The sequence below is a fragment of the Camellia sinensis genome, chromosome 5 (genome assembly GCF_055761805.1).
Source record: "Camellia sinensis isolate YWXY chromosome 5, ASM5576180v1, whole genome shotgun sequence".
Taxonomy (NCBI): domain Eukaryota; kingdom Viridiplantae; phylum Streptophyta; class Magnoliopsida; order Ericales; family Theaceae; genus Camellia; species Camellia sinensis.
Genome location: NC_138965.1, coordinates 47,807,518 through 47,951,696, shown reverse-complemented (window position 1 = coordinate 47,951,696; position 144,179 = coordinate 47,807,518). Strand labels below are relative to the sequence as shown.

At 37.3% G+C, this 144,179-nt stretch overlaps 2 protein-coding genes, 3 long non-coding RNA genes and 1 pseudogene across 11 annotated transcripts; 3 read left to right on the top strand and 3 right to left on the bottom strand.

Moving 5' to 3' along the window:
- Positions 1–391: 391 nt before the first annotated feature.
- Positions 392–16,974, top strand: LOC114291246 (uncharacterized). Its single transcript, XM_082871742.1, has 8 exons — positions 392–683; positions 1,648–1,917; positions 2,413–2,455; positions 13,843–13,913; positions 14,244–14,355; positions 15,787–15,835; positions 16,542–16,693; positions 16,792–16,974. The coding sequence occupies exons 1-7, from the start codon at positions 392–394 to the stop codon at positions 16,569–16,571; spliced, it is 867 nt and encodes a 288-aa protein (XP_082727868.1). The 3' UTR covers positions 16,572–16,693; positions 16,792–16,974.
- A 13,701-nt stretch (positions 16,975–30,675) lies between these two features.
- Positions 30,676–42,905, bottom strand: LOC114291258 (E3 ubiquitin-protein ligase RHF1A). Of its 6 annotated transcripts, none has more exons than XM_082868814.1 (9): positions 42,756–42,905; positions 40,685–40,837; positions 33,803–33,849; positions 33,582–33,644; positions 33,348–33,432; positions 32,930–33,264; positions 32,595–32,681; positions 32,153–32,503; positions 30,676–31,099 (listed from the first exon to the last, which is right to left on the bottom strand). In XM_082868814.1, exons 1-8 carry the CDS (start codon positions 42,777–42,779, stop codon positions 32,308–32,310), a joined length of 990 nt encoding a protein of 329 aa, XP_082724940.1. In that variant the 5' UTR covers positions 42,780–42,905; the 3' UTR covers positions 30,676–31,099; positions 32,153–32,307. The 6 variants fall into 6 exon arrangements, with proteins under 6 accessions (XP_082724940.1, XP_082724942.1, XP_082724943.1 ...); XM_082868816.1 differs by having other exon boundaries at positions 40,685–40,831; positions 42,756–42,890; XM_082868815.1 differs by lacking the exon at positions 30,676–31,099 and adding an exon at positions 31,182–31,378.
- On the top strand, positions 42,128–42,664 carry LOC145790618 (uncharacterized). The gene is made up of 2 exons (XR_014329479.1): positions 42,128–42,213; positions 42,579–42,664. It is a non-coding gene; the product is annotated as an uncharacterized LOC145790618 (long non-coding RNA).
- A 7,081-nt stretch (positions 42,906–49,986) lies between the features above and the next one.
- Positions 49,987–50,581, bottom strand: LOC145790617 (uncharacterized). The gene is made up of 2 exons (XR_014329478.1): positions 50,391–50,581; positions 49,987–50,057 (listed from the first exon to the last, which is right to left on the bottom strand). It is a non-coding gene; the product is annotated as an uncharacterized LOC145790617 (long non-coding RNA).
- A 754-nt stretch (positions 50,582–51,335) lies between these two features.
- Positions 51,336–65,568, top strand: LOC114303692 (DEAD-box ATP-dependent RNA helicase 58, chloroplastic-like; annotated as a pseudogene). The gene is made up of 9 exons (XR_014329476.1): positions 51,336–51,371; positions 51,758–51,871; positions 52,007–52,123; positions 52,262–52,366; positions 52,741–52,900; positions 53,001–53,107; positions 53,228–53,298; positions 53,541–53,681; positions 65,271–65,568. The product of XR_014329476.1 is annotated as a DEAD-box ATP-dependent RNA helicase 58, chloroplastic-like (transcript).
- A 9,870-nt stretch (positions 65,569–75,438) lies between these two features.
- LOC145790616 (uncharacterized) lies at positions 75,439–93,951 on the bottom strand. The gene is made up of 7 exons (XR_014329477.1): positions 93,815–93,951; positions 92,116–92,513; positions 87,356–87,456; positions 76,590–76,690; positions 76,235–76,341; positions 76,073–76,133; positions 75,439–75,886 (listed from the first exon to the last, which is right to left on the bottom strand). It is a non-coding gene; the product is annotated as an uncharacterized LOC145790616 (long non-coding RNA).
- Between the last annotated feature and the right edge of the window lie 50,228 nt (positions 93,952–144,179).

The following is a 144,179-nucleotide window of genomic DNA, read 5'->3' as shown; positions in this document are numbered from 1 at the left end:
AACCCACTGGGTCCTTCACTGGATCATAATTCCCAAACCCTTGTCCAACAACAAAGACATTAAACCCATGAAGATGAAGTGGATGACTCTCAACCCCCAAAATACTCGTTCCCTGCAAAATCAACTCCACACTGGTATTAAACCCCAACACCACCGCCTTCGTCTCATTACTCACCATCGTTTTGTTTGGCGGAGAACCCGTACAGTTAAACACAAATGTCGGGTTAGCCGGAAAATCAGAGAAATAAACTCCACTGAATTGCCTAAAAAAATGCGGCTGTAACATCGCAACCGATGGGAGAGAAAACGAGATCATCATCGTAAAACATCATCAAAACAACACGTGGGTTGGTTAAGGAATATCGAGCTTTGGTGCGATTAGAAGTGCGAGATGGCCGCCGTGATTTGGGGAAGGAGAAAACCGTTCGTCACCGGCTCTAGGGTACATCGTCAACATCATCAAGATATTGCTCTAGTTCTCTCTCTGCGATCGGATTCTGGCGGCAGAGCGGCCAGGTCAACAACACCGGATTCAATCGTCCTCCGCCTCTCGTGTTCTTCGAATAGGGCCCCCCGTTCGTCACCAGCTCTAGGGTACATCGCTAACATCTTCAAGATATTGCTCTGGTTCTCTCTCTGCGATCGCCGGTGGGATCCAAAACCCAGATTCGATGATGTTCAATGTTAGAACGAACCACGAAGGCAGAGAGGTCACCAATCTCAAATAAATCCCAATTTTCAGATGATGAACTACAACATTGGTCACCAATTCTCGGTTCGAAAAAGGAGGCATAGAACGAATCACAGAATGATTCTCAAAAAATGGAGCAACATCAACTATCAGATCTGAGAATTGGAGTGTATGAGATCTGATGTTTGATGAGGTTGAAGTTGTAGTTGATGTCGATGATGTTCAATGTTGGTGATGTTGATGATGTACGATGATGTTTGATGTTTGATGATATTTTATAATATTGGTGATGTTGATGATGTGTGATGATGTTGATGATGTTTGATGATGTGGTTGATGATGTTTTGGTGATGTTGATGATGTTAATGTTTTGATGATGTTGTTAATGTTGCTGATGTAGGTAGTGTTGCTAATGTTTAGAAAAGAGAGAAATCTAAAAAATACCTATAGTGAGCTTTTAACATTCAAATAAGACTTAGGCCAAGTTTAAGAAGACTAAAAAAGTGCATTTTTTGTCTTTTTAGACTAAAAAATTGAGGTTGAAAATATGGATGTTTAGGTTAACTTTTTGACTTTTTATTGAAAAATGTGTAATAAAAAATTGTAATAATTGATTTGTAGGGAAAAATTTGAATTGGGAGTTGTGCAGCCGTAATTGTTGACTTTTGGTGAATAGTGTTAACTTTTTAACTTTTTGAATAATTTTTTGACTTTTTAACTTTTTTGGAAGTACCTAAACTTGGCCTTATTAATCTATAAAATAAAAAACAGGATCAAATAATTTAACAAATTAAAATTTGAGATTTATTGATATTTTACCCTAATAATTTATTATTTATTTTTTTATATATATTATTTAAAAAAATAATATAAAATACATAATATAATTCTAAAAGAAATTGTTCACGCATCCCGATCGCTACTATATAATGTGTGTGTGTTGGGGTTTGGTTGAGCACGAGCACACAACCCAAACCCGTCTCTCTCATCTCTGCTCCTGCCCTCTCTCTCTCTCTCTCTCTCTCTATCTATCTATCTAGGGTTTCGCCTTCCTCTCTCTCTTTCACACAACGAGGGCGCCGATCCCCCGTCACCGCCGATCGTCCCTCACCGCCGCTGCTGGTTTGAGTTTCGCCTCTCTCCCTCTCTCACACACGATGGCTGTTGCTCCCTCACCGCCACTCCTCCCTCACCGGCGATCCTCCCTCACCGCCGATTTTCAAAGGGTATCTCTCTCTAGGGATTTCGATCTAGGGTTTACATACATATATATATATATATATATTTGGGTGTATATATAGTATCTCTCAAGGGATTTCGACCTCTGTTTCTTGTTTTGTTTGTTTTTTTTTTTTCTCTAAATTTATTTATTATATATAATATATATATGATCTGTTTTCAACAATCTAATCACTTGAGTTCTTAATCTGTTAAATATATATATGTGATCTGGTTTTTATTGTTAAAATATGTAATCTCAGTTTATGTCATGGATTTCAAAGTTATGGGACTTGATATTTTAGTTCAGTTACTTTTTTTTTTATTATGTTTGAAGCCTGACGATGATGTTGAGAAATTAGCCAAATTGAGTATGGCTATCGTAACCATGGGTTTAAACTGCAGTATTGGCCAGTGTAATATTGCAGTTGTGTTGACTTTTGTCATCTATTATCTTCCATTTTTGCTCAATACTGACATTTGGTTTGCTATTCTGTGTGTAGAAAGAAACACCACTAGGATTGGCTACACAATCTGCTCATTCAGGTATTTTCTCTTTATTGATTGTGACTTCTGAGTGTATTTTACTACTTCTGGTGTGTTCTGAAGTCGAAATTATGTAAGATTTCAGAAAGGAAAACAGTTCTCGACCTTCATCATTCTATTGAGAGAGAGACCTGTTTTGACCTGATTTGGAAAAATTCACAAACATTCATTGGTAGTGTTCTAAACACAGTTTTGAATCTTGCACATATCTGTTTTTTTTTTTTTAATTGTGACCTGAGGCTGAATATAATAGTTGGTCTAAACACAGTTTAGAAAAGAAACAAACAGAGAGAGAAAATTGATGATTCCATTAGTTTTGTTATTAATTGTTTCTTTGATATTTTCAAATGTTTAGTTAATTTGTTTCTCAGTTCCATTAATTCAATCCATTAGCTTAGTTATTATTAATTTGTTTCTCAGTTCCAGTAATCTAATTTTATGTTGCTTCTGTTAACATTAATGCAATCCATATTATTTTTAGAAAGGTTAACATTAATCTAATTGTTCTTTGTGCTTGTGATGTGGTTGCTGAATTTTCCTTTGTGTGGGCTGTGTTTGGGACTATTTTGTTGTTTACAGATGCTATGTGGACAGATGCTATTTTGCTATTTGAATATGCTATTTTTTTTAAATATTGAATAGGATATATTGACAGATGCTATTTTGTTGTTTACATATTTGTTATTTTGAAAATATGTTGACAAATATGTTTGTATAGAATGTTTACAGATTTTTTAATTTGAAAATATGTTACTAATATGTTTGAATAGGATGTTTACAAATTTTTTAATTTGAAAATATGTTGACAAATTGAATAGGATGTTTCAAATAAAAAAGAACAAAAAAAATATATATATGAAATGTTACTATAACTTGGGGATTTTTTGGGGTCGGGATACCCGATCGGGCCGGAGGGGATGGGTCCCCGTCGGAGATCGGGGGCGGGGACAGGGAATTTATCACTTTCGGGGACGGGGAGTGTAGTCCTCGGCCCCGCCCCGCCGCGCCCCACCCCATTGCCATCTCTATTCATTTGTGAGTTTTTAATTTTAATTATTATTATTATTTTTTTTGCAATTCAAGGTAATGACACTTGGATCAACAGATTCGGATCGTACTTAAACAGATCTATTATTGAAAATTTTTTCCACAGAATTTCAAGGACAACAACCATGAACCATGATGTCGTAAACGTAGATCTACGGATCTGGATATCACAATTGAGTTGCGATTAACAAAACTATCTTCGATGTAAATTGTTTGAAGGGAAATTGTTAGTGCCTCGAATTGAGCTGTCTCGAGTGACTCGAATTTCTTTTCCCTGGACGACCTATCGGACGGCCGGATGAAACATTTGTCTACCGCGGTTGTCACCTTGACAACCGCGACTGTCAGCCCTTTTGTTGGACGATCGGTGAACAAAAATTCGAGCTATTCGAGGCAAAGCATTGCTCTTGTTTGAAATATATGATGCTTTTTAATGGGTGTTTATAAATATATATACATATATATATTATTTTTAATTTTGATATTGAATAGTATATTTGTTTCAAACAATATGGCATCCCGTTGTATTTCAACCTTGAGAGTAAGGTTAATTTTAAGGGGTAAATTCGGATTATTTTAGAATATTATTTTGTTATTATTATTTATCATCTAGGCTTCGTTTGGGAAGTATATTGACTTTTTGATTTTTCTAGTTTGGGACTCGAAATCTCATTTGTGGTCAGCTTTTTGAATTTTTTTTTATTATGATTTAAATGTGACACTTTATCTTATTAATTTTTTTGTTTATTTTATACTTTTATGATTATTTTAACCCTAACATCAGTTTAGTCCCATGCCAAATAAAGGCCTAGTAATTAGAACTTCAGGTCCCTTTTCTTAACAAAATTAACACACTAACACAAATAAATAAATAAGAAAAAGAAATTGACAAAAAGAAGAAATTGAAAAAAAATAACTTTTAAAAAAACGAAGAAATTTGAAAGAAGAGACCCACCTCCAGGGAAGACCTCTGTTGAATGTTGATCCAATCAACCTAAAAGATGATGTAAAAAGTAGAGAGAAAATGAAATTTTTGATTTTTTCGTGTAGATTATAGGTTTTTTGGTTTTTTTAATAACATTTTGAGTATTAGGCTAAAAGTGTTGCATGCTAAATGAGGCCAGTTTGGGGCTAAAAAGCCTCGTTTGTGATAGGCTTTTTTGGTTTTTTTTATTTTTGTAAAAAAAAAAATGAAATGATTATGATTTGGAGGTGAGATTTTGTCTTCTTGATTTTTTAATCAATTTTGTCTGTTTGTAACTATTTTAATCCGAACCATTTATGCCAAACATAGCCTTAAAACTCCTAATTACTAGATAATTAATAACTAACAAATATTTATTTTTGGATAAAATTGAGATAAGTTCAAAAGTGATGGTACATATTTTGTGATAATATTATTTAATTTTGTGGTAACATTATATATTTTTTAGCCAAAAAATGTGTGAACATTATCACAAAAATGTTCATTTACAATTATCGAAACTCTACTAAAAAAAAAAAAAAAAAAAAATCATAAAAATACGTAACATATATCACAAAAATACGTCATATAAGATGCGTACACTTTTTGAGGTTTGTGTACCATAGCGTTCCCCTTAATACTACTATAGCATATACACAATACACAATAGCATATACACAATACACAATAGCACAGAGTGTGTATTGCATGCATCTCGTTATATATTTTTGTGATTAATGTTACATATTTTTTTGTAGGAGTTATGACAATTTATATTTGAGAAATAAAGTTATGCATTTTTGTGATAATGTTACGTACTTTATGATGTTGTTACACATTTTGTGATTAGAAAATGTTTGAATAAGAAAATGCATAACACATTCATAAAATGCGTAACACTATCACAAAATGTACGACTTCATTTCTCAACCATTAAGGTATTTTATGAACAATTTTACCCTTACAAATATTTTTTGAACATTTAGCAGCTTAGTGATGGGAATATTCACCTTAAATAAATTTGAAAATGTGAATATTTACGTTGATAGTGTGAATGTTGCATTTGACAGTGTATGTTCACATCATGGAATATTCAGACCGTCAATGTGAACATTAATGCACAGTTCATCGTATTAATATTAGAGATATTTTGGTAATTATGTTATTCATAGGACTTGTTGGAATATAAAAATTAACTTAAAAGTGGACCATAAGCGAGTGAAAAATGATTTATGAGTAAATTATTTCTTAATTTTCAATAATAGTGAGAATTATATCACAAGTGAGTTGCGATTAACAATACTATCTTTGATCTAAATTGTTTGAAACATATGATACTTTTTAATGGATATATGTATATATATACGTGAATAGAATATTTGTTTCAAAAAATATGTCATCCAGTTGTATTTCAACCTTGAGAGCAAGGTTGATTTTAAGGGGCAAATTCGGATTATTTTAGAATATTATAAGTTTTATTTTGTTATTATTATTCATTATCTAGTAATTAGAAGTTCATTCCCCTTTTCTTGACAAAATTAAGACATTAACACAAATAAATAAATATCGAAGAAAAAGAAATTGACAAAAAGAAGAAGAAAGTGAAAAAAAAATTAAAAAAAAAAGAGAGAAGAAATTGGAAAGAAGAGACCCACCCTGAGGGGGAAACCTCCGTTGAATGTTGGTTCAATCAAGTTAAATCTGACCTTCTTAAACGTATAACAATCCACTACCACATCACATGTGACCTAACCTATAACTCACTAATGTTGGAACTCCTAATTACTAGATAATTAATAATAACTAACAAAACAACAATTATAATATTCTAATTAATACAAATGGATCAAATATATTATTTTTAAGTATTTTGATTATGCACGAAACAAATAGTTTGAGACAAAGTGTATATTTATTCATGTATATTTGATTCAATTGGATTTTAGTTTTATTTATTTATTTATATGTAGGTAAATTTGTAAGTAGAAGGAGAACTTCATTTAGGTTTATGGTTACGAGAATTTAAATGGGAAATGCTATGGTTCAATATTCATTCTATTATATGTAATTTATGATAAATATTACATTTTTTTTTTATAGAATTAAGATAATTTGTGGTTCAAGAGCGATGGTACGTGTTTTGTGGTAATATATTTATTTTTGTGGTAATATTATGTATTTTTTATTTAGATATTTTCTAACCAAAAAATGCGTAACATTAACACAAAAATATTCATTTACAATTGTCGTAACTATATCCACAAAAAAAAAAAAAAACAAAAAAACAAAAAATTATCATAAAAATATGTAACATATATCACAAAAATGCGTAATATGGATGCGTACACTTTTTGAGATTTTGTGTACCATAACATTCCCCTTAATACTACTATAGCATATACACAATACCACAAAATGTGTATTGCATGCATTGGATTATATATTTTTTTGATAAGATTTATGACAATTTGTGTTTGAGAAATAAAGTTGCGCATTTTTGTGATAATAAAGTTGCGCATTTTTGTGATAATGTTACATATTTTATGATATTGTTACAAATTTTGTGATTAGAAAATGTTTGAATAAAAAAATGCGTAACATTATCATAAAATACGTAACACTATCACAAAATGTGTAACTTCATTTCTCAACCATTAAGGCATTTGATTAACAATTTTACACTTAGAAATATTTTTTCGAACATTTAACAACTTGGTGATGTGAATATTCATATTAAATAAATTTGACAATGTGAATATTCATGTTGATGGGTCGAATGTTCACATTGACAGTGTGTATATTCACATCATGGAACATTCAGACTATCAATGTGAACATTAATGCGCGGTTCACCCTATTATTATTAGGGGTATTTTGGTAATTATCTTATCCATAAGATTTGTTGGAATATAAAATTATAAAAAAATAATTTAGACTAAGTGGAGCATAAGTGAGTGAAAAATGATTTATGAATAAACACCATCTTGTTTGGTTTCAATTTGCTGGATTCAGTTTTCAAAAAATTGAATTTTTTATTTTTTGTGTTTTTTATTTTCAAGGAAATTTTTTAATATTTTAAGTAATTTTTTAATTTTTAGATACATCTAGCATGTAAATACACTTAAAAAGTATATTTTAAATAAATACCAATAATACAAAAAAAATTGAAAATTCAGTGTATTTTTATATTATTGTGCATTATTGATTTTGTAAAATATTTTTTTTTATAAATATTTTATTTATGTAGATATATCTAAGTAAGGTACATCTAAAAATATAAAAAATATTTATTAAAAATACGAAAAATGAAAAAGCTCAATTTTTTAAAAAATAAATTCGAAAAATTTAAACCAAACTAAGTGATTATTTATTAATTTTCAATAATAGTGAGAATCATTGTTTGGTAGAATTTTGAAACACCTTGGTTCGATTGATGTGCTTGGTTAGAATTTTCAAAATTTGATCCACACCCACTTTTGAAAATACGTCTACCCGGTTATCCTCCCACACATTCGGCTGGTTGACTAGAATAGTGTTTGTTTGTTTGTTTTTTTTTTTTTATATTTTTTTTTAGGCAATTGGCACTTGTTATTTTTTATATTTTAAATAAAAAATATTTTTAATTTTTTTTTTCGAGTTTTGAATAAAATTTTGAATTGTGTGTTTAGTTATGAGTTGTAAGTTTTTAAATCAAACAACTGTTCTAATTTTAAAAATTCAATTTTTTTTGGAAACTCATAACTAAACAAATTCTCTCTTTTTGAATCATAATTCACAAATTCAAAATACTTATACCAAAAACTAACACCCCATGTAAGCAAAACCCTAAATTTAGCAAACTCGGCCGCCTCCCTCTCTCAGCAGCTTGCAGTTCTCTCTCAGCTATGGCGAACTGCTTCAGAAGAGATAATTTCTAGATTCATCAAACATGCAAATTGTGTGGGTGCCTATTCGAATACTTCGAAGGGTTTCTTACCTTCACTTTTCATATCATATCAATACACCCAAAACACTGAAACAAATGATAAATTTGATACTCGTTTCTTTAAGGGTCAAATGTCTCAGCAGCTTGTAGCTCTCTCTCAGCCATGGCGTTCTTTAGAAGAGCTACTTTCTAGATTCATCAAACATGCAAATTTTGTGGGTGCCTATCTAAATACTTCGAAGGTTTTCTACACAATGTTACTTCCACTTTTCATATCATATCAATACACCCCAAAGCACTGAAACAAATGATAAATTTGATACTCTTTTTTTTTAGGGTCAAATGTATGTAGTCTTCATATCAAATGTTTTGTTCCCCTACGCACTTTCCAATTTATTGTTTGTCTGACAAATTTATAATTCTAAAACATCTAGGATTTTTTATTCAAATTATTTTGTTGATCTACTTAAAGTTTAGTGCCATATATGAATGACCATGTGAAATTATTTCTTAGAATTGACCCTAGTTGTTTATCATCGTTTAATTCTACATTTCTCGAGGTTTATTCTTCATAATTTTTTGTTTTGATTGAGTAGGTAGTTGTTTGGTGCACGTTTTTCTGATTCAATCGCAATGGAGTTTTTATGACTTTTGATTTCTTTTTTTTGTTTTTATGCCTTAGTTTGATATGGTCAGAGCTATTTTGTTCCTTTTTTATTTGTTTTGGCTCTAATTTTGTCCAATTGTTAAGGAATTTATTTGTTTTAGCTCTAGTTTTGTCCAATTGTTTGTTGGAAAAAGGTAAGGAAGACAAATGATTCAATGGCTAACATTTTGCTTGAATGTGATATTTCTTTGCGGTTGAAACTGATTTTGTTTTGGCCCAGGATATATGAATTTTTTTATTTTTCCACATTTTAAGTTTGGCTGGAAAGTAGGAATTTATGTACATTACTACATAGATTTTAAGTTTGGCTGGAAAGGAGGAATTTATGTACATTACTACATACCTTTTAGGTTGGATCTTGGATTTATATTAGGATTTGTGGAGAAAAAGTGGGGAAAATAATATCAAGGTCTAGCATTGTTGTTGGCCTAAAATGTTGGCATTTTCTTGTTGGTCTTTCAACCAACTTACTGCTACTTGACCAATTATAGTTGAAGAGTCTGATTAGTTTTTGGGTTGTATTTTATTTATCTATTTATATTTATATTTTTGTTTTCGGAACTTGTAGTTTTTGGCTTGAAATGGTTAAGTTCCTGCTAGCTGTGATTGATCAATAGCTGTAATTAATCTTCTAACTTTTCTTTCTAAGCAAATTTTTAAGGGTTTTTTTTTTCCTTCTTTAGATTATTTTATTCCCTATTATCTCTTTCTCGCAGCATTATTTTGAACCACTTCATGGCTATCGTAAAACAATTAATCAGTGTGCTTGGTTTGAGTTTTTTAGATTAAGTTTTTTGATTTTCGTGTTTTTTTGTTTTTAGTAAATATTTTTAAAATTTTAAACATTTACTTTTTTAGATGCACCCTACTTAGATATATCTAAAAAGTAAAAAATTAGTGAAAAAATATTTTAAAAAATTAATAAATACATAAAAATACAAAAAATGTACTAAATTCTTGTATTTTTTTTGTATTTTTGGTATTTAGTGAATTTTTAAAAGATTTTTTTCACAATTTTTTTACTTTTTAGGTATATTTATGTTAGGTAGGTCTAAAAAGTAAAAAAAAATTGCTTAAAATATTAAAAAAATTCAGTAAAAACAAAAAAATACGGAAAATAAGAAAGTAGAATTTTCTGAAAAGCGTTTTTTGAAAAATCTAACCAAGCAAGCTGTGTTTTTTTTTTTTTTTTTTCCTGGGAAACTTAACTGGAGAATGGGTCGGAGTAAAATAATTTTTGACTTAAACTCAATAGTTTTTGCATTTAATTTTAATTGGCAAATCGTAGTGATTTCTTTTTTTTTTGTTGTCACCAATAGTTTGAATGCCACTTGAAATTGTTCTGATTTTTATTCCAACAAGGTTAGGGTTTGATATATCACCAACTAAATGGAATTTCGAGAGTGCCTTTTAATTAAAGACAAACATTTCCAAAGGTTTGTATCCTAAAAGTCTTTAACAAATTTAATGGTTTAACTTCATGAGGAGTGCATGTCGACAAACTATTAAAAATGAATGCGACATTTAATGTATTGTAGTTAAGCACCTTCAAGAATAATTGGTAACGTTTGGAACTCCATCCATATATTCACCAAAACTTGAAGTTGAATTTCTTCTCCTTAAGCTCCCTGATGTCCTTCTTTATTGCCTCCAAGTTGCTCAGTATAGTTGCCATCTCTGTTTGCAAACTTGTGACGCTAACTTTGATGGTAGTTTCCAAATCCTTCTTTTTCAAATCCTCCTCTAACGGTTTTGCTGGCAGAAACGACCATAAGAATGTTACAAAGCTAATAATCGTTATTGCAGAGGAAATAAAACTGAACCTATCAGTTTGGCTATTCTTGTTATAGCCAAGGACGTATACTGGGTGATCCCATTTTTTCTCCACCGTCACAGACTTATTAGCTGATGCTAATAGATTCGACACCCTGAATCTATTAGTATCAGCTAAAAAGTTCGTGACTGTGGAGAAGAAGTGGGGCCACCCAGTATACGTCGTTGGCTATAACAAGAATAGCCAAGCTGAGAGGCTCAGTTTTATTTCCTCTGCAATAAGCTTTGTAACATTTTTAGGTTCGTTTTTGCTAGCCAAGCCGTTGGAAGAGGATTGGAAAAAGGAGGATTTGGAAACTGCCATCAAAGTTGGCGTCACAAGTTTGCAGACGGAGATGGCAACTACACAGGGCAACTTGGAGGCTATAAAGAAGGACATCAGGGAGCTTAAGGCTATAAAGAAGGACATCAGGGAGCTTAAGGAGAAGAAATTCAGCTTCAAGTTTTGGTGAATATATGGATGGAGTTTCAAATGCTGCCAATTATTCTTGAAGGTGTTTAAATACAATACATTAAATGTTGCATTCCTTTTTACTAGTTTGTCAACATGCACTCCTCATGAAGTTAAACCATTAAATTTGTTGAAGATCATGAAGTTAAACCATTAAATTTGTTGAAGACTTTTAGAATCCCAACACTACTAGAAATGTGACTTTTTGCGACGGATTATTTAACCGTCGCAAAAAATCACTTTTCCCATTAAAAAAATTACAAAATCATTTTAACTCTTTTTTTTTAAAAAAAAATCATCTAAAACTTGACCTATCTCCCCTTTCACTTTTATTTCCCAAATTTGTCTCCAACGGTGGTGTACCTCATTTCCTGTTGTTGCCTAATCTCTCTTTCTCAAAATCTCTCTCGCTCAAATCTCACTGTCCACTTTCCACTCTCTCTCTCGCTCAACTCTCACGTGATGAAGATTTGAAGATTTTGATCGATTGTTGATGAAGATTTCGATCTTTTGTTGATGAAGATTTCGATCAATTCATAATCGGTAAGCTACTTTCTATGTATGAATCCAACTCTCAGTCTCTCTCGGGAATCTAGCGTGTTTGTTTCATGCCTAGTTGCTGAATTTCTATGTTGATTTATTCTGAACTCCGTTGTTGGTTTCGATCGTTCTTTAATCTTTGTTGTTGATTTATTAGGTGATTCATCTTGTTTTTGCTAATTTAAAGTTATACAGATAGATAGAGACATGATTGAGACATGATTTCGACATGATTGATCTTGTTTTTGATAATTTGTTGGCTTATTTCTGGTGTTTTACCAGATTCTATGAATGAATATTAATCATAGAATATTAATCAAAAATTGATGAATGAATATTCTTAAATAACCATGATAGTTAGTGAACTTAAGTTCAAATTTCCTCTCAAAATCTTCCCCAAAACATATCAGCACAGTCTCCATAATTCTTTGTGATAGCTTTGGGGGCTTTATTACTTTAAGAGAGGTCAATGGTCTGCTTTTTAATTAAACTTGTCTATATATGTGGTGTGGGATTGAAAATAGCTTTGGGGGCTTTATTACTTTGAGAGAGGACCAATGGTCTGCTTTCTTATTTAAAGGAGAAATTGAAGTAGAGAAGAGATGAATGATTATGCACTCATCAATATGTCCGTATAGATAGAATTTTTCTCTTTGAAGGAGTAATGGTGTAATTTTCCCAATAACTAGTTACTAGAGAGAAGCTGGACTAGGGGGAAAAAAAAGAAGCATAAAAAATTCTAAATAAAAAAGAAAAAACCTGTCAAAATAATTTTAAAAATTGATAAATAAATAAAAATGAATATGATAAAAGGACTGACATCATTTAAAACTAGAATTTAGTGTATATTGCTCCCACAAGGACCAGTCCTCTATAAATTCTACCAAGAAAGCTTGAGATTCGTTCACATTCTCTCTCTATTAGAAAATGTATATTGCTCCCACAAGGACCAGTCCTCTATAAATTCTACCAAGAAAGCTTGAGATTCGTTCACATTCTCTCTCTATTAGAAATCAGTATTTGGACAAAGCTCAAGTCTCTCAAGTGGCCAAAGGCTTTAAAATTAGGAGTACTTACTACAACTTTCAAAGTTTTCATATGCCAATCTTCATTCTGTTTGATCTCTCTGTTCTTTAGCTTCTTCTTCTTCTACTATCATCATCATCATCAGTGCCAGCAATTGCAAATGAAGAAGGTAACTAATTAAGCCTTGTAGTAGAATGTAGTAATTTATACTAATATTATTTCATATGATTATGTTATGTTTGTTGATCTTCTTCTATCTATTTTACGTGGCCTTTTCTTGCTTTAGGGGAGTTGACATTTAAGCTATCATGATACTCATGTGGCTGTATCTAATTGTTGATCTAATAGATTGGGCCTAATACCAATCTCCAGTATTTTTAGTTCAAGTGTATATGTGCCAGGTTCAATTTTTATTTGAATGGATGATTACTGTGTTTTTACTCTTTCAAGTTTCATGTGACTAATAGCGTTTGGTAACGTTTACGTTTTTGGTTTATGTTTACAAAAATTTTATAAACTGGTTTTTGTTTATTTTGACACCTATAAAGTTGTTCTTAGCTGGATTTTAATTTATTCAGTTTTAGTTCTTACTAAAAAATGCTCCATTTAGATTGATATATAAATCTTGGTATTTCTCTCTATTCAATTTTGTGTATGTAGGGCATTCTCTTTTTATTTATTTTTTTCTGGGTGAAAAAGAGGGACAAAAATGTAATTACAAGCAGGGATTCAAGTTCTTAAATCACTGCATAAAATTCAAAAAAAAAAAAAAAAAAAAGACAAGACACTTCTTTCACCATTGGAGTAAATATATGCTTGGTTGTGTCTTTCCGTGTGTCTGTCTTTGAAGAATAAAACCTTTCAATTTTGAGTAGTTATTATTCCTGCCTTTATTGATTGATCATTCACGGGGTTTGCATTTTTTTTTGAACAGTGAGCATCTTGATTCTGTTCTTGATGTTGTGAGGAAGGAGACTGAGAATTGTGATTGCTTGCAAGGTAAAGGTATTTTCAAATTCTTACATGGTTTTTTTTTTTTTTGGGTGCTAAATTTACCTTTCCATTGTTTCTAAAGATGATTTTGGCTGCTGAAACTGATGCCTTTAATTTATCACCTATTATTACCTTGAAGATTTATTTGTTAGCTTGGTAGTTGGTAGTAATTTTATGATCTCACAATAGTAGGACCTTTATTTCTTGTTCTAAATTCCAAGATCACATGTTGAAATTGGAAGCATTACTTGTAGATGTCAATTTTGTTACCCACATCCCTAATTGATCTTTTACATTATGTTATGTTTGTTGCACTGAATTACATGCCTTACCCACCACCAGGAATAAGACCTGGAACTCCTCCAGACTTGAGGCACTGGCCAGCGATGGTGTCTCCTTTTTGTAAATGGAACTGTGCATGTCATTATGCTCAACCTTCCAGTTTTGGTCGCAGGTTTGTTTTAGTGCATCCATCTATTCCATTGTGTTCTGTTTGTTGCACTGAATTACCTGCCTTAGCAACCACCAGGCAATAAGACCCTCCGGAATTACTCAGACTCGAGGCACCCTGACTGTGAGGGTGTCTCTTTTTCTATGTTGCAAACGGGTATGTCATTGTGCTGTTGGTTCCTTGGGCCTTGTTCTTTGACAAAACTATATTATTGTGCCAGGGTAACACTGTAATGGAGGGTGAGGCACCTCCTAAATCATCTGAGGTTTTTGCTTGACATTATTAGGAAAACCTATAATGTGGTGGTCATGTTCCTAATAATTTCCTGATTTTATTAAGTTGGGGTTACCCTGGCAGAATAATTCAATTTTGAGATAGTAAGGACGCAACTTGGGCAGGCTTTTAAGAGTCAATCTGAGAATTTTTTGTTTTTTCTGTTTTTTTGTTTTTTGTTTTTTTTTCAGGGAGAAATCTGAAAACTTTTAGGGAGACTATGGGTGTGTTTGGTTTGTGTTTGATGAGTAGTTTTTGAGATAAAAAGTACAAAAACTTGTTTGGTTTGCCTTTTTTTAGAAATTGTTTTGGAAAATTGTTTTGGAGAGAGTTTTAAAAAAAGTGATTGATTTGATGTGTATGAGAGAGAGTGATTTTGAAAAGTAGGTAATCAAATAAAATTTTGAGATTTTTTTTGAAAAAATTTGTTTGGTTTGGTTACTCTTAAAAATTTGTTTGTAGAGAATTTTTTTCAAAAATTTTTCTGAAAAGCAAACCAAACAAGCCCTATAATTTTAAATTTGGTTTTTTTTCAATTTTTGTGACCTGAATTTTTTTGTTAATATATATCAACTATATATAATAAACATAAAATATTATAATTTTTTGGTACACAACTCATAATTTTTTGTTATTATGTTTTTTTTTTCCCTAATATATATATATATATATACGAAGACATTAGTTTAGGACAACTTATTGTTTTTAAATTTGGGCACATTGAATTAAAACTCGGGATTGACTTGGCAAAAAAATTCAAGCAAAAAAATGACAAGACTACCCATCAAGTTGCAATCATGGGTTGTGTAAATTGTTGTGTAGATTTCTAAGTATACGTGATATGTGAAAAATAAGTGTTCAGCTGCATATGGTGATAGTGAAATTTATGTTCGTTTCGATTTGTTTGTGGCCTCCACCGGTTGATCAGTTTACACGCAAAGACAAAACAATCATTTGTCATCTCCGTTTTGGTTAAGTAGTTATGGTCCACATTTTTCCAAATTAAGTAGTAATACTAGTAGTCATCGTCATCCCAGTTGCTGTTGAATATTCTGGCAGTCTTGCTTTCAACATGTTGTTTCGCTCCTTTCAACTTCTATATATATATATATGTGTATCAGTCTAAACAAGTGGCTCTCTATTTCCATCTTCTCCTTGAAGAGAGATGCATGGTACAACAAAGCCAAGCCAAGGAGGATGTCAAGATAAGGTGAGAATTTTTGTTACAATATGTTGATGGGATGTGAATCATAGAGGGAATTAGTTGAGGGGTGCAATTTGGACAAGTCCAAATCTGAAGAACCGGAGTTTAGCCTGAAAAATGTAGCTTGGCTTTATAAATTCAAATTAGGAATTTTCACAATTTGAATAATTTGAAATCTATTGTTAGTATATATAATATATAATAACCATCAAAGTATGAATTACTGACTATTTAATTATTGTGAAATTTTGTTTTTTTGTTTTTTTGTTGATAATTAGATTATTACGTAGATTGAAGTTTTTCATATATTTCAACTTGAAGTCTCACACTGGCATCTAAGTGCCCACCCAAGGCCACTTGGGATGTTGATATACATTAGTTTAGGACAACCAAATATAGTTTTTATTTATTTTATTTATTTTTTAAATTTTGGAATTTGGGCAAGGAGAGCTAAGTTTGAATTTTTTGAATTAAATTTAAGCTTGGGCTTGGGAAAATAGTTTAGGCAAAAATTGGGAAACAATTTTGTTACCCACATTCCTAATTGATCTTTCTATTGGGATGGGATCTTTGGAACTTGGGTTGGTAGAGTTTTGAAACTTCTTTGTACATGGAGCTAGATATCAGACTTGCTGCCTTGCAATTGTAATGATTAATTTGAACATTTGATTAGGTGGTGTTAGTTATGCCATTTTTATTTTTTGAATTGTAGGCATACAGGAAAGATTCCAATTCATGGTGATGCTTATGCCAAAGCCACTTTATATAGGGATAGATTTCTCTTGTTGCTCCAGAGGCTTTCTTGTGATCAGCATTTCTAAGCCTGCATTTGATACTGAAAGGTCTCAGTTCGGCAGTTGTGAGGTAACTTGTGTCTCTGTCTTGCACAAAAACATATTGAGATTGGAGACACATACGTTAATTAAACAAAGTGTGCTTATTTATGTGTATATGTTGGGCAGATATCTCCAATTCAGAGTCTCATTGGGCTAACAAGGAGAAGATGGGTCATGGGCGTTATATGTCAGTCAGAGGATGGCCATTTCTACTTGGAAGACCCCTCACTAGAGCAGTTGAAATCAATTTGTCTAATGCAATATTTTCTTCACGTTTATATTTTTCCCTTTCGAGAGACTTATTGTCTATTTTGAATGCTTGGATTTTTTTGTCTAATGCAATATTTTCTTCACGTTTATATTTTTCCCTTTCGAGAGACTTATTGTCTATTTTGAATGCTTGGATTTGGGCTGCCCTATAATCTCCAAAAACGAAAGTTCTCATCGTAAGCCTTTTTAAATAATGAAAAATAATGCATGAATGTTGAGATTTTTGCAAATACGTTTTTACGTTTATTGTATATAATATTTGCATGTATATATGATTGTAGGTTTTTTTTTTTTTTTTTTTTTTTTGCGACGGTAAGAAGTTGGTCGCTAATACATTGTAGGTTTTTTTTTTAACTCTTTTGCGACGGCAAAATATCAGTCGCTATAAGTAGGTTAGACGGTCGCAAATAGTTTGCAACTGTTATTTTGTGATCGCAAAAAGTATTTGCAACTTTTACATTCGCGACCTTCATTTGCCTGCATTGGCCGTCACAAAAAGTTTTTTGCGATGGTTTTTTTATTATTTGTGATAGCTTGTAGCGGTCGCAAAAAGTTTTTGTTTTGGTAGTGCAACTTACCGTTTTCAAATGGCATCTATCTAATGCATTTAATTGGTGTTAAAAATCAGAACAATTTCAAGTGGTATGACTTCAAATGATTATAAAATGTGATCTTTTTTTTTTAGTTTTTTGTGGTTGATTTGATCCGGAACACTTTTGAACTGATTGTGAGAGAATTTGTTTGTGTAAAAGTATGCAAATGAGGAATTTTTACCCTAATGTACCGATCAAGGTGTGGATGGCATTTACGTTTTTTCTTTTTTTCTTTTTAATTTGTTTTTTAAATTTATTTGAAGGGTTATTTTAATTATATTTTTTAAACAGAGTGATTACCAATTATATTTTTTAATTAACAGAACATTATTTGAATTTACTTTTCGCTTGTAGTGTTTACATTCTAGTAAAAAAATTATATTAGTAATAACGTTTTTTATGCTTTTTTTAGTTGTCATTACTATTTCATGTTTTAACGTAGTTTATAAATTATATTTGTTCATACACTAGTTATTTAATTTTGGGTTTAAAAAAAAACTAGGGCAAATTTTACTTTACTTGTGGTATCATCAATGTGCAGATTATCATCAATCATTTTGAAATAGTTGCACAATTTTTTTGTAATTTGTTGATTGAAGTATATTCACCGTGTTTGGTTTCAATTTTCTGAATTCAATTTTTTAAAAATTGAGTTTTTTATTTTTAGTGAATATTTTTTAAATTTTAAACAATTTTTTTTACTTTTTTAGATGTTTCTTATTTATATGTATCTAAAAAGTAAAATATTTGTAAAAAAATATTATATTTTTTAAGTGTATTCATGTTAGGTATATATAAAAAATTGCTTAAAATATTTTTAAAAAATTCAATGAACAAAAAAATACGGAAAATTAAAAATTTTAATTTTTTAAAAAGTGAATTCAAAAAATTTAAATCAAACGAGTTAGGTATTTCATCAAGTTAATAGTAAAAACATTTGTTAAAAATGGTGAGAATGTTCATGATTTGCACAGTGAGAGTAACCTATGTACAAGAGTATTTTAGTGTTTTCACCCGAGCTATTAATAGACTGAACGAGGTGCACTTTAGTATGAAAATTACGTGAGTTATGTGCTTATTTTCAAATGATAGGAGTTATGTGCACATGAGCCATAATTTGGGTAAAGTGAAATTTGTTCAAAAAACTAATCTGGTCAAAGAGGCGATTCTATAGCTTGGAAATAGAAAATAATAAAAATTTTAATTTGAATGATAGCTAGTTGACATTGGATAGATAGATAAACATATATGTGACGTCGATAGATATGTGAAATAGTAGACGAGTAACTTTTGTTGGGATATACCTCCTTATTGGAGTGTGGGACCCAATTGATCTGTGAAAGAATTTTAAGTTGACTTGATTTAGGTATAATATATTTTTATATATTATATTTGAGGAGACCCAATTCAATTTGGATACAATTAGAGTTTTGTTAAAAAGCCCAAAATTCAACAATATAAATATATGTTGTTTAGATCTTCCGGATGAGAGTGGCGCAACAGCATCAATTCTTTTTCGGTGAGAGTATTCGGTGTATCAATCAATTTTGTTGAATTTGTTTTGTGAAACAGTGTGGCTGCCAAGTCATATGTGTTGAGTTAGTGCTTGGTGCACTGTGGGTTCGTTAGTGAATTTCGGTTGGCTACTTCGGTTTTGGCTTCATAGTTGGATGACTTGGTGAAATTATTTTGGGTCTTCTACAACTCTGATTCTGAAGATTTTGGTTCTTCTATTTGGTGAGGTCTTTCCTCTTTATTTATTTGTGATTATTTGGAATTCACCTAAGGGTGGTTTTGTGAGACCATTAGTGTCTCGTTTGTAATCGTTTGGAACTTATTTGGTTGATAGTGGAATCCGATTTCGATCCCGTGGACGTACCTCACATTGAGGGAACCACGTAAAAATTCTTGTGTTGCCTTTGATTTAATTTTTCCGCATTAGTTTTTTTATTCCCATTGATTGATTTACTTGTGGGGAATCACATCGATTTTCCCTAACAACTGGTATCAGAGCTTACGGTTTATTTGGATTTATTTATTTGTGTTAATCAATGGAGGGGAATGTGGGTCGTATGTCTAGCTTCAATGGAAGTAATTGGGTAACTTGGAAAACTAAAATGGTGGACCTATTATTTTGTAAAGATTTATATGGACCCATTGAGGGTGATTCTGGCAAACCCGAGGGTATGAAAGATGATGAATGGAATAGGCTTAATCGAAAAGCCGTTGGTGTTATCCGTCAATGGATTGATGACAGTGTGTTTCATCATGTTGCTACTGAAACTTCAGCACATGATTTATGGAAAAAATTAGAGGGCCTTTATGATAGGAAATCAGCCACAAATAAAGCTTTTCTGTTTCGTAAGTTGGTTAATTTAAAATATAAAGAGGGCAGCCCTATTCTGGAACATCTGAATGAAATAAAGAGTATTGTTAACCAACTTGCTTCTATGAAAATTGTTTTTGATGATGAGTTGCAGGCTTTGATGCTACTTAGTTCTTTGCCCGAAAGTTGGGAGACTTTGGTTGTGACCGTCAGTAATTCAGCACCCGATGGAGTTGTCACAATGGGCCAAGTCACTAGTAGCCTATTGAATGAAGAAACTAGAAGAAAATCAGCGGGTTCCTCTCATTCGGAAGCATTCGTTGTGAGAGGCCGAAGCAAAACAAGGGGGAGAAGTAAGACTCCTCATGGTCGTGATCAAAGCCGTGACAAGTCAAAAGATGGTTCTTTTTCAAAGAAAGATATTGAGTGCTATTATTGCCATGAGAAAGGGCACATGAAGCGAGAATGCCGAAAGCTCAAGAATAAGGAGAAAAGGCGTGATAAAAGTGTGGATAAGAAGCAAGAAGACACAACAGCAGTTACTACCAATGGTGATCTCATGGTCGTTTGTGAAGATGATTGTATCAATTTTGTGGGCCAAGAGAGCAATTGGGTGATTGATTCCGGTGCTTCTTTTCATGTGACTTCTCGAGTTGATTTCTTCACTACCTACACCGAAGGAGATTATGGTTCTGTTCGAATGGGTAATGAAGGTTTGTCCAAGATTATTGGTATGGGTAATGTTTGCTTGGAAACAAATTTGGGCTGCAAGTTGTTGCTTAAAGATGTGAGGCATGTTCCCGACATTCGCCTCAATTTGATCTCTACCGGGAAGCTAGATGATGAAGGCTACAACAACAAATTTGGTGATGGAATATGGAAGCTCACAAAGGGTTCCTTGGTGGTGGCTAAGTGTAAGAAGACTCATACACTTTATTCGATGCAAGGAAAAATTTGTAAAGGTATTGTCAATGCACTTCAAGATGATACTTCTACCGAATTGTGGCACAAGCGGCTTGGCCATATGAGTGAAAAGGGGCTGCAAGTATTGTTCAAGAAAGAGCTTCTACCCGGTTTGAAAGGTACACATCTTAAAACTTGTGTTCATTGTTTGGCGGGTAAACAACATAGAGTTTCTTTTCATAAAAATGTTGCTTCTAGAAAAGAAAATGTTTTGGAGTTGATCCATTCAGATGTTTGTGGTCCTTTAAAAGTTAGAACACATGGTGGTGCACTTTATTTTGTTACTTTCATTGATGATTATTCAAGGAAAGTTTGGGCTTTTTTACTAAAAACTAAAGATCAAGTTCTAGAAGTATTTAAGCATTTTCAGGCTATGGTTGAAAGAGAAACAGGGCAGAAATTGAAGTGCATCCGATCAGACAATGGTGGTGAATACATTGGGCCATTTGATGAGTATTGTCGCAGCCAAGGTATTCGGCACCAAAAGACAGTTAAGAAGACTCCTCAACAAAATGGAGTTGCCGAGAGGATGAACCGCACCATTGTGGAAAGAACAAGGTGTTTGCTTTCACAAGCTAAATTGCCAAGATCCTTTTGGGGTGAGGCATTGAAGACAGCGGTTGATGTGATCAATTTGTCTCCTTCCTATCCTTTGAATGGTGATGTTCCAGAAAGAGTTTGGACTGGTAAAGATGTATCTTATGCGCACTTGAGAGTGTTTGGTTGCCGAGCTTTTGTTCACATTCCAAAAGATGAGAGGTCCAAGCTTGATAGCAAGTCAAGACAATGTATTTTTCTTGGCTATGGGCGTGATGAATTCGGGTATAGATTGTGGGATCCGGTCGACAAGAAAGTCATTCGAAGCCGTGATGTTGTGTTTCTTGAAGACCAAACAATTGAAGACTTTGGCAAAGGTGATCAACCGGAGCCAAAAACTAGTGATCTCATTGACATGGACCTATCTCCTTCATCTTCAGTTGATGATGAAAATGGGGGAGATGTGCAGCCACCTATTGAAGATATGGAGAATGATGCTAATCCTAATGAAGTTGAGCCAGAAATTGAGGAAGAACATCCAACTCAAGTACCGTCACCACAACTTGAGTTAAGGAAATCTACAAGGGACCGACAACCTTCAAGAAAGTATCCTCCCAATGAATTTGTGTTGATTTTTGATCAAGGGGAGCCTGAGAGCTACCAAGAAGCAATTGAGCATGCAAAGAAAGGTGATTGGAAAAAGGCCATGGAAGAGGAGATGAATTCCTTAGTTGAAAATCACACTTATGATTTAGTGAAGTTGCCTAAAGGGAGGAAAATTCTGAAAAATAAGTGGGTCTTCAAATTGAAGAATGATGGCAAGAATCTGAGGTACAAAGCACGTCTTATTGTGAAAGGCTTTGGGCAAAAGAAAGATATTGATTTTGATGAGATTTTCTCGCCAGTTGTGAAGATGTCTTCTATTCGGGTTGTACTTGGCATGGCTGCAAGTATGAACCTTGAAGTTGAGCAACTTGATGTGAAGACCGCATTTCTTCATGGTGACCTTGAAGAAGAAATTTACATGGAGCAACCGGAAGGATTTGTGGAAAAAGGGAAAGAGAAATTTGTTTGCAAATTGAAGAAAAGTTTGTATGGCCTCAAGCAAGCCCCGCGGCAATGGTACAAAAAATTTGACTCTTTCATGATGAATAATGGTTTTTCTAAAACCACTTCGGACCATTGTGTGTTTGTGAAAAATTTCCCGGATGCTAAATTTATTATTCTTTTGCTTTATGTTGATGACATGTTAATTGTGGGTCAAGATTCTACCATGATAAACAGGTTGAAATTGGAGTTGAGCAAGTCTTTTGCTATGAAAGATTTGGGACCGGCAAAGCAAATTCTTGGTATGAAAATTGTTCGTGATCGCAAAGAGGGGCTGATTTGGTTGTCTCAAGAAAGCTACATTGAGAAAGTTCTTGAAAGGTTCAACATGAATAAAGCAAAGCCGGTTGGTTGTCCACTTGCGGGTCATTTCAAGCTTAGTTCGAATCAATGTCCTACAAGTGAGAAAGACAAAGAAGAGATGTTGAAAGTTCCTTATGCTTCAGCAGTTGGTTCTTTGATGTACGCCATGGTTTGTACAAGGCCGGATATTGCTCACGCAGTTGGTGTGGTGAGTCGGTTTCTCTCTAATCCGGGTAAAGAACATTGGGCAGCGGTAAAATGGATTCTAAGATATCTTCGAGGGACTTCGAAGGTGTGTTTGTGTTTTGGGGATGGTAAACCGATGCTTGATGGGTTCACAGATTCTGACATGGCCGGTGATGTTGATTCTAGGAAATCTACTTCGGGGTATTTGATGACTTTTGCAGGGGGAGCTGTGGCATGGCAATCTAAATTACAAAAATGTGTTGCTCTCTCAACTACCGAAGCTGAATTTATTGCCATTACGGAAGCTTGCAAAGAAGAGTTATGGTTGAAGAAATTTTTGCAAGAATTGGGTTTGAAGCAAGAAAGGTATGTGCTTTATTGTGATAGTCAAAGTGCTATTCACTTGAGTAAAAATTCTACTTTTCATTCAAGATCGAAACACATTGATGTGAGATACCACTGGATTCGTGATGTGTTAGATTCGAAATTGTTACAACTCGAAAAGGTTCACACAGATGATAATATTTCAGATATGCTGACAAAGACTTTGTCGAGGGACAAACATTTAAAATGTCGAACTTTAGCGGGTATGGTTGATGTCTCCACCTAAGTCGGTAGGGGGAGAATTGTTGGGATATACCTCCTTATTGGAGTGTGGGACCCAATTGATCTGTGAAAGAATTTTAAGTTGACTTGATTTAGGTATAATATATTTTTATATATTATATTTGAGGAGACCCAATTCAATTTGGATACAATTAGAGTTTTGTTAAAAAGCCCAAAATTCAACAATATAAATATATGTTGTTTAGATCTTCCGGATGAGAGTGGCGCAACAGCATCAATTCTTTTTCGGTGAGAGTATTCGGTGTATCAATCAATTTTGTTGAATTTGTTTTGTGAAACAGTGTGGCTGCCAAGTCATATGTGTTGAGTTAGTGCTTGGTGCACTGTGGGTTCGTTAGTGAATTTCGGTTGGCTACTTCGGTTTTGGCTTCATAGTTGGATGACTTGGTGAAATTATTTTGGGTCTTCTACAACTCTGATTCTGAAGATTTTGGTTCTTCTATTTGGTGAGGTCTTTCCTCTTTATTTATTTGTGATTATTTGGAATTCACCTAAGGGTGGTTTTGTGAGACCATTAGTGTCTCGTTTGTAATCGTTTGCAACTTATTTGGTTGATAGTGGAATCCGATTTCGATCCCGTGGACGTACCTCACATTGAGGGAACCACGTAAAAATTCTTGTGTTGCCTTTGATTTAATTTTTCCGCATTAGTTTTTTTATTCCCATTGATTGATTTACTTGTGGGGAATCACATCGATTTTCCCTAACAACTGGTATCAGAGCTTACGGTTTATTTGGATTTATTTATTTGTGTTAATCAATGGAGGGGAATGTGGGTCGTATGTCTAGCTTCAATGGAAGTAATTGGGTAACTTGGAAAACTAAAATGGAGGACCTATTATTTTGTAAAGATTTATATGGACCCATTGAGGGTGATTCTGGCAAACCCGAGGGTATGAAAGATGATGAATGGAATAGGCTTAATCGAAAAGCCGTTGGTGTTATCCGTCAATGGATTGATGACAGTGTGTTTCATCATGTTGCTACTGAAACTTCAGCACATGATTTATGGAAAAAATTAGAGGGCCTTTATGATAGGAAATCAGCCACAAATAAAGCTTTTCTGTTTCGTAAGTTGGTTAATTTAAAATATAAAGAGGGCAGCCCTATTCTGGAACATCTGAATGAAATAAAGAGTATTGTTAACCAACTTGCTTCTATGAAAATTGTTTTTGATGATGAGTTGCAGGCTTTGATGCTACTTAGTTCTTTGCCCGAAAGTTGGGAGACTTTGGTTGTGACCGTCAGTAATTCAGCACCCGATGGAGTTGTCACAATGGGCCAAGTCACTAGTAGCCTATTGAATGAAGAAACTAGAAGAAAATCAGCGGGTTCCTCTCATTCGGAAGCATTCGTTGTGAGAGGCCGAAGCAAAACAAGGGGGAGAAGTAAGACTCCTCATGGTCGTGATCAAAGCCGTGACAAGTCAAAAGATGGTTCTTTTTCAAAGAAAGATATTGAGTGCTATTATTGCCATGAGAAAGGGCACATGAAGCGAGAATGCCGAAAGCTCAAGAATAAGGAGAAAAGGCGTGATAAAAGTGTGGATAAGAAGCAAGAAGACACAACAGCAGTTACTACCAATGGTGATCTCATGGTCGTTTGTGAAGATGATTGTATCAATTTTGTGGGCCAAGAGAGCAATTGGGTGATTGATTCCGGTGCTTCTTTTCATGTGACTTCTCGAGTTGATTTCTTCACTACCTACACCGAAGGAGATTATGGTTCTGTTCGAATGGGTAATGAAGGTTTGTCCAAGATTATTGGTATGGGTAATGTTTGCTTGGAAACAAATTTGGGCTGCAAGTTGTTGCTTAAAGATGTGAGGCATGTTCCCGACATTCGCCTCAATTTGATCTCTACCGGGAAGCTAGATGATGAAGGCTACAACAACAAATTTGGTGATGGAATATGGAAGCTCACAAAGGGTTCCTTGGTGGTGGCTAAGTGTAAGAAGACTCATACACTTTATTCGATGCAAGGAAAAATTTGTAAAGGTATTGTCAATGCACTTCAAGATGATACTTCTACCGAATTGTGGCACAAGCGGCTTGGCCATATGAGTGAAAAGGGGCTGCAAGTATTGTTCAAGAAAGAGCTTCTACCCGGTTTGAAAGGTACACATCTTAAAACTTGTGTTCATTGTTTGGCGGGTAAACAACATAGAGTTTCTTTTCATAAAAATGTTGCTTCTAGAAAAGAAAATGTTTTGGAGTTGATCCATTCAGATGTTTGTGGTCCTTTAAAAGTTAGAACACATGGTGGTGCACTTTATTTTGTTACTTTCATTGATGATTATTCAAGGAAAGTTTGGGCTTTTTTACTAAAAACTAAAGATCAAGTTCTAGAAGTATTTAAGCATTTTCAGGCTATGGTTGAAAGAGAAACAGGGCAGAAATTGAAGTGCATCCGATCAGACAATGGTGGTGAATACATTGGGCCATTTGATGAGTATTGTCGCAGCCAAGGTATTCGGCACCAAAAGACAGTTAAGAAGACTCCTCAACAAAATGGAGTTGCCGAGAGGATGAACCGCACCATTGTGGAAAGAACAAGGTGTTTGCTTTCACAAGCTAAATTGCCAAGATCCTTTTGGGGTGAGGCATTGAAGACAGCGGTTGATGTGATCAATTTGTCTCCTTCCTATCCTTTGAATGGTGATGTTCCAGAAAGAGTTTGGACTGGTAAAGATGTATCTTATGCGCACTTGAGAGTGTTTGGTTGCCGAGCTTTTGTTCACATTCCAAAAGATGAGAGGTCCAAGCTTGATAGCAAGTCAAGACAATGTATTTTTCTTGGCTATGGGCGTGATGAATTCGGGTATAGATTGTGGGATCCGGTCGACAAGAAAGTCATTCGAAGCCGTGATGTTGTGTTTCTTGAAGACCAAACAATTGAAGACTTTGGCAAAGGTGATCAACCGGAGCCAAAAACTAGTGATCTCATTGACATGGACCTATCTCCTTCATCTTCAGTTGATGATGAAAATGGGGGAGATGTGCAGCCACCTATTGAAGATATGGAGAATGATGCTAATCCTAATGAAGTTGAGCCAGAAATTGAGGAAGAACATCCAACTCAAGTACCGTCACCACAACTTGAGTTAAGGAAATCTACAAGGGACCGACAACCTTCAAGAAAGTATCCTCCCAATGAATTTGTGTTGATTTTTGATCAAGGGGAGCCTGAGAGCTACCAAGAAGCAATTGAGCATGCAAAGAAAGGTGATTGGAAAAAGGCCATGGAAGAGGAGATGAATTCCTTAGTTGAAAATCACACTTATGATTTAGTGAAGTTGCCTAAAGGGAGGAAAATTCTGAAAAATAAGTGGGTCTTCAAATTGAAGAATGATGGCAAGAATCTGAGGTACAAAGCACGTCTTATTGTGAAAGGCTTTGGGCAAAAGAAAGATATTGATTTTGATGAGATTTTCTCGCCAGTTGTGAAGATGTCTTCTATTCGGGTTGTACTTGGCATGGCTGCAAGTATGAACCTTGAAGTTGAGCAACTTGATGTGAAGACCGCATTTCTTCATGGTGACCTTGAAGAAGAAATTTACATGGAGCAACCGGAAGGATTTGTGGAAAAAGGGAAAGAGAAATTTGTTTGCAAATTGAAGAAAAGTTTGTATGGCCTCAAGCAAGCCCCGCGGCAATGGTACAAAAAATTTGACTCTTTCATGATGAATAATGGTTTTTCTAAAACCACTTCGGACCATTGTGTGTTTGTGAAAAATTTCCCGGATGCTAAATTTATTATTCTTTTGCTTTATGTTGATGACATGTTAATTGTGGGTCAAGATTCTACCATGATAAACAGGTTGAAATTGGAGTTGAGCAAGTCTTTTGCTATGAAAGATTTGGGACCGGCAAAGCAAATTCTTGGTATGAAAATTGTTCGTGATCGCAAAGAGGGGCTGATTTGGTTGTCTCAAGAAAGCTACATTGAGAAAGTTCTTGAAAGGTTCAACATGAATAAAGCAAAGCCGGTTGGTTGTCCACTTGCGGGTCATTTCAAGCTTAGTTCGAATCAATGTCCTACAAGTGAGAAAGACAAAGAAGAGATGTTGAAAGTTCCTTATGCTTCAGCAGTTGGTTCTTTGATGTACGCCATGGTTTGTACAAGGCCGGATATTGCTCACGCAGTTGGTGTGGTGAGTCGGTTTCTCTCTAATCCGGGTAAAGAACATTGGGCAGCGGTAAAATGGATTCTAAGATATCTTCGAGGGACTTCGAAGGTGTGTTTGTGTTTTGGGGATGGTAAACCGATGCTTGATGGGTTCACAGATTCTGACATGGCCGGTGATGTTGATTCTAGGAAATCTACTTCGGGGTATTTGATGACTTTTGCAGGGGGAGCTGTGGCATGGCAATCTAAATTACAAAAATGTGTTGCTCTCTCAACTACCGAAGCTGAATTTATTGCCATTACGGAAGCTTGCAAAGAAGAGTTATGGTTGAAGAAATTTTTGCAAGAATTGGGTTTGAAGCAAGAAAGGTATGTGCTTTATTGTGATAGTCAAAGTGCTATTCACTTGAGTAAAAATTCTACTTTTCATTCAAGATCGAAACACATTGATGTGAGATACCACTGGATTCGTGATGTGTTAGATTCGAAATTGTTACAACTCGAAAAGGTTCACACAGATGATAATATTTCAGATATGCTGACAAAGACTTTGTCGAGGGACAAACATTTAAAATGTCGAACTTTAGCGGGTATGGTTGATGTCTCCACCTAAGTCGGTAGGGGGAGAATTGTTGGGATATACCTCCTTATTGGAGTGTGGGACCCAATTGATCTGTGAAAGAATTTTAAGTTGACTTGATTTAGGTATAATATATTTTTATATATTATATTTGAGGAGACCCAATTCAATTTGAATACAATTAGAGTTTTGTTAAAAAGCCCAAAATTCAACAATATAAATATATGTTGTTTAGATCTTCCGGATGAGAGTGGCGCAACCGCATCAATTCTTTTTCGGTGAGAGTATTCGGTGTATCAATCAATTTTGTTGAATTTGTTTTGTGAAACAGTGTGGCTGCCAAGTCATATGTGTTGAGTTAGTGCTTGGTGCACTGTGGGTTCGTTAGTGAATTTCGGTTGGCTACTTCGGTTTTGGCTTCATAGTTGGATGACTTGGTGAAATTATTTTGGGTCTTCTACAACTCTGATTCTGAAGATTTTGGTTCTTCTATTTGGTGAGGTCTTTCCTCTTTATTTATTTGTGATTATTTGGAATTCACCTAAGGGTGGTTTTGTGAGACCATTAGTGTCTCGTTTGTAATCGTTTGGAACTTATTTGGTTGATAGTGGAATCCGATTTCGATCCCGTGGACGTACCTCACATTGAGGGAACCACGTAAAAATTCTTGTGTTGCCTTTGATTTAATTTTTCCGCATTAGTTTTTTTATTCCCATTGATTGATTTACTTGTGGGGAATCACATCGATTTTCCCTAACAACTTTTAAATTGTTATTGTCCTTGTGACTTCAAAATATTAGGATTGAGGAATGTTGTCTAAAAAATTTTAAAATTAGATTTATCTGTTGATTGACTTTTTAGATAAATGAATTTTAGTGAAATTATGAAGTCTCGTTTGTTAACTACATATTTTAGCTAAAAATCGGTATAAGTTATCATATCATTCTCTTTTTTTTTTATGTATATATTTTTTAAAACGTTTTATGTGAAATTATGATGAAATAAAATGCTTCATTATTAACGTATGCCATTTAATGCACGTCTCCTAAAACAAATTAGTTTTCAAACATGACAAAATTATGGAACAAAGAGTTTTAAAACGTTAAAAGCATTCACACTTGCAATAAAACGTTTTTCGCTGTAAATTTAGAGACATAATATTAGAAAGTCATAACAAAAAAAATATTTCAACAAATGTCCCCAACCCATGAAAAAAATTTCACTATACACACCCTTTCTAAATGCGCCTTCTAATTTATATTAGGATAAATTATAAAATCATGAGCAACATTGAGATAATAATAATTTTATGAAATAAATTTAACCATAAAAAAATTACATATTCATTATTAATAAGAACAAATCAAAATTCTATAATAGTGTGGAATAGCTCGACGTGGGATGATGACGTAAGTTTGCAATTCTAGCACAAAAAATTATGGATCAAAATTCCTAATTTTAAAAAATAAAAACACATCATTTATAATACAAATTATTATAAAATCTATTTAATTTTTATTTGACAGAAAAATATTAAAGAGATGACATTACTTATAAATTATGTGTTTTGAAAGAAAATTATTAAACAATCTTGGAATACCATATGGCGTTGCCTACGTGATGCTCAAAGCATAGAAAATCACAAATTACACTGCGTGGTATGTCAACTATTTGAAAATAATGAGTTCATTATATCCAATCTATAATATTTTTCGCTACACTATTGATTTAAACTACTACATAAACAATACTACATAGTATTCCCAAAGTATCAAATAACTACTTATTGTAAACAATACAATAAACTTTTAGCCAAAAAATATTTTAAGGAAAAAAAAAAATACATTTTATACATGACAATAACAAAAAAAAAATCAAAACTGAGAGAAGGCACGTGACCCCCTGGCTGGCCTTGTTGTGCCTCCACCCCTAATCCTACCTAATATTATATCTAATTAGTGTTCTTACCAGTATTGAAAGCAATATGCCATGCAAAATCTAGTCAAATCATGAAAATTGTTTCTGCAAAAAAATAAAAAAAAGGGGGACAATTCCTAATCAGTGAGAATCGGAAAAATTATTTACAAAAACATGATAAACATTATAAATATTAATAATTAGAATTATAAACTTTATACTCTTGTAAATAATTTTTCTAATCCTCACTTATCAGTATTCCCCCAAAAAAATTATGAAAAACAAATTATTTTCTTGGAAACATCAAAAAAGTTATTTTGAATTTTCAAAATTGTTATAGTACAAATAAAAACAAATTGATGTTTTCCATCTTTTCATTATTTTGTTTTGAAAACATGAAAACTGAAAACACAACCAAACGCAAAAATCAAGAACAAGAAAAAAGGGATGGAAATGGCAGAAGCACAAAGGAATTCTCCAGAAAAGTCCTTCATCCCGTTCCACTACGTCTATTAGTAAATAATTTTTACAAAGGAATTATTTATGTGCTTATTAATAAGCACAAAGGATAAACTTTATATCAATAAGCACATTAACGCCAGCAAAGTTAAAAATCCCATGCACTTAACTGGAACAATAATACATATAACCATATTTATGTAAAAACAGTAAATCACTTGAAAGGTTTCAAGTTTCGCAAATAGAATTATTGCAGGACAAGAACCAGTTATCATCCTCTAAATCATGGTGGATTGATTCCTTGTCATACGTCACTTGCGTAAACGCCTGGACTGATTCCTAATCGTACGGCATAGAGTAAATGCCTTCATGGGGAGAATGAAATGTGGAACCCATAGTTGAGCACTGGTTCGCATCTTAACAACATCACCTTCCAGACTGAAATGGAAAACATTGAAAGATTAGCCAAAGTTCAAATATAAAACATCTATCTTTGACAATCAGTTGAGAAATTGGGTACTTGTATGAATCATGGAAACTGAATCCTGCAATTCTGCTTATATTACTTTTGAAATGGCTTCACCCTAGTTCAAGTCTCTCTCATTGTTTTAATGGTGCATTTTCTCATTCTTCCTCCTCTCATGAGAAAGAATACTATGCATGACAAGCATTTCAAATCACCCATTGAGGCGATTCACCATCACTTCAGGAATCTACCTGCTGGCCAAAGTAGAGATTATTGCATAAGTAACCATGAAACGGTGCTTGTTAATAAACAGGCCATTTGGACTGAGGCATGCCAATCAATGATGGTGCCTATTATTTAAACAAACCAAGTAAAAGGATCGCTCATCCTCCAGGCTCCAGTCTAATGATAAACAATGAGCCTCCAATCTATCTATATGCCAATATGTTGGTCTCCAGGATTTGGTTATAAGACACAAATATCTGGTTTGGAAGCATCTCAAAGCTTTTCCTGGCTGTTTCTCAGTCATGCTGTCTCTCTCATCAGATTGTTTTAGTTATTACATTACACCAACTCAAACTCAACAAACCCTACCGACAATCTAGCAGACCAAAAATGCTGGGATGTCTATTAGCTTACCCATAATTATATAACCCAGCCAGCCAATGCACCCCAAATTCGGCACCCAAAAGTTCTCATATGAAATTCAACTAATACTATTGAATGACATAATATATAAAAACTCATGCCACACATGAAATTCCATTTCTGACATATATAGCTCATCCCAATGACATGAGAAAATAGCAAGAAAATAAGCTATGCTTATGGTAAGCATTCAAATCTTATGCAGTTGTCATTTCTACAACATGGAGCATTTCACACTAGTTCTACACAAACAAATTGATGGGCCAAAATGGCAAAAAGAAAATTAGGAAAAGAATGAAGGAAACTAAGACAATGGCTTGTTAACAAAACTTGAGTAAAATAGTTTATTGAGAAGATGATTTAAAGAGTAAACAAACCTGAACGAGAGAAATATCCAATTCACTTGGGAAGGTACTGTGAACACGAGGGGATTCAGGTGAACTCATATCATGCACACTTTCCCCAGCATTTTCATTAGGAGACTGAGTAATTACACTCGAGTGTCTTTTCCTTTATACGAGAAGTTTGAGGTTCAGCAACTGGATAAAGGAACAGAAATTCCGGTCCGTTTTGAGGGAAGATCAAGGCGCTCAATCATTCGTGCAGCACCAGCAATACCTGCATTCCTCTCACGTTGAACTCCTCTTCCCAATTCTTTGACTGAGATATTGTGGGCAAGTAGCTTCTCTTTAAATCCTCGGGTACTTTTTGAGATTGATTCCTTATATCTGTTGCACAAGAACCATACATCCAAGAATCAAAGAAATGAAACAAGCAAGCATCAGCTCCTAAAGAAACCAAACTATCCAAAAAAAATACCTGGCAGAAGCCACAGAAAATTTCGATTTAACAGACTCCGAGAAAGCAAGAAATTCAGTGGAGCTTGGTCTTTGTGGACTTTCAGGGCTGCAAAGGACTCTAAATAATTACCAAACATGTAGAAAGTCATAGAATCATGTATGTGTAAGAACAGTCCGAAGAAATAGGTTGCAACAAACTTCTACATTATCAAACTCCGTCATTCACGTGTAACATTCAAAAACTATTCATCGATTATAAGAAATGAGTTAAGAGTGTCTTGGTTTATTGAAATTAATTCATGAATATATATATATATATATCAAAATACAAGGATCAACAGTTCTGGCAGGTACCAGGGTTTATTGCAACCGTCTCTGTTGCTAACAAAGTTGGGTTCCACATTCACAACCTCTGGAACCACAGACCTTAGAGTGCTAAATGTTGGTGAATCACCCTCCGAAAACTCATAACTGGAAGTTTGGCATTCTTCTGGTGATGTTGTGCGCATATGCTGCACATCAGGTAGAGGTAGATCTCCAGGAGGAACAGAGAGCAGAACCAGCGGAGGACCAATACCAGAAGATCTCGGCCTTCCCCTTCTCTCAACATAACGAGCTCTGCGTGCTGCGGCGGCAAAATGCCTCATAATACACTCACCAAAATCTGAATCATCTCCATAAGAATTATCCTGAGAGACAATTTTTATTAGCAAGCTATTTAACATAACCAATTTCAAGGATAAGTAGATTCAAGTTAAACCATACAACTCACAATATTCATTTCATAGTCCTCATGGCAAGCATTGCGCCTTGACCTCAAATTCCTCTCATTCTCCACGGCAGCTAAAAGCTCTTGACTAAAGGTAGAAGAAAGAAAATTGGCAATAAATAATAACTTCATGAGATTGAATTCATCACTGAGACACCGACACTAAGAAATTCATGAGTTAACAACAACAAATTGTTTGTGCGCCAATATGATTCTTTCCACACAAAAATCATCTACCTGGAAGGGTCCTTCAAGACAAGAAGCTGCCAACGTATAGGGCACTCTTTGCTTCTTTGTGACCTGAAGAGAAACAAGTTGCCATACGAACAAACGAACACAATGTACAAGTAAAAAACATGCATGTGAACACATGGGTGTGAAGTGCCTTCACTGAGATATTGGTTCTAAAGTTTCAGACAGTTCAAGTTTAAACTAAATAAAATAGTAAGTGCATCTACCATGCAAGAAAACACTGGAGATGATACTCATGTCTACAGTTGGTGACCTGTGAAAAGAAACAAGACTTCATAGATTAATACTTGCTTGAACCTACATGTAATTATCTATAAAATGAGCAAGAACAACCAATATATAATATCAGGACAAGAGTATTTATCATAAATTACTAGCAATCATTTGGCAAATTCGATATCGCAACCATAAAATTCAAAACTTTATAACACAAACCCAATCATAAAGAGAAGAAGAGTTGCAAAAATAAAAATTTAAAAGAATAACATAATTGAACCCCAAATATATCCGATGAAGATCACAGAATTCCAGCCAAATCAATCGATTGAACTCTAAAATTAAATGGAAAAACAGGGTTTATTGCCACTACTGATCCAGCACAATAGATCAATATGTAGAAGAAGGCACAAATTGACAATTTGAGATCATAGAATCACAAAATTCGAAGAAACCAACTAACCCAATTACAAACTTGACACTCCATGAAACATATACAAACCAAACGATGATAATCAGTGACAAGATTTCAAAAGTGAGAGCAAAAATTAAGCTATTTTATTTCACAAATAAACTCATTCCAACTAGTTCAAAGACCATGCCTCGAGTTGTTCAAGTTCGAAGCTTCGAATCTCAAGTCAATTCAACCTAAAATCACAAATTTAACATTCTTCGGCTCTACTAAACAGAACAATTAAAAACATACAGTGGGAGGATCTTGTGAGTTGAAAGGCTCGAGACATATACTACATGCGTCTTTGAAATCATCCTCGTGATCAGCAACGGTAGCTCCGGATGACGATGCGGCGGAAATCATCGGAGGATTGTCGAGTGAGGATACAAAATCCGCCATTTTTACAGTGATCAAGAAGAGAGAGAGAGAGAGAGAGAGAGAGAGGGAGGAATGAAGAGGAAGAAGAGAAAGGGGCAGAAAACACAGGAAAATTCCGCAATTCAGACGGTTGGTAGAAGTAGAATCAATCAACTCCAAAAGCAAACGCTATTTCTTTTTTTCTTTTTTTTTTAATTTTACTTTTTTTATTTAAAAAATAAAATAGATAATACAAACAAACAAACAAACAAAAATTGTATCAACAATATTAGACAATTTCATTCTCGAAAAAGTTATTAACCATATTTTTGTTTTTAAAAAACTAGTTGGACAGCCGTGCGCGTTAGTTGAGAATAAGATGCTTTTAGAATATAATTAAGGTGCCTTGAGCTACTATCCAATTCATAAAGAATAAAATGAAAAATTGATGCTACCAGTATCTAGTGAGCAACGTCCTAAAAAATTGCCAATAACTCAGTCAAAATCCATAGTCAGTATATACTAGAATAATTTTAAGATGCAAAAGAGATGAATCATAGCTAGCATAACCAGTTATAGCAATGTATGCTTACATCAGACGAGGTAAAATCCAAGGATTCAACCAAAAGAATTACTAAAAGTTAACGAATTAACAAATATTCATGTTGAGAGGTCTAACATGATGTTAAAACCTACCACTACCACTACCACCTACTACACCTACTCCACCCACTTCACCTACTCCACTTCACCTACTCCACCTACTCCACCCACTTCATCTACATCTCCTATATAAGGAGCCCCTCATATTTGTAATTTACACAATATACAATAAATCAATAATACAATTCTCTATTTTTCTTTATACATTAAATTTCTGCATGGTATCAGAGCCATAAGATTTAGGCTCGTATTTTGTTTTCTCACCGGCGGGCAGCCGGCCGGCAACCTTGCCTTCGCTGCCCGCTGGAATTTTGTACACATACCTTCACTTTCCTGCATCTTCCAACTTTCTTACAACTGTTGTCCCATAGATTGGCTTCATATCTACCAGTCCATCTATGCCTTGTGACATCTCTATACTGTGAAGTCCTCTGTCCAAATGTATCAATGGACTTCCTATGGCCAACTTGCTTCTGATCAAGCTTCTCAGCCCTCTCTTCTTCCCCTCCTTGAATGGTGTTTGGTACACCTCATGGCCTCTAAATGCATAGTAATTTGACTATTGTTGGTCTCATGATCTGGGTTGTGGTGGTAGTACATGCTCTTTTCTTACATGAGAAGGTAGTCTTTGATTCGCTCCAGTTTCAATTGCCCCATATCCCTCTGACTGACCAGTCTGCTTACTGCGAATAACCTTGACAGAGTTAACCTCGCCAGTGTGAGCAAAGCAGGTGTTGATGTAACCTTCGTCCATCCATTGTTGAAGATCACCAATCCAGATCGTCCTATTCTCATCACTCGAACCTTGAATCTGCTGTTGTTGCTGTTGATGATGTATCTGTTGTTGCTGTTGAATCTGCTGCTGCTGCATCCACAGCTGCTGTTGCTGCTGTTGATTCAGATCAGCACCGTTGGTTGTCGATGGCATCATCTTCACAGCCTCAATCTCTCTCCTCGAAATCACAGTGAATTGAAATTCGGCAACAAATGGTAGAGAGAGAGTGTGGTTGGGGAGAGAGAGTGGTAGTGGTACTGTTTTTGTGCGAAGGGACAGAAATCATCACATTTCTCACCTTTTTTTTTTTCTTTTATTTTGTCCTCCACTTTACACCTCACATGCCTTCTCTCTGTCTAAACAATAATTTTCCACCACCCAACTTTCTTTTTATTTTATTTTCTTTTCTTTATGATGAAAACACAATGGACCCAACTTCATGCCAGCCACATGGGCCTGTCCCTCCGCCAATGCTCTCATCCTTTTCCTTTTTTCATATATATATTTATTTCGCCAACCAATACCACCTTTTTTTTTTAATTCCTTAATTTATTTTAATAACATGAGTGGCCTCCTTTTTCCACATTCTCCCTCTTTTTCTACACAATATTTTTGTACCACCGCCCACTCCATGATACCCATATTATTATTATTATTATTATTATTATTATTATTATTTTCACAAAAAAAAAAAAAAAAAAAAAAAAATCATTCCAGTTGATTTTTCTGCATTACCACACCTACCATTCGAGTTTGCCAAACACACTTGCTTTATTCATTTCAGGGATCAACCCTGATCACAATTTTACACCAAAAAAAAAAAAAAAAAAAAAAAAAAATTAAACAAACCAAAACAAAATAACCACATCCACAAGCAGGCCTCTTTTTTTTTTTTTTTTTTTCTTCTCTACTCTGCCGCCGGTCTCTTCTTCTTGCCTCCGTCCTGGGCGGCCCTTGACGGTGTTGCCTCCGTGTTTCCCACTCCACTGGGCACGATCACTCCACCTTGCTCCTCCACTGCAGCATATGGCGGCCCTCCAAATTGGAACATCACGGTGGCCTTCCGCTTCAGCTCCTTGTTTTCCGCTTTCAGCACACATATCTCTGCTCGCGCATCCTTATACATGCGTTGGAGCAAAGCCAGTTGGGCGTTTAACTGCTGCACCTCATTTGTCCTACTCTGCAGCCGGTGCGACAAGTTTGTGACCGCAGTCATGGTTTCAACACATGACTTCAATGTATACTGATTCGCCTCAATATCTGATTGCGTTGCCATTCTTTGCTCCACAGACCGCATAGGAAAGGTCAACGGAGCAAACTCAGGGGCGCTTGGTTGAGGTTCACGGGCAACCGCACCAGTTACCTCTCTTGTGGACTCGTTGAGGTCGGGAAAGAGAGTGAGCAGACTACGGGACGAAGAGGCCATGTTATGGGTTGCTGAGTGTTTCAAAGAAGGGTTGGTTACAGAGTGTTACAGAGTATCTCTCTCAAGACAACGAAGAGTTTCTCAGAGGTTTTTAGCCAGTTTTTTGTCTTAGCCTCTGCCTCAGCCTCAGCATCCGTCTTGGTTAAATAGCCAAGGCAGACACGCGCATCGCGCGCCACTTGACGCCAGACGACAAAACGGGCGCGCAAGCCAATGTGGTGACGCGCCTCGCCATCATGTCCGACACATCTTTTTATGACTTGGGCTCGCCTTTTGATGGCACGCCTTTTTATGGATTGGGCACGCCTTTTGATGGCACGCCTTTTGAAAGATTGGGCACACCTTTTGAGGGTGCGACTTTTTAGGGGTCCGACAAGACTCTGTAAACTGTCCCGACATTGATTCCGGTTAGCTCCTTCATGGGTCCGACAAGACTCAGTAAACTGTCCCGACATTGATTCCGGTTAGCTCCTTCATGGGTCCGACAAGACTCAGTAAACTGCCACAACAACTGTCACAACATTGTCTGCTACAACGGTCCGACATGACCCCATAAACTGTCTTCTACATCGGTCTGACACAACCATCCAGTGTCCTCTACAACGTTATGACACCACCATACAGTGTCTTCACCATCGGTCTGACACGACCATACAGTGTCTCCTATCCTCTTTTCTTTTATGTATTCGTCTATTTTCTTGTTTTGTTACTCTCTCCAAACTCAAGTTGGTTAGTTCCTATCCCCCTTGAGTTTGCGGGGGGCTGTTAAAACCTACCACTACCACTACCACCTACTACACCTACTCCACCTACTTCACCTACTCCACTTCACCTACTCCACCTACTCCACCCACTCCACCCACTTCATCTACATCTCCTATATAAGGAGCCCCTCATATTTGTAATTTACACAATATACAATAAATCAATAATACAATTCTCTATTTTTCTTTATACATTAAATTTCTACACATGACTTACTTTAAGAGTGGGTTCAACAGTGATTCTATCACCACCAATGATGCTGCAAACCTACTCTAGTCAATCTTTCTAAATTGAATTACTTTACATCTCAATGAGCAAAAGGAAATAAATTGTTCATATTGCCATGCTTACTCCACTTTATCCATAGTCAGCCTCTCTTCAGTGCTTTGCATCTTCAATCACTACCTGCGAGGAAATAATTCAGAATCCACTCATCAAACTGGAAGGTAGCATCCCAAAAGGTTCCAAAATTATGTACATAACAATTGCGGCATGACAATTGCAACTACATGGCTATTCCTCTGGAAGACAACTCAAAAGCTATGAAAATCAGAAGTTAGCTATGAATGATTGATACACTAGCTATATAATATCAAATTTGGAAGTGACTGAGATCCCATTTAAATGGATAACTCAAAAAGACCACATGATAATGATTGAATACTACTCAAGGAATTACTTTTTGCCTTTAAGAAGGCGGAGAAAAAGAGCTATTGTCAATTTATTCTATTGCAGTCTATCCACTCATTGCTATGTACATTCCAAAATGTAAAAGACAATGAAAACTCTCGCACTGTTGTTTCAAGCTAAACGATCGGCCATTCATTTTAAATAATTAAACCCACAATTTATATCAGCTTGAATTCTAACTTATTTTATTTTCTTAACAAGAGAAAAAAAAAAAATTCTTAATTAACATTTGAATCGGCAATTGAATCTGCACAACATCTACAAATGTAGCCAAAGGTAAATCTCATCAAATTATCATGCGTCCACCATATTGAGAGTTCATGATATGTGAAGTTCAAATAAACAATTTTGAGTGAATTAATTGAGAAGACATGACTGTATGATATGTGAAGTTCATTGCCTTGCTTTTCTCCAGGATGTATGCTTTCTTTATTATATAGGAGGTGTCCACATCAGGTCTTTGTGAATCATGACCAAGAGCCTGTTTCCTTTTGTTTAATTTTATACTGTTCTACATTGATCTTGTGCCTTTAATTTTCTACTGGTCTTCATTCTGGTGTCATATGTGACATGTTATGTGTCATTGGGTATTCAGAATGATTGCTAGACAATATTGTTGGACCTATTAAATCGTAATGATTTATTTGTCAAATACAAGGAATAGATTGATTCATTGGTAAATTCATCCAGGTCAATCTTTCCTTGAAAACTCTCTTTGATTTGAGAATTCTCAATTTCTTTCTTTTCCTTTGTTTTTTTAATTTAAATTTCTTTTATTGATCAGAAAAACTTCTTAAGTGCTTCTTTGACTAATTGGAATTCGGCTATTTGAATGTCATTTACAACCTTAGTAATCAATCTAAGTATTAATGGAAGCTTTTGGATTTTAAGAATCTGTTTGGAATTCCTAGTAGATTTGAAGGCCCAATGTCAATACTTAATTTCTAATCACACCCAATAAAATAAATTGGAGCCATTTTTTTTTTTTTTTTTTTTGAAAATACTTGAACATCTTGCAAGTGTATACATATCAGAACAATTTTTTTTTTTTACCATAATATGTTTTGCCTATTATAAATACACGAGAGCTGATTTATTATTACTTTTTTAATCTTTTTGTATTTGTACTTATTCTCATGGAATGAGATCTTGCCAAACAATTGAAATTCTAGTTCAAAAGTGTTAGAAAATTCATCATATTTGGATCTTGTGGTTCTTTGTTTGGTTTATTTATTGTCAAGTGGATCAAAAATCAAGAATATTAATGAAATCTTTTGGATGTCTAAGAATCTGTCTGGAATTCCTGGTGGATTTTCAAATTGCTTTTGTGTGTGTGTGCGTGTTTTCTTGTTCTGAAGATACTTGAACATCTTGCAAGTGTATAGACATCAGAACAAAAGCAATTTTTTTTTCTAGCATGACAAAATGGTTTTGCCTACTATAAATACCCGAGGACTGGAATTTATTTATTTATTTTTTATGGTTTTGTATTTGTATCTATGCTGAGAGATGAGATATGGCAACACAATTGAATTTTTGGTTTAGACATATTCACAAGCACGTGGTGGACAATTTATGGAGGCAAAGACATGTGAATATCTTGTGTAGGCATATTGTCAAGCACATAGTAAGCAAATTTTGAAGGGAACACACTATGAATAAAACAAGAGCATGCATCTATGGCAAAAAACCAAACAAAATATAGCATTGAAGATAGTATCGGACAAAGAAGAAAAACATACCAGGTATTTTGTTTGTTGCAGATGACACCAACGGTAGAAGCAAGAGCTATATATATAGGATCCTCCACATCTTAACATTTGGTACAAAGCACATGAAAACACCGTTTGTCCAAATTGGAGGTCCAACCAATCCACAGCATCTGGAATCTGTATCTACAAATTTTAACAGAAAACCATAACCACATATTAGAGATGAACTTTGCCTCTTCTCTTACAATCGCATGGAATAGATATATCGGTGCAATTTCTTTCATACGAGGCAGAAGGCACAAAACATGCAAGAGCCACACGTTGAAAGATAAATTCCACCGCTTTGTAGGACAACCTCTCTTAGAATAACATGCTATATATTTGTCTATATCTTCTATACAACAGTAGCTCATTTTGTTAACCTATAATTCTCTTAAAAGAAGCAGGGAAGCTTGGACAATTTACTGAGTTAAATTCAAAAGTTTGTTACTACACAGCTGGCAAATCACATGCCCAAAGATTTACAAACTGAAGTTATTAGTAAGGAAAGAATGATTTATGTGAAGGGAAAAAAACTATTTCGATTAAATACTGGGGAAAACAATAACCAAAAATATGTTAAAACAGAATAAAACTGTGAAAAGCATATTTGTACAAAGAAAATATACACAAAAATATCTATACACAATTTTATCAATTTGAATTCTTATTTTCTAATGTATTTATGATATTATGATTGAAAAAGGAGCATAATTTTTATACATATAAACTACAAATGTTTACATTTATACATAAGTTTATGAATGTTGATTTAATCAGTAAGATACAAGAAAACTCCCTCAAATACTTATATGAAATTTTGGAAATGTAAAGTACAAAAAAAAGGGAGTTTTTCTACTCTTATTGAATTTAACACAAATACTTTTTTGTGCTCGAGAAACCTACTTGGAAATTCTACTCACTTCGATAATTTGCATACTTGTGGGTACAAAAATATGAAAATAATTACAAACAAGAGCTGTATCAAATTCTAATATTGCAGCAAAAAATTTCTTCGTCTATCTATAGGGCCCATTTGGTATCGCTTAAGAGTTTATTTATAAGGTTTGTAACAATTTTGGACTTTTAAAAATGAATGTTACTGTAATGCTTTTAGAAACTTTACAAAGAATGTTAATAGAATGCCTTTGAGCATCGAGATCTTGGTTTGCTAATCCGAACCATATAAATTGCTGACTATGGTGGTAGGGTTTTTTTAAATTAAAAGTTACTTTTTCCATCAAAGTGAGCATCAGTTAGTTTATGTTTTAGGGGGGGGGGGGGGGGGGGGGTTAAAAAATAAGGCATCAATTAGTTGGTTTTATGTGGTTGAATGTTCTTAATAAAGCATTTTTTTTCCCATCCTTTTCTGTCGCAATGCACTGGAATTAACATATTGCAAGTCAGGTGTGTGTTGATTTGTTTTCTAAATGTTAATTGTTTGGCAGATCATTTGCGGTGATGGTGTACAGTATGGTTAGTACAATATGCAAGTGTGTATGGGAAAGGCAGCCCTTTAGGTGAATTAGGATCCCCTCCTTGCATTTTCTACTTGCAAGCCCATTGGGCCCACTTTTAGGCACAATTTATCCGAACCGTTCATATTTTAAAATTTGTTCAGTATATCATACCTGTAAAAAATTAAGTTGATCGGATATCAGAAAGCATGTGCTTGGAAAACTGTATATTAAATTCTTTAAAAAAATAGTTTTTAGTTCGAGTTTTCTAAACACGTCTGATATCCGATCAACTTGATTTTTTATAGGTATAATATACTGAACGAATCTTAAAATAGGAACAGTTCGGATTATCAAAATTGGGCCTAAAATAAGCCCAATGAGCTTGCAAGTAGGAAATGCAAGGAGGGGATCCTAATTCCCTTTAGGCATATTGTCAAACACATAGTGAGCATGAAATTGATATTGTAACAGGACAACACAAACAAGAATAGCACAGCACCTAGAGGGCACATAGAGGGCACGACGGAAGCATGAACCAAATCAAAGATTTAAGAAAATTCCAAACTAACGGAAAATAGTAGGCAAGGGAGAAGAAGACATACCAGGCTATTTGGTTTGCGCCCCATGTTTCTTTGGTTCAACCGTTATTCTACTTGCACAGGGGTAAGTTAGACAACTTCATGCTTTTAGATTCAAATGAGCTGTTTGCTTCTGTTCTTTTACATATAGGTACAGAATTATCACACTATAATAAAAACAATTTGAAAAATAGGTGTTTTTTTTTTTTAATTTCATGGTTTCTATTTTTGAAAATGCGAAAAGTAAAAAATAAAAGGGGAGTACTACAAAAAATAATTACAAATTAATTTAAAATTTTATAAATATTAATAATTAAATTTATAAAAAAATTTAATCTATTTATATGTAGATTTTTTTATTTTTTTATTTTTTTGGCATCTCAATTTGTGTAATTTCCCCAAAATAAAAAATATTGAAAGAAATCAAATAAAAATAAATTATGTAATTGATCCCACGTGAGACACATGATTATATTGGGTTTAATTCTATCAGGAATTCCCTAACTATTCGTAACATTTTATTCTCTTTATTGATAAATCTGTTTAAATTGATCCTGTAATTATAAAAATTATATAAATACAACTCTTGTGAAGTTGGTTCAAAAGTATAAAAATAATATATTTTTTAAAATAATATTATATGCACCAATTAACACTCATTTGTGAAGAAGGGTTGGGTTGGGTTTGAGGTTATTTTAGTCCTAAAAAGACAAAATAATTTTTTTAGTCCAATAAGACAAAATATCACATCCAACCCATAATCATTTTATTTTTTCTTTCATAAAAGTCTAAAAAGCTAAAAAGCCTACCTCAAACAAGATTTTTTAGTTTGAGGCTAAAATAGGCAAAAAACCAACTCACTTCCCAAATGAACTTAGTATACTAATTAGTATATTAATTGATGATGTGACATAATTTAAAACACTTTTGATATTTGTAATTTGTATAATGAGTGGAGTCAATTAATAATGTCATAACTAGTAGTGCATGTAGCACCATCGTATTTTTTAGTTGAAAGGGTCAAAATTTATTGATTTATAAATGAGGGGTAAGTTGATATTTACAAATAAATAAATGAAAGAGTCTTAATGTAATTAATCCATTATTTCGTTTAAAAATAAAATAAAATAATTAAATGTCCCTCTATAATTTAAAAGTCACACAAAATGTGATATATAAATCTAGACTTTACTAATAGAATTGTCATCAAAATAGGGCCTTATTATTATTATTATTATTATTATTATTATTATTATTATTATTATTATTTATAGGAGTTGCATTTTAAGGTTTTGTTCCTCTTTAATTTTTAATGCCTTAAGAAGAAAAATAAAATAAGTGAAAAATGATCCTAGACCATTCTATTTTGTAAATTTCCAGCTGATGAGGTTCCCGTCAATTATGAGGTGTGAAGGTGAAGTGTGAACCAACCACCACATATCCACGCATATGGGTATAGAAAAAGTAGTTGACAAGCAATATAAAAACATTAAAAGAAAAAGGTGCAAAAAAAGTTGTGAATTTTAGTGTTTTTCTAAGATGGGGAAATGTGATTTTTAGTTTGAAATGTATTAATTTAGGTGCAAGCCTTTACAAGACATTGCTATTTATTTTTTGAAAAATGATGCAGACCACTAATTAGTGGTTGCTCTAATGATGTGGCAATGGGTCCCACCCACTGCCACATGTATTTTGTGTCTTAGTTTTGTTTTGTTTTGTTTTTTTTTTTTTTTGCTTTCCACATCACTAGTGATGGTGTTAGTGGTAGGAATTTAGTGGTCTGTAACATTGTTGTTATTTTTTTATGTGAAAAATCATATGGTGAGATGGACCTATGTGAAAAAGAGGTTGATTAAACAAAAATGAATATCCACTTGAAAGTATATTTATTTAAGTTACTTTAACATAACTTTCATTGATTAAAACAAATTTGTTTTTAGATCACTTCTAAAGTAAAGAAACTTATGTTGGCCATAACTTGTTTTTCCGTACTTCATTGAACTTGACTTGGATTTGATTTGATCAGCTACTTTGTTTAGTGACCAACCATATTGACTTAAAATTATCTCAAGAAATAATTGACCAAGTTTTTTTTTAAATTTTTTCGTGGGAGATAAATGAATCATGCTTATATATACTTTGAAAACATTAATATGTTTGGTTAGTTTTCAAAATATTTTAGAGATTTCTTTTGCTGGTTTGACAAAAGCAAACACCAAAAAAATTATTTGTGAAATTTCTAAAATTATTTCTGCCTACCTAAAAAAAAGAGAGAAAGGCATATGGAAATAATGAGTTTTTATTTTTTATTTTTTCCCCCAAACTAGCTTTTGAAAAAAATTTAAGAAATAGATCCTGAAAACTTAAATCAATTCCAAGAAAATCTATTATTTAGTTTAATTGGTTTATTTGTAGCTTCATGTGTAATTATATTATCAAAAAATCATTATTGACATTTACATTTCTCTTGAAATTTGAGCTTATAAAACTTAATTGTTTAAATATATATTTTTTCTTTTCACAATATTATAAAACATGATCTCAATCAGACACAGTGAAATTCTAACAAAGTATAATTATCATAGTTGATTTGCTTTGAAATGATGACACAAAGAACAAGATTAAATGATTAGGTGCAACTATAAAGATTTATATTGAAAATATTAGTGTAGCTAATTTAGAGATATATTGGAGTTAGAGAAAAGATAGTTAAAAAAAAGAAAAAGAAAAAGAAAAGAAAAGTAAAAAAGAGAAGAAGAAGAAGTTAATAACACTTTTAGATCTTTAATTTGTTAAAGAAAATAAAAATTGAAATATGTAAGTATGGTTAATAAAATGAATTTGTATTTCACTTTCTTCAGTTCTAATTTTTTTTTTTATATATATATTATTAGAGAGACAAGTAAGAGAAAAGATAGTTCATCAATAATAAAAAAATAAAATAATATATTTGAATATTGAATTTGTTATAAAAATGAATTTGCATCTATTCATTTTTTTCCCTTTTTATTAAGGGCAAATTACCAACACCCCCTCGAGATTTGACTAAAATACAGATTCTCCCCTGAGGTTTGAGAAATTATATCCCGCCCCTGAGATTTATATTTACATAACAAATTACCCCCTGAGGTTTATATTTACATTACAAATTGCCTCCTAATTTGTTATGCAAATATAAACCTCAGGGGACAATTTGTAATTTTCCAATGCTCAGTGGGGAACCCGTATTTTAGTTAAATCTCGAGAGGGATTTTGGTAATTTGCCCTATTATTATTAACTTAAAAACAAAAATAAATTAAAAAAATTCACTACTTTGTTTATCTCAATTTTGTAAGGCAACATTTGTTTTACCCCTTGTGATTTGAGATCATAGCACTTTACTTTTTATGGATAAAATATAGCCAAGAAGTTTCTACATAGTTTTGAGCTAAAGTGCAACTGTTAATACCGTTAACTACAAATGTAAAATGATCACAAATCCTTTTTTTTTTTTTTTTCTCTTATCTCTCATACACATAATTTATAATGGCTAACATTAATTCAATTAAATAACAATTAATTATAAAATTTTAAGGGGTACTTACGTGTAGGTCCTAATAAGTAGACTTATTGTCTAATAGGTCCTATGAGAAAAATTTGTCCTAAAAAAAGGTCACTAATTATAAGTTTTAGCGACAATTTATAAAAATTATGACAAAAAAAAAGTCACTAATTGTCAATTTTTAGTGACATATATAAAAAATTGTCACAAAAAAATTATTTTTAGCGACAATTTTACCAATACTTATTTTCAATAGGACTTGATAAGAATTAAGTCAAACTATTAGGATCTATTGGTAGTTTACCCATTTTTTTTTTAATTATTATTATAATTCTTAACTTTTAATCTTAATTTAATTATATTTTAGATGAAAATTAATTCTAAATTCTTAATTATTTATTATAATTCCTACCAGGTTAATCTAATATTAATTTAATTATATTTATATTTCAATTCTTAGTTATTATTTATTTTATATTTTAAATTAATTCTTAATTATATTTTAATTTATTTTATTTTAATTAATATATTAATCTAATTTTAAGATTAGAGAAAACGAGATAACATTGTCTTTTGTTATATTTATTTTATTTTATTTTTTCATAAAATCAAACTCATTCTAAAGAATAGTATGTGTGTGACATAGCTTCTATTAGTTTAGATGAAAAAACTAGAAAATTTTAGTCTAATAGCCCTCTCCAACTTTCTGTAATAAGAAAGGTCCACAATATTTCTTTTTATAGTCTAAGGTCCCTCAGTCATATCCTCTCACCTCTCTCTCCCTCATCTTCTCTCTCTCTACAAGTGAAACAAGAACCATGGCTTCCCCTCTGCAACTCGTCACTCTAATCTTCATCTCTACTACAATCGTCACCGCCATTGATGACTCTTCATTTTCAATGGTTCCTTCATCGTCATCACCATCAATACTATTTCAAAACCACCACACGTACTCATCATCTCCAACTTTCAGTAATGAGAAAGGTCTACAATATTTCTTTTTATAGTCTAAGGTCCCTCAGTCATATTCTCTCTCCTTTCTCTCTCTCATCTTCTCTCTCTCTACAAGTGAAACAAGAACCATGGCTTCCTCTCTGCAACTCCTCACCCTAATTTTCATCTTCATCTTCATCTCTACTACAATCGTCACCGCCATTGATGACTCTTCGTTTTCAATGGTTCCTTCATCATCATCATCACCATCAATACTATTTCAAAACCACCACACGTACTCATCATCTCCAACAGCCGCCACAAAAGCACAAACCCACTTTTCGTCCATTGATAGCCTTCTGGCAGACGAAACACCAGAGTTCCCTCCTTCTTGGAGTTCTCTTTCTCGGACCTCAAAGTCGCCATTAACAACTTCATCCCCGAGTACATCATCTCCTAAGCAGTTATACTCTCTCTCTGTGTAATTGATCTTTTTTAGAACCACAAGGGTCTATCTACATCATTGATTTTAGAAAAAACAACTAAATTCTTGCTTTTCGTTTGATTGCACTTGTTGTTTGTGAAATTTACTAGTCTAGTTAAGTGTTGTGTTGTGATATTCATTGCTTTTGGTGTTTTGATTTCTAGAATTTATCCTTAATTCAATTAATATTGTAAATTAGAATAATAATGATTTGATTTTTGGATGGATCGCGTCATCTATTTCGCTCAAATTGACAAGGTAACTCTCATTTGCTCTATTTGTATATGCATAGTTTGATGTGTACACTAGAAGCAAGATCCCTTCGATCGACATTGGTGCATATGTTGCTCGAATGTCTTACAGTCTAGAAAAAAATTAGTCAAAATGGGGGTTGTTCAATTTTCTCTAGTTTGCTATTGTTTGAATGTCTTACAATTCAGAAAAAATTGGTCAAAAATGAAAATTGTGATTGTTCAATTTTCTCTAGGTTGTTGTTGTCTGAATGTCTTACAGTCTAGAAAAAATTGGTCAAAATGAAAATGGTGGTTGTTCTATTTTCTCTGGTTTGTTGTTGTCTGAATGTCTTACAGTCTAGAAAAAATTGGTCAAAATGAAAATGGTGGTTGTTCTATTTTCTCTGGTTTGTTGTTGTCTGAATGTCTTACAGTCTACAGAAAATTGGTCAAAATGAAAATGGCAGTTGTTCAATTTTTTCTAGTTTGATAAAAAAACACAGAGAAAATTATGAACAAACTAGAGAAAATTGGTCAAAACACAGAAAAATTCTTTAGAAAGTCCAGAAAAATTCTCTGGATCGAATTTTCTTTGAATCGATGTTGAGGAACCTTAGACATTATGAAAATATTGTGTCTTTTATGCTATAAAATCTTAATATCAGGAGTCCTAAAAAAAATCTCCAAAAAACTAACAGTGACAATTTAATACAAAATTACATGGGAGCTTTCTAACTATATTTGAACCAGTGATAAAGTGTTCCAGTGCCAAATCATGAGAAGGTAAAATGAATTTAATTATTTTTTTAATCGAAAATTTTAGATCAGTGTAGAATTTAAAAATTAATTACAAATTAATAATAAACTTTATAAATATTAATAATTAAAATTACAATATTTCTATTTATATGTAATAATTTTCTTAAATTACCACTAATACGTAATTTTTTTAAAAAAAAAAGGGTAAAAAAATGCATGAATAATTTTTTTTTAAAAAAAAATTGCTTTTGAGGGAACTATATGCAGGTGGAAAAAGAGAAAAAAATTTATCAACACATGAAGGCCATGTTTGATTCACAAGACTAATAGTAAATGTATTAATAATCCTATCAAATTAGTGTGATATTCACTATCCATTAGTAGGATAAATTATCCTTTTATCCATTGTTTAATTTGTATTTGATAAGAAAATATATAAAGCTAAAAGAGACCTTTTATTTTATTTCTCAATTAGGATATAAAATCTCACTCGTACCCCATTACTAATAATCCTACAAATTTGTTGGATTGATTATTTATTGAATTAATAATCCTAAAATAGAATTTCAAAACAAACACAAGATTATTGGGCTCACGGATTAATAATTTCAATTCTATACTCTAATTCTGTCAATCAAACATGTCCAAAAGGTACAATCACAAACACATTTGCACTTTCTATATATTGATAATTTTTTTTCCCCTTTCCCATTTGTATGTAATTTTCCATTATTTTTATTACGTTATTATGGGTGAGTCCAAAAAACCGATGACTTTTAACGTGTTATGACCGGCGGAGTTCAATCAAAACGACTTCGTAGGGAGCTTCTATTTGCACACACCCATTCCACTCTGTGCACACACTTAATGATAATTATTTTTATTACAATTTTATTCCCAAGTAAAATTATTATTTTAGACATCACACACAATTCAAATAAACACATTCAGAATTTTGATGTCGAAAAAATAAAAAAAAATCGAAATTTTACTGTCGAAAAAAATGATAATTTTCGGAATTCTACTTTCGAACAAGTTTATTTTTGAAATGCTAATTCCGAACAAGTTATTTTTTGAGAAGAATGTGCATAGAATGTAATGTGTGTGTGCAAATAGAAGCTCCTGACTTCGTACGCTCCATTTTAATGATTGGACCATTCTACCCCTCAACTTTCTCAAAACTCCTCAACCGTTGATTTTCATCTGATCAAAACAAATCTCCAACTCGGTCCCAATGCTCTTATACACAGCAGATCCTATCCATCACTCTCTCTATCTCTATCTCTATCTCTGCGAGCGTCCATGGCTTGTGTCTCTACAACTCAGCTATACGCTCTTTCATGGAGGTTTTCTGTTAAACCTAGACCACAATACCCTAAGGCCATGTTTGTTTGGGTGGGCATGAACTTGTGATTAGACTAATAGTCCAATAAAATTATTAATCCAATGTTTGGTTAAACAATTGAAGTACAATCTAACAATCCATCTGGATATGATATCCCACATATGATAGATTATTCAATCTCACAGAGGGGGTGGGATATAAATTGGAGGACTAAGCCAAAGTATGGACTATTAGTCCTCCTTATAATCCTAACTCAATCCAAACATAAGATAAGATACACAATCCAAAGGATTCGTAGTCCTAGGACTATTAATCATGGGAATACTAATCCAACCTAATCCAGTCCGTTCAAACAAACATGGCCTAACTGTACTCGCTCATGGTTCGTTAACTGTAGAAATCGGACTCTCAGCCCTCTATCCAATTCCAATCACAGGCCTTCACGAGCTTCTATTGATTCTTCATGTGTTGGAATCAAGGCTAATATCTCAGAGAGGGCTACGACTATCCGAGAACTCTGTGAAGATCACATTCCAGATCATATATTGCGCAGGCGAGTTTTCTTTCATTTTCCTTTTTCTGGGAATTTAATGGGTCTGTTTGGTTCCAGAGAAAATAGGGGAAAGGAAAAGGGAAAGCAATATGAGCTCTTTCTTCTATTTTTTAATTACTAATCAAATTTTGTTCTTGATTTGCTAATAAAAAAATTGAAACCATAAGTTTTGAGGGTAATCCTTTTCTTTTCTGGGAAACTAATGGGTCTTACCCAAAAATAAAATAAAATTAAAAAAAGGGGTATGCTTGGTACCTGAGAAAACAGAGAAAAAGAAAAGGTAAGCAATATTACCTCTTTTGATTTTCAACGGCTAGTTAAGGTTCGCTCTATATTTGCTAATCAAAACAATCGAAACTATGAGGTCTGAGTGTAACAATGTTCCTTTTCGACTAGTTCTCTTACTTTCTCAATAATCACTTTCTCAATAACCAAACTTAGTGTAATCAAGTATTTTTCCTTTTCTTTTCTCATATAACTGATTAGTATTGAAGTAGAATGATGAATATATAGACCAATGAATTGGTTCAAAAGCAAGTTTTGGTTTTATGGTTTTCTCGATTGCTTTTATTTTCTTAGTTTTATGTGTGACGATTGACACACTAGGATTGCAGAAATGTACAATACAAGTCTTTGTGAAATGTGCTGAAAATGGATCGTATGAAGGATACTGATCAGAGTTGGTTTAACTTGATGCAGTGGAAGAGGTTGGATTTGTTGTGCCTACAGATGTGCAGCAGAAAGTTTTACCAATTCTGCTTTCTGGGCTTGATTGCATACTTCACACTCAGGTTAATTTGTGCTATTAGACTTATTTTATTTCAAAGTTTGTTTTGGTCTCTTTTACTTGATCTGTGACTTTATTTTTTTGAAATCTTGTGGAAGTAGTGAAGAAAGATCTTTAGTTCTTAGTAAAATATCCACTACACTATTCAAGTTACATTCACTAACTTTCTATCTGCCAAATTAGCATAACAACTTACAGATGCTTAGGCTTTTGCTGAAAGGAATATAATGACACACATGATTGCTTGCAATCTGATGGGTTGGTTATATATTGGTCACGATGTTCATATGTATATTCTTAAATGAAAATAAAGTGGTTGCTTTTTCTGACTCTGTAGCAGTGACAAAGCTAATGTAGTTGATTTTTTTCTTTCTTGATTTGGCCCTCTAGACAGGTTCTGGGAAGACCCTGACATACCTGCTATCAATTTTTTCAGTTGTAAACGCTCGAAGATCAGCAGTGCAAGCACTTATTGTGGTCCCCACTAGGGAACTTGGCATGCAAGTATGAATATTGATGATCACTTCTACAAATATATATATATATATATATTTTAAGTTAAAAAATTTATATATGATTTGAATCTTACCAGGGTTATGATATGTGTTATTCTTATATTGTGATGTTTTCATAAACAAGGTCACAAAAGTTGCTCGAATGTTGGCTGCAAAACCTGCTGAACTTGGAGAGGAGGCATGCTGTGTTATGGCTCTTCTAGATGGAGGAATGTTGAGAAGACATAAAAGTTGGGTGAAGGTATCATGTTGGTTTGTATGATCTTACAAATGTTTTTTCTTAAATTTTTTTTTGTCTGGTTGTTTGTTTCCTGCAATAGAAAATTTTTGTAAGAAAATTTATTCATGGAAGCTTGTTATAACTAGCTCTTATTGTCAGGCAGAGCCCCCTACAATACTGGTTGCAACTTTGGGAAGTTTGTGTCAAATGATTGATAAGCAAATTCTTAAGCTAGATTCGATGCAGGTGTTGGTAATTGATGAGGTAAGTGAAATATAACTTACTTGGCTTTTGCTTATATTATTGACGTGCATGTGTGTGTGTGTGTATATAGAATACATATATTCAGCATTTGCTAGAAACAACTTCTGCTTGAGAACTTTAAATTCTTTTGAATGATCAGAAGAACTTCTTTGAAGTTTTAGACTTTTTTTTTGGACTTTTCAGTAAGATAAGTGGCTGCCCCTTTTTGTTTGAATTATAAGGTATATTAAGGTAGATGAGTGGGCATTTTTTTACTAAAAGGAGCCAATATGTAACATATTTGGCTTCTCTCATTGTACAGGGCCTCATAAGTTTGAGTCTTTAATGCAAAAGTTCATCACAGGAATTGACATGATATATTTTATGCCTTCTAGGTTGATTTCATGTTCAATTCTTCTAAGCAAGTCAGTTCGTTTCAAAAGCTTCTAATATCGTACTCATTAAGAAATAACCGTCAGACTATTTTTGCCAGTGCATCAATTCCCCAGCACAGAAGATTCTTATCTGATTGCATTCAGCAAAAATGGACCAAGGTTTGATGATGGAATCTTTGTTTCTATGTATTCGTTATTGGGCTTTAGCTCAATCTGCCTGTTATTGTATTACTTGCATGCTTAATCGTGTTTCCGACGGGATGATATTGTTCATGTCCATGTAAACGCAGTTGAGCCAATGCCATCACGCCTGCATCATGGATTTGTGGTAAAAGAATTTGGAACCACGAAACTTGTTCAATTTTCTGTGTGTTTTTTTCCCCTTTTTCCCTGTGTTGCTTTATTTCATATTCAGCTTATTTGTATATATAAGATCCTGTTCTAAACAGCAACTATTTTTTTGATGACACGCTTTGATGGTTATCAGATGTGTGGTAAAAATGAAAGACATCAAACCTTGATGCACCTCATTCTGCTATAATTTTTGTCAGCACACAGGTTAATTCTGCTATCATCCACAATCATTTTATTTATTGTTTTGGATATAGGACTGGCTTTACCCAAATGATAAAATTTGACAAATGTGATATCTAACTTCACGGTCTCACTTGAATAATGTGATATTTTTTATCGATATTATATCCGACTTATTGAAGTTCATAATGTTCATAGTTTGTGGCAAACTAAACATTGGTGACTCTAGTTAGTAGGTTAATATTATTTTCCAATTTATATTGCAGTCTGAGAAGTCAAAGAAGGCTGGCCATGCTCCACCAACAACTCTTCTAATTGAGTTGTTGAAGACTTCTCTTCCAGGGTGTTTTGATATTATTATTCTGGAGGAAGACATGAATTTCAATTTGCGAGCAGCTTTGTTATTTGTAAGTACTATTCAGCTCATGGATGCTAGATGTATCTATAACTCTTTATTTCATCCACAGGGAAAAAAATGGGTTGAAAGTTGGATTAGATAAGGCCATCTCTGTGTATTATAGTATTTGGTGTTTATGTGAGAACTAAAATAATTTAATAAAAGAAGAATACCCCTTGTCATGATGTTCAAGCCATTGAATTTTGTTCTTGATTGATCAAGTCTTGAATATATAAACAAAACCACTTACAAAACACTTTCACAGAACCATATGAAAAAATAGAAGGGACAAAGTTTCAAGCCTATTCTATTCATAAAAACATATGTGTTTTGATGGTTATCACATGTATATATAGATAGGCTTGGACTCATGATCCAATCCAAGTGTAATTCTTTATAACTTCTCACCATCAGGGAAGTTCTAACTTCCCATGAAACCACTTTATGAGGTAGTGGACATGTTTCACGTTAGTTACCCAATTGTTTACTGATTAAAAAATATATATATAATAATATAATAAAATAAATAAATAAAACATGTGGCATATGTGCCACTTTATGGATATGCTTACATTCTCCCACTTGACACATGATACATTTTGCTGACTTTCGGATAACTAACAAACTGATTATGGCCATTAAATAAAAACACCCATACTTTATAAAGAGACATAATACACGGATTATGGCGGTTATACTCTGTCAAATGAGTATTTCCTTCTATGTATTACGTTGTATGATTCTCTCAACTTTATGTGGTGTCATTCTTTATGAATAACTTCAAATAAGTTATTCTGGGTCTAATGATCCCTATGGATCAATAGTCCCAATGGACTGCATAGCATCACAAGTGCATAAAGTGATGCTTTTCATTAATAATAATCAAAATGTAATTAGAAAACATTATTGAGCTAACCAATCAGTCCATGCCCTCTACGTGTTTTGAAAACACCTTTACAGAAAGATCTTTGGTCATGGGATCTGCAACTATCATATCAGTACTAATCTTAACATGGTCTCAAACAGCAAGAAACTTTATGTCAATATGCTTGCTTCGGCTGCCACTTTTGTTATTGTTCGAAAAGAAAACTGTAGCCGAATTATCAAGTAAACTCTTAATGGCCTAGAAATCGAATTCACAATTCGTAACCCTGTGATAAAATTTCTTAACCAAATAGCCTGTGATTTTGTTTCAAAGTATGCTATAAACTTTGCTTCCATTGTTGACGATGCAATTATCTTCTCTTTGGCGCTGTTCCATGAAATAGCACTGCCTGCTAGCGGATAGACATATCCTAGAGTGGATTTTCTAGAATCTTGACAACCTGCAAAATCTGAGTCTGAATATCCAACCACTTTAAGATAATCAACATGCTTGTAAGTAAGCATGTAACCCTTGGTTCCCTTGAAGTACCTCATGACTTTCTTTGCAGCCTTCCAATGTTCCATTCCTGGATTGTTTTGGTATCTTCCAAGCTTCCCAACTGAAAATGCAATGTCAGGTCGTGTACAAACCAGAGCATGCATTAAACTACCTACGGCAGACGCATAGGGAATGCTAACCATTTGTTCTTTTTCCAAATCATTCTTTGGACATTGACTTAAACTGAATTTATCACCCTTTAAAATGGGTGCTGCATTTGGAGTGCAATCATTCATCCTGAATTTCTCCAAAACTCTTAATATAGGCTTTATGAGACAATCCTAATGTCCTTTTGGACTTGTCTTTGTGAATCTCTATACCAATGATATAAGAAGCTTCACCCATATCCTTCATTTCAATGTTTTGGGAAAGAAATTGTTTAGTATCATGCAACCAACCCAAATCATTAGATGCAAGTAAAATGTCATCCACATATAGAACTAGAAAAATGTGCTTGCTCCCACTAACCTTAAGCTACATTCAGTTGTCCACAATGTTCTCGGTAAAACCATATGAAGTAATAACATTGTGGAACTTTACATACCACTGTCGGGAAGCTTGTTTTAGTCCATATATGGATTTCTTGAGCTTGCAAACCAAGTGACTATCTTTATCAGAACAAAAACCTTCAGGTTGCTTCATGTATACTTCTTCCTTAAGATTCCCATTTAAAAATGCCGTTTTCACATCCATTTGATGTAGCGCTAAATCAAAATGAGCTATTAATGCCATGATAATTCTAAATGAATCCTTCTTAGAAACTGGAGAGAAGATATTATGATAATCGATGCATTCTCTTTGAGTAAAACCTATGAAGCACGGACACCTTTTCGGGGTCTGCGTATCAGTGTCGGACATGCAGTGGACATGTGTCCGACACTTTCATGAAGGTGTCCCAATTTTTTATTGAATTTTTTGTGGTTAGACAAGTTCGGGACACGTTTTAGACACTGCGGGGTAGAAAACATAATTTCTGAAACTTGTAAGTGGGGTCAAATTGTATAAAACAAAAATTATTACTTTAATCAAAAAGAGGAGACGAAAGAAAGGGCTGTTCGCTAAGGTATGTCTTCTTCTTCTTCTTCTTCGATTCTGTTATTCTCTTCTCCTTCGATTCTCTTCTTCTTCTTCTTCTTTTCTCGTTCGATCTTTTTCTTTTGGTTCGATCTCTCTCTATATGTCTTCTTCTTCTTCTTTGATTCTGTTCTTCCCTTCTTCTCCTTCGATTCTCTTCTTATTTTCTTGTTTGATCTTCTTCTTGTTCGATCTATCTCTGTCTCTCTGTTTTTTGATCAGTCTCTCTTACTTCGACTTTTTTTTTCTTTGAAACCTCTCTCTCTTTCAAATGTAACCTCTTTCTTCAATTATATATATATATATATATATTTTGCTGAATGTAAAGTAACCCTTTCTCTCTCTCTCTCTGATTATTTCTTTTTCTTTTTTTCTTTTTTTTATTCTAATTAGTTTTATTTGATAGAATAAGTTAGTTTTATTTGAAGAAAAAAATCAAATTGTTGACATAGCTGAAATTGTTAATTTTTTTAACATGTGTTTATTAATTTTATTATAGGAATCAATTTTTCATTACCTTTCAATATATATATATATATTTACAATTTTATGACATATACTAAAAAAAATAATTATATATTAAGCGTGTTCCCCTATTTTTTGAAATTTTGCGTGTCCATGTCATGTCACGTGTCCGTGCTTCATAGAGTAAAACCCTTAGCCACAAGTCTGGCCTTATGTCATTCGACGTTGCCATTTGAGTCTTTCTTGGTCTTATAGACCCCATTTATAGTCAACAGCTTTAATTCCCTTAGGCAACTCCACAATTTACCAAACTTGATTCTTAGCCATAGATTCCAACTCTTCCTTCATGGCATCATACCATAATTTAGAATCATCCCTATTCATGGCATTGGAAAATGAAATAGGATCATCCTTAGGTCTAATGTCAAAATCAAACTCTATTAAGTATACAAAATAATCACCTGAAATTGCGGACTTTCTAGCTCGTGAGGATCTCCTTAATTTTGTAGTCTCAATTGGGACTTGAGCTACAGGCTCTATGTTGACTTGTTCCTCTTGTGGTGGAAGTTCTTAAATTTGTTGATCTTCAAGGATATCAGGTTGATTATCCTGAAAGACAACCAATTCACCTATATTCATGGGTGTTGTATCCAGATCCCGTGATTCATCCCACTCTATCTTTCGATGATAACTCCCACTAGGGTCAACTTCCTTAATAAACTTAGCATTTTTGGCTTCAACAATTCTAAGTGAATTTGAAGGGTAATAAAATCTGTAGCCCTTGGAGTTTTCTGCATAACCTATGAAAAAACCACCAATTGTTCTGGGGTCTAATTTCTTTAAATGTGGGTCACCCTCACTTCAACTGGACAACCCCAAACGTGTAAGTATCTTAAACTTGGCCTTCCATCATTTTCATAACTCAAATGGTGTTTTGGGAACAACCTTGGATGAAACCCTGTTTAAGACATACACAACGGTTTTCAAAGCTTCACTCCACAAATTTATTGGCACATTAGAATATCTAAGCATGTTGCTTACCATGTTCATAAGTGTTCGGTTCTTTCTTCCAGCAACACTATTTTGTTGTGGTGTGCCAGACATTGAATATTGTGCAATAATGCCTTATTCCTTAAGGAACTTAACAAATGGACCTAGTATTTGTCCCAATTCTGTGTACCTCCCATAATATTCTCCACCCCTGTCTAACTTCACAATTTTAATTTTCTTTTATGTTTGTTTCTCTACCTTTGCTTTATAAACTTTAAAGGCATCAAGTGCCTCAGCCTTATCAAACAAAAGGTAGAGATACATGTATCATGTATAGTCATCGATAAATGAGATAAAATATCTCTAACCATTTAGACAATGTGGAGTAAATGGTCCACAAATATCAGTGTGTATGATTCTAAGAATTTTCTCACTCCTTTTGGCACCTTTACTGGTCTTGTTGGTTTGCTTTCCCTTTATGCAATCCACACAAATACCAAAGTTGGTAAAATCAAGAGTTGGAAGGACTTCTTCATTAACCAACCTCTTTATTCTCTCAATGGAGATATGTCCCAATCTCCTATGCCAAAGTATAGAGGAGGACTCATTGACAATATTACGCTTAATGCCAATATCTCCATGCAAGGTTAAAAGACTTTGGTCAAAAATAGGATCCAAATTTAATTTGTACAAACCATTAATTAAAGTACCAAATTCTACATAAATAGAGTCTTTAAACAAACTAAAATTTGAACCAACAAATTGAAATTTAAATCCAAACGATACTAGTCTAGAAACACAAATTAAATTTTTAGAAAACGATGAGATATAAAAAGTGTTTTCAAGATCTAGAACGAAGTCATTCTTTAAAACAAGTCTGAAAGTTCCCATAGCTTCGACGTGTGAACGCATCCCATTACCTGAATAGATGCCTTGTTTACTTCCCGCCAGTTTGCTTAGGCTGAGGAAGCCCTACATGGTATTAGCAACGTGAATTGTAGAACCCGAATGAATTCACCAATCATATTAATGAGCATTAACAAAATTAGATTCATAACACGAGATATGAGATTACTTTTCTTCTCGAGCCATTTCTTATACTTGGGGCAGTCTTTCTTCATGTGACCCTTTTTCTTGCAAAAGAAGCATGCATCCTTATTGCCATGATTTTTGAATGGCAATTTACCAAGCTTCTTCCATTTTGGATCACCTTTTCCCTTTTTCCATTGCCCTCCTTTATGTGTTGCTAATTGAGCACTTTCCATTTTTTTCATGCTTCAATCTATCCTCCTCTTGAACACACAGTCAAAAGTTCATTGGTAGACCATTTTTTCTTCTGTGTGTTGTAAGAAATTTGGAATGCTCCTTATTCCACAGGAAGAGAATTGAGTATGAAATTGATAAGGAATGACTCAGAAATCTCAGGGTGTGTTTGGTTTGTTTTTGGGAGAGTGATTTTCAAAAAAAAATTTGGAGAGAGTTTAAAAAAAAATTTGGTTTGTTTGGTTGTATATTTTGAAAATAGTTTTGGAGTTTGAGAGTTTGCAGTGATTTGATATTTTGTTATAAAGTAGATGTGTGTGAGAGAAAAAGTGATTAATTGATGTGTAAGAGAGAGAGAGTGATTTTGGCGAGAGTGATTTTCAAAAAAAAATTTGGAGAGAAAGTTTTAAAAAAAATTTGGTTTGTTTGGTTGCATATTTTGAAAATAGTTTTGGAGTTTGGAGTGATTTGATATTTTGTTATAATTGAGTAGATGTGTGTGAGAGAAAAAGTGATTGAGAAGGAGAGAGGAGAGAGAAAAAGAGATTGATTGATGTGTAAGAGAGAAAGTGATTTTGGGGAGAGTGATTTTCAAAAAAAAAAAAATTGGAGAGAAAGTTTAAAAAAAAAATTGGTTTGTTTGGTTGTATATTTTGAAAATAGTTTTGGAGTTTGGGAGTTTGGAGTGATTTGATATTTTGTTATAATTGAGTAGATGTGTGTAAGAGAAAAAGTGATTGAGAAGGAGAGAGGAGAGAGAAAAAGTGATTGATTGATGTGTAAGAGAGTGATTTTGGAAATTTTTTGAGAAAAATCACAAATCAAACAAAATTTTGAATTGTTAAGATGTAATTCAACCAAAATCACAAAATCACAAAATTTTTTGACACAAAATTTTGAATCAAACAAAATCACAAATCACAAATCACAAATCAAAAACAACTCTCCCAAAAACAAACCAAACAAGCCCTCAATCTCTAAGGACTTAAGATGAGTAACAATGTCTCTCATTTCTATAATGTGCTCACGCACACTCCTAGAATTGTTATGCTTCATGCCTGATAGTTTGTTCATTAGAGTGCTTGCCAATGCCTTGCCAGAATTAATAAATTGCTCTTCAATAGCCCTCATGTAGTTTTTGACCTTATCAGATGGTGGGATTGAGCCCCTAATACTCTGGCTGATATGTGGCTTTATGAGCATTAGGTTTAAGTGATTAGATCGCTCCCACTGTCATAAGCATTTTTTTTGCAGCGAAATTCTCCATAAGCATTCTTTTCTACAGCGGAACTCTTGTTCGTGGATTCAAGAGGTTCATCCACACGGAGTGCCAGATTGAGGTCCATGCACCCTAATGCCAAAGGGATTTTGTCCTTCCAGTTTGAAAAATTATCACCGCTCAAGAATGGAATACGAGAAGACTCATTAGACAGTATAGAGGTAGAAATCACTGCAATTACCAAGGACATCATTAATGCTTTGAAACAATAATTATAGTCTGAATCAACCAATGTCAAATTCAGTAACAAATCTAAACTTTCCTGTGGGTAGAGGTCATTAATTGTATTAGATTTGCTATTACTTTATAATAAGACTAATGGATTCCGAAATATTCAAGGAAAAAAAAACTCATTCCTATGGGTTTAGAGCGTCCAATCCCTTTAATACCCAATCCATTATCTTATTCCAATTAAATTTCATAGATAACTACTTTCCTGTGAGACCGAGAAATTATTTATAAAACATAATTGCAATATAAAAATGTCAAATTAATTTTTAACTTTATGTGATCAAAATACTGATGATCACTTCATCTTTATGTCTTAAGATGCTGGGGCTACTCTTAAAACATAAATTTTTATTTTTAATTTTTAATTATGGCATAATTTATTAATGTGAGCAAATCCTTATGATCAGAACCAGTACATAATCTTTTAATGCACATAATGCATAATACGTGCAATTAGAGTAATATCACATGAAAAATCCCAAGACCCAACACATGTAATTCAACCTTATACTAGAAAAAGTTAGACCAAAATAAATTCCATAAGTCCAACTCATAGTGTATACATGCTCTTATTTCACATAAATTTTCATAGCATAAATAATCTTAATACATGTAATATGATATTACACTATACTAGAGAGCATGCCAATGAATATGAAAATTAATAAGACTTTAAAGGATATGTAAAATAGTTCACTGTAAGAAATTCAAATGAATTTACTTACTATTTAGACATGCAACTATAATAAACAAAATATCCTTAATATCATGTCCTTATAAAAATCTAGAAATAAATTTAAGTCTTTTATGCCTTTTAAAATTAACTGAATAAATCCAAATAAAAGCATTTGAATTTTTAGATTTTATACAAAATGTTCTTCAATGTGTGTCAATTAATGAAAACTCATACTTAATGACATACAGTAAGTTTCCAAAACATAGCAAATTTAGAACAGGAACACTTCAACGTTAATTTAAACACTACTATTACAGAACAAGATGAATTCTATTGCCTCTAATTAATATACATCAAGCAACAATTCATCTTTAATAGTGAGAAAAACAATCCAGCAAATTTCAGAAACCCTTTTTTTATTTATTTTAATTTTACTCAGCAAAATAGGGAAGAGGTGCTTGAATAAAACCAACCCAAATATCTTTGATCATTAGGCTAAATCAATTTCAAAAAGTAGACGGAAAGTCTGCAGATGGATATTAAAATAATTTCTTGTTTTTGTTTCTCTGAGACTCATATCACAGTTCACATAACAAAGTTCTATGCTATCAAGGATAAAGACAAAGCCATGATTATAAGCAGGGAACATGTTTTCACAATATATCGGTAACATCAAACAAAGTGAAACAGAGGATCATGTGAAACAGAGATACTATTAGGATCAAACAAGATTTGACCCCGATAAAATTACAATAATGCTGAATAACAGAATAGAAGGATGCTCTGATGCCAATTGTGAGACTAAAATAATTTAATAACAGAAGAATATCTCTTGCCATGATGTTCAAGCCTTTGAATCTTATTTTTGATTGATCAAGTCTTGAATATATAAACAAAACCACTTATAAAACACTTCCACAGAACCATATAGAAAAGTGGAAGGAACAGAGTTTCAAGCCTATTCTATTCACAAAAACGACGTCTGTGTTTTGATAGTTATCACAGGCATATATAGATAGGCTTGGACCCATATATAGTGATCCCGGTTGTCCCTTTACTATTCTGTTGTATTCCGGACTCGGTTCCGTGGAGTTGGTAGTTGTATCTATCTTGTTGTCGTCCTTTAATTCCATTTGTTTGAGTTTTAGGATGTGTTGGACATGTTTCAAACAGGTGGTTTGAACCTTGGTTTGAAATCTTATTGCTAGGTTTTTGGTCGTTCCGCTCGAGCGGGCCATGTTGCGCTCGAGCGGAGATTGTACGCTCCCAGTATTTCGTGTCCCTGCAAAACTTCTGCAGGTGTGATTTTTACGCTCGAGCGGATTTCTTTACGCTCGAGCGGTCGCGCTCGAGCGGGTACTCTGGCGCTCGAGCGGGTAGTACTTTTTGGTGTAAGTTCTGGGAGGGGGAAATCTACGCTCGAGCGGACTGGTTTTCGCACTCGAGCGGATGTACTTTATTCTTGTGTCTTGGCGCTCGAGCGAGCCTTCTTGCGCTGGAGCGTACCTAGTTTTTTGTTCTTGACGCTCGAGCGTTGTGTTCTCCGCTCGAGCGGGAATGTCGTATATCAGTTGGCAGTTGGGCATTTTAAAATCACTTTTTACATTCTCTCTCTCTCTTACTTTCTAAAAAGATATTTTGAGAGCTCCTCTCTCTAGAAACTCCCTTCTCTCTAGGGTTTGATCTACTTAGAGTGTCTCACTATCCTCCGGCCTTTGTAAAAAGTGTGTGGATCGCCGAGGGCTCCATTTTGATCCGTGGATCTTTGAGTTTGGAGCATTTTGGTTTTCTTCAACTTCCCCGTTTGAGCTCTAACTTCGAGGTAGGGATATCCTACTCCTTCTCATGAGTTTTGTCTTTGAATTTTAGTATTTTGATGAGTTGGGGGTTGTTGGGTAATTTTGAGAAAGTTTGGGCCTTTGTGTAATTTTACAAAAGTTGGGGTTTTGTTTATATAAACTTATATGCATGTTTGGCATAGAGAAATGAGATCAATATTGGTTTATTGATGAAAATGGAACCTTAGGGTTGTGATGTTAATTAGGGGAATGCTCTAATTACATTGATAAATTAATTGGTATAGTTAATTTGAAGAAAAGAAGAATTAAATTGAGAATGTTGGAATTGGATGTGTATGGGATTAAAGGGTGTAGTTTGATTCGTTCATCGCTTACCTAGTTGAAATGTTGATTATATATCCATTTGGTGCATTTATTTTCAGTATAGAAATAACTGCTTTGGGCTATTGGTGGAGGATAGTCTTGATTGTTGTAGTCACTGCATGATGATTAGGCAAACTAAAACTAATCAATTAAGTAAGCCATTGAATATGGTGGTCAGTACAATACAGCACTAAAATGTGTATTGATAGATTGAATTTGTATATGATAATTGTTTATATACATTGTATTGTGTGGGAGGAGAAAGGGTTGTACTCCACGGTTTATTGGAAGAAAGGGGCTGGACCTCTAAACCGAATTTTGTGTGACAGTGATACAACACTACAATGTGTATCAGGCTGCAAATTAGAAGTGTTTTTGTTTCATTAATACAGCACTACAATGTGTATTATTTGAGACTTATGGAAGTGTTTGTTTTGATTTGATATAGCACTAAAATGTATATCATTATCATTCGTGAAGTATGGAACTGTTTGTTTGATTTGATATAGCACTAAAATGTATATCGTTGAGAAATATGAAAATGTTTTGTTTGACTTAGATATGACACCAGCATGTATATCCATCATGAATTTTGAAAGTGTTCTAGTGGGGAATTATGATCTCATCAAATGATTTGGCCAGGGCACTGAGCCTTGTTTTCAAACTCGAAGTTGAATAAGAAATGGAAAGTGAAATGTAACATGGACTTAATGTCATGAAATCGAAATGTGATATATGTGGATGTATCTGTGTTGACCATCTATCAACTGCTAATCTTTTAGTCATTGTTCATGGCTGGTTTAGTGTATTTCTACTGGGCTGTGGCTCACCCTTTATGGGACATCATTTTCAGGTACAGGTAGCATGCCACCTCCAAGGACTTAGCTTGGGAGGCTAGAGGCAGACAGACAGCTTGTTATTTACTTTCTTTTGATGTATTACATGTAAATTCAAGCCAAGGGCTTAATATGTATTGCGTTAGCACTCTTCTTTTTGTAACCAAGTGTTAACTTGGAAAGCTGTAAGCCCGTAGGACATTTGCTTTTATTGTTAACATGTAATACTTTTATAAGAACTATTCAGATTTATGGAAAGATGGTTGGTTTCTTTTTCTTAATGCATGTCTAAGTTGATGGGTTTTAATGTTATTATTTTGAGGGCGTTACATATATAGATATGCTTGGACCCATGATCTAAGTGTAACTCCTTATAACTTTTCACCATCAAGAAGTTGTAACTTCCCATGAAACCACTTTATGGGGTAGTGGACATGTTTCACATTAGTTATCCAATTGTTTACTGATTAACATATATATAACAATTATATAATAATATAATTAAATAAACAAATAAAACATGTGGCATATGTGCCACTTCATAGATATGCTTACATTTCAATATCACATTAGAAGATTCAGTTCAAACGTGGCCAACATGTCATAGATAAGGTTGAAAACTAACTTGTAAGTGATGCCGAATGGGAAACATAATTAATCCATTCAATCTTTCTAGTGACATGATTAATAAAAGATAAGTTTGTAGACTAGAAGAAGTTGGATTAGGCCCTCATTTTTTAACATACCCCAAGGCTGGCCCTATATGGATTTATCATGTGAATAATAACATACAAAAGTAAACATGACAAAATGAAACTTGTTTTTTATTAATTAAATGATAGAACTGTTCTATGAAAAAAAATCCCAAGCCACATCTCCTAGATTGCCTTGGTGGCATACCACTAGCAAATCACATGTAAGATTAGTTGCTTTGGGAACTGGTTTGAGCTAGAGGAATGACATGTTTTCTCTTTTCTTTTTCTTCTTCTTCTTCTTCTTTTTTTTAATTTAAATTTTTTTTACAAGACAATTCCGTTCATTTTGGTTTTGGAAAACTTGGTGGTTGCTGCATTGTTCGTTCTCTGACATCTATTGAAATTAGGCTCTTACCCTTCCCTTTTCTTTTCCCTCCACAAATTCCTACACAAATCCATGATCCAAGCACAACCTAAATGTTTGTTATTCGCTTCTTGAATACAGGAAATGAGACAAGGAAGAAGCTATCTTCTCGTGGCGACAGATATAGCAGCCAGAGGAGTTGACCTTCCAGAGACAAGCCATATATACAACTTTGATCTGCCAAAAACTGCAGTGGATTATCTTCATGGAGCTGGGAGGACAGGTAGAAAGCCATTCTCGGGCAATAAATGTTATGTTACTAGCATTATAACATCAGAAGAGCGGTTTGTGTTACAGAGATTTGAAAATGAAATGATGTTTCAATGTACAGAGGTGTTTCTATAAATTCAATTTTAGTTTTAGTTTCAGTTTCATTCAATATTAGCTTCATCCGCCTCGTTCTTCTCTCCATTGTTTTCAAATTGTCAATCGAATCATGAATCATTTTGCTGAAATCAGGAACATGAATTGTAAGCTTCATTTTATTTAGCATAATATATAATTATATAATACATATAAAAATACACACACACTGTTTAAAACAAAATAAATATCATAACAAAATTGTATATATAGCGACCCCGGTCTTTTCCCATTTGATTTTTGTATCCGGACTTAGGTTCCGTAGATTCCGTCATTGTATAATTGTTGTTGTCATTCATTATTTTCTTATTTTGAGTCTTGGGTTGTGTTGGGAAGATTTGGAGCAGGTTGGTTGAGCTTAGGAACCAAGTCTAGTTGCCCAGGTTTTGGCTTGTCCGCTCGAGCGGGGGTTTGGATGCTCGAGCGGGGAATACACCCATCCAGTATGTCCTGTGTAGTGTTGGCCGCTCGAGCGGGGTATTGGACGCTCGAGCGGGAAGTCGTGAGTGACGCTCGAGCGGGGAGTTGGGCGCTCGAGCGGGGACCTGTCTGCAAAAACTTCTGGGAGAGTGCATTCGCCGCTTGAGCGGGAGTTTGGCCGCTCGAGCGGGAGTCTGTGAGTGGCGCTCAAGCGGGGGTTTCCACGCTCGAGCGGGGCGACTGGTATAAAAATCCGAGATCCGACTTTCAGGATCATTTTTCATCTCCTTTTTGATTTTAAAACCCTAGAACCGTCTTCTCCCTCTCCCTACACACCTTCTCTCTTAGGTTTGATCTACTTAGAGTGTATTTCTACCCTAAACCCTTTGTTAAAAAGATAGAGTGGGTCGAGGGCTTCCGTTTAATCTGAACAATCTTGGGTTTGGAGCACTTTGGTTTTCGTCATCTTCTCTATTCGAGTTCTTCGCTTCAAGGTAGGGATTTCCTACTCCATCCTATAAGTTTTGTCCTAAGTTTTGGCATTTTGATATGTTGGGAGTACTTTGGTAATTTTGGGAAAAACCCTAGTTGTATTAATAAATTAATTTGTATAATTAATTTAAGGAAATTGGGAAAATTGGTTAAATGCATGAAATTGAGGAATTCATTGATTAAATGGTGTAGTTGGATAATTAAAATCACTCGCCTATTGAATTGTTGATATATTTATTTCCAGTCTAGAAATAACTGTTTTGGGCTATCGGTGGAGGATAGTCGTGTTTGTTGTAGACATTGCATGTGGATTAGGAATAACTGAAACTAATCACATTGGTTAAGTCATTAATTTTGACTATTGCATTAATACAGAAAATACGTGTATTGATTGAGCATTGCATTTGCATATATATTGTTTTGTTTGGGAGGAGATAGGGGATATACTCCACGGTTGTGGGGAAGATAGGGGATGGACCTCTAAACCGGATTTTGTTTGGGAGGAGATAGGGGATGGACTCCATTAGCACCATTTTTATGTGTGCTTATTAAATTGAAGTGTTTTTACATGATTATTGATACAGCACTAAAATGTGTATCAAATGGGAAGTATGAAGTGTTTTGATATGAGCATGAGTCTCATTTGTTTTGTTGATATTGGAAGAAATGTGAATATGATATATAATTCACTGTTGTAAGTTTGGCCAGGTTCTGAGCCATGTTGATAATAATGGAAAGTGAAATGTGTCTTAGACATTAGTGTCATGAGACTGTTTAATGATAAAATTGATTATCTTGGTTAACCATCTATTGAATGCTATAGCTTTATTCAATGCTTATATTTGGTTTAGTATTTTTTCTACTGGGCTGTGGCTCACCCTTTATGGGAACATCATTTTCAGGTTCAGGTGATAAGCTACCTCCACGGACTTAGCCTGGAAGGATTTAATGTTTGGGATTTTGAAGACTTGTCTTTAGTTATATGTTTTATTTTGTTATTTTTGAGATTTCATGTAAACATTCAAGCCTAGGGCTTAACTTGTAAATGAGTTAGTACTCATCCTTTTTGTGTCCAAGTGTTAGCTTGGAAAGATGTAAGCCCTTAGGGCATTTATTTTGATGTTGCAGGATGTTACATGTGATGTCTTTCAATAAGAATACTCTGATGAATAACTCAAATGATTCTTTTTCTTTTATAAATGCATGTTAATGTTATGATTATTATGGGTTTATTTTGAGGGCGTTACAACTTGGTATCAGAGCGTACCGGGTTCGAATACTTTGGGTACGTGGGAAGTGATTAGTATCACAATGGGTTCGTCTCGCTTGATAGAGACTTAGATGTACTGTTATGTGCTTATATGATAGCATGTTTATGTGATTATGTGAGTGTGGAATGTAATTTCTAGGATGTTGATTGGACCCTTGAGTTTCTAGTAGTCTTGTTGGAAAGGCACTTGATCACTGCTGCTTCCAACCGGAACTATAGTAACGCATTGGGACTATCATTATCCGGGAATGAAATTCGTAGGTGCTTATGTGATTACGTGCTTACGTGGAATGTATTATTGTTGTCCATTGCATTAGGACGCGAGTGTTTAGCTTCGGCACATTTATTAATGTGCTAATGTCTCTGTTTCCTTTATTAGGATGTCAGGACGAGGACGAGGGCGCAGTAGGCGTGGTAGGCCGGGTAGGCAGGAGGTGCCTGTGCCAGAGGAGATTCCGGCAGTTCAGGAGGGAATTGGCCAGGCTAATGTGGCCGAGCCAGTAGGCCAGCAGGCTATGGGCGTTTTAGCTCGAGAGATAGCAGGAGCATTCAGGGAGTCAGTAGGCATTCTTAGGGCTGAGAATCAAGCCCAGGTTGTTGTTGCGGATGCAGGACCTTCCTTTCTGAAGAGGGAGTTCTTCCGGTCTAATCCGGATGAATTTGTGAGTGATCCTAAAGAGCCGCTTAAGGCAGATGAATGGCTCGAACAGACAACGAAGACATTTGAGATGCTTGGCATCGAAGACGAGGGGTTGAAGGTGACCTTGGCATCATTCCAATTGAAGGGGGATGCGGGTCAGTGGTGGAAGTTCACTAAGGGACGTATAGGAGGTATATGGGAGGCTTTTGTGAATGCTTTCCAGGAGAAGTTCTTATCTCCAGCAGTTAGGGAGAAGCTGAGAGACCAGTTCTGCCAGCTTAAGCAGTCGAGTTCTTCAGTGGCCGAGTTTGAGGCTGCATTTACTAGTTTGTCCAGGTTTGCACCTGAATTGGTGGCGTCTGAGGAACGCCGTTGTATTGAGTTTGAGAGGAAGTTGAGGCGTGGCCTCAAGCTGAGAGTTGGGGGAACTATGATTCGGGATTATGGGCGTTTGGTTGATGCTGCAGCCCACATGGAAATCATGATGCAGGAGGAGGAGGAAGGACAGAAGGGCTCCAAGAGGAGTCAGGATGGTCAGAGTGATGGTAGGAGACAGAAGGGTTTTAATCCCCAACAGTCTCAGAGTAGCTTTTCTAGATCGACTTTTCCTGTGCCGAGTGCTAGTTCGGGGAAAGGCAGTCAAGGAGACATTACCTGCTTCAAGTGTGGCCAGCTGGGCCACAAGTCTCCAGTTTGTCCTCAGAGGGGAGGAGTGCAGAGAGCAGCATCATCTGCGGCTCGATCTCAGAGCCAGAGTCAGGGTAGAGGCCAGCCACTCTCGTGTTATCAGTGTGGTCAGCCAGGGCATATGAAGAGGTATTGCCCACAGTTGGGTGGCACACCGAGTGCATCTGGTTTGAGGCAGATTCAGGGTCAACAGCCAGCTCAGTCGGGTCAGGCCTCGAGGGCCAATCAGGGGGCTTCATCGTCTCAGTCGGTGCAGCAATCTTATGCTCCTAGGGGTGAGCAGGTTGATCAGAGGTCATCTGGGCGCGTGTATGCTGTTACCGCGCAGGATCTTGTACCGGCTCCATCTGTTGTGAGAGGTACTTTCTTGTTTTGCAACTCGGTTGCTAGTGTTTTGATTGATACGGGTGCATCTCATTCCTTTGTGTCTGCTGCATTTGCATCTGTTTTGGAGTTGGAGTTAGCACAGTTAGCATCTCCTATTTGTGTAGTGTCGCCTCTTGGGGGTGAATTGATTTTGAAACACGGTGTTAGGGGTTGTGATATAGAGGTTGATTACCATAGAATCCCATTTTCTTTTGTAGTTATGCCTATGAGAGGTTTCGATGTTATTTTGGGTATGGACTGGTTATCGTCATACCGGGCAGTTATTGATTGCTACCGCCAGAGAGTCACTTGTTGTATCGTGAATGGTGAGTGTTTTCATTTTCTGGGGGACCGTGTTGGTAGTGTTTTGCCACCGGGGTATGTTCCGCGAGGACGGAGTGAGCTTAGTGGTCTACTTGCTAACCTTTCGATTAGTGAGGACGGTGAGACTCAGATTGTGTTGCCAAGGGTGGTGTGTGAGTACTCGGACGTTTTTCTCGAGGATCTTGTTGGTTTGCCACCGCATCGAGAGATTGAATTCTCTATTGACTTGGTGCCCGGCACGGCGCCGATTTCTATGGCACCTTATCGTTTTGCCCCAGCTGAGTTAGTTGAGTTGAAGATCCAACTCCAGGAGTTGGTAGATAAAGGCTTTATACGTCCTAGTGTTTCGCCTTGGGGAGCACCGGCCCTCTTTGTTAAAAAGAAAGGTGGTGCTTTGAGACTTTGTATAGATTACCGGAAATTGAATCGGGCTACGGTTAAGAATAAGTACCCTATGCCCCGTATAGATGATCTGTTCGATCAGTTGAAAGGTTCCCGTTGTTTCTCGAAGATAGACTTGAGATCAGGTTATCATCAGTTGAGAGTCAGGGAGGAGGATATTCCAAAGACGGCATTCCGTACGCGGTATGGCCACTATGAGTTTTTGGTGATGCCATTTGGGCTCACCAATGCACCGGCAGTATTTATGGATTTGATGAACCGGATATTCCGGGAATTTCTAGATCGTTTTGTAGTCGTCTTCGTGGACGACATCCTTATCTATTCACCTTCAGAGGAAGAGCACGAGGAACACTTGAGGGTGGTGCTTGATTTACTTAGAGCCCATCAGCTTTATGCTAAGTTTGGGAAGTGTGAGTTCTGGCTAGAGGAGGTGAAGTTCTTAGGCCATGTAGTTTCTAGGGAAGGGGTGTCTGTTGATACATCCAAGACAGAGGCAGTGCAAGATTGGGTACAGCCTAAGAGTGTGTTTGAGATCCGCAGTTTTCTGGGATTCGCTGGGTATTATCGCCGGTTTGTAAGAGATTTCTCCAGATTAGCTTCGCCTTTGACTAGATTGACTCGGAAGGGAGTCAAATTTGTTTGGAGTGAGACTTGTGAAAAGTCGTTCCAGGAGTTGAAAGTTAGACTGACCACTGCACCAATCTTGATTATTCCGGAGAGAGGGTTGGGTTATGCAGTCTATTGTGACGCCTCACGAGAGGGTCTTGGTTGTGTGTTGATGCAAGAGGGGAAAGTGGTTGCCTATGGCTCACGTCAGTTAAAAGTTCACGAGAAGAATTACCCTACGCATGATTTAGAGTTAGCAGCTATGATATTTGCCTTGAAGATTTGGAGACATTATCTTTACGGTGAGAGGTTCGAGGTATTCTCGGATCATAAGAGTCTGAAATATCTGTTCACACAGAAAGACTTGAACTTGAGGCAGAGGAGGTGGATGGAATTTATTGAGGATTATGACTTTGAATTGCATTATCATCCGGGAAAGGCCAATGTTGTGGCCGACGCCCTTAGCAGGAAACCTGTTGGTGACATAGCTAGTATAGCCATCCGAGAGTGGGAGATGTTAGGTGCACTTGGAGAGTTTGATTTGCTTCTGGGCGAATCCGTTGAGGCTGCGGCCTTGTTTTCTGTTGTTGCGCAACCTACACTTGTGACTCGAGTGTTAGAGGCTCAGAGGGGCGACCTTGAGGTAGAATCCCTCCGTGAGAAGATTTCTGGTGGGAAGGTTGAGAAAGGTTTGACGGTGTATCCCGACCTGAGTGTGAGATACCGAGACCGTCTGTTTGTGCCGGGGTCTCATCGAGAGGAGGTGCTCCGAGAGTTTCATCATTCACGCCTTGCGGTGCATCCGGGAGGTACTAAGATGTATCGGGATTTGGGTCGCCAGTTTTGGTGGCGGGGTATGAAGAGAGATGTGGCAGCTTTCGTGTCTAAGTGCCTTACTTGTCAGCAAGTGAAGGCCGAACATCAGAGGCCAGCGGGTTTGTTGCAACCCTTGCCTATTGCCGAGTGGAAGTGGGAGCATGTCACTATGGACTTCGTTGTAGGTCTTCCGAGGACTCAGCGGGGCAGTGATGCTATTTGGGTGGTTGTAGACCGGTTGACTAAGTCGGCGCACTTCATTCCTATGCGCGTTAGAGATTCAGTAGATCATCTTGCCGACTTGTATATTCGGGACATAGTGAGGTTGCACGGGGTTCCAGTGACGATCGTCTCCGATAGGGACCCTCGTTTTACTGCCAGATTATGGCAGAGCTTGCAGAGCGCCTTAGGTACTAAGTTGACCTTTAGCACAGCTTATCATCCTCAGACTGATGGGCAGTCCGAGCGTACTATTCAGATCCTTGAAGATATGCTTCGGGGTTGTGTTCTTGACTTTAGCGGGTCATGGGAGAGGCACTTGCCATTAGTGGAGTTTGCCTACAACAACAGCTTCCAGTCTAGTATCGGTATGGCACCGTTTGAGGCCTTATACGGCCGACCGTGTAGATCTCCTGTGTGTTGGGCCGAGGTGGGTGATGCACCTCTGTTGGGTCCAGAGTTGGTGAGGGAAACGACAGAGAAAGTTGAGCTTATCCGTAAGAGGCTTGTTACAGCACAGAGTCGTCAGAAATCGTATGCCGACCGTAGGAGGAGACCTTTGGTGTTTGAGGTGGGTGATCATGTCTTTCTGAAGATATCACCTAGACGGGGTTCGATGAGGTTTGAGAAGAGTGGGAAGTTGTCCCCTCGGTTCATTGGTCCGTTTGAGATCCTTGAGAGGATTGGCGAGGCTGCTTATCGTTTAGCTTTGCCACCGCAGTTGTCCGGAGTACATGACGTGTTTCATGTGAGTATGCTTCGGAAGTATGAGCCGGATCCATCACATGTGCTGGATTGGACCGATTTAGTGGTTGATGAGGATGTTTCGTATGAGGAGAGACCGGTTCGGGTCTTGGATAGGCGGGATCAAGTTTTGCGAGGCAAGACCATCCCTTTGGTAAAAGTTTTGTGGAAACATCATGGAGTGGAGGAAGCCACTTGGGAGCGTGAATTGGAAGTCCGCGAAAAATATCCGGACATGTTTATAGATTTGTAATCTTGTATTTAGATTTTGTAATATTGTTGAACTTAAGAGCTTTATAAATGTCTTAAGTTGTAAAATACTGGGGATGTTTTGGTCAATGGTTATATTTTGGAATTGAATTCGATATGGGAATTGCTAACATTGGAAGGAATAATGCACAATAGTAATGCAGGTTGAAATATATGTTGTTTTATATATATTGTGAGATACCCCTTGATAAAGAGATGAAGTGACCAGTATTGGGTCAAGATGTTTATTGTTGTTATACAATATCTTCGAGAATTGAGAAAAACTTGTTTTTATTTACAAACTTATGCTTAATTTCGGGGACGAAATTCTTTTAAGGGGGGGAGGTTATAGCGACCCCGGTCTTTTCCCATTTGATTTTTGTATCCGGACTTAGGTTCCGTAGATTCCGTCATTGTATAATTGTTGTTGTCATTCATTATTTTCTTATTTTGAGTCTTGGGTTGTGTTGGGAAGATTTGGAGCAGGTTGGTTGAGCTTAGGAACCAAGTCTAGTTGCCCAGGTTTTGGCTTGTCCGCTCGAGCGGGGGTTTGGACGCTCGAGCGGGGAATACACCCATCCAGTATGTCCTGTGTAGTGTTGGCCGCTCGAGCGGGGTATTGGACGCTCGAGCGGGAAGTCGTGAGTGACGCTCGAGCGGGGAGTTGGGCGCTCGAGCGGGGACCTGTCTGCAAAAACTTCTGGGAGAGTGCATTCGCCGCTCGAGCGGGAGTTTGGCCGCTCGAGCGGGAGTCTGTGAGTGGCGCTCGAGCGGGGGTTTCCACGCTCGAGCGGGGCGACTGGTATAAAAATCCGAGATCCGACTTTCAGGATCATTTTTCATCTCCTTTTTGATTTTAAAACCCTAGAACCGTCTTCTCCCTCTCCCTACACACCTTCTCTCTTAGGTTTGATCTACTTAGAGTGTATTTCTACCCTAAACCCTTTGTTAAAAAGATAGAGTGGGTCGAGGGCTTCCGTTTAATCTGAACAATCTTGGGTTTGGAGCACTTTGGTTTTCGTCATCTTCTCTATTCGAGTTCTTCGCTTCAAGGTAGGGATTTCCTACTCCATCCTATAAGTTTTGTCCTAAGTTTTGGCATTTTGATATGTTGGGAGTACTTTGGTAATTTTGGGAAAAACCCTAGTTGTATTAATAAATTAATTTGTATAATTAATTTAAGGAAATTGGGAAAATTGGTTAAATGCATGAAATTGAGGAATTCATTGATTAAATGGTGTAGTTGGATAATTAAAATCACTCGCCTATTGAATTGTTGATATATTTATTTCCAGTCTAGAAATAACTGTTTTGGGCTATCGGTGGAGGATAGTCGTGTTTGTTGTAGACATTGCATGTGGATTAGGAATAACTGAAACTAATCACATTGGTTAAGTCATTAATTTTGGCTATTGCATTAATACAGAAAATACGTGTATTGATTGAGCATTGCATTTGCATATATATTGTTTTGTTTGGGAGGAGATAGGGGATATACTCCACGGTTGTGGGGAAGATAGGGGATGGACCTCTAAACCGGATTTTGTTTGGGAGGAGATAGGGGATGGACTCCATTAGCACCATTTTTATGTGTGCTTATTAAATTGAAGTGTTTTTACATGATTATTGATACAGCACTAAAATGTGTATCAAATGGGAAGTATGAAGTGTTTTGATATGAGCATGAGTCTCATTTGTTTTGTTGATATTGGAAGAAATGTGAATATGATATATAATTCACTGTTGTAAGTTTGGCCAGGTTCTGAGCCATGTTGATAATAATGGAAAGTGAAATGTGTCTTAGACATTAGTGTCATGAGACTGTTTAATGATAAAATTGATTATCTTGGTTAACCATCTATTGAATGCTATAGCTTTATTCAATGCTTATATTTGGTTTAGTATTTTTTCTACTGGGCTGTGGCTCACCCTTTATGGGAACATCATTTTCAGGTTCAGGTGATAAGCTACCTCCACGGACTTAGCCTGGAAGGATTTGATGTTTGGGATTTTGAAGACTTGTCTTTAGTTATATGTTTTATTTTGTTATTTTTGAGATTTCATGTAAACATTCAAGCCTAGGGCTTAACTTGTAAATGAGTTAGTACTCATCCTTTTTGTGTCCAAGTGTTAGCTTGGAAAGATGTAAGCCCTTAGGGCATTTATTTTGATGTTGCAGGATGTTACATGTGATGTCTTTCAATAAGAATACTCTGATGAATAACTCAAATGATTCGTTTTCTTTTATAAATGCATGTTAATGTTATGATTATTATGGGTTTATTTTGAGGGCGTTACAGTATATATGTATATACATATAAAACCATAATGTCATTTCATGTATTATGCAAATATAATTGAAATTATAGTGAATAGAAATTAAATTAAGATTTAGCGGCATGAATTGAATCATTTTGATTGAAACTCATATCGAATCATGAATCCTAAGAGTTCAACAACCATGCTTCTCTCCTCTGCTTCATCTCTGCCTTTCTGTCTACTTCTTTTTCCCCTTAGGTTTTAGTTATCTCAATTCCTCTCCAGTTCTCCTGTGGTAAGAAGAAATATAGTTTCATTTTTTGAAATTTAATTTAATTTTAATATAATTGAAACATGAAGAAAACGAAAAATGGTGCTAAAGATGTGTTTGGCAGGGTATTATGAAAATTATTCTTCAAAAAGTGTATCTTAAATTTTTCCGAACAACATTATTTTTGAAGGATGTTCAAAATCTCCCTTTATATTTGTCATGTGGGTATAAAATGATAATTTGCATTAATACAGAACAAGAAGGGATATATGCATATTAGTATATTTGATTGTATCAAGTTCTTTACAACCTTTGCTTCCATCGTCAGATACAATGCACGTATCAGTATCTCACGATATCCTCACTTCCCACTCTAATGGAGCCAAAATCAAAAAACCAAAAAACAAAGAAAAAGAAAATGATGGTGATGCTCATCATATCGTAACTCCGTCTTTGATTGTTGAGTTTCAATATGATGGTAATACCCGAACGGTTATAAAACCCTTCTGAGGATCTATCAGCCTACGGTTATAAAACCCTTCTGAGGATCTATCATCCTTTTATATGCCCTGATAATTCATATAAAAACAAAAAATTAGTTTTACTGGGTGTTTGAAATCCTGAAATTTTCTTTTCTTCTCCTCCATTTTCTTGACAACCAAAGGAAAAGTTCCAATGTCTTTAACCACCATTTTTATCCTGAAATCATTGGTCTTTTCTATATCTCCCACAACAAATTATTTGAAGAAACATACCTCTGAGTTTGCAATAACAACATTCTTCCCAATTCTAGCATTCTTGTCAATGATGCAGTCTCTGCATAAGAACATACAGATGGCCATCAGAGACCGGAAAAGTTGTAGAAAATGATTTTCCAGGAAAATAATGGAAGTGGAAAAGTCTAAGTTAGTCTATACTTGATTGTTGTATTTTCTTCTATTCCAATCGGAACTCTTCCCTCAGCTAACCTTGCTGCAATTTCAGCATTGGTTTCATAGTTGTCTGCACCAAGCATTACCGTGTCCTGCATCATCATCATGTTCCAACTCATTTTAGAGAACATAATGAAATATTGATCGTACAACGAAGAAAATAATAACCATATTTAAACGATGAAATGATATTTGCACTGAAATAAAGAAATTAAATCCATTTCATAAGATGTAATGAGAAAGTTTCTATATTCTACATAAAATCTGTTAGTGTAAATTGTTTATGTAATTCTGCAATTATGAAGTCAAGAATATAGTCATCTATGAATCATGAGCAGACCTTTAAGTGCACATTGGAGTTTATCCGGCAATGGATCCCAACAACTGCTCTATAAAGCAATTAGTTAAGAAACTGCCATGAGATATGATTGAATCAACAATCTGCAACAACTATTGGAAGAAAAAAATGGTGGCATATCGAAAAGCAGAACACTATATACTGATATCCCTTCACAAGTCCAAGGAAATGTAAAAGTGCAAGGAAGATTACAGAATGTAGCTATCCTTATGCCAAGGATAACAAACACTGACAATTTAATTTTTAAAAAAAAAATATTTGAGATACACTCAACTCCAAGTCAAAAAAATCTTTTTTGATTGGATGGAAATGAATGAAGACATACTTATTCGTCGTATATCGAATCTAAAACTTTGATTCTTCTGAGAATTTGTATTACTTTATAATGCATACAGAGCTAAACCATGGTTTATACCAAGCAATTTACCTCTTAAAAGTTTTAATTTAAATGAAAATGTTAGTGAAAAAAAAAAAAAAAATAGAGAGCAAAAAGGGTTATATCATCAAATAGAAAAAGAAAAGAAAAGAAAAGAAAAGAAAAGAGTTAAAGAATCAAAATCAAGAAGAGAGAATCCACAAGCCAAAGAGATTTTAGATCAAATGCACAAAATAGAATTAAAACCATCGTGTTTTTGCAAAGAATTGGAGCACTTCATATTTAAACCACTGTGTTTAACGTGAAGGACAAGCCAATTTCCCTTTGGTGCTCCAATCGGATAGGTTACCATACATAGGGAAATCATTGATGGTCCATAATAATGCGGCACTCAATTGAAAATTCTAGCTATTTGATGCATCGTATGTCTCTACCCCTACCTTCCATAACTCCTTTAACTCATCTATCAATGGCTGCAAAAGCACATCAATGTCAAATCCGGGAGCCCTACAAAAAATGGATCCTTCATACATTTCCATGGTGGTAAATTGTATGGGACAAGAAAAACTGGCCATATGCTATATGAGTTACTCATGTTTCCAAACAGGTTAAAACCGTTACTAGCTAGTTCGAGCCTAACATTACAAGGATCTTTGGCAAATGACTCATGCTTTTTGTCAAAATATTTCCATGCTTCAGAGTTCGCCGAATGACGCGATACATTTTTCGTCTCTACATGTTTATCCTTGTGCCACTTCATATCAGTAGTTGTCTTCCTTGATATGAATAGCCTTTGTAGCCTTGGTTTTAAAAGAAAGTATTGCAAAACCTTGAGAGGGATCTTTTTGCCTTTACCTTTATGAACTTTGTATCTTGGCACTTTGCAAGTAGGACACTCGTCTTCATTTCATACTCCTAAAAAAGTACGCAATCGTTCTTGCATACATATATTTTTTGATAGTCGAGGCCCGAATCTTTAATTATTTGTTTAGCCTCATTGTAAGAGCATGAAAGTGTTTCACCAATGGCAAGCGCCTAACATCGTGAGTGATTTGTTGCTCCATCTATTAAATATCTTTAGATGTAGCAACTTAATCATGAATGATAGCTTGGAAAATCGTTGGTAATCCGGATACAAATCTTGCTCTGCATCTCTCATTAATCTTGCAAATTTATTTGTTTCTCCACCGCAACTACTAGGTAAGTCAGGATTACGACTATTAGATGTTTCTCTCACATAACCAAATGTGGTTGTTCCACTTCGTATGTCATGAACAACTTCTCACACCTCAATATTGGGGCTATTTGACTTCTCTGTCACATCGTTGAGATATTCGTCATTTTCATTTTGTGAGTCATCATTGTCAGTCAACTCAAAGCCTTCCTCATGATACATCCACCTAGTGTAACTTGTGACCACCCCATATGCATACAAATGAATTTCAACTTCTTCTATGGTCTTTTGAATATGGTTGTTGCATCTATAATATAGACACCAAATCTTATCTGCCTCTGGTTTCATATGATCACGAGCAAACATGATAAATTCCCTCAACCCATCAATGTATTGAGGTGACTTTCTATTATGAAGTTGCATCCAACTCCTATCCATGGTGCAAAAGAATGCTAATGAATTATCAGTAGGTTTGATCAAAGCATAACAAAAGAGGGAAAAAAGAGTTGAAATAATAAAATTGAAGAGGTGAGTGGACTAGCTAGGACTTGTAGGGGTGACTTACAACTATGGTGGTGCTACTGAAATTGAAGAGAGATTAACGATAGAAAGATAACAATGGAGGGGGTGGTGGTGGGCTCAAGGGATGGTGATTGATGATGGTGATAGATGATGATTTGGTTCGCTTCGTTGTCGCAGATGCTAGGAATGGCGTGCGATATCGTGGAGTGTTGTTATAGCGATCCCGGGTTTACCCTTGTTGAACAGTGATCCGGACATGTGTCCGTGGATGTTGGTAGTTGTTTATTATCTTGTTTGCATCCTCTTTACTTCATATTTGAGTTATAGGATGTGTTGGGCAGGTTTGTTACAGGTTGGTTGTGTTTGGGAGCCTAGTGTTGCTGCCCAGATTTTTGGACCTTCGCTCGAGCGAGGCGTTGGTCGCTCTAGCGAGAGTTGAGTTTGTGCCTGGTGGGTCGAGCCAGAGTGGCTTCGCTCGAGCGAGCGATTGCGTCTGGTTCTGGACCTGAGAGTTGCATTTCTTGGCTCGAGCGAGTTGTTCTTGGCTCGAGCGGTCTGGTTTGTTCTTCGCTCGAGCGAGAGGTCTGTCGCTCGAGCGTCCTGGTTGCAGACCTGAGGGTTTGAGTTGTTGGCTCGAGCGAACATTCTTTTGCTCGAGCGCACTTTTGAGTTTTTTGGCTCGAGCGAGAGCTTCTTGGCTCGAGCGAGAGTTTTCTGTGTCTGGTCGCTCGAGCGACAAAGGCTTCGCTCGAGCGAGAGTGTTTTATATCAGCGGACAGTAGCGTTTTTGAACATCACTTTTTCACTTTCTTTTTTGATCAAACCCTAGATCCGAGACTCTCTCTCTCTAAACTTACATTCTCTCTAAGAATTGATCTCCCTAGAGTGTGAATCTAGCCTAGGGCCTTTGTTAAAAAGATAGAAGGCGTTGAGAGCTTTGATTTAATCTGAAAAAGTTTGGATTTGGAACACGTTGATCTACGAGTCTTCATCTCCTTTTTGGCTCAAACTTTGAGGTAGGGATATCCTACTCCTCTCTATGGATTTTGTCTTTAAATTTTAGTATTTTGAGATGTTGGGGTTGGTTTGGTAATTTTGTGAAAGTTCGGGGGCTTTTGTGTAATTTTACAAATGTTGGGGGTTTTATTCATAATAAACCTAGATGCATGTTTGGCATGGAGAAATGGAATAATTGTTGAATCATTGATGAAAATGGGACCTAAGGGTTGAAATGTTAATTATGGAAATAACCTAATTACATTGTTTGATTAATTGGGATAATTAATTGTGAGAACTGAGGAAATGAAATGAGATTGTTGAGATTGGGAATGTAAAGGGGTAAAGGGTGTAGTTGAATTAATTGTCACTCACCGGAATGAAATGTTGATTGAATATCCATTTGTGTATTTATTTTCTGTTTAGAAATAACTGCTTTGGGCTATCGGTGGAGGATAGTCGTGATTGTTGTAGACAATGCATGATGATTAGGCAAATGGAAACTAATCAATGGAATGAGTCATGGATTTTGACGGTTGATAGAATACATTAACTGTATGTATTGAGTGATTGTATATAGAACCAATGTGTTTGTATACGTTATGTGTAGAGGAAGAGATGGGGGATGTACTCCGCGGTTTAGGGGAAGATGGGGGATGTACCTCTAAACCGGATAGTGTTGGGAGAAGATAGGGGATGAACTCCGTAGATACAGCTCATATGCTTGTCTAGAGAAGTGAAGATAGAGCTTATATGCTTATCTTTGTGAAGTGTGGATACAGCTTATATGCTTATCTGTGAACGTGGGATATTGTTGTTATACATATCTGTTGAGAATGTGGATATAGCTTATATGCATATCTGTGAATATGGGATATTGTTTTTATACATATCTGTTGAAATGATGATAGAGCTAACATGCTTATCTGTTGAAAAAGGGAAAATGAAAAGTAACTTGGACTCATAAGTCGTATGACATAAATATGTGATTTATGTGAATGTATCAGTGTTGGCCATCTATCAATTGCTAATCTTTTAGTCATTGTTCATGGTTGGTTTAGTATATTTCTACTGGGCTGTGGCTCACCCTATATGGGAATATCATTTTCAGGTACAGGTAGCATGCCACCTCCAAGGACATAGCTTGGGAGGCTAGAGGCGGACATACCTGTGTTGTTTTACTTTTTGATGTATTACATGTAAATTCAAGCCAAGGGCTTAACGTGTATGAGTTAATACTCTTTTGTTGTAACCAAGTGTTAACTTGGAAAGCTGTAAGCCCGTAGGGCATTTTGCTTTTGTTGTTAACATGTAATACTTATGTAATGGAATTCTGATAAATGGAAGAATGTGGAACTTATACATATCAACAAATGTCTTATTTGATGGGTTTATTGTTATTATTTTGAGGGCGTTACAGTTGTGACTGTATGCAATGATTTAATCATGATAGGGGCGGAGGTAGGATTTCTTAATTAGAGGGGCCAAATTAATAATATAAACATTGACTTAAATAATAATAATAATAATAAAAAATGTTCACTAACTATAACCATCTTTGAAGCAGCAAAGATTAAAATTCTGTATACTAACACTATGATATAACAAATAGTGATCTAACTCTGTTTGTGCAATGATCTGTTTCACTGAATCATGGTGCTGTGCCAAGGTGGTCTAACTCTGTACAATGATCTGGTTCACTTCAGCAACAATATGCCTAAGGTCAGCCTTGACTTTTATAGAGTCCTAGGCATCCTTTTACATATTTATCCTTTAAAAAGGAAGTTTGAGGAATATGGAAATAGCAAAAAAAAAAAAAGAGAAGCTAGTATACACAAAAGTTTACTTGCACACCATTCCTAGATGAGGAGGAAATCATTATAAGAATTCAAAAGGACAAGATTTTGGTCATGTTGCATTATGGATTAGCAAATTCCAATTTACAATAATAAAAAGTGTAAAGCTAAAATACCAAATAAAAGTTGAATTAAATATCACTGTTCTCTTATTTTTTGTTGTAAAATTACTAATTAAGCTTGTATACTCTAATTTATCTGGTATATCCTTCTTCCAACAACATTCATATATAATTTATTATTTTAAATTTGGCCCAACCAGGATTTTTGTTTTAAGTCCTTCAAATTGGATCTCAATATTATGTTGGATCTTATTTTATTATCTAATAGTATAAAGAAGTAAGAAAATTTGGGGATCTTATTTTCATCCAAGTTTTTGGGTTCGAAGGAAAAAGCCTTTCTTGCCTCTGCCCAGGGGAAGAGTGCATTTTTGGCATGTGTGCACCTTTTGTCCTTAGAGGTGTCGCTAGTTCGTTGGGGGTGTTGTGTTGCTCACAGAAGAATAAGAGAAGTAGGAAACTAGGAGCTAGGGCTTAAGATTTTATTTTTTATTTTTAATTTCATCCCAAAACAACATGGTTTTGGATTAATTAAATCTCAACCAGGGGATTGGGTGAGGGCAATGCCGACTCTGAGTTTTTCGAGACCCAAATCGAACGATAAATATAGGACCTTTCATACATATTTTTTTAAAAAATGATACTCACAAAAAGTCTAATAAATTTTGCTTAAATCTATAACAAAGTTTACAATAATTTACTTTCTAAGAATTCTGATTGGCCTGTTTGATATAATTTATCAAAAATTACTAACATCATCGTCATCATAATGATAACAGTTAACTTGATCCTCAATCATAACAAATTCAATAATCCATAAACATAAAATAAATAAATAAAAATCGGGTAATCATAATAGTAAAAAAAAAAAAATTATAATCATCATCAAACAAATATTTCATTAAGCAAAAACTTGAAACATATTTTATATAACAAATATGATATGAAACAAGTAATAAGAAAATATTAAAAGTATATAAAATGTTCAGAAATATGATTATAGTTCTCTATTAATTTCAAAAAATTAGATGAATAGTTCCATAAAATTAATAAATAAATAAAATAGAGAGGGAAAGAAAATACCTTCACTATTTGTGATAAATGAAAGTTGAAAGAAGATCAATAATGTTAGACTTCAATTAATCTTCGGGTGTTGTGTGTGGCTTTCTTTGCTCTAGGGCTTAGCGCTAAATCTCTGTTTCCCCCCCCTCCATCATGCTGACAAGGAAGATCCAAGTCGTGGAGAGTCATCTAGGGCACCAACAACGGTCATAGCCTCATACGACAAAGAAGCTAAATACATAATGGTTGACCGAGTCATTAGAAGACCTGAAGTACCTCCTTGCACTGAGTACCTAGTAAAATGGAAGGGACTACTTTAAAGCGAGGCTAGTTAGGAGTTAGCTGATGCTTGGTGGCAGTTCAAGGAGCAAATACAAAAGTTTCGCGAGGAGGATGCGACAAGGACATCGCTAGCATAGGTGGGGGAGAAATGTCACATCCCTACAGAATTCTAAAAAATATACAGAGGGACCATGCAAAAAAGAAAGGCTAATGAAAGAATCTAGAACTCCCTAGCAAACTTTAGCACATGTCAAGACTATGGAGAATTCTAGAAGGACCTAGGGACATATAATTAGATATTTGTATAGATATTTCTAGAAGGCATTTTAGAACATTTTTGTAGCTTGTAAAGAAGGCTTCCATGGAAAGCTTCTACCTGACATTTTCTTGAGAGTTCTAGAATGCTCCTAAGGAGCCTATAAATAGGGGAGGAGCTCATTTGCTCCAAACCATCCATGTAACGCCCTCAAATGAAATAACATTTGAATCAACATTTTAGACATGCATTGATACAAAAGAATTCAACCATTTCTATTCCTCAGAGTAATTCTTACAACTGTATTACATGTTAACAACAAAAGCAAGTGCCCTATGGGCTTACAGCTTTCCAAGTTAACACTTGGTTACAAAAAGAAGAGTACTAACTCAATACATATTAAGCCATTGGCTTGAATTTACATGTAATACACCAAAATAAACAAAAGAAAGAGTCTTCAACTCTCATCATCATCCAAGCTATGTCCTTGGGGGTGGCATACTACCTGTACCTGAAAATAATGTCCCATAAAGGGTGAGCCAACGCCCAGTAGAGATATGCTAAACACAGTATGAGCAATGACTAAGACAATAGCAATTGAAAAATGTTCAACTTTCATAAACCAATTCATAATCCATTTCCATTTCATGACCACTATGTTCATGTTTCATTTCAGTTTCCATTTCTTATCAATTTCACAATTTACATCAATGGCTCAGAACCTGGCCAACCACTTATATGAGACGATGACTCATATCGAACACTTTTCATTTTTCAATAGATAAACATATTAGTTGTATCAACATCTCAATAGATAAGCATACAAGCTATATCCACATTTCAACAGATATGCATATTAGCTATATCAACACTTCCAAAGATAAGCATATGAGCTGTATTAATACTTCCAAAGATAAGCATATGAGCTATATCCACACATTATCTGACAAGCATATGAGCTGTATCAGTGGAGTCCATCCCCTATCTCCTCCCAAACAACATCCGGTTTAGAGGTCCATCCCCTATCTTCCCCTAAACCGTGGAGTATATCCCCTATCTCCTCCCACACACACAACATATATACACAAAGGTCATATACGCAATCAATCAATACATAACGTTAATGTATTCTATCAACCGTCATACTCTATGACATATCCAATTGATTAGTTTTAGTTTGCCTAATCATCATGCATTGTCTACAACAATCAAAACTACCCTCCACCGGTAGCCCAAGCAATTATTTCTAAACAGATAATAAAAGCTCCAACAGATAAAATATCGATGTTTTCAAAAGTGAGCGATTAATAAATCTAACCCCACTATTCAACCGCATAATGAACCGATTTCATTATTTCCAACTCAATTCCATAAGTTTACAATTTTCCCAAATTAATTATGCCAATTAATTTATACAACAAATTAGGGTTTTCTACCCCATTTCCCAATATTGACCCAAGGGCCTATATACCCATAACCAACACCAACATCATTATTTTGAAACCCAAAATACCTATCATGAGCCCAAAATCACAAAACCCTTTTACACATTTTGAAACCGTAAGTCCCAAAATTTCCCAAGTTCAACACTCTATCAAAACAACTGAAAATCTAGGTCAAAGACCATAAGAGTGAGTAGGAACCCCTACCTTAAAAGATGACACCCAACGAAGAAGATGGTGAAAACGAACTTGCTCCAAACCACGAGTTTCTCGGATCAAAAGATAGCCCTCGACGATTAACAACTCTTTTGTAAAGGCCAAAGGTGAGGAAAACACCCTAGCTAGATCAATACTTAGAGAGAAGTTGAGGTTTTAGAGAGAGGAGCTCTCAAATGGCTTTTTCAGAAAAGTAAGAGAGAGAAAGAATGAGAAAAAGTGATTTAAAATTGCCCCACAGCCAACTGATATACGACATTCCCGCTCGAGCGGAAAACACAACGCTCGAGCGTCAAGAACAAAAACTAGGTACGCTCGAGCGCAAAATGGCCCGCTCGAGCGCCAAGACACAAGAATAAAGTAAATCCGCTCGAGCGCGAAAACCAGTCCGCTCGAGCGTAGATTTCCCCCTCCCAGAACTTACACCCAAATGTACTACTCGCTCGAGCGCCAAAGTACCCGCTCGAGCGCCACCGCTCGAGCGTAAAGAAACCCGTTCGAGCGTAAAAATCACACTTGCAGAAGTTTTGCAGGGACATGAAAAACTGGGAGTGTGCAATATCCGCTCGAGCGCAACAAGAACCGCTCGAGCGGAACGACCAAAAACCCGGCAACAAGATTTCAGACCAAGGTTCAACCCACCTGTTCGAAACAAGCCCAACACATCCTATAACTCAAACAAACGGAATTTAAGGATGACAATAAGATAGATACAACTACCAACTTCACGGAACCGAGTCCGGAATACAACAGAACAGTAAAGGGACAACCGGGATCGCTATAATCCAAAAGTTGTAAAGCTTTCTCAAATTGAATACAAGACATTCTCTCAAACTTTCTTTGTCTTCCTACTTGTCATCTTGCAAGTTTGTGAGTTAGGCTAATTTAGCATCATCAAGTGAGGCTTGAGATTGTCTAAGTGCCGTACGGATAGTTTGGAAACAACCAAGGCCGTGACACGTTAAATTATCTCAGTAAGCCCAATTTAAATTTTTAATTTTTAATTTCTATTATACCTAATATGAATTTACTAATAAAGACAATACAAATTAAATATTAAAATAAAATATTATTTTTTCTCATGGTATACCTTAATCAATTATATCTCTTCTTATTCAAATCTCTTCATCTTCTTCTCCAAGTTTCAATTATTTTCTTTTATTCTTCTTTTTCACTCCAAAATTTCAATCCACTCCACCAAAACACACCATTATTATCAACATCATTATTTTTTATTATATTATTAGTTGCACTTAAAAAACCTGCAGCTTTCAATGAACATTTTCAATGAACATTTGATTATATATATATATATGTATATCTTAGTATATATACATGGTCTTCATTTATCAAACTCAAGCTTCAAAATTTCACTTATTTCGACCTATATACATCAACCCTAAATTTGTGTTTTTGTTTCTTATTTTACTAAATCATGAATTTTGTTTGTTCTAATCATGTGGATTAACAGTCCAATCACGCCATTAATGTAAAATCTCAATCTTTTGGTGTATTATTATGCAAACTAGGTTAAATATAATGAACTTATATGTATATATATCCGTGTATATATATATCAAAATCAAACTTTAATTTTGACTGATTTCAGCTAATATCCATTACGTTGGTTATCTGGAAAAAATAATGTGTATTAGATTAATAACAAAACAAGTCACTAATCCTAAGCTCAAAAGAAAAGTTATTCAAAACTAATTTGAAAATTTTAATTTATTTTATTTGGGTGTACTTCAAAAGGGTAATTTGGGGAGAAAAAAAAAAGGTGTATTGAAATTAAATTGTAACCCTAAACAATTTAATAGGGTGTATTAAAAAATTGGGCTCACTTAAATATTTTTTGGGTGTAAATAGAATTCCCTCTATAAACATTTTTGGGGCCCTATGTTTAGCCTTTTCTTGGAGGCCCAAAGAGGTTTCTTTGTGGGTTGCCCCCCGAAACAGGGATTGGGTGAGGGTTAGGAATGGCAGTGGTGAAAGTGCTGGTGTTGGGGCTGAGGCTGTGGGGGGTTGAAGGGGGCCAAGGAGGGTGCGAATTAGCGGGGTTAAGGCTAGCATTAGCTAGAAGGATGAGGAAGGCATGGTCGTAGGCTGGGGATGGTGGGAGAGTAATAGCTGCCAATGGCAAAAGGTGAGAAAAAAGTCAATCAAATACATGTAGCAACAACTATTCTAACAAAGCTATTTTAGATGAACTTAAAATACACTTATGATTAACAAATCAAAGTTGGAACAAATATACATTTAGTGTCCATTGAAGCATAAAGAAAAAAATTTCAGAACAATCCATTAAAAAATTAAGTCATACAGCCTAAAGAGAAGAAAAAAAAAAAAAAGGAAGAGGCAAAGATAAAATAAAAATTATTTTATTAATATATTAAACCATTTCCAAATTATTCGTAAATACTCAGAGATTTCTAAATGTAAGGCATAACTTCTCTATTACCACTTCTCCAAAATTATATTATCATAAAATTAAGAAAGAAGCTTACCTACTGATGTGAATGGTGGCAAGCTCAAGTATTTGGAACAAGAGCTCTTGGAAGAAATAATGTCATCTTTCATTGCTAAATCCAATTAAACAATCCAGAGGCTGCAATAATGTTAAAATATCAAAACAGGCATTAGAGTTTCTTCAATGTCGGGAAAATCAGAGACAAATGTGAATCATAACAAAGATCCTTTGAAAACAAAGAAATCGAAAGACCCTAAGAACATTTGAAGAACAGTACCAATTTATTCAAACACATAATTCTCCGGTTACCAAGAATTTGAACTTTAAGTAGGTTCATAACAAAAGAGTATACAAGAAAAGAGGTTATAATTTGCCCAAAGTCTCTACTAAAACTATTACGGCAATTGTGACCATGTTTAATTGTGAGTTAATTCAATATCTCATTTTGAGGTTCTTATTTCCAGTGGTTATCAATAACGCAGTTGATTCAATTCCAAAAGCAAATCAGATTATGTGGATCAAATTATATTAAAAATCTAAAAAGTTTTTTTTATTTTATATTTTTTTTTAAAGTTTGACAAAGAGAAAAGGCTTGATGCAACTAAGCTATATTCTAAATATCCAAAATTAAGATTAAAAAAAGAAAAAGAAAAAAAGAATGATATCATGAGAGAAGAAATTATGCCCAGATTTTTAAAAGTTGTAAAATTTCCTCTAGAGATACAATATAGACCAAATTATGTTTAAAATTCGTCTAGAACTAAGATTTATAGAAAAATTCTCTCTTTTTTATTTTTACTTTTATTTTTATAGGTTCTACCTGCCGATCAAACAACACAAGCATAGAATTCTAAAAACACTGGAAACATTTGAATTTAAAAAATGTATCTGATATCTTAGAGATCTGAAGTGATACATCCCCTTCCAAACGCAGGTTCTTTAAGGGGCAACGATCCACATGGTATTGTGGAAACTGCAACACACACTCTATCTCCATGATTGAAGACACCTTGATAAGTATTAGAAAGAGGAGTTGAGAGATAACAATAAAAAAAAAATAAAAATCAGGTGAATTTATAAATTAGTGTTCTTCCCTAAAAGAAATTACTAACTCATGGAAAAGTCATTTCAATTAGTAAAATTTGTAAAGTTTATCACTAATTTGTAAAGGTTTATATAAATAGACCTAGTTTGAAGAATCAACTGCTCTGTCTCGGATAACGCCCAAAACCCACTGATGTAACTCTGTTGAAGCTCAAAGCTTAAACTTCAATGGTGATCAAAGAGAGAGAGCAGATGAAGAGAGAAAGGGAAGTGACAGAAATAAGGGAGGTGGTCTCTCTACCGAAGAGAAGACAAGTGAAAGCATATGGCCTTCTCCACAAAGCAAAATTCGACTTAGAGCATCCTTATCAAATTATCTAATTTTACCTTAAAATATTATTAAAAAATTCATTCCTTATTTTAAAAATTACTTTTTCATTTACTTCCCTTAACAGACTCCCTATTCTTTTCATATTCTATTAATAAACTCCCTATTTTTTTCTTTATTTTATTAAAATATAATTTTTAATTATAAATTTAAAAAAAATAAAAATCATAAATGTGTACTGCAATCCGTAAACAAAGCAAAGTAAAAAAACAAAAACAATATATATATATATATATAAGGGAGTGACTCCCTACAAATAGGGAGCCACTATAGCAAAAGTTAATTTCGGGAATTGTTTAGGGGTGCTGATAGAGGTGTAGAAAGAGATTTTAACCCCTTAAAATGGGTAAGGGATGGGTTTAGGGGGAGAGATCGGGATGCTCTTAGCCCTCGTTTAGTTTTCATTTTGGGCTAAAAAAGCATAAAAGTTCAAAATAGGCTACATTAGTCAATAAAATAAAATGTCACATCCAAATCATAATCATTACATTTTCTCTCTTACAAAAATAAAAAAAGTCAAAAAATTCAAACCAAACCAGACTAAAAAAGTCAGATTAAAAAAGTTCAATACAAAAAAATTGACTATGTCAATGCCAAACGAATGGTTAAACCCTTTCAAGCAAATGAGGTTGAAAGCCCAAATAAAGGGCAAAATGGTAATTTCATAAGGGACCAAGGATTTACATTTGTGCTTTATATATCAGGAGAGATGAGTTATGAGATCTACTTTTCCTAACGACGGAGGCGGTACAATTTCTGGGTCAATTATGATGTTAGATTCACGCTCACTGCACAGATCTTGAATTGTGAAAACACAAAAGAAGAAAAAAACATCAAATCTGTCACTTCATTTGTAGAGATGGCAATCGGAACCCGACCAGACGGTTACTTGATCCCCCGCCCTCGAATTGAGTGGTTATTCCTCGAAAAATGCCCCCAACGGGCTAGGGATGATATTAAAAATTGAATCCCCGATGATATTCGGGCCGGGGACGGGAATACATGTTTCAGCCCCAGACCCGCCCTGACCTCGGCCCCGATCCCAGCCCCATTTGCCCCCTGACACAAAATTACTATTTTGCCCCTGTTCATCTATTCTATTATTAAAAGGGAACAACAATTTTGGTGTCATGAAGCCACTCTTCAAAAACTTTTCCCAATTTTTTCTAAAATGACCTTAACTTCTTACACTTACATCCGTTTTAATTAGGGGTAAAATGATAAATTAAAACAACCAATTCCATTTCCCACTTCCCACTGTTCACGTCTCCTTATTGTTGTGCAGTCCTAAAGCAATTACAACATCACTACATTTTGCATTTTGCAGTCCTAAAAATATAAGACCTGCATAACTACCCATGTTGAATAACTTCCCACCTTTCACAAAGATTTCACCATCATAGACTTTTTTCTACAACTCAGTTTTAATTTTTGCTAAAAAATTTTCCGTTTTCTTTTTGAAACTTTTTCATTTTCATTTGGAACTTATTCAAAGAACTTTTTTCTTTTTTTATTTGAGGAGAAACACTAATCAAGCACATTGCAATCATGTGATTCTATTGCAAGTTGGTAGAGTGATTGTCCAAAGTATAAATGCACTACTCATCTTACAATGTAAGTATAATTATAATTTTTATTTTCTTCATTACAAAGTTCAATTATATAATCAAATCTTTTTGGGGAAAAAACACATTATAAAAAATAATTAGTATTCGTAAAATTTGTTTTGATTTATATATTTGTTCTCTTAATAGTGTTCAGGTTCATTTGGGGGAGGGGGGGGGAACATAGCAGAAAAAATAATTAGTGTCCATAATTTTTTTTTTTAAACTGTAAGTGTATAACAAAGCTCTTTATCTCTATGTGTTCTCTGCTTCACCTTTTAAAACTTTTGTTTGTTTTTTAAAAAAAAATTGGTTTTGCTTATTTCAGTGTGTGCACGCTTCAAGTTCAGTGTTTTTTGTGTTTTAGATTTGTACTTTTTTTTTATTGTGTCTTTTTGTATTTTTATATTGATTTTTTTTTTATTTTAAATTGCGAACTAGAAAATGTGTGTACTTTTTTAGGCTTAGACTTAGAATTAAAAAATTTGGGATTTTTCCCTTTTAAACTTTTGTTTTTTTTATTTATATAAATTCAGTTTTTAAAATTTTGGTTTGTTTGCTTACTTAATTTGTGTGTGCGCGTGTTTTTTTTTTTATTCTTAAAATCAGTGTTCTTATTTTTGTGTTTATGTGTTTATAATTTATTCTTTTTAAAAAGTGGTTGGTTTGGTTGATTAATTTTTGTGTGTGTTAAAAAAAATAATGTTTTGTATAAAATTGGTTTGTTTGTTTGCTTAATTTCATGTTATCTTTTCTTTTTGTTAAAAAAAAAATTCGAAGCAAAAAATGTTTTATTTTCATATTTGTGCAGGCTTCTTTGAACAGTTTGCACTATCATAACTGTCCACAATTTTTTAGACTTACTTAGATTTAAACACTTTGGGGTTTTTTCCCATTTCACTTTTTTAATCTTTTGTTGTTTTTTTGTTTATAAATTTAGTATTTAAAAATTTGATTTATTTGTTTACTTTAATTTTGTGTGTATGTTATTCAAAATAAAATTTAGTGCTCTTAACAAAAATCATATAAAATGAGTGTATTGGATTTTATTTATTTTTTATTTTTTTTGTGTAATACTGTTAATTATACTTTCTATAATTTTTTTTATAGAAAATGAAATGTTTCATCGTGTTATCAGGTTTAAAAAAATTTCATTGTGTTATCAACATTTGTGTTTGTGTGTTTACAATTTATGTTTTCAAAAAACTAGTATGTTTGATTGCTTAATTTTGCGTCTGTGTTTTTCTTAAAAACAATTCAATGTTCATAAAATTTGTTTTATTTGAAAAAATAATATTCTTAATTTTTTGGGTTTTTTATTACTTATATTAATAGATTATTATTTATTTTTTGTACATCAAATCTTTTTTACAGCAAGTGTTCCAAGAATATGGGTTTGTGTTTTGGTTACACTTTTTATTTTCTTCATTAAAAAATAAAAAGAAAAAATTATATTATTAGACTACATAATTTGTGAGTGCAATTGTTTAGACTACATAACAATCTTAATTTTTTTTTGTGTTTTTTATTATTTATATTAATAGTTTATTATTTATTTTTTTGTACATCAAATCTTTTTTACTGCAAGTGTTCCAAAAATATGGATTTGTTTTCTGGTATTTCAAGAATGAATCCATAAAAATATAGACACACCAAAAGATAATTAAAAAAATGCAACAGTAGAGAACTGAAGTAGGTTTCTTTCCTCTCTCTAGATATTACCAAATTTAGAAAAGATTTCTGGTGGGATGACGTAGGTACCTGGGATGTTTCCGGTGACATAGCTATGAAATGCACACACATATATATACATGCCCTACATATTCAACACAGTGAAATTATGGACAACAAATTACCTGAGAAGAGGAAACAAATGTAATGCCCAAGTCATTTGCAAGCTTAAAAAAAAAACTTATTTCAAAATTAGTACGATATGCTGAAATTATGGGTAAGATTTTTTTTTCTAAGAACAAAATAATGAGAGATTTAGTTGCATACTTGGATGCACTCATCAAGGACTCCAAATTTATGGTTCCTGCAATAGAATAGATGGGATCTTCGTACTCACAATTTCAGGGTTGGGATCAAGGATCTAACGTATCAATGACTTAGCATCAGAAGAAAACTGAAGTGGACATGAAAATTCTTTTAACATTTATCTACAGAAAACAAAGGAGAGGTAAAAAAGAATGAGAAAATTCACCAAACACAACCATTGTAAGTAGAAGAAACAACCAAGCCATCAGCCAAAGGTTACGAATTATAGTTAATTTCATTAAAAGAGAGATTAGTAAATCTGTTTGTTGTATGCTCACTGGATTGTGAACATTTCTTGATGAATGGTTGCAAAAGTAAATTGCATATGCAAATTCCACAGTAAACAGAAATGCCAAAGTTTCTGCTAGAAATGAAGAAGAAAGAAAGAGACACACTATGGAAATATATACTGATTGCCTTTTGTATGTTTTGGTCCATTATGCTTTTTGTGGGGTAGCATCTTCTTATCGCTGTTATGCCAATCAAGGGCATGAATTATTCCCCACTTGTAGCTTGGACAATTAACCTCAACTAGCTTGTCTTCGGATTCACTCCATAAGTGCTTTCCCATTTCTAACACTATGAATGATAATCCTAAGAACTTGATAATGGAATTCAGACACTATCTCCTCCAACCTGATAGAAGTAATTAAGCAAATACCATGTAAATAATCATTTTGATCACCAAACACATGCAACTCAGATACTAAATTCCAAATAACCAACAACCCATTTCTTAAAAGCTTGTTAAATCTCAAACAAAACAAAAATCAAACACTTTGTCAGCAAGCCAGAAAACTAGGCTTTTTACATAGATTTTTCTTGTGGTTTTTTCTAGACCAAACCCAAACAGTAATGGCCATTGGTGACATCTTTGACCAATCCTTTCTTATTACTACTAGACTTCAATCGCTCCACAAATTTATCAATGACTTGCATCAAACAAGACATGCGCTATTCTCTCCTCACAACCCCTTTCTCATCCTCCTTAGCTCTCACACCAACCTCTCATATCTCGTCTATAAACTTAGCATCGGTCAACTGGTCCAACCATTTGGGTACCCCAACGATTGGACATCACGAATAACCCATAAAACAATTCAAACCAATAAAACTAAAATCCATAAAACTAATTTCATAGAAATCAAACAAAAATCAAACCAATTTTGGACATCAAGAATAACATAATTTCATAGAAATCAAATAATTCAACCAAACCCATTTAGGAAATCAACACAAAATTAAACAAAAAAAAAAAAAATCATATAAACCTTAGATGAAGTGTGAGAGATGAGGAAATAGGGGAAGGCAGTGAGAGAGAGAGAGAGATAGAGAGAGAGAAACAGAGAGATGGCGAGAGAGAGAGACCCAGATCGACAGAGAGGGAGAGGACCAAGAGCAACAAAGAGAGAGGGACAAGAACCTGTGATTTGCGGCAGTGGAGGTGGTGATTTGCGACGGTGGCCCGCGACGGTGAGGTGGTGACCGTCAGTGAGCATGCATCTGGTTTGGTGTACTAGTCTGTGTGTGTTTGTGAGATAGAACAGAGAAAAGATCTGTGTGAAAGAAATAAGAGGGAAAGGCGCCAATATTTCCCTCTAAAAAAATTTTGGGGCCTTTAGCGACTAAATAAATTTTTGTTGACAAATGTAATCAATAGCTACTAAAAGTTTGTAGCTATTTGTTTAATATTGGCTACTAAAAATGTTTTCGTCGGTAATAACTACCCACCTACGACTACATTTTTTTGGTCACTGATGGTTGTAATAAATAAGCCTATTTTTGGCGACTAACAAAAATTTTGGTCGGCAAAAGGCTATGTACGCCGACTAAAACCATAATTAGTAGCCTAAAATGTAAACAAATGCTGACTAAAACTTTTTTAGTCGCCTATTGACATATGTTTAGCGACTAAATATTTTTTTAGTTGCCAATAATTAACATATGGCTACTAGAAAACTTTAGTAACTAAAAGTTAAATCATTGCCGACTAATAGGAAAATTTGTCGGTAAAGGTCCAACTTTTGGTGACTAAAAATGTTTTAGTAGCCAAAAGTGGCCGCCAAAGGTGCAGATTGTTGTAGTGAGACTTGGGCACTTCATTCTGAACACCTGATGATAACATGTTATACTATGTAATCTTTCGAATCTTCAGTAAAGGAATTCAGTTTTGAGCTTCAAACCCAAACCTTGTAACCCATTTGGACCAAAACTTGTTTTTCTAGCCTGACCACTCAAAAGGCAGGAAGACCAAAAAATGGTCGGCATGCCACATTTTTTGGGCCGACCGTACATCCTCTTGGGTGGCCGGCCATGTTCAACGCAACAGATATTTCTGCTACAGCAGGCTCCTCCCATGCATGAGATTTCGGCCACCTTTCCTTTTCGAAGATATTTACGACCAAAACGTTTCAAAAATCTATAAATACAGCCCCTCCCCTCAAGTTTTAGAGGTTGAACAAAATTTTCCAAGAGTTTAAAAGGCAATCTAAAGCACCTTTCTACCCTCTTGAATATAGATACACAATAGATACACCATTAAAGCTCAAACTTAAAACTTTTTGCTGAAGTTTGAAACCTTATTTCAGATACTTGAGATTATTTGGAATCAAGTTTGTTAACTAAGAACTTACCTCTCTTTTCAAGAGGTATAACTGTGACGCCCTCAAAATATAACCCATAATCATACATTCAAGATATCCATAAGCTTAAGAGAATAAAGCATAATTCTATTTATCAGAGTGTTCATTACAAAAGTATTACATGTTGACATCAAAAGTAAATGCCCTATGGGCTTAACTTTCCAAGCCAACACTTGGTTACAAGAAGGAGAGTACTAACTCAAAACACAAAATAAGCCCTCGGCTTGATTTACATGTAATACACAAAAATAATCTCAAAAAGAAGCCTTCAGTCTCCACAACCTCCCAAGCTACATCCTTGGAGACGGCATATCACCTGAACCTGAAAATGATGTCCCATATAGGGTGAGCCACAGCCCAGTAGAGATATACTAAACCAAATATAAACAATGACTAAAACAATAACATTTGATAGAAGGTTAACACTTATAAACCATTTTATATCACAATCCAGTTCCATGACAATCATGTCCATGTTTCATTTCAATTTTCTTTACTTATACAAACCTGATACCTAAACAAGGCTCAGAACCTGGCCTACCAATTCAATAAGACTATGGCTCATAATTACACGTTTCCATATTTCACAATTTCACATGAGATTTACAACTCATATTCAAACACTTCCATACTTCAAATGATACACATATTTGCTATATCAACACTTCAATTTAATACACATATTTGCTGTATTAATGGAGTCCATCCCCTATCTCCTCCCAAACAGGTTTGAGAGTCCATCCCCTATCTTCCCTCAAATCATGGAGTACACCCCCTATCTCCTCCCACACAATACACATATTCCAAGTATATAAACAATTATCATATACAGGAATCAATCAATACATATATTTGTTGTATTATTCCAACTATCATGTTCAATGACATATTCAATGTGATTAGTTTCAGTTTTCCCTAATCAACATACAGTGTCTACAACAATCAAGACTATCTGTAGACGTCCCCGAACGCTCCCGGGAGGAACGAGCTCCCGTTCTGTTCATTTTGAGGTCACTACAGCTCAGGACTCTCCAAATTTGTCACGGTTCTAAGTCTGAACCAAAGAGTCCAAATCCGGCAAATCGTTTTGAGAAAACAGATTTTGAAAGAAGTGCCAAACATGGACTGCTTTGCCAGATACAGAGTCGCCACCTAAATATTTTTTAATGGGAAATTTAGGAAACCCTGACTCGGTGCCAAAGGCCACGTGTCCGTCATCACCAAAGTTGCCTCGGCTCGGGAACTTGGGTACGATTGGGGAAGGTCACTTCGTGAGCACCCCCGCTCGCCCGATCAAAGATCGGCCTCTACTAACCATGATATCTATTTTTGAAAACTTTGTGTGTCCTTATTCCGGTTATTAGCCTAGGTTACTATGTGATGCGCACAACATACAAGTATAGACTGAGTCGTCTGAATTGGAACAAAACATTTCATGTTTGTTTGTTTTGAAAATGGTTTGCTCCCCGCAGGTAGGCTTAAAATGCAGATTTTGCCACCCTCAGGTGGGCTTAGAAAAGATGGTCTTGCCACTATCTAGTGGGCTTAAAACAAACAGTTGATGAATTATCCCAATCCAAATAACCCAACCTTCACCCACAGGCATTCAGACAGTTATATCACATAAGCATTTAGCCTCATGGTAAGCATGCTATTCATGGCAGCACTCACACGCATGCAAGGATGCTAAAGCCTAAAACTTACCGAGTACTCCAAGCCAAAACAAAAACTGTATTAGAAATCATGCATGATCCTAATTATACAGAAATTCTTAATGCAACACATGCAAAATGCAACTATAGCAGGCTCGACTATTCTAAACATGGTATATGAAATGTTACAACTAACATGTATTCAATTTGGAATTGAAAGTACAATGCAGTTAGTATGATGCGCCGAGCCCGGTGCATGCAAAACAGATGAATGATGCAAACATGCTATCATACTGTATGCTAATTGAAATATGCCCTAATCTAACCATCGTAAGCTGGTAAATAAAAGGGAAGAAAGACGTGGGGTTGGAAGACATACATCACACACACGCACACTTATTACAGTTGTGCCCTCGCGCAGAGGGTACGAATAAATATACAGTCCCAAATGAAAGAATATTACAGTCCAAATTTTACAGTCCGAATAACATACAAATTCCTAATTAATTAACAAATTAACTAAGAAAATAAATAAAACTGGCATGCAAGCCAGGGACTGCCTTGCTTCTGATGGATGATACATGTCCGGGTTGTCTTGCGCGGAAATCCACCGGGATGCCCCAATTAGCCTCTGTTTAGCAGTTATTCTTGGAAAGCGTGCCAAACTCTGAAAAGTTGCTGATTCTTCATTTTGCTGCAACAGAGAGCAGGAAAGGGACATAGCAATGTATTTTCACAGATATATGCATGCCTCGATCCTCGTGCCACCAATCACGCATATCGATGCATGATGGCCGAGGAGTCGAATTGCACAATTTAATATAGGATGAATGCACGTGAAGACAGCTAAAACCTAACTCCATCATGGATAATCCGGAGTGTCGGTGACTGGGGATGGAGACACGTTCCGTCACTCGGAGTACAAAACGCACCTCGTTTCCCGTGCCCGGGCTAACTCCTATCCCGAACACGATGCAATATGCATGATATGCATGAATGCAACTAAGATACAGCCTAGCATGCACAATGCTATGAAAATGAGATGCCTCGAAATGCGTGCACACAGGCACGCAAACCGAGAAAATGACAGAATGCGATCTAAGATACAACCTAGTATGCACTATGCTGTAAAAAAGAGATGCCTCGAAATGCGTGCACACGGGCAGGCAAACCGAGAAAATGACATACGCAATGCAAATGACATGGAAATATGATATGGGCTTACACTAACATGAGAGAGCCTCAGCCACACTCACATAAGAGGCCGATAGATGAAAATGAAGTGCCTCGAAATGCGTGCACACGGGCACGCAAACCGAGGCAATGACATGCGCAATGCAATATGGCTAAAATGGCATATAGAATGCAACATGGACTTATACTAACATGAGAGAGCCTCAGCCACACTCACATAAGAGGCCAGTGGATGAAAATGAAGTGCCTCGAAATGTGTGCATACGGGCACGCAAACCGAGGTAATGGCATACGCAATGCAAATGACATGGAAATGGCATATAGAATGCAACATGGACTTATACTAACATGAGAGAGCCTCAGCCGCACTCACATAAGAAGCCGGTGGATGAAAATGAAGTGCCTCGAAATGCGTGCACACGGGCACGCGAACCGAGGCAATGGCATACGCAATGCAATATGGCTAAAATGGCATATAGAATGCAACATGGACTTATACTAACATGAGAGAGCCTCAGCCACACTCACATAAGAGGCCAATAGATGAAAATGAAGTGCCTCGAAATGCGTGCACACGGGCACGCAAACCGAGGTAATGGCATACGCAATGCAAATGACATGGAAATGGCATATAGAATGCAACATGGACTTATACTAACATGAGAGAGCCTCAGCCGCACTCACATAAGAAGCCGGTGGATGAAAATGAAGTGCCTCGAAATGCGTGCACACGGGCACGCAAACTGAGGCAATGGCATACGCAATGCAAATGACATGAATGATGTGCAAACATGCTAATAGATTTTCAGTAATGAAATGTGGGGGAAAACAGCCCCGAAATGAGGCGAAAACACACCCGATGCATGGAATCTCTCCCGAAATGCTAGATTAAGTACGTGAAATGGCTTACAGCTATACAAAGCATGCATAATTGGCACATGGAACGAAAATACAGAAGCAAGGAAGCCTCAAAATAAGCATTTTTCCAGTACAAATCATGGCCAAACAGCAAACGAGGATAGGGCACCAATGGCATGCAAAAATGGCCCTAAACATGAGATTATGAAGCAACTCATGGTTGCTAACTCCAAATAGGTTAGGGCCCTTCAACAAAGTTGAAGAGGGGCCCAAAATATGATGTTTTCCAGAACTGTAAAAACCCCAAAAACAAACACAGGTATGGCTGCACTCCCATGCAAGAAAAATGGCCAAAAGGTGGCCAAAGAGGCAAGTGGTATATGCAAAGCCCAAACTGAAAAATTCCCTTCTACAACATTGAAGAGGGACAAAAAATAAGCATATTTTCAGAACTGTAAAAACTCCAAAACAATATACAAACATGCTAGAAATGCAATGCAAAATGAGGCTCAAAAGAGGCTATAACATGAAGTATGCAAAATATTCCACAAATGGCCAAAGACCCTTAATGAAACATGTTAAGAAGGTCAAAATAAGGCCATCTATAGGCCTGTAAAAAGACCAAAAACAGAAGCATGATAGGCTTCCAAAGCATGCAAAAATGGGGACCAAAAGAGAGATATAACATGAAGTGACATATGGAGGTCCCAAACAGTGATGAGCCCTTCTTCAATGTTGAAGAGGGGCTCAAAATAAGCCTATTTACGGAACTGTAAAACGCCCAAAAATGGAAGCATAATGGGTTGCCAAAGCTTGCAAGAAAATTGACATACAAGGGGATATTGAAGCAAGTGCAATATGGGGGCCTCAAACAGGGTTGAGCCCTTAATGAAACAAGAAAATGAGCTTAAAAGAAGGCCACTTTCAGTTTTGGTCGGAGCTCAAATCAATAAGCATGTATGGCTTAGAGATGGTGCAAAAATGAGCTAGAAAAGAGGGCAATTGGACTTACCTTTGAAGACCAACACTTTTGTTGCTTCTTGGACCAGATTTGGTGACTCTAAGCTGCTGGAATCCCCTCCTTTGCTGCTGGAACGGAGTGGTGATGGTAGAGCTTGAAGATGATGAAGAAATGAGGATGAAACTTGGATGTTTTGAGAAAATGAGAGAGATAGAGGGGGGGTTTGGATGCAAGACTTGAAGACAATTTTTTCTAACCCCCATAACAAACAATGGCAGCTGGTTATATGGACCAAAAGGAGGGAGCAAAGGGAGGGAAAGAGTGGGAAAAAGGACCAAGTTCCTTTTCCCAAAAGATATTTCCCCCGGATACAGATATTTTGGGGGAAAAAAGTGCATAGCTGTAAAGCACACAACCCGAGGATCATGGCCGGCCACTTTCTGGAGCTTCAGGTGGCCGGCCGGCCACCCCCCATGGCCGGCCGGCCAAGGGTCAAAAGGGTCAAGTTGAATTAGTGGCCGACCATATGATATTGGTGGCCTCCCAGGTCCCCTCATCACAACCCTGTGGTTCAAAATTGAAAACTGTAAAACAGGAGAGAGAATAGGCCACTTTTAGGAGGGGTTCAAAAGGGTCAAGCAACATTAGTGGCCGACCACCAACTTTTAGGGTCCTCCCAAGTGTGTACATCACAAATATGTGGTTAAAAGTTCAAGAAAATGGCCCCAAGGTGTTCAACATTAGCTCGGAAGGAGGGGTTCAAAAGGGTAAAGTAACATTAGTGGCCGGCCACCAACTTTTAGGGTCCTCCCATGTGTGTACATCACAAATATGTGGTTAAAAGTTCAAGAAAATGGCCCAAGGGTGTTCAACATTGGCTCGGAAGTGAGAAAAACGGGCGTCGGAGGGCGCCGGAGGGCGTATAACTTGATTGCTGAAACAATTGCTGGCCTCCCACCCTTCTACGGCCTTCCTGGTGATAAAACAGAGGTACCTGCCAAAAATGAACAAAAACCGATGCAAAACGAATGTTCGGGGGCCAAAACGCGCAGTTCGGGGTCCCAAAAATGGGCTGTTAAGCACCGAAAGTGGCATTCGGCCACGAAGTGGGTTTCTCATACCCGAGTGTCCCTCAAAAGGGAGAAAATAAGATGTATGCCAAAAGTCAGAGCAAATGGAGACGGTAAAGTGGTCCCGAACCAAGGCACATGGCCTAACGGCTCTGAAAAACCGGAAACCGGACTCCGAAATGGGCAAAATGGCCTGCGGCCACAAAATGTAGCCCACGGCCACTGAGAGATGGTCTACGGGACCCCTCCCTCCCCTCAGGAAAAGAAACAGCGAAAATTGAGCCTGGTTCGCAAACCGAGGGAAAGCACAAAAGAGGGTTCGGAAGTCCGGAGGCAGGGCTCGCAGCCGAGACTCTGAAACTTCTGAACGAGCACATTATGCAACGTCACTGAGCGCTCAATCGGTGATGTCTGAGTCTTAAGGTCGGTCAAAAGTGGGGTGTCTACAGTTGCCCCTCTTTGATAGAACTCGGAAGTCACAAGTGACGGGAGTGAATGTCAAAGCCCAGAGATGACCCATTGTTGACAAGGCCGAAGACTTAGACAAAGCAGACAAGATAGACAAAGATGTGTCCGCAGGCATGCCCGCAGGCAAAGGGGGCAAAATGCAAAGCGATATGCACAGAGCCGGAGGTAACTTATGATCATGCAAAGAAAGCTGTAATGAAGCATACCATGCAACAGTTTTAAGCAAGTGAATACAAGTCTAAATACATTTCATGCAGAAGGATGTAAGAAAATCGCGCAATTCTCACTGCGTCTCACGCGGAGAAGGCTAAAATCGACTACCGAGAATACCCGGAGCCTTACACACAACATCTTTCTACGTATCACACATAGGAGAGGAAAAAGGTAAACCTCTCAGCGTATCACACGCAAAAGAGGAATGGCAAATTTCTCAGCGTATCACACGCAAGAGAAAACCTCTCAGCATATCACATGCAAGAGAGAAAAGATGAATTTCTCAGCGTATCACACGCAAGAGAAAACCTCTCAGCATATCACATGCAAGAGAGAAAAGGTAAATTTCTCAGCGTATCACACGCAAGAGAAAACCTCTCAGCATATCACATGCGAGAGAGAAAAGGGAAATTTCTCAGCGTGTCACACGCAAGAGAAAACCTCTCGGCATATCACATGCAAGAGAGAAAAGGGAAATTTCTCAGCGTGTCACACGCAAGAGAAAACCTCTCAGCATATCACATGCGAGAGAGAAAAGGGAAATTTCTCAGCGTGTCACACGTAAGAGAAAACCTTTCAGCATATCACATGCAAGAGAGAAAAGGTAAATTTCTCAGCATATCACACGCAAGAGAAAACCTCTCAGCATATCACATGCAAGAGAGAAAAGGGAAATTTCTCAGCGTGTCACACGCAAGAGAAAACCTCTCGGCATATCACATGCAAGAGAGAAAAGATAAATTTCTCAGCGTATCACACGTAAGAGAAAACCTCTCAGCATATCACATGCAAGAGAGAAAAGGTATGAATGAACACCGGAACTCGTCCGAATGTTCGAAACCGAAGATGTCCTAATGCGCCGCATGCGAGAGGAGAAAAGATAACAATTTGCAAGTGAAAAGGTACATAACGATGCAGGTGAAGTGTACGTAACAATGCAAGTAATGAGCATAACAATGCTAGATAGATGTGCATAACAATGCAAGCAATGAGCATAACAATGCTAGATAAATGTGCATAACAATGCAACGAATGAGCATAATAATGCCAGATAGATGTGCATAACAATGCAACGAATGAGCATAACAATGCTAGATAGATGTGCATAACAATGCAAGCAATGGGTATAACAATGCTAGTGAAGTGGGTGCATAACAATGCAATTGGAACGTGCATCACAATGCAAGCATGAGAAGTGCATAACAATGCGGGTGGAAGGATGCATAACAATGCAAGCATGAGAAGTGCATAACAATGCGGGTGGAAGGATGCATAACAATGCAAGTGGAGTGTGCGTGACAACGCATATTTGAAACAAAATGCCGAACAAGGGAATACAAGCCTTAAGTAGACCAATTTCCAAACGCAACCTCCGATTTACCTCTCGGAGGGGTCATGATACATTCCAAAAAGGATACACCTCGTGCATACCAACCGACGATGAGCTACACATCGAAGTCATGAGTTGAAAATTCCGCAGAAACCTTTTGAGCTGAAAAGAGTGGGTTCTTCTTGCACTCTCTTGATTGTACTTCCAAACTGCAGTTACTACCTTTCCTTCCTGGTCATGTTCACAACTTTCCCTATTCTCCAACGGAGTGACAGACTAGGTTGATTCAGTATCCAGAATCGAGGCGCATTCACATGCTATCTCAATCTATGGGGCTGCCATACAGATTTCAAGCCGAGGATAGACCCCTGGGTATTTAAACCAGACTTTAGTCTCGGAAATTCCGAACCTTTGCGTTCTAGGCAATAGCCGTCCGAACTCTAGTTTCCACCGTCGCAGTTGGTCTCCTAGGAACTCATTGCAAACACAGCCAAGATGCATCTGGCAGGGGCTGGTTTTCTGAGGGAGCACTTCGATTGCCATTTTGGCTTGAAGCAGACTTGATCTTGAGCTTGAGGTAGAGGCACACTCATACTTCGGAGCTTTGGCAAGACTTTGAAGAGGTACACACAGAATGTAGTCTCGGAACTTACTGAAGTTGAAACAAACTCAGATACCCGACATTTTCCTCTTTTGCTTTTGCTTTGTAGTCTTGAACCCATATAGCTTCAAAAAGGTCCTAGTTCTATTGTTCTCACATGACCTGGGTTGAATCCTGCGATTTTATGAAAGAACAAATTCTGTTTTGTATAAATGTGGAGAATGGCACGGCACTCGGAGCACAAAACGATTTTATTTTTGAAATTCAGAGATGAGCTTTCGACCAGGTATTGAGCCTACGACTGAACACAGCAAAGCGACTCAACAAGGAAATAAAAGGCACACAACCTAGACACATCGAGTAACACTCAAAACGACTCAAAACAAGAATCAAGATAAAACAAAAAGACACGACACTCAGACGTGCACAGGGAGCCTGTTTCACCGGGTAGTGTTTCCCACCCTCTTTCATTTGTGGTTCTCACATCACTCGGCCCTCAAGCTCTGTTTTTCTGAAAAAGCCCTCTTCTCACTTTTCCTCTCATCGCACATCTCTCTATTCTTCAATCTCTCATTTTTCATCCCTTCCCTGGGTGGTTGATGGATAAACAGCAAATTGTGGGCTCGTGTCCCTAGCATTCTGCTAGATTCTCTTTCTTCCACTCACAGCTAGTGAATTCCTCCCATGGAAGGGTTGCGCTACAACTGGGTGTGTAGCAAATCTGCAGCTAACATCAGTTGATGATGCTTTGCTGGGGAGCTTGGACGTGATAAGATCTGTCCAGATGATGGAGTGGAATATCTTGCCCCATTCTAGTTCGTGCTTCGCACTTGGCTTGATACCTCGTTGGTTGGAGGATGTGAGAGCTTTCTGCCCTTTGTTGTTAACTTCAGTTGTGCCCTATTCTGGCAGGTAGAGTGCCCTTCTTGGCAAGTATGTTGACAATGGGAAAGACAGGAAGCCTGACTCAACTGTGCCCCTAGTTCATCATTTTGACCATTTTTTGTTTTAGTTTTCTCCTAAAAATTTTGACCAAAATGAGAGTTAGATAAACATGCTTGTTCAATTTTCTGATTTAAAATCATGCAAGTTAGGCTGTGAGCACTGAAAATTTTCCTCTTTTGGGTCCAAGAAATGGTCCAGTTTTGAAAATGGGATACTTTTCGAGAAGATTTAGTCAACCCTAGTAAAAATTTTCAAAAACTATTTTTGCGAACGACCACTGCTCAACGATCACGGAACCTACTCTTGAGATGCACAATCTCAGATCCATAGCAATGGAAAATTGCCCCTTGTCTGAAAGACACTACGGCGTTCTGAATGGCAACGGAAAGTTGCCCCTTGTTTGAACGGCGCCATGGCGCATTGAATGGCAACGGAAAGTTGCCCCTTGACTGAATGGCACCGCAGCGCATTATAATCAGTCCTCGAAGTGATGATTGCAACCGAACTTCTCGGATACAGAGAAGGCAAAGATTATCAGAACCATTACATGGACATGATCGAATTTGAAGTGTTTTAGGGCTGGACTTCAGAATGAAGTTGCCTACGTATCCCAATGATGGGAATCAAGCCTTACGTAGTTCGGGGGTTTAGGTACACTCGGGTATTAACCTCTCCTTTTTAGGCTCTAACTTTTGCCAGGGCGCCCGTTGCGGGTTTTCGACCTTGCGAGCTTTGTTCTTCTTTTCTTTTCAATTCTTTTCATTTCTTTTTTCCTTTTTTGATTTTCTTTTTTGTTCTTTTCTTTGCATATTTCTTTCTGCTTTTTTTTTGTATTTTTCTCTTGCTCTAACTTTTGCCTGGGTCGCCCTTCCGGGTTTTCAGCCCAGCGAGCCTCTCAAGGGTAAAAGTGTAGCTTTGTCCATGTCAAATGGTTTTGAGATCCTGAAGTCATCTGAATCCAGGGGAATGGCTGCTGTTTTGCTTTGTAAGCTTCTTTTGATGAGATCTGATCTTCTTGACCTGACTTTCCTGGCCTCTTGTTCGAGGGCTGCTTCAAATCCGGCCACACAGGCCTCACATCATAATTGACCGTTGAACCTTCTGAATTCAAGTTTCAAGGTTTGGAAGCGAAGGGGTTAAGTCTCGAGGCTGAGAGCGATCCTAGGCTGCACAATCTCAGGAGTGATTCCACACAGGTCTTCGCAAGGCCGCGCAAAACATTTTGTTTTTGAAAATTTTTAAGAAAGCGACAAATCGCTCGCGCTGAAGATAGTGTGAAACCAGTCTGGATCAAGCCAGGGTCCTTCTCAGTACTCACGCTAACAAGCATGATTTCATTCATAAAGGGGCTTAGCACGCCTCTCTTTCTCTCAAATGATCAAAGTTTTGCAAATCCCAAGGAATTCCTTCCTCTTCGTTTTCACCGCAGTGTTTTAAAAAAGTTTTGAAAAACTTAGGTCAATGCAATGATTTTGGGGTGCAGAAGAGTGGGCGAAAAGTACTGCCGTTTCATTCAAACTTTCTGGCACAATTGGCACATGGCCGAGGCAAACACAAGAGTGTGAAAAACCACTGCTGTTTCATTCAAATCTGTTGGTGTAACTGGCTCCAAGCAAGAATAGACTCAAAACAAAACGAAAAGACAAACACAAAACAAAATGGTGATGCCCGAGGCAACACCCCCCCTGGAATCACCTGACTCCTATACAACAGGACTGACTCGATACAACAAGACAGACCCAAAACAAAAGAGCCTGACTCAAAACAAAACGACAGACTCAAAACAAAACGACAAGACTGACTCAATACCTAAGTCAGAATGTAGCATTCGCCAACTGCTCAAAACGGTGCGTGCCATACGCCATATCTGGAGTAAACTGAGTGCCGCCCGTAGGTGGTTCATCCCTCGATCACATCACATTATCCCCTACAAGTTCACTGATCAAGTGCCGATAGACTTTGCAGGACCTGGTGCGGGGATGACCCCATTGTCGATCAGATCTTGTATCTCGTGGCGGAGACGAAAGCACATGTCAGTGTCATGGCCAGCTCGCTGATGGAAGGCACAGTAGTCGGTTGGGTTGTGTGAGAGAGGGAGGTTCTTTGGTAATGGCTGCGGTTCCAGGGGCTTCAGATGCCCTTTCTTGATCAAAGCCTCTAGAGCCTTTGACAAAGGCATATAAAGTGGGGTGAAAACCTTCTTGACTCGGGGTGGATATTTGGTTCCTTGTGAGCTACTTCCGGGCGCACCGATGAATGGGGTAGCTGTTTTTGATACAGTGGTAGCCACTATGCCCACATCAGAAGATCTTGCAGCTGCATCACCACTGGTGGTCGCATTCGAACTGCGGGAAAACGCCCTCCTGGGCTGCTCCTTCTCCTGGTTAAAAAGGCCCTGATTCATAGCATCCTCGATCTGTACTCCCATCTCGTGTAAATCTGAGAAAGTAGGAAAGGGGATTACGATCATTTTCTGCATTAGCTTGGGCTGGAGATTGCGCACAATCATCCGAATTTGATCTTTGTCAGTGGGTCTCAGAGTCATCATCGAGGCCTTCGCCCTCCACCGAGACACGAATTCTGAGAAGCTCTCCTTCGGCTCCTGCCTCATCGTCTCAAGATCACGGGTCGTAATCTCGATTTGGGTATTGTATGAATATTGTGCGACGAAGGCCTCGGCCATCTCCTCCCAGCTTTGTTTTACTGAATCCTCCAGTTTGGCATACCAGGTGACTGCAATACCCGACAGGGTCCGGCCAAAAAGGGAGAGCTTCTGCAATCTTGTCAAGCCCATCGGGCGCAAAACATCTGAAAACAAGCTCAAGTGGACCATGGGATCTCCTGACCCATCAAAACGGTCGATGTGAGGCATCTTGAACCTGTCCGGCAGAGTTACAGCTGCGTCGGTGTACCCGTCCTCAATGCCGGGGATGGACTTTACCCCCTGGGGTTTCTTAAACAACTTTTCAAAGGGAGAGTCCGATGGGTTGATTGGTGCTTTAGACAGCTGGGGTAAGATTGGGGGCGGAGCCGGCCCGCTTGGAATGTCCGTATCATCCTGGACGTTTGGCCTCTCCCCGGGTGCTGGAGCTCCTGTTTGGGGAGGAACTTGTTGTGAGGCGGACGCGTCGCTTTGCTGTTGCAGCTTGATGATGAGCTCGGCCTGCTGAGCCATGATCGCAGCCTGCTGTTTGGAAAATTCCTCCTGACGGGCAGCATCCTGCTGCATGAGTTTCATACTTTCTTGCATCTGGCGCATCATGGCCTCCATCCCTGACGTGTTTTGCTGTTCCATCTGACTGATTGGTATCTATCCCTGCAGTGGAAACTGAGACCTCAGCCCGACTGTTCACTGGTGGGGTGGATAAGGGCCACTGATCTGGTAACTGCTGAACCGATGATCTGTGTCCGGCTAACCCTTTTACCCTGCCTCTGGCAAAGGAATACTGATTGCCCTTGAACTGAATCTCTGACCTAGCAAAGTCTATCAGCACAAGTTCGATGAACCTTGGGGGATATCGGAGCCTTCTGAAGCTATGGTTCCCAGACTACCTAGCAAAAGAGAAAACAGACAGCATCTTAGCCTGATTCCATCTGAACAGATACGAGCATAGTTGAATGAGTGTGCCCTCTACTGAATTCTGCCCCAAAATTCGGCCTCAAAATCTGAATCTGATACCCACAGGTAAAGCTGACTCCCAAATACTGATAGTAATGCCCACAGGCCTGATGCCCAAACTCATACACTGATACATGCATTCCTGTAGAGACGCACTCTAAAGCACATAACAGATAAGTGAGAGCCAAAAACACCCCTATGTTGGGGTAGGGTTTCCCTGTCCTATTTTGTCAGGAGCTAGGGTTTCACTACGCACGCAGCGGTTTCAAACAACCTATAAACGGGTAAGCAACCTGTCCTAGTTTGGAATGGTCACTATGGATCCGAATATGCACTAGGTCGAATGGTCAAAGAGGGTGCCCCGGTAAAACCGGGGTTTGTGTTCCCATACTGGCAGAGCCCACAACCGGTCAGCCTTATGGTCATGCCTTGACAAGACAAGCCTTCGGCAAACCGTTCAGGAATAGCAGATGGCAAACACGGTGTCCTAGGCGCACCAATGCAAATGCAATGCAAAGAAACACACAAGCGTAGTCAAAAACAGATATCATGAGTTCGAGTCAAGTTCTCTAAATCCCCAGTGGAGTCGCCAGAAACTGTAGACGTCCCCGAACGCTCCCGGGAGGAACGAGCTCCCGTTTCATTCATATTGGGGTCACTACAGCTCAGGACTCTCCAAATTTGTCACAGTTCTAAGTCTGAACCAAAGAGTCCAAATCCGGCAAATCGTTTTGAGAAAACAGATTTTGAAAGAAGTGCCAAACATGGACTGCTTTGCCAGATACAGAGTCGCCACCTAAATGTTTTTTAATGGGAAATTTAGGAAACCCTGACTCGGTGCCAAAGGCCACGTGTCCGTCATCACCAAAGTTGCCTCGGCTCGGGAACTTGGGTACGATTGGGGAAGGTCACTTCGTGAGCACCCCCGCTCGCCCGATCAAAGATCGGCCTCTACTAACCATGATATCTATTTTTGAAAACTTTGTGTGTCCTTATTCCGGTTATTAGCCTAGGTTACTATGTGATGCGCACAGCATACAAGTATAGACTGAGTCGTCTGAATTGGAACAAAACATTTCATGTTTGTTTGTTTTGAAAATGGTTTGCTACCCGCAGGTAGGCTTAAAATGCAGATTTTGCCACCCTCAGGTGGGCTTAGAAAAGATGGTCTTGCCACTATCTAGTGGGCTTAAAACAAACAGTTGATGAATTATCCCAATCCAAATAACCCAACCTTCACCCACAGGCATTCAGACAGTTATATCACATAAGCTTTTAGCCTCATGGTAAGCATGCTATTCATGGCAGCACTCACACGCATGCAAGGATGCTAAAGCCTAAAACTTACCGAGTACTCCAAGCCAAAACAAAAACTGTATTAGAAATCATGCATGATCCTAATTATACAGAAATTCTTAATGCAACACATGCAAAATGCAACTATAGCAGGCTCGACTATTCTAAACATGGTATATGAAATGTTACAACTAACATGTATTCAATTTGGAATTGAAAGTACAATGCAGTTAGTATGATGCGCGAGCCCGGTGCATGCAAAACAGATGAATGATGCAAACATGCTATCATACTGTATGCTAATTGAAATATGCCCTAATCTAACCATCGTAAGCTGGTAAATAAAAGGGAAGAAAGACGTGGGGTTGGAAGACATACATCACACACACGCACACTTATTACAGTTGTGCCCTCGCGCAGAGGGTCCGAATAAATATACAGTCCCGAATGAAAGAATATTACAGTCCAAATTTTACAGTCCGAATAACATACAAATTCCTAATTAATTAACAAATTAACTAAGAAAATAAATAAAACTGGCATGCAAGCCAGGGACTGCCTTGCTTCTGATGGATGATGCATGTCCGGGTTGTCTTGCGCGGAAATCCACCGGGATGCCCCAATTAGCCTCTGTTTAGCAGTTATTCTTGGAAAGCGTGCCAAACTCTGAAAAGTTGCTGATTCTTCATTTTGCTGCAACAGAGAGCAGGAAAGGGCATAGCAATGTATTTTCACAGATATATGCATGCCTCGATCCTCGTGCCACCAATCACGCATATCGATGCATGATGGCCGAGGAGTCGAATTGCACAATTTAATATAGGATGAATGCACGTGAAGACAGCTAAAACCTAACTCCATCATGGATAATCCGGAGTGTCGGTGACTGGGGATGGAGACACGTTCCGTCACTCGGAGTACGAAACGCACCTCGTTTCCCGTGCCCGGGCTAACTCCTATCCCGAACACGATGCAATATGCATGATATGCATGAATGCAACTAAGATACAGCCTAGCATGCACAATGCTATGAAAATGAGATGCCTCGAAATGCGTGCACACAGGCACGCAAACCGAGAAAATGACAGAATGCGATCTAAGATACAACCTAGTATGCACTATGCTGTAAAAAAGAGATGCCTCGAAATGCGTGCACACGGGCAGGCAAACCGAGAAAATGACATACGCAATGCAAATGACATGGAAATATGATATGGGCTTACACTAACATGAGAGAGCCTCAGCCACACTCACATAAGAGGCCGATAGATGAAAATGAAGTGCCTCGAAATGCGTGCACACGGGCACGCAAACCGAGGCAATGACATGCGCAATGCAATATGGCTAAAATGGCATATAGAATGCAACATGGACTTATACTAACATGAGAGAGCCTCAGCCACACTCACATAAGAGGCCAGTGGATGAAAATGAAGTGCCTCGAAATGTGTGCATACGGGCACGCAAACCGAGGTAATGGCATACGCAATGCAAATGACATGGAAATGGCATATAGAATGCAACATGGACTTATACTAACATGAGAGAGCCTCAGCCGCACTCACATAAGAAGCCGGTGGATGAAAATGAAGTGCCTCGAAATGCGTGCACACGGGCACGCGAACCGAGGCAATGGCATACGCAATGCAATATGGCTAAAATGGCATATAGAATGCAACATGGACTTATACTAACATGAGAGAGCCTCAGCCACACTCACATAAGAGGCCAATAGATGAAAATGAAGTGCCTCGAAATGCGTGCACACGGGCACGCAAACCGAGGTAATGGCATACGCAATGCAAATGACATGGAAATGGCATATAGAATGCAACATGGACTTATACTAACATGAGAGAGCCTCAGCCGCACTCACATAAGAAGCCGGTGGATGAAAATGAAGTGCCTCGAAATGCGTGCACACGGGCACGCAAACTGAGGCAATGGCATACGCAATGCAAATGACATGAATGATGTGCAAACATGCTAATAGATTTTCAGTAATGAAATGTGGGGGAAAACAGCCCCGAAATGAGGCGAAAACACACCCGATGCATGGAATCTCTCCCGAAATGCTAGATTAAGTACGTGAAATGGCTTACAGCTATACAAAGCATGCATAATTGGCACATGGAACGAAAATACAGAAGCAAGGAAGCCTCAAAATAAGCATTTTTCCAGTACAAATCATGGCCAAACAGCAAACGAGGATAGGGCACCAATGGCATGCAAAAATGGCCCTAAACATGAGATTATGAAGCAACTCATGGTTGCTAACTCCAAATAGGTTAGGGCCCTTCAACAAAGTTGAAGAGGGGCCCAAAATATGATGTTTTCCAGAACTGTAAAAACCCCAAAAACAAACACAGGTATGGCTGCACTCCCATGCAAGAAAAATGGCCAAAAGGTGGCCAAAGAGGCAAGTGGTATATGCAAAGCCCAAACTGAAAAATTCCCTTCTACAACATTGAAGAGGGACAAAAAATAAGCATATTTTCAGAACTGTAAAAACTCCAAAACAATATACAAACATGCTAGAAATGCAATGCAAAATGAGGCTCAAAAGAGGCTATAACATGAAGTATGCAAAATATTCCACAAATGGCCAAAGACCCTTAATGAAACATGTTAAGAAGGTCAAAATAAGGCCATCTATAGGCCTGTAAAAAGACCAAAAACAGAAGCATGATAGGCTTCCAAAGCATGCAAAAATGGGGACCAAAAGAGAGATATAACATGAAGTGACATATGGAGGTCCCAAACAGTGATGAGCCCTTCTTCAATGTTGAAGAGGGGCTCAAAATAAGCCTATTTACGGAACTGTAAAACGCCCAAAAATGGAAGCATAATGGGTTGCCAAAGCTTGCAAGAAAATTGACATACAAGGGGATATTGAAGCAAGTGCAATATGGGGGCCTCAAACAGGGTTGAGCCCTTAATGAAACAAGAAAATGAGCTTAAAAGAAGGCCACTTTCAGTTTTGGTCGGAGCTCAAATCAATAAGCATGTATGGCTTAGAGATGGTGCAAAAATGAGCTAGAAAAGAGGGCAATTGGACTTACCTTTGAAGACCAACACTTTTGTTGCTTCTTGGACCAGATTTGGTGACTCTAAGCTGCTGGAATCCCCTCCTTTGCTGCTGGAACGGAGTGGTGATGGTAGAGCTTGAAGATGATGAAGAAATGAGGATGAAACTTGGATGTTTTGAGAAAATGAGAGAGATAGAGGGGGGGTTTGGATGCAAGACTTGAAGACAATTTTTTCTAACCCCCATAACAAACAATGGCAGCTGGTTATATGGACCAAAAGGAGGGAGCAAAGGGAGGGAAAGAGTGGGAAAAAGGACCAAGTTCCTTTTCCCAAAAGATATTTCCCCCGGATACAGATATTTTGGGGGAAAAAAGTGCATAGCTGTAAAGCACACAACCCGAGGATCATGGCCGGCCACTTTCTGGAGCTTCAGGTGGCCGGCCGGCCACCCCCCATGGCCGGCCGGCCAAGGGTCAAAAGGGTCAAGTTGAATTAGTGGCCGACCATATGATATTGGTGGCCTCCCAGGTCCCCTCATCACAACCCTGTGGTTCAAAATTGAAAACTGTAAAACAGGAGAGAGAATAGGCCACTTTTAGGAGGGGTTCAAAAGGGTCAAGCAACATTAGTGGCCGACCACCAACTTTTAGGGTCCTCCCAAGTGTGTACATCACAAATATGTGGTTAAAAGTTCAAGAAAATGGCCCCAAGGTGTTCAACATTAGCTCGGAAGGAGGGGTTCAAAAGGGTAAAGTAACATTAGTGGCCGGCCACCAACTTTTAGGGTCCTCCCATGTGTGTACATCACAAATATGTGGTTAAAAGTTCAAGAAAATGGCCCAAGGGTGTTCAACATTGGCTCGGAAGTGAGAAAAACGGGCGTCGGAGGGCGCCGGAGGGCGTATAACTTGATTGCTGAAACAATTGCTGGCCTCCCACCCTTCTACGGCCTTCCTGGTGATAAAACAGAGGTACCTGCCAAAAATGAACAAAAACCGATGCAAAACGAATGTTCGGGGGCCAAAACGCGCAGTTCGGGGTCCCAAAAATGGGCTGTTAAGCATCGAAAGTGGCATTCGGCCACGAAGTGGGTTTCTCAGACCCCAGTGTCCCTCAAAAGGGAGAAAATAAGATGTATGCCAAAAATCAGAGCAAATGGAGACGGTTAAGCGGTCCCGAACCAAGGCACATGGCCTAACGGCTCTGAAAAACCGGAAACCGGACTCCGAAATGGGCAAAATGGCCTGCGGCCACAAAATGTAGCCCACGGCCACTGAGAGATGGTCTACGGGACCCCTCCCTCCCCTCAGGAAAAGAAACAGCGAAAATTGAGCCTGGTTCGCAAACCGAGGCAAAGCACAAAAGAGGGTTCGGAAGTCCGGAGGCAGGGCTCGCAGCCGAGACTCTGAAACTTCTGAACGAGCACATTATGCAACGTCACTGAGCGCTCAATCGGTGATGTCTGAGTCTTAAGGTCGGTCAAAAGTGGGGTGTCTACAGTTGCCCCTCTTTGATAGAACTCGGAAGTCACAAGTGACGGGAGTGAATGTCAAAGCCCAGAGATGACCCATTGTTGACAAGGCCGAAGACTTAGACAAAGCAAACAAGATAGACAAAGATGTGTCCGCAGGCATGCCCGCAGGCAAAGGGGGCAAAATGCAAAGCGATATGCACAGAGCCGGAGGTAACTTATGATCATGCAAAGAAAGCTGTAATGAAGCATACCATGCAACAGTTTTAAGCAAGTGAATACAAGTCTAAATACATTTCATGCAGAAGGATGTAAGAAAATCGCGCAATTCTCACTGCGTCTCACGCGGAGAAGGCTAAAATCGACTACCGAGAATACCCGGAGCCTTACACACAACATCTTTCTACGTATCACACATAGGAGAGGAAAAAGGTAAACCTCTCAGCGTATCACACGCAAAAGAGGAATGGCAAATTTCTCAGCGTATCACACGCAAGAGAAAACCTCTCAGCATATCACATGCAAGAGAGAAAAGATGAATTTCTCAGCGTATCACACGCAAGAGAAAACCTCTCAGCATATCACATGCAAGAGAGAAAAGGTAAATTTCTCAGCGTATCACACGCAAGAGAAAACCTCTCAGCATATCACATGCGAGAGAGAAAAGGGAAATTTCTCAGCGTGTCACACGCAAGAGAAAACCTCTCGGCATATCACATGCAAGAGAGAAAAGGGAAATTTCTCAGCGTGTCACACGCAAGAGAAAACCTCTCAGCATATCACATGCGAGAGAGAAAAGGGAAATTTCTCAGCGTGTCACACGTAAGAGAAAACCTTTCAGCATATCACATGCAAGAGAGAAAAGGTAAATTTCTTAGCATATCACACGCAAGAGAAAACCTCTCAGCATATCACATGCAAGAGAGAAAAGGGAAATTTCTCAGCGTGTCACACGCAAGAGAAAACCTCTCGGCATATCACATGCAAGAGAGAAAAGATAAATTTCTCAGCGTATCACACGTAAGAGAAAACCTCTCAGCATATCACATGCAAGAGAGAAAAGGTATGAATGAACACCGGAACTCGTCCGAATGTTCGAAACCGAAGATGTCCTAATGCGCCGCATGCGAGAGGAGAAAAGATAACAATTTGCAAGTGAAAAGGTACATAACGATGCAGGTGAAGTGTACGTAACAATGCAAGTAATGAGCATAACAATGCTAGATAGATGTGCATAACAATGCAAGCAATGAGCATAACAATGCTAGATAAATGTGCATAACAATGCAACGAATGAGCATAATAATGCCAGATAGATGTGCATAACAATGCAACGAATGAGCATAACAATGCTAGATAGATGTGCATAACAATGCAAGCAATGGGTATAACAATGCTAGTGAAGTGGGTGCATAACAATGCAATTGGAACGTGCATCACAATGCAAGCATGAGAAGTGCATAACAATGCGGGTGGAAGGATGCATAACAATGCAAGCATGAGAAGTGCATAACAATGCGGGTGGAAGGATGCATAACAATGCAAGTGGAGTGTGCGTGACAACGCATATTTGAAACAAAATGCCGAACAAGGGAATACAAGCCTTAAGTAGACCAATTTCCAAACGCAACCTCCGATTTACCTCTCGGAGGGGTCATGATACATTCCAAAAAGGATACACCTCGTGCATACCAACCGACGATGAGCTACACATCGAAGTCATGAGTTGAAAATTCCGCAGAAACCTTTTGAGCTGAAAAGAGTGGGTTCTTCTTGCACTCTCTTGATTGTACTTCCAAACTGCAGTTACTACCTTTCCTTCCTGGTCATGTTCACAACTTTCCCTATTCTCCAACGGAGTGACAGACTAGGTTGATTCAGTATCCAGAATCGAGGCGCATTCACATGCTATCTCAATCTATGGGGCTGCCATACAGATTTCAAGCCGAGGATAGACCCCTGGGTATTTAAACCAGACTTTAGTCTCGGAAATTCCGAACCTTTGCGTTCTAGGCAATAGCCGTCCGAACTCTAGTTTCCACCGTCGCAGTTGGTCTCCTAGGAACTCATTGCAAACACAGCCAAGATGCATCTGGCAGGGGCTGGTTTTCTGAGGGAGCACTTCGATTGCCATTTTGGCTTGAAGCAGACTTGATCTTGAGCTTGAGGTAGAGGCACACTCATACTTCGGAGCTTTGGCAAGACTTTGAAGAGGTACACACAGAATGTAGTCTCGGAACTTACTGAAGTTGAAACAAACTCAGATACCCGACATTTTCCTCTTTTGCTTTTGCTTTGTAGTCTTGAACCCATATAGCTTCAAAAAGGTCCTAGTTCTATTGTTCTCACATGACCTGGGTTGAATCCTGCGATTTTATGAAAGAACAAATTCTGTTTTGTATAAATGTGGAGAATGGCACGGCACTCGGAGCACAAAACGATTTTATTTTTGAAATTCAGAGATGAGCTTTCGACCAGGTATTGAGCCTACGACTGAACACAGCAAAGCGACTCAACAAGGAAATAAAAGGCACACAACCTAGACACATCGAGTAACACTCAAAACGACTCAAAACAAGAATCAAGATAAAACAAAAAGACACGACACTCAGACGTGCACAGGGAGCCTGTTTCACCGGGTAGTGTTTCCCACCCTCTTTCATTTGTGGTTCTCACATCACTCGGCCCTCAAGCTCTGTTTTTCTGAAAAAGCCCTCTTCTCACTTTTCCTCTCATCGCACATCTCTCTATTCTTCAATCTCTCATTTTTCATCCCTTCCCTGGGTGGTTGATGGATAAACAGCAAATTGTGGGCTCGTGTCCCTAGCATTCTGCTAGATTCTCTTTCTTCCACTCACAGCTAGTGAATTCCTCCCATGGAAGGGTTGCGCTACAACTGGGTGTGTAGCAAATCTGCAGCTAACATCAGTTGATGATGCTTTGCTGGGGAGCTTGGACGTGATAAGATCTGTCCAGATGATGGAGTGGAATATCTTGCCCCATTCTAGTTCGTGCTTCGCACTTGGCTTGATACCTCGTTGGTTGGAGGATGTGAGAGCTTTCTGCCCTTTGTTGTTAACTTCAGTTGTGCCCTATTCTGGCAGGTAGAGTGCCCTTCTTGGCAAGTATGTTGACAATGGGAAAGACAGGAAGCCTGACTCAACTGTGCCCCTAGTTCATCATTTTGACCATTTTTTGTTTTAGTTTTCTCCTAAAAATTTTGACCAAAATGAGAGTTAGATAAACATGCTTGTTCAATTTTCTGATTTAAAATCATGCAAGTTAGGCTGTGAGCACTGAAAATTTTCCTCTTTTGGGTCCAAGAAATGGTCCAGTTTTGAAAATGGGATACTTTTCGAGAAGATTTAGTCAACCCTAGTAAAAATTTTCAAAAACTATTTTTGCGAACGACCACTGCTCAACGATCACGGAACCTACTCTTGAGATGCACAATCTCAGATCCATAGCAATGGAAAATTGCCCCTTGTCTGAAAGACACTACGGCGTTCTGAATGGCAACGGAAAGTTGCCCCTTGTTTGAACGGCGCCATGGCGCATTGAATGGCAACGGAAAGTTGCCCCTTGACTGAATGGCACCGCAGCGCATTATAATCAGTCCTCGAAGTGATGATTGCAACCGAACTTCTCGGATACAGAGAAGGCAAAGATTATCAGAACCATTACATGGACATGATCGAATTTGAAGTGTTTTAGGGCTGGACTTCAGAATGAAGTTGCCTACGTATCCCAATGATGGGAATCAAGCCTTACGTAGTTCGGGGGTTTAGGTACACTCGGGTATTAACCTCTCCTTTTTAGGCTCTAACTTTTGCCAGGGCGCCCGTTGCGGGTTTTCGACCTTGCGAGCTTTGTTCTTCTTTTCTTTTCAATTCTTTTCATTTCTTTTTTCCTTTTTTGATTTTCTTTTTTGTTCTTTTCTTTGCATATTTCTTTCTGCTTTTTTTTTGTATTTTTCTCTTGCTCTAACTTTTGCCTGGGTCGCCCTTCCGGGTTTTCAGCCCAGCGAGCCTCTCAAGGGTAAAAGTGTAGCTTTGTCCATGTCAAATGGTTTTGAGATCCTGAAGTCATCTGAATCCAGGGGAATGGCTGCTGTTTTGCTTTGTAAGCTTCTTTTGATGAGATCTGATCTTCTTGACCTGACTTTCCTGGCCTCTTGTTCGAGGGCTGCTTCAAATCCGGCCACACAGGCCTCACATCATAATTGACCGTTGAACCTTCTGAATTCAAGTTTCAAGGTTTGGAAGCGAAGGGGTTAAGTCTCGAGGCTGAGAGCGATCCTAGGCTGCACAATCTCAGGAGTGATTCCACACAGGTCTTCGCAAGGCCGCGCAAAACATTTTGTTTTTGAAAATTTTTAAGAAAGCGACAAATCGCTCGCGCTGAAGATAGTGTGAAACCAGTCTGGATCAAGCCAGGGTCCTTCTCAGTACTCACGCTAACAAGCATGATTTCATTCATAAAGGGGCTTAGCACGCCTCTCTTTCTCTCAAATGATCAAAGTTTTGCAAATCCCAAGGAATTCCTTCCTCTTCGTTTTCACCGCAGTGTTTTAAAAAAGTTTTGAAAAACTTAGGTCAATGCAATGATTTTGGGGTGCAGAAGAGTGGGCGAAAAGTACTGCCGTTTCATTCAAACTTTCTGGCACAATTGGCACATGGCCGAGGCAAACACAAGAGTGTGAAAAACCACTGCTGTTTCATTCAAATCTGTTGGTGTAACTGGCTCCAAGCAAGAATAGACTCAAAACAAAACGAAAAGACAAACACAAAACAAAATGGTGATGCCCGAGGCAACACCCCCCCTGGAATCACCTGACTCCTATACAACAGGACTGACTCGATACAACAAGACAGACCCAAAACAAAAGAGCCTGACTCAAAACAAAACGACAGACTCAAAACAAAACGACAAGACTGACTCAATACCTAAGTCAGAATGTAGCATTCGCCAACTGCTCAAAACGGTGCGTGCCATACGCCATATCTGGAGTAAACTGAGTGCCGCCCGTAGGTGGTTCATCCCTCGATCACATCACATTATCCCCTACAAGTTCACTGATCAAGTGCCGATAGACTTTGCAGGACCTGGTGCGGGGATGACCCCATTGTCGATCAGATCTTGTATCTCGTGGCGGAGACGAAAGCACATGTCAGTGTCATGGCCAGCTCGCTGATGGAAGGCACAGTAGTCGGTTGGGTTGTGTGAGAGAGGGAGGTTCTTTGGTAATGGCTGCGGTTCCAGGGGCTTCAGATGCCCTTTCTTGATCAAAGCCTCTAGAGCCTTTGACAAAGGCATATAAAGTGGGGTGAAAACCTTCTTGACTCGGGGTGGATATTTGGTTCCTTGTGAGCTACTTCCGGGCGCACCGATGAATGGGGTAGCTGTTTTTGATACAGTGGTAGCCACTATGCCCACATCAGAAGATCTTGCAGCTGCATCACCACTGGTGGTCGCATTCGAACTGCGGGAAAACGCCCTCCTGGGCTGCTCCTTCTCCTGGTTAAAAAGGCCCTGATTCATAGCATCCTCGATCTGCACTCCCATCTCGTGTAAATCTGAGAAAGTAGGAAAGGGGATTACGATCATTTTCTGCATTAGCTTGGGCTGGAGATTGCGCACAATCATCCGAATTTGATCTTTGTCAGTGGGTCTCAGAGTCATCATCGAGGCCTTCGCCCTCCACCGAGACACGAATTCTGAGAAGCTCTCCTTCGGCTCCTGCCTCATCGTCTCAAGATCACGGGTCGTAATCTCGATTTGGGTATTGTATGAATATTGTGCGACGAAGGCCTCGGCCATCTCCTCCCAGCTTTGTTTTACTGAATCCTCCAGTTTGGCATACCAGGTGACTGCAATACCCGACAGGGTCCGGCCAAAAAGGGAGAGCTTCTGCAATCTTGTCAAGCCCATCGGGCGCAAAACATCTGAAAACAAGCTCAAGTGGACCATGGGATCTCCTGACCCATCAAAACGGTCGATGTGAGGCATCTTGAACCTGTCCGGCAGAGTTACAGCTGCGTCGGTGTACCCGTCCTCAATGCCGGGGATGGACTTTACCCCCTGGGGTTTCTTGAACAACTTTTCAAGCTTGCTCAACTTCAACGCTGTATGGTCTACTTCGAGCTCAAAGGGAGAGTCCGATGGGTTGATTGGTGCTTTAGACAGCTGGGGTAAGATTGGGGGCGGAGCCGGCCCGCTTGGAATGTCCGTATCATCCTGGACGTTTGGCCTCTCCCCGGGTGCTGGAGCTCCTGTTTGGGGAGGAACTTGTTGTGAGGCGGACGCGTCGCTTTGCTGTTGCAGCTTGATGATGAGCTCGGCCTGCTGAGCCATGATCGCAGCCTGCTGTTTGGAAAATTCCTCCTGACGGGCAGCATCCTGCTGCATGAGTTTCATACTTTCTTGCATCTGGCGCATCATGGCCTCCATCCCTGACGTGTTTTGCTGTTCCATCTGACTGATTGGTATCTATCCCTGCAGTGGAAACTGAGACCTCAGCCTGACTGTTCACTGGTGGGGTGGATAAGGGCCACTGATCTGGTAACTGCTGAACCGATGATCTGTGTCCGGCTAACCCTTTTACCCTACCTCTGGCAAAGGAATACTGATTGCCCTTGAACTGAATCTCTGACCTAGCAAAGTCTATCAGCACAAGTTCGATGAACCTTGGGGGATATCGGAGCCTTCTGAAGCTATGGTTCCCAGACTACCTAGCAAAAGAGAAAACAGACAGCATCTTAGCCTGATTCCATCTGAACAGATACGAGCATAGTTGAATGAGTGTGCCCTCTACTGAATTCTGCCCCAAAATTCGGCCTCAAAATCTGAATCTGATACCCACAGGTAAAGCTGACTCCCAAATACTGATAGTAATGCCCACAGGCCTGATGCCCAAACTCATACACTGATACATGCATTCCTGTAGAGACGCACTCTAAAGCACATAACAGATAAGTGAGAGCCAAAAACACCCCTATGTTGGGGTAGGGTTTCCCTGTCCTATTTTGTCAGGAGCTAGGGTTTCACTACGCACGCAGCGGTTTCAAACAACCTATAAACGGGTAAGCAACCTGTCCTAGTTTGGAATGGTCACTATGGATCCGAATATGCACTAGGTCGAATGGTCAAAGAGGGTGCCCCGGTAAAACCGGGGTTTGTGTTCCCATACTGGCAGAGCCCACAACCGGTCAGCCTTATGGTCATGCCTTGACAAGACAAGCCTTCGGCAAACCGTTCAGGAATAGCAGATGGCAAACACGGTGTCCTAGGCGCACCAATGCAAATGCAATGCAAAGAAACACACAAGCGTAGTCAAAAACAGATATCATGAGTTCGAGTCAAGTTCTCTAAATCCCCAGTGGAGTCGCCAGAAACTGTAGACGTCCCCGAACGCTCCCGGGAGGAACGAGCTCCCGTTTCATTCATATTGGGGTCACTACAGCTCAGGACTCTCCAAATTTGTCACAGTTCTAAGTCTGAACCAAAGAGTCCAAATCCGGCAAATCGTTTTGAGAAAACAGATTTTGAAAGAAGTGCCAAACATGGACTGCTTTGCCAGATACAGAGTCGCCACCTAAATGTTTTTTAATGGGAAATTTAGGAAACCCTGACTCGGTGCCAAAGGCCACGTGTCCGTCATCACCAAAGTTGCCTCGGCTCGGGAACTTGGGTACGATTGGGGAAGGTCACTTCGTGAGCACCCCCGCTCGCCCGATCAAAGATCGGCCTCTACTAACCATGATATCTATTTTTGAAAACTTTGTGTGTCCTTATTCCGGTTATTAGCCTAGGTTACTATGTGATGCGCACAGCATACAAGTATAGACTGAGTCGTCTGAATTGGAACAAAACATTTCATGTTTGTTTGTTTTGAAAATGGTTTGCTACCCGCAGGTAGGCTTAAAATGCAGATTTTGCCACCCTCAGGTGGGCTTAGAAAAGATGGTCTTGCCACTATCTAGTGGGCTTAAAACAAACAGTTGATGAATTATCCCAATCCAAATAACCCAACCTTCACCCACAGGCATTCAGACAGTTATATCACATAAGCTTTTAGCCTCATGGTAAGCATGCTATTCATGGCAGCACTCACACGCATGCAAGGATGCTAAAGCCTAAAACTTACCGAGTACTCCAAGCCAAAACAAAAACTGTATTAGAAATCATGCATGATCCTAATTATACAGAAATTCTTAATGCAACACATGCAAAATGCAACTATAGCAGGCTCGACTATTCTAAACATGGTATATGAAATGTTACAACTAACATGTATTCAATTTGGAATTGAAAGTACAATGCAGTTAGTATGATGCGCGAGCCCGGTGCATGCAAAACAGATGAATGATGCAAACATGCTATCATACTGTATGCTAATTGAAATATGCCCTAATCTAACCATCGTAAGCTGGTAAATAAAAGGGAAGAAAGACGTGGGGTTGGAAGACATACATCACACACACGCACACTTATTACAGTTGTGCCCTCGCGCAGAGGGTCCGAATAAATATACAGTCCCGAATGAAAGAATATTACAGTCCAAATTTTACAGTCCGAATAACATACAAATTCCTAATTAATTAACAAATTAACTAAGAAAATAAATAAAACTGGCATGCAAGCTAGGGACTGCCTTGCTTCTGATGGATGATGCATGTCCGGGTTGTCTTGCGCGGAAATCCACCGGGATGCCCCAATTAGCCTCTGTTTAGCAGTTATTCTTGGAAAGCGTGCCAAACTCTGAAAAGTTGCTGATTCTTCATTTTGCTGCAACAGAGAGCAGGAAAGGGCATAGCAATGTATTTTCACAGATATATGCATGCCTCGATCCTCGTGCCACCAATCACGCATATCGATGCATGATGGCCGAGGAGTCGAATTGCACAATTTAATATAGGATGAATGCACGTGAAGACAGCTAAAACCTAACTCCATCATGGATAATCCGGAGTGTCGGTGACTGGGGATGGAGACACGTTCCGTCACTCGGAGTACGAAACGCACCTCGTTTCCCGTGCCCGGGCTAACTCCTATCCCGAACACGATGCAATATGCATGATATGCATGAATGCAACTAAGATACAGCCTAGCATGCACAATGCTATGAAAATGAGATGCCTCGAAATGCGTGCACACAGGCACGCAAACCGAGAAAATGACAGAATGCGATCTAAGATACAACCTAGTATGCACTATGCTGTAAAAAAGAGATGCCTCAAAATGCGTGCACACGGGCACGCAAACCGAGAAAATGACATACGCAATGCAAATGACATGGAAATATGATATGGGCTTACACTAACATGAGAGAGCCTCAGCCACACTCACATAAGAGGCCGATAGATGAAAATGAAGTGCCTCGAAATGCGTGCACACGGGCACGCAAACCGAGGCAATGACATGCGCAATGCAATATGGCTAAAATGGCATATAGAATGCAACATGGACTTATACTAACATGAGAGAGCCTCAGCCACACTCACATAAGAGGCCAGTGGATGAAAATGAAGTGCCTCGAAATGTGTGCATACGGGCACGCAAACCGAGGTAATGGCATACGCAATGCAAATGACATGGAAATGGCATATAGAATGCAACATGGACTTATACTAACATGAGAGAGCCTCAGCCGCACTCACATAAGAAGCCGGTGGATGAAAATGAAGTGCCTCGAAATGCGTGCACACGGGCACGCGAACCGAGGCAATGGCATACGCAATGCAATATGGCTAAAATGGCATATAGAATGCAACATGGACTTATACTAACATGAGAGAGCCTCAGCCACACTCACATAAGAGGCCAATAGATGAAAATGAAGTGCCTCGAAATGCGTGCACACGGGCACGCAAACCGAGGTAATGGCATACGCAATGCAAATGACATGGAAATGGCATATAGAATGCAACATGGACTTATACTAACATGAGAGAGCCTCAGCCGCACTCACATAAGAAGCCGGTGGATGAAAATGAAGTGCCTCGAAATGCGTGCACACGGGCACGCAAACTGAGGCAATGGCATACGCAATGCAAATGACATGAATGATGTGCAAACATGCTAATAGATTTTCAGTAATGAAATGTGGGGGAAAACAGCCCCGAAATGAGGCGAAAACACACCCGATGCATGGAATCTCTCCCGAAATGCTAGATTAAGTACGTGAAATGGCTTACAGCTATACAAAGCATGCATAATTGGCACATGGAACGAAAATACAGAAGCAAGGAAGCCTCAAAATAAGCATTTTTCCAGTACAAATCATGGCCAAACAGCAAACGAGGATAGGGCACCAATGGCATGCAAAAATGGCCCTAAACATGAGATTATGAAGCAACTCATGGTTGCTAACTCCAAATAGGTTAGGGCCCTTCAACAAAGTTGAAGAGGGGCCCAAAATATGATGTTTTCCAGAACTGTAAAAACCCCAAAAACAAACACAGGTATGGCTGCACTCCCATGCAAGAAAAATGGCCAAAAGGTGGCCAAAGAGGCAAGTGGTATATGCAAAGCCCAAACTGAAAAATTCCCTTCTACAACATTGAAGAGGGACAAAAAATAAGCATATTTTCAGAACTGTAAAAACTCCAAAACAATATACAAACATGCTAGAAATGCAATGCAAAATGAGGCTCAAAAGAGGCTATAACATGAAGTATGCAAAATATTCCACAAATGGCCAAAGACCCTTAATGAAACATGTTAAGAAGGTCAAAATAAGGCCATCTATAGGCCTGTAAAAAGACCAAAAACAGAAGCATGATAGGCTTCCAAAGCATGCAAAAATGGGGACCAAAAGAGAGATATAACATGAAGTGACATATGGAGGTCCCAAACAGTGATGAGCCCTTCTTCAATGTTGAAGAGGGGCTCAAAATAAGCCTATTTACGAAACTGTAAAACGCCCAAAAATGGAAGCATAATGGGTTGCCAAAGCTTGCAAGAAAATTGACATACAAGGGGATATTGAAGCAAGTGCAATATGGGGGCCTCAAACAGGGTTGAGCCCTTAATGAAACAAGAAAATGAGCTTAAAAGAAGGCCACTTTCAGTTTTGGTCGGAGCTCAAATCAATAAGCATGTATGGCTTAGAGATGGTGCAAAAATGAGCTAGAAAAGAGGGCAATTGGACTTACCTTTGAAGACCAACACTTTTGTTGCTTCTTGGACCAGATTTGGTGACTCTAAGCTGCTGGAATCCCCTCCTTTGCTGCTGGAACGGAGTGGTGATGGTAGAGCTTGAAGATGATGAAGAAATGAGGATGAAACTTGGATGTTTTGAGAAAATGAGAGAGATAGAGGGGGGGTTTGGATGCAAGACTTGAAGACAATTTTTTCTAACCCCCATAACAAACAATGGCAGCTGGTTATATGGACCAAAAGGAGGGAGCAAAGGGAGGGAAAGAGTGGGAAAAAGGACCAAGTTCCTTTTCCCAAAAGATATTTCCCCCGGATACAGATATTTTGGGGGAAAAAAGTGCATAGCTGTAAAGCACACAACCCGAGGATCATGGCCGGCCACTTTCTGGAGCTTCAGGTGGCCGGCCGGCCACCCCCCATGGCCGGCCGGCCAAGGGTCAAAAGGGTCAAGTTGAATTAGTGGCCGACCATATGATATTGGTGGCCTCCCAGGTCCCCTCATCACAACCCTGTGGTTCAAAATTGAAAACTGTAAAACAGGAGAGAGAATAGGCCACTTTTAGGAGGGGTTCAAAAGGGTCAAGCAACATTAGTGGCCGACCACCAACTTTTAGGGTCCTCCCAAGTGTGTACATCACAAATATGTGGTTAAAAGTTCAAGAAAATGGCCCCAAGGTGTTCAACATTAGCTCGGAAGGAGGGGTTCAAAAGGGTAAAGTAACATTAGTGGCCGGCCACCAACTTTTAGGGTCCTCCCATGTGTGTACATCACAAATATGTGGTTAAAAGTTCAAGAAAATGGCCCAAGGGTGTTCAACATTGGCTCGGAAGTGAGAAAAACGGGCGTCGGAGGGCGCCGGAGGGCGTATAACTTGATTGCTGAAACAATTGCTGGCCTCCCACCCTTCTACGGCCTTCCTGGTGATAAAACAGAGGTACCTGCCAAAAATGAACAAAAACCGATGCAAAACGAATGTTCGGGGGCCAAAACGCGCAGTTCGGGGTCCCAAAAATGGGCTGTTAAGCACCGAAAGTGGCATTCGGCCACGAAGTGGGTTTCTCATACCCTAGTGTCCCTCAAAAGGGAGAAAATAAGATGTATGCCAAAAGTCAGAGCAAATGGAGACGGTAAAGTGGTCCCGAACCAAGGCACATGGCCTAACGGCTCTGAAAAACCGGAAATCGGACTCCGAAATGGGCAAAATGGCCTGCGGCCACAAAATGTAGCCCACGGCCACTGAGAGATGGTCTACGGGACCCCTCTCTCCCCTCAGGAAAAGAAACAGCGAAAATCGAGCCTGGTTCGCAAACCGAGGCAAAGCACAAAAGAGGGTTCGGAAGTCCGGAGGCAGGGCTCGCAGCCGAGATTCTGAAACTTCTGAACGAGCACATTATGCAACATCACCGAGCGCTCAATCGGTGATGTCTGAGTCTTAAGGTCGGTCAAAAGTGGGGTGTCTACACTATCCTCCACCGATAGCCCAAAGCAGTTATTTCTAAACAGAAAATAAATGCATTAAACAAATATAATATCAACTTTTACATAGGTGAGTGATAAATTAATCCAGCTACACCATTCAATCCCATAACTTCCCAATTTCACAATTTCCAATTCAATATCATATTTCCCCAAATTAATTATACTAATTAATTTATCACAATAATTAGGGCATTTTTCCCTAATCCTCAATATCAACCCTAAGGTCTAGTTTCATCGATAATACAATAATTCCGTTTCACAATATCTTACATACATATGGGTCTTAATATTTGAAAACCTCTCTTTTATAAATTACACAATAACCCCAACTTTTCCAAAAAATTGCCCAGCATCACCAATTAATCAAAATGACCAAAATTAAAGACAAAGCTCATAAGATGGAGTAGGGTATCCCTACCTTGAAATGGAGAGCTCAAATGGAGAAGATGGTGAAAATTCAAAGTGCTCCAAAACCACAAATTTTCAGATTAAAAATGTAGCCCACACAACCATCTATCTTTCTTACAAAGGACCTAGGGTAAAAACACACTAAAAATAGATGAATCCCTAGAGAGAAAGTGTGTAGAGAGAGAGAGAGAGAGAGCTCAGATCTAGGGTTTGAAAGAAAAAGAGGATGAAAAAGTGAAGTGTTTACCCGCTGCTGTCTACTGATATAACACAGGCTCGCTCAAGCGAAGAAGTGGTCGGTCGAGCGACCAGACACAAAGAAGCCTCGCTCGAGCGAACAATCCAAACCTTCAGGTCTGCAACGCAAAAGCACGCTCAAGCGACAGAATGCTCGCTCGAGCGAAGAAACTCAAAACAATGACCTCGCTCGCTCGAGCGAAGGAAAGCTCACTCGAGCCAAGAAATGCAACTCTCAGGTCCAGAACCAGACACAAACGCAGGCTCGAGCGCAAGACTTTTCGCTCGAGCCACCAGACACATCACCCAACTCTCGCTCGAGCGAAGGAACCCTGGCTCGAGCGAAAGATCTAAAACAAGGAGCTCGATCGAGCGACAAAAGGCTCGCTCGAGCGAAGAACCAAAATTTTGGGCAACAACCGTTTGCTTCCAATCACACCCAACCTGTAACAAACCTGCCCAAAACATCCTATAACTCAAATACAAAGTATTGAAGGTCGGAAACAAGATATATACAACAACCAACATCCACGGAACCAAGTCCGGCTTACACTAATCAATGGAGGGAAAATCAGGGTTGCTATAATAACTTTGCATCTTTTTCTTTACTTCTCTTTCACGCTCTTCCTCTTTTTTTTTTCTTGTTTTACACACCATTTTTGAGTTGTTTTGAGGGGCTGAAATATGTGTTTAAAACTTACAAAAAGTGGAGGGGTTTTCCACTCTTCCTTAGGCTTGATTACTATAGCTTATTCTTTACTTTTTCTTCTTGCTTTCTCTTAGTTTTGACACTATTTTTTTGGTGTTTATGGGCTGTTTAATGTTTAATTTATGCTTTGAATATAATAAATTGTATTGTTGTAAATCCTTACAGATTTGGCGTGTTTAGGATATAGCAGCCAATCTGTTTGAGTTCATCGCTTTACTTTGATCCTTATAGCTTTCTTTATGTATATTGGAACCTTGTAGTCATGCGGGGTTTAGAGTTTAGCCACCCCGCCATAAGTTTGATTAACTAGTTGTAAATCTTTTGCTTTAATACTATTATTGTTTACCTTGAAGCTAGGTTATAGCTTCCGTGTCAAAGTGTTGAAAAACTCTTTCCGGTCATTTTTAAAACATGGAAATGGATTCTCATCCTTATTCCATGAACAAAAGAGGAGTTGTCAACAACTTTGGCGATTCGTGTGTTTAAGCTTTTAATAGTTAGCTTGATTTCAAGTTTCTTTGTTACTTTCCTTGTTATTCATATAAAGCTCTTTACCACAAGTGTTGAAAACTCTCTTCTAGTGCCACTTTGAAGCATGGAAATGGATGTCTTATCCTTATTCCCTAAGTAGGAAGAAAAGTTTACAACAATTTTTGAGTTGTTACATCTTTATCTTAGATGTTTCTACGATCATCAAATACTATCTTGTGATGTTTGATGATTTATGAAGTATGTCTATCTTTTCCTTGAAGTAACTTCATGATAAGAAAGAGGTAGGTAGAATAGTTTTTTTTTTATTTTTTATTTTTTTTATTGTTTAGTAAACCTTTTTCCTATCGTTTCTAAGATCATCATGCAACAACTTTGCGATAGTTGATGATTTGAGAAACAAATCTACCTCTCCCTTGAATATCTTCATGATAGGGAAGGGCAGAAGGGATAAACATCCTTTAGAAAACATCTGTCTTACTCTGTCCTAGTTCTATTGCAGCAGGTTTTCCTCCAGAAATAGTGGTCGGCCGGCCATTCTCTTGTACGGCCGACCAGTTCATTAGGTCGGCCGACCACCTTGTTTGTACGGCAATGGTGGTTTTTCAACAAAATAGAGCAGATCCTATGGTCCAAAGCAGAACTGTTTTTCTGACTGTGAACAGGGCAGTTTCTAGCGGTAAGCAGAGGGTGTTTCTGGAGGATGTTCTTACTTGCACATGTGCAGTTTTAGATTAGTCACGTTGAAATTTATATTTGTAATAATTAGTTAATTTATTTGTGTTTGTAAAAATTGGTTAATTAGGACATTCGGACCTTCTTGTAAGAGGGCAAATTTGTAACACTTGATGTATGTCTTCCAACCTCCATTTCTTTCTCCCTTTTATTTACATGCTTGGCGTGGTTGTAAAAAAGCATCATGTTTCGTTTCATATCATTTCCATGCCTTATATCCATTTTTTGCACGCATTAAGGTTTGACTCATCATTCTTGATATCATTGATTAGTTCTTACTTGAACACGTGCGGTATCGCATGCTTAGAGTGGATCCATATGACATGTTCATAGCCGAATCAAGTAGTTGCATTGTGCATGTGTTGCATTAATCATGTGCATTTCTTTAGGATCATGCATTTTCCTAACTATCTTCTTTTCTTTGGCTTGCCTCAGACAAGCTATACCGTTCACACCCCTAACCATATTATACTTATTTGGGTAAACTACAAATACACCCGTCTCTTCAAATTTCTAATCACATAACAAATGATCTATTTTATTAATAAATCATTAAGTCAATTAATAATTTTTAATAATATCAAAAAATATTTCAATTAATAATTATGATAATTTTATTATTACATATGAGAGTAGTTAGAAAATGTACCCTATACTTGTTAAAACGTGAGTTATATGCATAACAACAAACTTGACATATCAAGCTAGTAAAAAAAATTTCAAAATTTTAAAATTTCATAAATTTTCTTCTACATATTCATTTTTCATAAAAGTTATAGTTTTTTTTTGTTAAACTTAATTGAGAAGGTTTATCAAACAAGAAGTATATTCAAGCTCATTTGTTTCACCATAAAATATTTTTTCATTTTTGACTATTTGGTTGACCAAAAGTAAATAAAATATTTTCACCATAAAGTGTAAAATGATTTACGTTTTAAGATTTTGTATTTTTTTTTTTTTGCTTATCATGGTTGAGATACTACTTAACATCCTTATCAAGTCTCATTACTTTCATAAACACTAAACATCTTTATTCTTGAGAAACATGAAAGGACATAATAAATAGTGATTGGTGAGTGAGTATGACCACGTGGTACTCTAAGATTATTGTATAATTCTCTCTCTCTCTCTCTCTCTCTCTCTCTCTCTCCACGTGGTACTCTGAGATTGTTGTATAATATTCTCTCTCTCTCTCTCTCTCTCTATATATATATATATATATATATTTTATATAAGGAAACGGGGGTTTCTAACCCCCAAGCCTTGTGGGAGCTCTAATATCCCAATCTAAATTTCTTGATTTTTTAATTTTAAATTTTTTTTAGCATTTATTAATTTTTCTCAACCCCCAAGCTTTACCCTCATAATACCACTTTAATGCATTAAGAATAAGCATAAAAAAAATTCCTTGAAAAGTCCAACACATATGAATTCCCAACCCCCAAGCCTTACCCTCATAATAACACTTTAATGCATTAAGAATAAGCATAAAAAAAAATCCCTTGAAAAGTTCAACACATATGAATTCCTTGAAAAGTCCAACACATATGATTATTATCCCTCATAATAACATTTTAATGCATTAAGAACAAGTATAAAAAAAATTCTTTGAAAAGTCTAACACATATGAATTCCTTGAAAAGTCCAACACATATGATTATTATTCTTTGAAAAGTCCAACACATATGATTATTGTCCCTCATAATAACACTTTAATGCATTAAAAACAAGCATAAAAAAATTCCTTGAAAAGTCTGACACATATAAATTCCTTGAAAAGGCCAACACATATGATTATTATGAAAATATTAAACTTTAATATAATATAAAAAAAGAAGACATTTTTAAAAAAAAGAAGACAAAGTGGTGAAACACAATCCGTACATAGCACGAGTGATATGCTAGTATATTATATAAAGAAAATGGGATTTCTAACCCCAAGCCTTGTGCGAGCTCCAATATCCCAATTTAAATTTCTTGATTTTTTGATTTAAAAAAAAAAAAAACTTAGCATTTATTAACTTCTCCTAACCCCCAAACCTTACCCTCATAATAATACTTTAATGCATTAAGAACAAGCATAAAAAAATTCCTTGAAAAGTCCAACACACATGAATTCGTTGAAAAGTCCAACATATATGATTATTATCCCTCATAATAACACTTTAATGCATTAAGAACAAGCATAAAAAAATTCCTTAAAAAGTCTAACACATGTGAAGTACATATGAATTCCTTCAAAAGTCAACACATATGATTATTATCCCTCATAATAACAATTTAATGCATTAAGAACAAGCATAAAAAAAATTCCTTGAAAAGTTCAACACATATGAATTCTTTGAAAAGTTCAACAGATATGATTATTATCAAAATATTAAACTTTAATATAATATATAAAAAAAAAGAAAAAAAGAAAAAAAAAGACATAAAAAAAGAAGAAGAAGGCATAGTGGTGAAACATAATCCATGCATAGCATGGGTAATATGCTAGTACATATGTATATTATAGTTGAGCAATTGATTGAAATTAGATTTTGGAATTGTTATTTTTGTTGCATTCAACACTCGTCTTATTTTATTTTTAAATAATAATATACAAACATAGTTGTTGGAACAATCTTCTGTGTAAAATAAATAACTTGAAACAAATCAAACAAAAATAAATAAATTTTTTACATAATTTATTTTGCCGAACCGAATAAATATTTAAAAGCTCAAGTCGAGTGTGTGACACTCTGTTCTTAAGACAGATTCGCCCCGCTACGATGCTTATGGATAAATAGTGTCTATCTCCCAAGATACAATGATCCTAACAAATTGTAGTAGCACTCCAAACAATTTGTACGACGAACAAAAACCTTGTGTTCTATACTCTCTTTTATTTTATTCTAAAACTAGTATGAAAAATAATGATACAAGAAAGCAAAATGAAGGCAAGAAAAATGAATTTTCGAAACCAAAAAACTGCTAGAAAATGAATGGTATATATAGGCAAAAAACAGACCCTAAAAGGTATGAATTTGAACTTGAGCAAGTGCAAAACTCTTGAATAGATTCAGATTTGAAAACTGGACAGATTGGCTAACTGCTACAGTTATACAACTGTTCTAAATCTTTCTGGCAGTTTCTATAATAAAACTGCTTGAATCTGTCCGGCAGTTTCTGTTAGGAATTTGGACTGAAGGAGGTAAAAATTTTGGACAAAAATTTGAATTCAAATTCAAATTACAAAGGTGCAAAATTTAAATTAATTTTTTCCGCAAGAAAATAGGAAAAAATTCAAATAAATTTTGTCCAAAAAATTAATATTAGAACCAACTTGACCCACAATCCACACTTGCGCCTGGACGGATGGCGGCGGTGTGCACACGTGTGGTGGTTTGGGCTAAGGTTCACTTTGTCCATAACTCCTCCCTTCTACAAACTTGGGGTGCCCCTTGGGGCCCAACCCATGTGTTGCCACCTAAAACTTATATACACACATAAGTTCTCTTAAGTTTCTAATGTGGGATAACCATTTCAAGGAAACCCACATTTTACTTCTTTAAATGTCCATTCTACGAACCCGAAAATGACATCAAGTTCCCATTCACTCTGTCACGCCCTCAAAATAATAACATTAATCCCATCAATTTAGACATGCATTGATATAAGAGATAAACATCATTCTATTCATCAGAGTAATTCTTTACAAAAGTATTACATGTTAACAACAAAAGCAAATGCCCTACGGGCTTACAGTTTTTCAAGTTAACACTTGGTTACAAAAAGGAGAGTACTAACTCAAATACACATTAAGCCCTTGGCTTGAAATTACATGAAATAAAACAAAAGATAACACGACCACAAACGTCTGCCTGCCAAATCATTTGATGAGATCATAATTCCCCACTAGAACACTTTCAAAATTCATGATGGATATACATGTTGGTGTCATATCTAAGTCAAACAAAACATTTCCATATTTCTCAACGATATACATTTTAGTGCCATATCAAATCAAACAAACAATTCCATATTTCACGAATGATAATGATATACATTTTGGTGCTATATCAAATCAAAACAAACAATTCCATACTTCACGAATGATAATGATATACATTTTAGTGCTATATCAAATCAACAAACAATTACATACTTCACGAATGGTAATGATATACATTTTAGTGCTATATCAAATCAAACAAACACTTCTAATTCGCAGCCTGATACACATTGTAGTGCTGTATCACTGTCACAAGATTCGGTTTAGAGGTTCAGCCCCATTCTTCCAATAAACCGTGGAGTACAGCCCCGTTCTCCTCCTACACAATACAATGCATATAAACAATTATCATATACAAATTTAACCTATCAATACAAAATTTTGATGTATTGAACCAATTGTCATGCTCATTAGCATACTCAATAGATTAGCTTTAGATTGCCTAATCATCATACTTTGCCTACTACAATCAAGACTATCCTCCACCGTTAGTCCAATACAGTTATTTCTAAACAGGAAATAAATGCACCAATTTGATATATTATCAACAGTTTAACTAGGTGAGCGACAAGTGAGTCCAACTACACCCTTTAACCCCATATCTTTCTAATTTGAATATTTCCTATTCCATTTCTCAATTCCCTAAATTTCTTGTACAAATTAATTTATCAATGTAATTAGGGCTTTACCCACAATCTACATAACAACACTAAGGTTCCATTTTCTTCAATAGTTCAACATTAGCCTCATTTCTCTTTATCAAACATGCATATAGGTTTACATATAACAAACCCCCATCTTTTCTAAAATTACACAAAGACCCAAACTTTCTCAAAAATACCCAACAACCCCCAACATATCAAAATGCTAAAATTCAAAGACAAAACTCATAAGGAGGAGTAGGATATCCCTACCTCAAATTCGGAGCCCAAAGGGAGAAGATGACGAAACCCAAAGTGCTCCAAAACTCAATATGCTTGGATCAAAACGTAGCCCTCGACGATCAACACAACTTTTGTAAAGGCCAAAGGTGAGGAAATCACTCCTACTAGATCAATACTTAGAGAGAAGTTGAGTTTTAGTGAGAGAAGCTCTCAAATGGCTTTTTCAAAAAAGTAAGAGAGAGAAAGGATGTTGAAATGTGATTAAAAAATGCACAGCTGCCAACTGATATACGCATGATCCGCTCGAGCGTAGAATAGAACGCTCGAGCGTCAAGCACAAAAACTGGACCCGCTCGAGCGCAAGAAGGTCCGCTCGAGCGTCAAGACACAAGAACAAAATACATCCGCTCGAGCATGAAAACCAGTTCACTCGAGCGTAGATTACCCCCTCTCACAACTTTCGCAGACAATGAACACCCCGCTCGAGCGCCAACAGACCCGCTCGAGCGTGACTCGCTCGAGCGTAAGGAAACCCGCTCGAGCGTGAAAAACACATCTGCAGAAGTTTTGCAGAGGCACAGATACTGGAAGTGTGAAAACTCCGCTCGAGCCTGATATGGTCCGCTCGAGCGTACAACTAAAAATCCAACTCCGCTCGAGCGCAAGGGTACTCGCTCGAGCGTACCACCAAAACTCTGGGCAACAAGGAAAGGGACTAAGGCTCAACCAGCCTGTTCGAAACACGCCCAACACATCCTAAAACTCAGACATATGGAATCTAAAGGATGACAACAAGACATACAACCACCAACTCCACGGAACCTACGACCGGAACACTGTACATAAAGGGGACAAACCCGGAATCGCTATAACCTCCCCCTTTTAAAGAATTTCGTCCCCGAAATTAAGAAAATAATACAATTACAAGGTCAACCGACCACAAAGCACTCAACCCCCGAGCATTTATGGAAAAAACTATTCTCTCAACAAATTTGTAGTTAACTCTCACAAAAGAAAGGACTAACTAAGGGAACACGTTCCAACGACAACACTCAGGCACAAAAGACCTCAACAAAACCAAACTCTTCCTGAGATAGATCACCAAAACACCCGACTAGCGCTCCCAGCTAAGTCACTTCTCAACAATTATAGTTCCAAAAAAAAAACCAACGCAAATCCTTTGTATAAATATAAGGGAAATCATTCTCTTGCTCATGAGGCATATCTCAAAGAAAATCAAATTTTCAACGTTGGCATTCCAAAACAAACTTTGCATTTTCCATGCGAAACTTAAAAGTTTTGTAAACATTTTTCATAAACACGGCGTCATTCATAACACATGACCATCCACAATTCACTTGCCAAATACCTCTCATTGAAATGTTTCATAACGTTTAAGTTAAATCAATTTCTCAACAATATCACAATTTAATATTTAACAACTTGACCCATTACTGGTCACTTCACCCCTATTCAAGGTGCCATTTACAATATATGCTACAACATGCATTCCTTTAAATCTAACAATTTCCAATATACATGGTTCACAATTTCATACATATCATAGTCAGTGTTCATGATATATTTCCAGTTCTGCAATACATTCAACATACGCAATGTTACACAACTTAAGACATGTTCAATGCTCTTAAATTTTAACAACACAACAAAGATACAACAAGTGCTCAACAATCAGAGATAGATCCGGATTTTTCTCGCGGACCTGAAATTCACTCACCCAAGTGGTTTCCTCAACCCCCATTACGTTTTCATAATACCTTACGAATGGAAAAGTCCGGCCTAGCCAGACTCGATAACAATGATAATAGTAAGACGCATTCAATCACTACAGTGTTCTGAGACATCCACCACGTCTCGACTACTCACAACACTCAAACCAGTATTTGGTACTAAATATCCCAACAAAGGAAACATGGAAACGTTTGTACACAAGGCTTCCAGTCAACTCTCACCAAACACGTATGTAAGACGAAGCACGGGTAGGGAACAACATTACGGCACATTACTACCCCACTACTTCAAGGTCTCGCCAAAATCACACAGCATATAACCAGCAACTCAGGCTAGGTCGAGTCTAACTTCCCGTAAAATATTCAGGTACGTAAGGCTACCACTAAACACGTCATTTACATCTGGCCACAGCCGAACTCAAAGATTTCTCTCAAATTATTTTCCCGAAAATAAGAGTAGCAAAACTCACGTTTCGATTCAAAAATCATTTTAGTTTACGAAGAGTACTCAATGACCCCTGAGTGAATCTCAACACAGCCAACCCACAAAACCCGCCATACTCACAGTGATGACGCAATACCCAAAAACAGAACTTTCAAGAGGGATTCCTAAACATTTGAAGTTCCCAACAACGCAACGACCTAAAGGATAACATTGCACACCCTCGTGCCTTACAACGTATGAACAAGGCCCTAACGAATAAAAATGATTCTAGCAAAGTGCCTCACTCACTCTTCACAACCTTACCACCTCGCTTGTGTTACCACTATCCAAACTGGACGACGGACACTTATGTCGAAGTGACCTGACTTAACCAAACATCCAACCTCTCGACTTCAATAAGAAACCACACCATTGCCTTATCAAGGTATTCACCTGGGATTTTCTAGGACTAATCCCCTTCTACACATCATCTAATAACAACCTACGAACCACACACTAACACGTACCGCACTAGGCAAAACCTCCTTATTTTACAAGCTATCTTACTCCCATACTGAGTCCCTCCATGACCCATAGGGTCCACTCTTTACCCCGCATCTTAGTTGTCATTCATCCCGAGAGTACCATCAAGAGGCCCAGCCTCCGTGCCAAACCACCAGCCAATGCTACCGCTAGACAACCACCATGAACCAAACCCTGACATCGTCGCCTGTCGCCGACAAGGCTTTCACAGATTCACCATTCTAAATTTCTGGAGGAGTAAAAGTCCTCAACCTTCTCATTATCATCCCAAACCTTTCTTCGCAAAGACCAAACCACAGTGACTCTACTCACGGTTCACACCCAAACCATGGGTTATACACCCAACCAATCCCATCGTCAGCATCACTTGACCTACCCGGTATTAAGGTACAAACCTATCGTATTCTACCATCAGAAAGGAGTCTGGGAACTTAAGAAACACCCATTACACCATCGCTCGGGATATAACACCAGCTGCTCACCACACACCACTCCCGATGCTAATAACCACTATCTTATATAGGGTCTCACACTCTCTCTAATCAAACTACCTGTCGGTACAGATGCAAATTTGGCGACATTACCTATCATGAAGGGATAAGTCTAGTCCTAACGAAATTATGCACTATGACTCCGCAAAGCATCATGTTAAATATATACTACACCTAGTATTAATCACACACTTCACATCCTCTCGAGGAGTTCTCCCGACAAGAGACCGAAATTCCTTACCAAACACATGAGATTAAATGAGTAGCGCCAAGAAGTTCCGTACACCCGGTAAGTATAATTACTCTAGCCCCATAATAGTCCTGATTAGGATACGCATCCCTCAAAATTCTTCCAAATTTGAACGCATGGCTTCTCAGCCCTCATTTTTCCAAACCAAGTCACACGCATATAACTACATTATTACCAAGAATTTTATGGTCACACAACAACTTATTACATTAATAAGACTTTAGTGCTACAACAAGCTCCAATCTACGTAATCCATGGAAGTTAACAAACAAAGCATATATATATATATATATATGAATAAACATATAGTTTAGATGTTTCAACATTCCCAAAACACATTGATTACACAACAGAACCCAATGATTACTAAACAATAAACCACCGATTACAAAACAGATTAGTCGAAACAAAACCAACCCATCGGTACTACCACTACTGCCGTCCCTCACTGGACCGTCAAAGTTGGTCATCCCCAAACATAAGATAACCTACGAGCTCACAAGTCACGGACAAGAACTACTGATGTGCCCCAACTGGCCTCACCTGGAACAACTGCGGACTTCCCCAAGTGGGACTTGGGAACTCGACTCTCTTGAGGCCCTCGAAATCTGGCCTGATTGTCCCCCAAAACGATACTGCCCCTGTCCAGTCAAATAAGGCTGGACCCGACTAGGTTGTAAAACCCTCAAAGACGCCCCTCGCTGAGTACAAAAACGACTGAAATGACCTGGCTGATTACAAACCCAACAAGTAAACGACTCCTTAGCACAAGATTGGTTCAAAGTCTGAGCTGATGAAGACCCCAACGACTGCTTCCCTACCGAACATTCATCGGCCCAAAACCCGGCTGATTAGATGATTCTGATGGTATAACTACTGGTCGGACTGCCAACCCTGCTCTCTTTTTCTGTGGGCAAGCTAGCGACTTGTGGCCAAGCTGACCACATTCGAAACAAGTGACAACCTTACGTTCACCCTTTCCCAAACCTAGCATCGGCACTGGAAAAGTAGAGCCGGGCTGAGCTCTCTGAAATTGTTGTGGATTAAAACCCTTCTGCCTCTTAAAAGGCCTACCAACACTCTGAATCACAGGAGTCAACGAAGTAGCCTCCTCCCTAACCCGACCAACACTCAAAACCGTGGCCTCTCCCCTATTTTGCCCCATAGCTAGCACCGTTTCCTCCACATGAGTTGCAGCCTGGACAAGCACATTATAACTCCTATGCCATGACCCCGCAAACCTTTCACAGATGTTGTCACACAGCCTACTCTCAAATTCCGAACAACGCAATTCCTCCGTCTCCACCAATTCTGGAGCAAACCTCAACAGGTTAGCAAACCATGTTTCAAACTGCACCAAGGGTGTAGTACGTTGGCGTAACTCCACAAACTGTCTCCTCAACTCTTCCCGTGCGGAAGGAGGGAAATCACAACTCCCTCGTCTAGGCATCCTAGTAAAAATAACAAGGTATTAGCACAATAACCAGGGTGCCGAAACTATTTCACTAGCGTCCTAACACGATGGACAACTGTAATTCATTCCACGTAAGCACATAAACACCTAAGCACTTACGAATTTCATTTCCGGATAATGATAGTCCCGAGGCGTTACTAGAGTTCCGGTTAGAAACAACATTGATCAGGTGCCTTTCCAACAAGACTCCTAGAAACCCAAGGATCCAATCAACATCCAAGAAACTACATTCCATACCCACATAGCCACATAAACATGTTATCACATAAGCACATAACATTACATCTAAGTCTCTAACAAGCGAGACAAACCCATTGTGATACTAATCACTTTCCACGTACCCAAAGTATTCGAACCCGGTACGCTCTGATACCAAGTTGTCACGTCCTCAAAATAATAACATTAATCCCATCAAATTAGACATTCATTGATATAAGAGATAAACATCATTTTATTCATCAGAGTAATTCTTTACAAAAGCATTACATGTTAACAACAAAAGCAAATGCCCTACAGGCTTACAGTTTTCCAAGTTAACACTTGGTTACAAAGAGGAGAGTACTAACTTAAATACACATTAAGCCCTTGGCTTGAAATTACATGTAATAAAACAAAAGATAACACAACCACAAACGTCTGCCTGCCTCTAGCCTCTCAAGCTATGTCCTTGGAGGTGGCATGCTTTCTGTACCTGAAAATGGTGTCCCATATAGGGTGAGCCATAGCCCAGTAGAAATACACTAAACTTACTATAAGCAATGACTAAAAGATTAGCAGTTGATAGATGGTCAACACTTGTACACTCGTTTACCTCACATTACTGTTCCATGACATTCATGTCTGTGTTACAATTCACTTTCCATTTCTTATTCAACTTAGAGTTTGAAAACAAGGCTCAGTGCCCTGGCCAAATCATTTGATGAGATCATAATTCCCCACTAGAACACTTTCAAAATTCATGATGGATATACATGTTGGTGTCATATCTAAGTCAAACAAAACATTTCCATATTTCTCAACGATATACATTTTAGTGCCATATCAAATCAAACAAACAATTCCATATTTCACGAATGATAATGATATACATTTTGGTGCTATATCAAATCAAAACAAACAATTCCATACTTCACGAATGATAATGATATACATTTTAGTGCTATATCAAATCAACAAACAATTACATACTTCACGAATGGTAATGATATACATTTTAGTGCTATATCAAATCAAACAAACACTTCTAATTCGCAGCCTGATACACATTGTAGTGCTGTATCACTGTCATAAGAAAACACTTCTAATTCGCAGCCTGATACACATTGTAGTGCTGTATCACTGTCACAAGATTCGGTTTGGAGGTTCAGCCCCGTTCTCCTCCCACACAATACAATGCATATAAACAATTATCATATACAAATTTAACCTATCAATACAAAATTTTGATGTATTGAACCAATTGTCATGTCCATTAGCATACTCAATAGATTAGCTTTAGATTGCCTAATCATCACACTTTGCCTACTACAATCAAGACTATCCTCCACCGATAGTTCAATACAGTTATTTCTAAATAGGAAATAAATGCACCAATTTGATATATTATCAACAGTTTAACTAGGTGAGCGACAAGTGAGTCCAACTACACCCTTTAACCCCATATCTTTCTAATTTGAATATTTCCTATTCCATTTCTCAATTCCCTAAATTTCTTGTACAAATTAATTTATCAATGTAATTAGGGCTTTACCCATAATCTACATAACAACACGAAGGTTCCATTTTCTTCAATAGTTCAACATTAGCCTCATTTCTCTTTATCAAACATGCATATAGGTTTACATATAACAAACCCCCATCTTTTCTAAAATTACACAAAGACCCAAACTTTCTCAAAAATACCCAACAACCCCCAACATATCAAAATGCTAAAATTCAAAGACAAAACTCATAAGGAGGAGTAGGATATCCCTACCTCAAATTCGGAGCTCAAAGGGAGAAGATGACGAAACCCAAAGTGCTCCAAAACTCAATATGCTTGGATCAAAACGTAGCCCTCGACGATCAACACAACTTTTGTAAAGGGCAAAGGTGAGGAAATCACTCATACTAGATCAATACTTAGAGAGAAGTTGAGTTTTAGTGAGAGAAGCTTTCAAATGGCTTTTTCGGAAAAGTAAGAGAGAGAAAGGAAGTTGAAATGTGATTCAAAAATGCACAGCTGCCAACTGATATACGCATGATCCGCTCGAGCGTAGAATAGAACGCTCGAGCGTCAAGCACAAAAACTGGACCCGCTCGAGCGCAAGAAGGCCCGCTCGAGCGTCAGGACACAAGAACAAAATACATCCACTCAAGCGTGAAAACCAGTTCGCTCGAGGGTAGATTACCCCCTCTCAGAACTTTCGCAGACAATGAACACCCCGCTCGAGCGCTAACAGACCCGCTCGAGCGTGACTCGCTCGAGCGTAAGGAAACCCGCTGGAGCGTGAAAAACACATCTGCAGAAGTTTTGCAGAGGTACAGATACTGGAAGTGTGAAAACTCCGCTCAAGCGTGATATGGTCCGCTCGAGCGTACAACTAAAAATCCAACTTCGCTCGAGCGCAAGGGTACCCACACGAGCGTACCACCAAAACTTTGGGCAACAATGAAAGGGACCAAGGCTCAACCAGCTTGTTCGAAACACGCCCAACACATCCTAAAAATCAGACATACGGAATCTAAAGGATGACAACAAGACATACAACCACCAACTCCACGGAACCTACGACCGGAACACTGTACATAAAAGGGACAAACCCGGGATCGCTATACACTCATAAATTATTTTGACGAACCGTCTTCACCGTGTAACTTGCAACATGGCAAGGAACACATCAGACCCACCCCAAAAGACGTTTGGGGTCCACTCAATTTTGGGATCAAAGTTGGCCCGAAATATGCCTATAAAAACCAATTTTTCCAACAATCCCTTACATGAATGGAATTTGACGGAGATAAAATGTAAGAACATGATCTAATTACAGAGAGTACATAAATTGGAAATATTCTGCACAGGATAGGTAGCTTTTGAAACAATCTTCTGTGTAAAATAAATAACTTGAAATAAATCAAACAAAAATAAATAAATTACTTACATAATTTATTTTGCCGAATCGAATAAATATTTAAAAGATCAAGTCGAGTGTGTGACACTCTATTCTTAACACAGATTTGCCCCGCTACGGTGCCTACGGATAAATGGCGTCTATCTCCCAAAATACAATGACCCTCACAAATTGTAGTAGCACTCCAAACAATTTGTAAGGCGAACAAAAACCTTGTGTTCTATACTCTATTTATTTTATTTTAAAACTAGTTTGAAGAATAATGATACAAGAAAGCAAAATGAAGGCAAGAAAAAAGAATTTTCGGAACCAAAAAACTGCTGAAAAATGACTAGTACATATAGGCAAAAAACAGACTCGAAAAGGTAAGAATTTGAACTTGAATAGGTGTAAAACTCTCGAGCAGATTCAGATTTGAAAACTGGACAGATTGGCTAACTGCTGTAGTTATACAACTATTCTGAATCTGTTCGGCAATTTCTGTAATAAAACTTCCTGAATCTGTCCAGCAGTTTCTGTTAGGAATTTGGACTGAAGGAGGTAAAAATTTTGAATTCAAATTCGAATTACAAATATGCAAAATTTAAATTAATTTTTCCAGCAAGCAAATAGGAAAAAATTTTGTCCAAAACATTAATATTAGAACCAAGCCGACCCATAACGCACACCCGTGCCTAGCACGGCCGGGCCGGACGGTGGCGCGCGTGTGTGGTGGTTTGGACTAAGATTTACTTTGTCCATAACTCCTCGTTTCTACAAACTTGGGGTGCCCCTTGGAGCCCAACCCAAGTGTTGCCACCTAGAACTTATATACACACATAAGTTCTCTTAAGTTTCCAATGTGGGATAATCATTTCAAGAAAACCCGCATTTTACTTCTTTAAATGTCCCTTCCACGAACCCGAAAACGACATCAAGTTCCCATTCACTCATAAATGGTTTTGACGAACCGTTTTCACCGTGTGACTAGCCACGCGGCAAGGAACACGTTACCTCTTCGGACCCACCCCAAAAGACGTTTGGGGCCCACTCAATTTTGGGCTCAAAGTTAGCCCAAAATAAGCGTATAAAAACCAATTTTTCCAACAATCCCCCACATGAATGGAATTTGACAGAGAGAAAATGCAACAACATGATCTAATTACAGAGAGTATAGAAATTAAAAATATTCTGCACAGGATAGGTAGCTTTTGGCTTTGAACCTTCCCTTGGGAGACACTATTAGATTTACTAGCTAACTAGTGAACATAATGTCTTGAACTACTTAGCCATTTATGTAAACCAAGACAATAGAACTCACACAACATATTACCAGACACAGTTTAGTTCTCACTATTGTGTTTATTTTGGCCCTAAACAACCTGGTCTTTCATGAGTGCTCTAGAGAATTGTAGCCATTCACAAATCTCATAGAATCGGCCTAGTTCACACTCATATAGGTGATCCTTATTTTGAGTTTCTTAAATACTCCTCTTGAAAGATACCCCCTCTAGGTTTTTTCAAAATATAAGTGATCATTAAAAGCATAACTTACCCTAAGTCTCCTGTATACAACACATGTTGTAGATATCACTTTCATCATAGGAATGGATAGGCGATTGACTCCTTTAGTGATCTCTAGTGAGCCAAACATAACATAGTTGTCCCTTTGAACTTAGTTCTTGGGAACTTCAATAATCTAAGCAGGGTTACCGTTATGATGACTCTGATGTAATAGGCTTTAATCACATTCCCTTCGATAAACTTTCCCACATTTGCTCTCTGGTTAAACTTTTTGTTTAGCGTACGCTATTTTTCGTTTGACCTTCTCAATTATATATCATTGAGTAGTTAGTGGATCCATTATATTGTCCTTAGACAATATTCACAACTGAAAGCAAATGTCCTACGGTATTAAGTCTTTGATTATGTCGAGACTTACCGTTACTCTATGCCACTCCCATTTTTAAACAATAAACATAGAGTTGTTCCTTAGGAGTTAATGAAACCATATTTGCTTCTACTCCAACTTTGTCCTACAAAAAAATTAAAATTCTTTGTGGACCTACAATCGGAACCGGTACTTTGGTAAAATCCTCCAAGCACCCCCACATTTTAAGCATTCCAAGGAAACTTAATTTCTCTTGTTGGTATATAATTTATACAAAATATTAATAAACCCCCACAATTCTGAGGTAAACTAGAATATATTATTTGGCGTGCTTGAACTAAATAACAAGATGTAAATTGTTTTGTGAATATAATCACAATATTAATTTCTCTAAAATGTAATTAGACTTCATAACTTTCTTTTGCAGTAAAA

Excerpts from the sequence above, each read along its gene's own strand:
- LOC114291246 (XM_082871742.1), top strand. The coding sequence starts at position 392 with ATGGCCGCCGTGATTTGGGGAAGGAGAAAACCGTTCGTCACCGGCTCT. Across the intron at positions 1,918-2,412 it reads TCACCGCCGATTTTCAAAGG|AAAGAAACACCACTAGGATT; the intron begins GTATCTCTCTCT and ends TTCTGTGTGTAG. Across the intron at positions 15,836-16,541 it reads AAGGAGGATGTCAAGATAAG|GCATACAGGAAAGATTCCAA; the intron begins GTGAGAATTTTT and ends TTTGAATTGTAG.
- LOC114291258 (XM_082868814.1), bottom strand. The coding sequence starts at position 42,779 with ATGGGGCGCAAACCAAATAGCCTG. Across the intron at positions 33,265-33,347 it reads AGGACTATGAAATGAATATT|GATAATTCTTATGGAGATGA; the intron begins GTGAGTTGTATG and ends ATTGTCTCTCAG. Across the intron at positions 32,682-32,929 it reads GACGGTTGCAATAAACCCTG|CCCTGAAAGTCCACAAAGAC; the intron begins GTACCTGCCAGA and ends AGTCCTTTGCAG.